Consider the following 144179-nt stretch of genomic DNA (forward strand, 5'->3'; position numbering starts at 1 on the left):
TTGATACACGAACGCTGTCGTAACCTTAGAGAATATATTCTCTAAGGTCGTAACCGACGCAGCACGCAGCAGACGAGCAGACAGTGTAGAGTGTGCAGAGACACCTGATGCGTGTACATGAACACTCACACATTTAAGACCCGTACGACGTTGCCAAATCTTCATTCATCGCTGGTTTCCCCTCACCGCGCAAATGTTTCCCCCCGCTAACACTACCGAACGTCCTTAATGTCTTAAGACTGTAAGCCACACCTATGGCGGGTGATTCATTCAAACTGATGTTAACTGAATACCGATATAATTTGTTTTAAACAAGGAAATAGACACTTTATTTATCATAAAACTATGTAACCTGATTACATTATAACGTTAGAACGTTTTTTAAGGCATCAATTGAAAAGTTTCTACAATTCATGTTAATACAATAATTTTGTCAACATAACCTCTCTTTTGAACGACTCAGCGTTAACAAAATTTTTTTTAGTTTTGGTGGCCAAATATCTTTCCAATATCATAATGCAATCACGTAACATAGTTTTGTTATGAACAGGATGCCTATTATCTTGTTTAAAACAAATTATATCAATATTCAGTTAACGTCAGTTTGAATTGAATCACCCGCTATAGGTTTGGCTTACAGTCTTAAGACATTAAGACGCCCATGTACAGGCACTCTAACTGTTGGGCCGCTTCTTCATACCGTACATGTATATAGTGTGTAAGAAGTTTGCCGTTACTGGCAATAACATCCGCAGTTTTCACAAGTAAGTTTTAACAAATACATATTATGTGCACCTACAAGTGTTTGTACAAATATTTACATTCAAGTGATTTTATCTAAATTACAGTGTTTCATTATTATCGTTAAAGGTTTCCTAGTGAAAGTACTCTAAGACAATCATGGATTTCTTCATTAAGTCTCTCAAAAGTGCCAAACAGTGCTACAGTCTGCAGTGATCACTTTGATAAAAAATTATTTCATCAAACAGATGGATACACAAGAGTAAGGCGATTATTGCCAAACGCTGTTCCATCATTATCAAAAGCACCAATCCTTTCAGAAGAAAATACGCTCCAAGACAAAGAAAATATTACAGGAGGATGTGGCGAAATCAATTCTCACAACTCAACAGTGCACTCTCTTGATCTTGGTATCAGTCCCACAAACAATTGTCCAATTAACAAGACAACATGCGAAAGAAATCAAAAGTTTACTAATGGACCCACGAAACATCCAACGCTGCTTAGTACGCATATGGAAGGTACATGTATGCGACCCATAATTCTGGATGATAATTCAAGTTGTTTTATCAGTAAAGATAACTCTACAAGGTATATACAATTATTTACAAATAAATATACACACTATTTTTTATATAATGTTTATAAAAAGGTTATAAAAAAATACAGCTAACAAATTTTATTTTAGAAAACGTTTGTCAGCTGAAACAAGCCTTGAGGTACTATGTAAGAAACCAAAAAACGAACAAGATTCAGGAAAAGGATTGAAAAAAATAGTTTTTATGAATGGTTACCTAAAGAAATACACAAGTAGAGAGGACTTTGTATCTGATGAAGCTTGGCAACGATTTTTAAGGTTTAAAATCTGCAGGGAATCGAAGAATGAGGCAGCTCGTCAATGGAAAATTAGGATTCAGAAAAAAATAAGCAATTTTCAGGAAATGGTTACAACTTTAAAAGAAAAAGAGACGCAGGCTGCAGCATAGTTCTTAGAGGTTTAATTTCAATTTTTTTTTTTCTCTACTTTGACAAGCCAATAAATCAGAAAAGAATTTTAAGCAAAATAAAAAACCTTCCAGTACTTCCGCAAATGTACTGACAGAGAACAAAGTTAAAAAGTCTCATTTTGCTCCACCAGTTGCAGTGGAAAGTTTCCTGCATGCAAACTTTAATTTGCTGGATCATGATTATGCACATTAAAACGCTTGGATGCAATCGGAGTACCTGTACGACGTAATTTAGCATACGGCTGGAGCGACAGCCTACTCGATAAAAAAAAAAAAATCCATTGTGCTACGTGTCTGGATATGCTACAGAATAAAACATCTGAAAAGTCAAAGTTAACAACACTAAAAAACAGGGGTGGTTTACATTTTGCTTCAGATGACGTCTTTACGATATGTCTCTGTACGGAAAAAATTTTGAGGCGGCACAAGGATGTACTTTTGAGTAAAAATATTAATTTTATTCTTGTTACAGAAACTCTCAAAATTTTGCCAAAAACAATTTTTCAAAATGATGATCACTATTTTGAGCAGGAACCATTACATGATCATCGTCAGCAGCTCATTTACATGGTAGTGCAAAACTATGTAGAGAAAAGAATAAAGCATGAAAGTGAAAAATTGTGTGATGTAAAAAATCGTATCCGAATGCGTCGCACAAAAATTACCAATTTTAAAGGCGAATAAATTTACTTTCAAACTTGCTTTTAATAATTTTTTGCGTTTACTTTGTACATAATGTAACATTGTGTCATTATACATTTCAATAAAACTAATTTTTAACACTACATGTTATCATCAATATTCATTTTGTTAGTCAAATTTTTGTACCTTTTTTAATGTTAAAATGATACATCATGCTTTGCTGTTATATTGACGATTCTTTGAAATCATTAACGCTTTGTATTTGTCTCTTGAGAAAAATTAGACGCCTACTGTACTGCAACACCGCCAACATCTCTCCAGAGTACTTATGGCTCTACTATGACTATTACTATATACACTGTAAAGCAGCAGCCAATCAATGCAGAGAGCAGAGAGAGATGCAAGACCAAAACTGTCGTCTTTCTCTGTCTATTGACCGTACGCTTCCACTTACAGAAGAATATACAGTTTGCTTCCTCTATTATATTATCTCTATGATGTTCCGTCGAGCAACAAGCAGACAGTACAGCAGTGAAGGGGCACTGCAAACGACGCACAAAAATTAAAAATTGTAATATTAATAAAACAAGTGCCTATCACTCAATGACACGGGGTAATAACTGGCACTCTATTAAATAATAAAATGTTAATTATTAACACAAGCGCCTATCACCCGATGTCCGGGGCGCTTACTGGCTACTCTGTTATATAATAAAATATTAATTAATAGCACAAGCGCCTATGACCCGATGACCCGGGGCGCTTAATGGTCGCTTTATTAAATATTGAGTATTAATTAATAGCACAAGCGCCTATCACCCGATGACCCGGGGTGCTTACTGGACTCTCTATTAAATAATAAAGTATTAATTATTATAACAGGCGCCCATCACCCCATGACTCAGAGTGCTTACTGGCCTCTCTATTAAATAATAAAATATTAATTATTAACACAAGCGCCTACCACCCAATGTCCTGGGGTACTTACTGGACTCTCTATTAAATGATAAAGTATTGATTATTAACACAGGCAACTATCGCCCGATGACCCAGGTCGCTTACTGGCCACTCTGTCAAATAATAAAATAATCATTAATAGCACAAGCACCTGTAAAACCGATGCCCCGGGGTGCTTACTAGCCTCTCTATTAAATAAAAAAATACTAATTATTAACACAAGCGCCTATAACCCGATGTCCCAGGGCGCTTAATGGTTGCTTTATTAAATAATAAAGTATGAATAAATAGCACAAGCGCCTATCACCCGATGACCCGGGGTGCTTACTGGCCACTCTGTTATATAATAAAATATTAATTAATAGCATAAGCGCCTATGACCCGATGACCCGGGGCGCTTAATGATCGCTTTAATAAATAATAAAGTATGAATAAATAGCACAAGCGCCTATCACCCGATGACCCGGGGTGCTTACTGGCTACTCTGTTATATAATAAAATATTAATTAATAGCACAAGCGCCTATGACCCGATGACCCAGGGCGCTTAATGATCACTTTATTAAATAATAAAGTATTTATTAATAGCACAAGCGCCTATCACCCGATGACCCGGGGCGCTTAATGGTCGCTTTATTAAATATTAAGTATAAATTAATAGCACAAGAGCCTATCACCCTATGACTTAGGGTGCTTACTGGACTCTCTATTAAATAATAAAGTATTAATTATTATAACAGGCGCCCATCACCCCATGACTCAGAGTGCTTACTGGCCTCTCTATTAAAGAATAAAATATCAATTATTAACACAAGCGCCTAACACCCAATGTCCCGGGGTGCTTACTGGCCACTCTGTCAAATAATAAAATAATCATTAATAGCACAAGCACCTGTAAACCGATGAGCCGGGGTGCTTACTGGCAACTCTATTAAATAATGAAATATTAATTATTAACACAAGCGCCTAACACCCGATGTCCTGGGGTACTTACTGGACTCTCTATTAAATGATGAAGTATTAATTATTAACACAGGCAACTATCGCACGACGACCCAGGGTGCTTACTGGCCACTCTGTCAAATAATAAAATAATCATTAATAGCACAAGCACCTGTAAACCGATGACCCGGGGTGCTGACTGGCATCTCTATTAAATAATGAAATATTAATTATTAACACAAGCGCCTATCACCCCATGTCCCGGGGCGCTTAATGATCGCTTTGATAAATAATAAAGTATTAATTAATAGCACAAGCGCCTATCAGCCGATGACCCGGGGTGCTTACTGGCCACTCTATTAAAGAATAAAATATTAATTATAAACACAAGCGCCTAACACTCGATGTCCTGGGGTACTTACTGGACTCTCTTTTAAATGATAAAGTATTAATTATTAACACAAGTGCCTAACACCCGATGTCCCGGGTTGCTTACTGGCCACTCTGTCAAATAATAAAATAATCAGTAATAGCATGGGCGCCTGTAAACCGATGACCCAGGGTGCTTTTACTGGCCACTCTATTAAATAATAATGTATTAATTAATAGCACAAGCGCCCATCACCCGATGACCCGAGGTAATAACTGGCAACTCTGTTACATAATGAAATATTAATTAATAGCACAAGCGCTTATCACCTGATGACTCAGGGTGCTTACTGGCCTCTCTTTTAATTAATAAAGTATTAAATAATAGCACATGCGCCTATCACCCGATGACCCAGAGTGCTCACTGGCCACTCTGTTAAATAATAAAATATTAATTATTAACACAAGCGCCTATCACCCGAGGACCTGGGGCACTTACTGTTTGCTTTATTAAACGATATATATTATTAATTAATAGCACAACGGTCATCAGGTGAAAGGTGCTTGTGCTGTTAAATAATATTTTATTATTTAATAGAGAGGCCAGTTAGCACCCTGGATCATTGGGTGATAGGCACTTGTGTTATTAACTAATACTTTATTATTTAATAGAGAGGCCAGTTCGCGCCCCGGATCATTGTGTGATAGGCACTTGTGTTATAATATTACAATTTTTAATTTTCGCGTGCCTTTGGCAATGCCCCTTCACTGCTGTGCTGTCTGCTTGACCGAACATTCTCCCTTGATCGTATAGCTACATATACGATCTAGGAAAAAAGTCTCGATATCGAATCCGCCTAACCCAACGCTGCAATGTTACGATGCGAGACAACTTTTTGGCACTGATCGGAGCGCCCTGCCGCGGCCAGCCATTGAACCGGCCATACATCTTACTACTCGGTCACTCAGATCGAAGTGTATTCGAACAACGTGCGCCTAAGAGAAGAGGAGTGGATTCGCGTGGAAATGATCTTACAGGCGCACATTTTGGAGAGACGTAGAAGGGGTATACCGTATGTGTGGCTAAGAGGAGAGGAGTGGAAATGTTGACTATAGCTATATATCTGAGCGCACAGTCAAAGCAAGCGACGCGACGGTACGTGTTTTTCTCTTTTGACTACAACCGTGTATATCGTTTGTATGTATTAAACTGATTTTTTTTCCGCTCTTTTTTGTCTTTTTCCCCTACTTTTAAAATTTTGTTTAAAATTCAGTATTATTTTGAAAAAAAAATGTCGGCTATTTTTTGAAGGATGGCAGTTCAGTTATTTATTTTTCCTTATAATCGTTATGAACTGTAGGACAAGCTCCGAAGGTGATTACTGAATATAAGTGGCTTTCAGATACCTTAGGACCGAAGTTTCGGTAGCTAAGTTGACTGATGCTTATGCTCAGGAAAACGAATCTTTCTTTCCCCAAATCAACAAAATATTTAGAAATAAAGATACTGAAGCTATAAATACAATATATACAGATGCAAACGACGTTGAATGCATAAATGATATTAAAATTTATGTGAATCAAACACCCATTACAAAAGAAAATAAGCTGGTGTTGACACAGGACATCGACATATTCAATGTTCTAGCCTGGAATCATCACAATGTAAGCAAAAGTAAAGTGGAAAACACTCATGACAGGGTAACGCAACTGATAAACAAATAATTTCAAAAACTTAGCAGTGATCTAAACATAAAAAGCGATAAAGGAGAGGGGATAACATGCTTAAGTGACGTAAACCCTGCAAGTAATTCGGTTAACAACGAACAAATAATTTTAATTAAAACATGATCTGATGTACTAATTAAGCTTAAACAACTAAATAACAAAACATCGTCGGGAATAGATAATATACCCAACATAGTACTAAAAAACCTATATAGATCTTAAATATATATCAAACTTTACAATCATATTTAACAATATTATTAACAACGATTACTATCCTAAAGCATGGAAAGTAGCATGAATAGTACCTATACTTAAAAAAGGAAAAGATCCCACGGATCCTGAGAGCCACAGGCCCATTCCATTATCACCTAGTATAAGTAAGGTAGGTAGCCTATTTGAATCGGTACTAAACGATCAAAATAATTACTATAATGTAATTTCAAATGACCAATTCGGGTTTAAATTTATGCACTCTACAGTGCACGCACTACATAAAGTGGTACTTATCTGATATCTCACTAACCTGAACAATCACAAAATGTTGGCGGCATGCCTGATAGACATAGAGAAAGCATTCGACTCTGATTGCATAAAAGGGCTTATTTTTAAGCTAGTTGAGAAAAAATTCCCAGTTCACTTAATAAACATCTTGCTTAACTCCTTCAAAAACCGGGAGCTCTATACAACAAATTTTAACAACAAAAAATCCAATAACCTCTAATTACAAGAGGGACTCCAGCAAGGTACCGTGAACGTGCCCATCCTCTTTAATATATACATCAGTGGGTTAGCAAGGCTATTTGATTTAAACCAAAACAAAAACATGCATGCTTCTTTCTTTGCAGATGAGTTAACTGCATATATGTAAGCGCTGAAACACCGGACGAAGCAAAAAAAACTGCAGCCTCTAGTATCCAACATAAGAAATTATTATAGCAGGTGGTTTCTAACAATTATTAGACTGGATATAGGAATAGACTGGAATTCTTTCCAAATAACTCTAAAAAAAGATAAAAATGAACTAGAACTAATTAGCCACCAAAACAACCACTGCAACAGTTAAATAAGGCTATTAACGCCTTCGCAGCCTTAGGCAGGCTCTTTTACGATAAACATCTAGGTACAAGGGCAAAAGTCATTTGCTACATTCTGCTAATTAGACCTATTATAACATATGCTACTGCTCCCATCTGGTTCAATCAGAGTGCCTCCACCATGGAGAGGTTGAGAGTATTTGAGAGAAAATACCTTAGGGCCTATCTAAACATATATCGTAACCCTGAATGGGAATACCAAAGATTTTTTTCGAACAAAATACTATACAAAAAAGCAAAAATACCTAGAATAGATATATTTATATTAAATATAATTAGAAACTATTATGCTGATTGTAAGAAAAATAGAAACAATGTATTAATTGAAGAAGATTTAATTAAAATAGATATACCATATTTGGAAAAGTGTGAAAGAAGTGGAATAACGCCACCTGAATTATTTATGTTATTAGATAAGCAAAATGTAAATAACGTACCAATATTGTATCATTGGTCTAGACATCAGAGGAACAAAAAAGTCCCACACGATAACAGAAGCGCACCAGTGATTAAATATAGCACTGCATTATCAAAACACGACCTAAAAGATAAATTGAGAGACAATCCGGAATACTGGTGGCTTCATTAATAAATTTAATTAATTAATTGTAGCGTAAGTACTCCGTTTGAAAAAAAAAAAAAAAATTCGGGCTGTATGGAGGGGCGGCGAATGAATGTATGTGTATATAGGTAGGTGTGTATACTGTGTATACAGTTTAAAAAAAAAAAATTCATATTAGCCATAATGGGATGCTGTAATATAGTAGCATAGGGTTAAGAACGCGGGATAGTGAATGTCCGTTTTTTTTTAATTGTTTTTTCTTTATTTTCGTTCTTTACTATTTTTTTAGTATAATATAAGTAAGGGCGTTGAACCATACATACAATGTTAAAGTGTTTTTCAGGAAGATAACATTTTCACTTTCATACTTCACTAAATGTCAGGTAAAATACCAGGACATATAGATCATAAGTAAACACACATCAACCACAGTAATTGTAATAATTTAAGTGCCCAAGCGAGGCCATCTATCATTTAAGCTTATATTGTAAAGTTCATATTTGTTCGTTTATGATGAGACTATAAACAAAATGTGTACACTAATATTTTTTGAATAAACGATCTCTAAAAAAAAAAAAAAAATTGATGCTCATGCCGACGTTCGAATCTCGAATTGTTTTGCTATCACGGGATCGATTCCGACTTTCTACAGATTTTTTTTTTTTCAATGCAGTTCATCGTTCTGGTTAAATTTCTTTTATTCATGTTTTATTTAAATTTATAAATAATGTTGCCAACTTTTTTTTTTTTTTGATACGTTGAAATAAATATATTTCTTATACTAAATCTATTCAATAATTTAGTTAGTTGATACTTCTCGTTGGCAAGGCCATTTTGCAATTTCATAATAATAAAATAAATTTCCTAAGATGTAAGTATAATTCATACATTTTTAAACTCACAAGAATTTTTAAACATAAATTGAAGAAATTAAACCAGAACGATGAACTGCATTAAAAAAAAAATCTCCAGAAAGTTGGAATCGATCCCGTGATAGCAAAACAATTTGAGCGGCGGCATAAGCATCAATCAGCTAAGCTACCGAAACTTCGGCCCTAAGGCATCTGAAAGCAACTTATGTTCAGTAATAACCTCCGGAGCTTGTCGTACAGTTCATAACAGTTATGAGGAAAAATAACAAAATAGGTATTATAACTGAACTACGATCCTTAAAGAAATAGCCGACATTTTTTTTCAAAATAATACTGAATTTTAAACAAAATTTTATAAGTAGGGGAATAAGACAAAAAAGAGCGGAAGAAAAATCAGTTTAATACATACATACTATATACACGGTTGCAGTCAAAAGAGAAAAACTCGTGCCGTCGTTTGCTCTGACTGTGCTCTCAGATATATGGTTAACATTTCCACTCCTCTCCTCGTAGACACATATTCGGTATACCCCTTCTACATCTCTCCAAAATCAGAGATTAGTAGGGAGATTGCTGACTGCCATGCTACGGAGTGTGCCCACTTTTTTCCAGTGGTTCGAGCGCCCCGCCGCGGCCAAGCGGCCGAACCAGGCGCACATTTTTTTTTTTATTTGAGAAGCACGGTAGGGGTATGAGAAGAGTGGATTCGCGTGGAAATGTCCATATAGGCGCACATTTTGGAGACGCGTGGAAGGGGTATACCGAATGTGCGCCTACGAGGAGAGGAGTGGAAATATCGGCTATATAGCTGTATATATCTGAACGCACAGCCAAAGCAAGCGACGACACGAGTTTTGCTTTTTTGAGAGTCTTTGGACTCTGCAACTGAGTACATGCTATGTATATATTTAACTGACTTGCTCTCGCTCTGGCTTCAATGTTATCCATAAATCTTATTTAATTAAATCGTGGAACTAAATGCTCATTAATTATATACACATAATTTTGATTTCAATACATTATGTTTTAACTCTCCCGTACTCTTAAAATTCCCAAATCCATTTATGTTTTCAAAAAATTAACCACTAATTTATTAATTTCACACATCCTAACTTCTGTAAACTGTAGGACAAGCTCCGGAGGATATCCATGAACATATGTGACTTCGAAAGAGTTACATCCCGTCCTTCGGATAGCTAAGATGGATAAGGCTTATGCCCCTACATAGATTGTTTTGCACTTAAGGGTTCAAATCCACTTTATGGTAGATATTTTTTTTTTTTTTTATTCAATGTATCATTTTGTCTTCATTTCTTTTATTTATGTTTCGTTAAAATATATATATGTAGTCACCATTTTTTTTCGGATACATCAAAACAAATTAAATTAATATTGATACTTTGATACAAGGCAATTCTATAATTTTATAATACTAAAATAACTTTTAAGGATTTTTATATAATTTGTGTATTTTAAAACTCCTAAGAAATTGTGAACATCCTATTTACGACAAAAAAAGCCGAAGGCAGAAGAAAACTCATTCTTTTACTACGATTATTTCAAATATGATCATTACCATCAGTAAAGTTCAACTTACATCCAATTATACGTGAATATTTAACTACGTACATATATTATATTTTTGAGCTTATATTTACATCCCTTATCAAAACCTTGTGGTTGTTGCATTGACAAAATTCGTACTACATATATATATGTACAAACATAAAAGTAGATTCTTTAGTCTTTATAAATAGTGCGTATTTTAGATTAAAGAGTCTTACAGAGACTGAACGAAGCTTTTTTTATTCAACACATACTAGTTTCAACCACTTGTAACTCAGAGTATGGTTTAAAAAAAAAAATTGTATTCTGTGTAAACAATTAATCTTTTTACCTATAACCAATTGTTATTGTAATTTTTCAGAAATAGTTACCAAAATTTTTGACAGTGCGTAAATCATATACAGTTAACAAAAATTTTTTTTCCTCTGTTTTGAAGGTGGCACTATATATATTGTTATAGATGAATAACTATACAAAATATTAAAATTTCACAATTGACATTGCTCTTTTAAGTAACTATCGCAATCGATCAATTAATTTTACATCGTATGCAACACACAATGATTCGCATAAATTTATTCGATTGTTTGTAGTTGATAAGATAAACCATCAAAAAACGCCTCTTGCCACACAACGCAAGGCAGCTAATATTTTTTTTTATAGTTATATTAGCACAGTCGTATTATTGGTATCTTCAACCACGTGACACAGGTTGCTTTTATTAAAAAGTTCGCGGAACTCTCACGACGAGTAGCTTAACTTTAAAATCTTTAAAATGCCTTTTTCATAGCTCTACATATTAATTATTAATAATCATAGCTGAATTAATTTATCATAAAGAAGTATGCACTTAACTACAATGAACAATAATAGTTTGAATACTTCACGATTTTAAGAATAAAATGGAAAACTAGAATAAATAATTGGTCGATTTTTTCAGAAAACTGCAGATTTTTGAAAGATTTTGCACTACAAATGTATATGTTGATACTATTTTGAGGAGGTTGTCGTGGTACAGTCAATTTCAAAATTGAATTTTCGTGTTAGAAATGTTTTTGTTGTGATTATTCTTAACAAAACAGGTAAATAATTTAAAAATTAGGTATGGAACAGAAAAATGCCCAGGAAAGTAAACACAAACGTTAAAACAACAAATTAACCTAACTTTCGCCTCGGACTGTACCACTATATAGGTATTCTAGTAACGTTGTAACTAAACTTTAAACTGATATATTTTAAAAACAGTGAAGCTAGGCTTCCTCAATTTTAGTATACTTATTTCAACTATAATAAACCCTAATATATTAATTTTTTAAAAGATTCTTAAGAAAATTTCAAAAGTTATGAGTAAAAACGTGCATTTTCCGACAAGTCCATCTAAAAGCATGTGTATAAGTGGCCAACTTCGCGATTTTATTTCTCTAAAACGGTGAAACTAGGCTCTTTGAAATTTTAACATGTTATTATGATACTGAAACATACCTATACAAATTTTTTCAGAAATTTCTTAAAACAATGAAATATCACAACATCCCCGTAACTTAATCGAAGTTTTTGCTAGCAGAAATAGACCCAGACTCAGTTTTTACTAATATAGAAATTCGTAGTTAAAAAATTTTGTTAGTTCTCACAATTCCTGATTCTAAATAATTTATCACGTTAGCATAATAAAGAGTCTTCTCAGAGTAATAGGCGTAAAAGAGCCTTTTCAAACTGAATATAAGAAAGAGCCTTTAATTTTTATTTCTCCGATTTTAAGTTGGTACTACATTTATGTGTGTATGTATATAATTGATCTATAAAAATGTATACATTACTACCTTAAAATAGAAGTAAACAAATTAGTTAAAAAGGCATTGATATCTTTTTGTTAAACTCCTCGTTTTGCTCTCAAGTATAGAATAAATGTGTGGATTCGTACAGGGGTACAAGACCAACCGAGAGCTGGGTGAGGAGCAAATAAGAACTCAAAAATGTCGAAGAATAATCTTGAGCGATGATTTGTTGGGCTTAATCATACCAATAGACGCCAACACCTCAGTGCGAGTGTACCTCTGTATAAAAAGGCTTTTTCTTTTAGTTTAAGATGACTTTATTCTGCCCGAAAATTTAAAAAGGCTCTTTCTTGACTTTTACTCTAAAAAGACTCTTTCTTGCACTCACCCGATTGTATCATTGTTAAAAGTATTACGATGCTTTTCCTGCATTCAATATAAATGATTAAAGTTCCTTTATAATCTACAGCCTAAAAATTTGTTTATTACAATCATCACCCTTAAAGGTAATTCACTTTTTTTTTTGTTTTTAACAAAATACTGCGGTATTATAAAAAATGTTTAGTCTCAAAATCTTGCCGAATAAATTTCATTACTTGTTCATCGAACTGTTTCATTCATTATTGTTCTTCTGGCTGTCTAAAAATAAATAAAAGTAGCACACCTTATTAAAGATTTGCAAACAATTTTAAAATATTTACAAAACTATTTTATATTGTGTTCATCAAATTCATTTACTGATTAAAATTTCAACATTAAGTAAATAGCAGTAAACGGGCGGCTTTTTTTGTCGTAAATAGGATGTTCACAATTTCTTAGGAGTTTTTAAATACACAAATTATATTAAAATCCTTAAAAGTTATTTTAGTATTATAAAATTATAGAATTGCCTTGTATCAAAGTATCAATATTAATTTAATTTGTTTTGATGTATCCGAAAAAAAATGGTGACTACATATATATATTTTAACGAAACATAAATAAAAGAAATGAAGACAAAATGATACATTGAATAAAAAAAAAAAAAATATCTACCATAAAGTGGATTTGAACCCTTAAGTGCAAAACAATCTATGTAGGGGCATAAGCCTTATCCATCTTAGCTATCCGAAGGACGGGATGTAACTCTTTCGAAGTCACATATGTTCATGGATATCCTCCGGAGCTTGTCCTACAGTTTACAGAAGTTAGGATGTGTGAAATTAATAAATTAGTGGTTAATTTTTTGAAAACATAAATGGATTTGGGAATTTTAAGAGTACGGGAGAGTTAAAACATAATGTATTGAAATCAAAATTATGTGTATATAATTAATGAGCATTTAGTTCCACGATTTAATTAAATAAGATTTATGGATAACATTGAAGCCAGAGCGAGAGCAAGTCAGTTAAATATATACATAGCATGTACTCAGTTGCAGAGTCCAAAGACTCTCAAAAAAGCAAAACTCGTGTCGTCGCTTGCTTTGGCTGTGCGTTCAGATATATACAGCTATATAGCCGATATTTCCACTCCTCTCCTCGTAGGCGCACATTCGGTATACCCCTTCCACGCGTCTCCAAAATGTGCGCCTATATGGACATTTCCACGCGAATCCACTCTTCTCATACCCCTACCGTGCTTCTCAAATAAAAAAAAAAATGTGCGCCTGGTTCGGCCGCTTGGCCGCGGCGGGGCGCTCGAACCACTGGAAAAAAGTGGGCACACTCCGTAGCATGGCAGTCAGCAATCTCCCTACTAATCTCTGCCAAAATGTGCACCTATATGATCATTTCCACACGAATCCACTCCTCTTCTCATAGGCGCACTATACTATGACTATGTTCGATCTGAGAAGTAAGATGTGCGCCCGGTTAGATGGTTGGCCGCGGCAGGGCGCTCCGATCAGTGCCAAAAAGTCATCTCGCATCGTAGCATTGGCGTAAGCAATCTCTCCACTCATCTCTGGCTGCAGTCACTGCAGTGCAGTGTGCATGTGCAGTCACATGGAGCGCAATAGAGCCAACAGGATGGGAATTTCTTCATAAGCAACTGTGTTAAGTCTATTGCGCTGCAGGATAGAACTATTGCGCCGCCGCGCCGCGCAATAGAATTAACCCATTAGCTTAAGACTTAAGGGGATAATTCTACTTGTTCGCTCTATTGCGCTCCATGTGAGCATGTGACTGCAGCCTAAGTAGGGCCTTAATGTGGGATTCCAAAGGTCACGTGACTCGCGGTATATATAGTCACTTGAGGGAAAATCAACACAGGCCTAACGGGTGTAATTCTATTTTAATTTTTTTTTACATGTTCAACGATAGTATTAAGATAAAAGCCTTTCAATAACATGTTTTCGAGGAGATGACATTACCTTAGCGATTTTTCCCAACGCAATTAGTCTTTTGCAGCTTAAATCTTTCCTTTAATAGTGCGAAAACGCACATGTAACCTTACCAAAATCCAGCTTGTTTTCCTATACACAGTCGAGAACGGGAGAACTTTGTACAGGTTAAATGTTCGTTTTCGCACTTTCAAAGGAAAGTTTCAAGCTGCAAAAGACTAATTGAGTTGGGAAAAAAATAGTTAAGGTATTGTCATCTCCTCCAAAATATGTTATTGAACGGCTTTTATCGTATTACAATCGTTGAACGTATAAAAAAAATAAAAATATAGTTGCACTTACAAGGCCTGTGTTATTTTTCCCCCACGTGACTATATATATCGCGAGAGTCACGTGACCTTCTAGAATCCCCATAGAGAGGCAAGCGACTTTCGTTTCTCTTCGGGATATGTTATTCTTGTGCACTGTGCCCTTGTATATGCTTGTTTTTCACTGCGTCGGCCTTAAGGGATATCTTGTACCTGACATATAGTGCTACAAACAATTCAATTTTGTACTGATTTGAGTTCCGGAAAAGATATATAACCTTACCAAAAAATGTTTTTTCCATCCTTCACTATTTTATTGTCTGGATTGTTCCTGGGCTACATTGCTCACTCTTTTTACACGATATCACACATGTTTTCTGTACCAACATGTACAAACAGAAAAAATTGCATTAAATCTCATCTAAATAAACGACCCAAAATACAATTAAACTTGTTTACTTCCACGATGATAAATCCGTTGAATTCAGAAGCCCAAAAAGTTTACACTGATATGGACTTTGATTACACAAGAGAAAAAGATTTGTAAGTAAATTTATGTATCAGTACATGCTACTATGAATGTATGTATTATTCAAAATAATTTGTACGGATCTAATCTGAATCGTGTTTATTCAAAATATCTTTTTTTTCAGTTTTTTATTATTAGACATTCCATACAAGACTAGACAAAATGGTACTTTATTTTTACATATACTATTATCACCCTCTTTAGTGAACCAAGGCAACACTTTCCATGAACTTAAAGGAGTAATACTTCATTATATTGTTACAATTGATATTCTGTAATGTGATCATTGTCATATAATTTTTGTTTTCAAGAATTCTTACACTGTATTTGCTGTTGTAAAATTGACCAAGTATGCCATACCAGAAGCAGAGACATTTAATTTAGTAGGTAAAGAAGAAAGTTCTAAAAGTTTAAAAAAGAGAAAGATAATTGCTAATCAGCCAATTTCACACTTGAAAAGTAAAATAACATTTACTATAATGACAGATGATATAGAGCTTCCATTGAATCACATACCATTAGAGTTATTAAGGATTTTAAAGTAAATTTATTTAAAATTTTCTCATTTTATGAAGTCCAGAGTTAACATACGTTTCTTTAAATTCGAGAAATATTTTTTTTGTAGAACTACTCCTGATAAAACATTTTTGCCCTTGCTTACTGGTAATTTTTTGCATACCAAAAATAAGGATTTAATCAAAATTTTACCCACATCGCATAATTTAAATATGACTATAACATATAATCCAATTTCTTATGGTAAATTACGGTTAATCTTGCATCTTGAAGCTGCAATGGTGGATCTCAAGAAAATTGGGTTTACTGACAAGGATACCGACGAGGTGAAAAGCATTTTTGCAGACACTAATTTGTATCTACTGGCTGGTACTATAGTTGTATCAGGAATGCATGTATGATTTGTTTTTATAGCTTCATAAAATGTATAATAGTTATTTCTGTCAGAATTTATATTATTTTACTTACAGTTATTGTTTGATTTTCTTGCATTTAAAAGTGACATACTTTTCTGGCGGAATAAAAATGATCTCACAGGTTTGAGTATGCAGACAGTGCTCTGGCGTGCTTTTAGCCAAGCTGTAATATTCCTCTATTTAGTTGAAGAAGGATCATCTCTACTTGTTCTAGTACCTGCTGGGATCGGAGCCATAATTGAGGTAAATTTAATGTATTTTTTGCTACCTTGAGCGTTTTCGAAGGTCGGGTGTGCCCTCAGTAAGAAAAACAGAGTTTGGTACACTAGCGCCATCATTCTTCATAGGACCCTCGGGCCGCAAAATAGTTCCGAAGATGATAGCACTTTTGCGACAAAAACTACCATTTATAAATACAAGAAGTTTAGAAATGTATTAATTAAAAATTTAAATTACTGCTCATAGTTTTGGAAAACGAAAAAATTTTTGAAAGCCGAAATTTTTTGGAATAAAAGAGTAATTCCAAGGATTAAGTTTAACTGCAGCAAACTTACGTTTGCAGAAAAAAGGACAAGAGAAATTGATGCTGAAAGTATGAAATACTTTAGTTACCTGCTCTATCCCTTAATCATTGTGGGTGCAGTGTATACTCTGCTCTACCTACCGCATAAAAGGTAAATTAAATGTAACTAATAAAAAATAAATTTTTGCATTAATGTATTCAACGTTTTAGCTGGTATTCATGGTTCATACAATCTACAGTATATGGAGTTTATGCTTTCGGTTTTCTGTTTATGTTACCACAACTATTCGTAAATTATAAATTGAAATCAGTTGCTCACCTTCCATGGAGGTCATTTATGTACAAGGCCTTTAATACTTTTATTGATGATGTATTTGCATTTATCATCACAATGCCCATTGCTCACAGAGTAGCTTGCTTTCGAGATGATGCTGTTTTCATGATGTATCTGTATCAACGCTGGTGAGTTTTTAAAATAATTTTTTTACTGTCGGTAATAAATTTGAATCGTTCAACTAATCGACATTAATAATAAAAGGTACTTGTAGGAGCGGTGTTGGCTCAGTGGTAAGAATAATGCTTGTTATTGATACAACACCGTTCTAGGGGTTCAGGGTTTGATTTCCAGTGGAAGTAGATTTTTTTCAAAAAATTGTGTTTTCAACGAGAAAGAGTTCGCTATCTGAACCTCGGCTATTTCAGGGTGGAATTTTTCATGGGATTTTCTTTCATTATGGTTCTAGGTTTTTTTCCTTGACCTCACAAGTCTTAGGGCAGAGAATATAGAAAATACTTTTTCATGGGGCAGAGATTTGATTGAACGCTTCGACACACGAAATTGCGTTCGATATTTACCGTCACAACACCAATATTAAGACTAAAAAGTAACGGAAATAGTATATTACTCACCTAGGGAGAAAAAATGAAGAATGTCTCAGATCGCAGACAATTGACGCCCGAGGCGAAGCCGAGAGCGATAAGCATGCGATCTGAGGGATTCTTTGTTTCCTCCCGTGGGTTGTATACGATTTTTCGTCAATCCTGCGCCGAGAGAAGGGATTTTCGTTCCGCGAAGTGGGACGAAAGTTCCTACTTTCGGCGCAGTATGATGAAAAATAACTTTTTGATGTTGAAAGGTATATTATGACAGTTAATCTATTCCGTATATAGATGAACTCAATTAGACCCCCGGCGAGTTGGCAAGCTCAGCTCAGTGAGCTTTAGAGAGAAGAGAAGAGCCTCTGGTTAACAATAAAAAGTATATTTTCATATCTCTTTGAAACATGTCACTGCATGCACAGATATACTTTTTTTTCTCCCAACTTCTTGAAAACATCGATATCAGGTGTCCATTTCAGCCAAATCCTATTCTTTTCTGCTCGTTCAATGCTCGCAAAGGTTTACTATTTGTTCTAAAATGCTCTAATCCCATTGGTTGGAGACTCTTATCCTAGCGCCCTCTGAGCTAAGCTTGCCAACTCGCCAGCTTCATGAAAAATACTCCTTGACATGTAGAAAGTCAGGTTCTACACTAATCTGGAAGCCAGTTTTAGAGTTAATCTCTAGTTAGATGAGTACTCTAGCAACTATTGGTAGTAATATCGTTGAATAATTATTTTATGCGTTAATCCGTTTATCAACTTTTTAGTACTTATTTTAGATAAAAATACAACAAAAATTATTGTATTCTTTCTCCAAAAGTGCCTTCAGCTGAATTAAAATTTCTCTAATTAAATAAATTCAACTAATGTATTTTTTAGTGTTCCAAGAAATCCAGGTTCGGTCACTCTTCGGGGAGGGGTGAGTGGGTATGCGCAGAGATTAGTAGGGAGATTGCTGACTGCCATGCTACGGAGTGTGCCCACTTTTTTCCAGTGGTTCGAGCGCCCCGCCGCGGCCAAGCGGCCGAACCAGGCGCACATTTTTTTTTTATTTGAAAAGCACGGTAGCAGCGATGGGACATAGTTCCGGCCAGATTTAGGAATTCTCTAGGACCCAACCTCTCTGACGTGAGAAATCACTAGATCAAAAAAAAATAGTACCGAAGGTGACGCGCGAGATTCAAATAAGGTCCAATAACACAAGCATCCATCACCCGGTGTGCTTACTGGCCACTCTGTTGAATAAATAATTCTTAATAACACAAGTGCCTATCACCTAATGACCCGGGGAGCTTACTGGCCACTCTTTTGAATAAATAATTATTAATAAATAACATAAGCGCCTATCACCTCATGACCCAGGGCGCTTACTGGCCACTCTGTGAAATAAATAATTATTAATAACACAAGCGCCTATCACCCAATGACCCAGAGCGCTTACTGGCCACTCTGTTAAATAAATAATTATTAATAACGCAGGTGCCTATCAGCTGATGACCCGGGGTGTTTACTGGCCCACTTTTTTGAATGAATAATTATTAATAAATAACACAAGCGCCTATCACCTACTGACCCGGGGCTCTTACTGGCCACTCTGTTAAATAAATAATTATTAATAACACAAGCGCCTATTACCCAATGACCCGGGGCGCTTACTGGCCACTCTGTTAAATAAATAATTATTAATAACACGAGCGCCTATAACCTGATGATCCGGGGCGCTTACTGGCCACTTTTTTAAATAAATAATTATTAATAAATAACACAAGCACCTATCACCGTATAACCTAGGACGCTAATTCCAAATCTAGTAAATAAATATTTATTCATAAATATGTCAAGCACCTTTATCCTGATGATCCAGGACACTTATTTGCAACACTATTAAATAATAAAAAGTTGATCGATAACATATTAACCATATCACAATTTTGATTGCCTAGCTAGTACGACAAAGATCTTTTTAATCAGCGCTCTTGTGATTACTTGATAATATATGATTCAATAGTAGCCAGTAAGTACCCTGGGTCATCAGGTGATAGGCACTTGTGTTATTTATTAATAATTATTTATTCAAAAGAGTGGCCAGTAAGTGCCCCGGGTCATCAGCTGATAGGCGCCTGCGTTATTAATAATTATTTATTTAACAGAGTGGCCAGTAAGCGCCCCGGGTCATTGGGTGATAGGCGCTTGTGTTATTAATAATTATTTATTTAACAGAGTGGCCAGTAAGCGCCCTGGGTCATTAGGTGATAGGCGCTTGTGTTATTAAGAATTGTTTATTCGACAGAGTGGCCAGTAAGCACACCGGGTCATCAGGTGATAGATGCTTGTGTTATTGGACCTTATTTGAATCTCGCGCGTCACCTTCGGTACTATTTTTTTTTGATCTAGTGATTTCTCACGTCAGAGAGGTTGGGTCCTAGAGAATTCCCAAATCTGGCCGGAACTATATCCCATCGCTGCATGGTAGGGGTATGAGAAGAGTGGATTCGCGTGGAAATGTCCATATAGGCGCACATTTTGGAGACGCGTGGAAGGGGTATACCGAGAGGAGTGGAAATGTCGGCTATATAGCTGTATATATCTGAACGCACAGCCAAAGCAAGCAACGATACGAGTTTCTCTTTTTTGAGAGTGTTTTGACTCTGCAACCGAGTACTATGTATATATTTAACTGACTTGCTCTCGCTCTGGCTTCTATGTTATCCATAAATCTTATTTAATTAAATCGTGGAACTTAATGCTCATTAATTATATACACAGAATTTTTATTTCAATACATTATTTTTTAACTTTCCCGTACTCTTAAAATTCCCAAATCCATTTATGTTTTCAAAAAATTAACCACCAATTTATTAATTTCACACATCCTAACTGCTGTAAACTTTAGGACAAGCTCCAGAGGATATCTATAAACATATGTGACTTTGAAAGGGTCACCTTTCGTCCTTCGGATAGGTAAGATGGTTAAGCTTATGCCCCTTGAGAGATTGTTTTGCACTTAAGGGTTCAAATCCACTTCATGGTAGATATTTTTTTTTTTTTTTTTTTTATTCAATGTATCATTTTGTCTTCATTTCTTTTATTTATGTTTCGTTGAAAATGTATATTTATATGTATGTAGTCAACATTTTTTTTCGGATACATCAAAACAAATTAAATTAATATCGTTACTTTGACACAAGACAATTCTATAATTTTATAATACTAAAATAACTTTTAAGGATTTTAACATAATTTGAGTATTCTAAAACTCTTAAGAAATTGTGAACATCCTATCTACGACAAAAAAAAGCCGAAGGCAGAAGAAAACTCATACTTTTACTACGATTATATCTAATATGATTATTATCAGTAAAGTTTAACTTACATCCAATTATACGTGAATATTTAACTACGTACATATTTTATATTTTTGTGCTTATATTTACATTCCTTATCAATACCTTGTGGTTATTGCGTTGACAAAATTCGTACTACATATATATGTACAAACATGAAAGTAGATTCTTTAGTCTTTATAAATAGTGCGTATTTTAGATTAAAGAGTCTTACAGAGACTGAACGAAGCTTTTTTTATTCAACACATACTAGTTTCAACCACTTGTAACTCAGAGTATGGTTTAAAAAAAAAAATTGTATTCTGTGTAAACAATTAATCTTTTTACCTATAACCAATTGTTATTGTAATTTTTCAGAAATAGTTACCAAAATTTTTGACAGTGCGTCAATCATATACTGTTAACAAAAATTTTTTTTCCTCTGTTTGGAAGGTGGCACTATATATATTTTTATAAATGAATAACTTTACAAAATATTAAAATTTCACAATTGAAATTGCTCTTTTAACTATCGCAATCCATCAATTAATTTTACATCGTATGCAACACACAATGATTCGCATAAATTTATTCGATTGTTTGTAGTTGATAAGATAAACCATCAAAAAACACCTCTTGCCACACAATGCAAGGCAGCTATTTTTTTTTTTTTTTTTTTTTTTGTAGTCATAGTAACAACCGCATTGTCGGTATCTTCAACCACGTGACATAGGTTGCTTTTATTAAAAAGTTTGCGAAACTTTTACGACGAGTAGCTTAACGTTAAAATCTTTAAAATGCCTTTTTCATAGCTCAACATATTAATTTTTGAGAATCATAGCTGAATTAATTTATCATAAAGAAGTATGCACTTAAATACAGTAAACAATAATAGTTTGAATACTTCACGATTTTAAGAATAAACTGGAAAACGAGAATAAATAATTGGTCGATTCTTCAGAAAACTGTAGATTTTTTAAAGATTTTGCACTACAAATGTATATGTTGATACTATTTTGAGGGGGTTGTCGTGGTACAGTCAATTTCAAAATTGAATTTTCGTGTTAGAAATGTCTTTGTTGTGATTATTCTTAACAAAACAGGTAAATAATTTAAAAATTAGGTGTATGGAACAGAAAAATGTCCAGGAAAGTAAACACAAACGTTAAAACAACAAATTAAGCTAACTTTCGCCTCGGACTGTACCGCTATATAGGTATTCTAGTAACGTTGTAACTGGACTTTAAACTGTTATATTTTAAAAACGGTGAAGCTAGGCTTCCCCAATTTTAGTATACTTATTTCAACTATAATAAACCCTAACAATTTAATTTTTTAAAAGATTCGTAAGAAAATTTTAAAAGTTACGAGTAAAAACGTGCATTTTCCGACAAGTCCATCTAAAAGCATGTGTATAAGTGGCCAACTTCGCGATTTTATTTCTCAAAAATGGTTTATCTAGGCACTTTGAAATTTTATTATGTTATTTATAATACTGAAACATACCTAAACAAATTTTTTCAGAAATTTCTTAAAACAATGAAATATCACAACTGTTGAGATTATAATTCACTGCGCGAGGCCTTCAGGATTCGGGAAATAAGCCAGGAAGGATAACAAGAAGGGAAAAGCACTAAACACTTTGTAGAGAAATCAGAATTATTATTATTTAGAATAAACTGTCGTAATACCGTCTTTACAAGCTGTTGTTACAATTAAGTCTTTACTGGCTAGAGACTAGCGATCAACTGGGCTGGCCTGATGCGCAGCATCGGGGCTCGCGTATGCACAGTACATATATAATAGCAGAGATGGCGCTTTATACAAACTCTTATTCTAACACTCCCTTCAGTTTAATGGAGCGCCTATCTCTGAACGGTTATAAGAAATAAGTAATATAAAAGTAATAAATAAAATGTATCAATGGGTCAGCCTTAATCTCGCTGTTTTTCGGGTCTTTGAAGTCTGCTCACTGATTGTTGTTACCTAAAACAGAATTCAAACCATAAGGATTAGATTCTTTTGATTAAACGAGATTCACTGTCATGTAGTTCTAACAGTCATTTAGTAATTTTGCAGTCATTTTCTCATGCAATTCAATCGGTAAAGCTTTAGTAAAAATGTCGGCAATCTGTTCTTTAGAGGCAATCCACTTGATTTCTATGAACCCATATTTAGCACATTCTTTCACATAATGTTCTCGCACTGATGACATGTGTCTGAGTTTAGTTCCTCCATAAGACTTGGCGCTGGCTTCGGCTGCTTTATTGTCACACCACACAGTCATAGGATAGAGTGAGATATTTAGCACTGCTGTTAAGGTGTTTCTTAGAGCCATGAGTTCTTGACATGCCTCACTCATAGCTATATATTCAGCTTGGCAGGTTGACAACGAGACGTAAGTTTGTTTATGCGTTCTCCAAGATACAGAGTCGCCAAATAGTTGTATGACGTATCCACTCGTCGTATGCGAATCTTTGCAGTCTGCGAAACTTGCGTCTGAATAAGCCGTCATGATTTCTGTGCTTCCTTTAAAAGTCAGTCCTTTCTTTCTAGTTCCATTGAGGTAACGGAAAACTCTCTTGACCATTTGTCTATCTTCTTCTGTAGGATTGATCTGATGTCTACTTAATACGTTCACTGCATAAGAAATATCAGGTCGAACAGTGTTTGCTAAGTACAGCAAACTGCCGACTGCTTCTCGATATGGGAAATCTTCTGGCCTATTCACACTTTGCTCTTCTTCGTTTCCAGATTCTTCTCTGTCTCTTCGTTGCTGATTTATGACTTGTCTCGTCACCATAGGTGTCCTGCACTGTCGTGCATTGTCGAAACCAAACCTCTGCAGTATTTTGTTCGTATATTTGTCCTGTGTTAAACGAATGATTTGATTTCTTCTGTCTCTGTCGATTTGTATTCCCAGGAAATTATTTGCTTCCCCTAGATCTGTCATTTCGAATTCGGCTTTAAGCTTATCACTCACTTCTGTAAGTTTATCGACATCGTTGCTTGCCATCAGCATATCATCCACATACAGAATCAAAAATAGAAATTTGCTTTCACATCTCCATATGAAAAGACAGGGCTCACTTGGGTGTTCCTGGAGTCCTATTTTTGTAGCAGTCTCTGAAAACCTCTCATACCAGCGTTTGGGACTAATTTTAAGACCGTACAGGGATCTTTCCAACTTGCACACTTTGGTTTTTCTCAACTCTTGGGCACACGGAACACCATCAGGTATTTCCATGTATATATCATCATTCAATGTACCATTCAAGAAAGCAGTCTTTACATCAAGCTGTCGTGTTTCCAAGTTATATTTGTTTATGACTGCCAGTAAGACTCGAATCACTGCTAGTCTTGAGACTGGAGCATAAGTTTCCATCAGATCATATTGGTTTCTGTCTTTAAATCCACGGATCACTAACCTGGCTCTATATTTTGTGTTTCCAGAGTTGTCTTCTTTCCTTTTCAGGACCCACCGGGAGTCAATTATATTTGGTTTTCTGCCTTTGCTATCACTCATTGGTTTATTTACAATTTTCCAAACAAAGTTGTCATTCATCGACTTCAGTTCCTCTTCTATTGCTTTCCGCCATTCTGTGCTGTTTTTGCTCTTCAGAGCATCTTGGTAGTTGGTTGGATCTTTGTAAATTTCTGCTAACAATGCATGATATACTTCATCCTGATTTTGATCCACAGAGCAGTCTTCTTCGTTAAAATTTTCCTGTCCAAATCTGATTTGATTATTTGAATCATGGGGCACCTGCAGTCCTGTGAAACTAGTGTCATATATTATCTTCTGTCGTTTCGCTGGTAAAAGCTCTTCCGTATTTCCTGAACCAGATGTTTTCGGCGGTCGTCCTCTCTTTCGTTTGACGATTTCTCCCTTCGTTTTTGTGCTTTCTTCCGTCTTTTCGTCGAACTTCAGGAGCCAGCAGTCGTTATCAACTGTCGTTGTAACTAATTCCCAATTCACTATATCGTTTTTCAGGTATCTGTCTTTGTATACCAGTCGTTCATTGAATCTCACATCTTTGCTTTCATAAAATTTTCCGTCTTCAGGTTTCATCAGGATAAATCCTGTGATTGTGTATCCCACTAGAACAATTCGTTGAGCTAACGGACTGAACTTCGGGCCGGAATTTCTTTGAATCTTCATGTATCCCAAGCACCCAAACCGTTTCAGTTGTTCGATATTGAGATTCTTATGCGGCGAAAATTTTACCAACGGAATTTCCATTCCATTCGACCTGTGAGGTGTTCGGTTGTAAGCATAAACTGCTGCACTCAGAGCCAAGTCCCACATGTTCTCTGGGAGACCGGAGTCGAACATGTAGACTCTTGTCTTCTTTGCGATTGTTTGGTTAAATCGTTCTGCCGTCCCGTTGTGCTCCGGTGTATCCGGACTGGCTAGCTGCAGTTCGGCCCCCAGTTCCTTTAAGACCTCTCGGGTATGGCCACCAGTGAATTCCGTACCTTGGTCAGACCTAAGATAGCAGAACTTGGCGTCATACCCCAAGATGTTTCTGGCGCTCCGGACAAAATTTTCCAGGCAAATCCCTGTATCACTTTTAGCTTTCATTGGATATGCCATGGCCATTCTTGAGTAATCATCCACAAACACTGACACAAACTTGTAGCGTTTGGGGTATGAAGTTGGACTTATGGGACCCATGGTATCCGAATGAATAATTTGGAGGGGAGCGGTGGATCTCACTCTAACTGTCTTAGCCGGAAGTTTGTTGAATTTTGCCTTGGAGCATACATCACAATTAGCTATACTGTCATCAAATATAACTTTCTTCAGATCTTTGCAATTTGGAAATTTCTTCTGAAATGCCTTTAGATAAGCGAGGGAAGCATGCCCTAATCTCACGTGCCATAGGATGGCCTCGTTGATGGGGCTTGTTTTTTCAAGAGTTCTATAGCTGTCATTAATGGGTGTATTGTACACGCTTATTTTATTAGGATTCAGAAGCTTACGGTCATTGACTGAGTTATCAAAGCAAGATCCTATGGGATGTAGTGCCAACGGATTTCCAATAGCTTCCTCTTGCTCGACATTTTTACTTAAGTCTCTGTCTTGTTCACTGTCTTTTGTTATAGCTTTGCTTCGTGTATTATACCGAGATTCACCCGAGCCATTCGTCACTAGATATGCATATTTCCTGTGAAATTTGTTTTTATCTTTATTGTGAACATTTAATTCAACAAGCCAGTATGGCTGTCGATAGACTCCTGTGATGAATGACTCGTTCGAAGTCGGGTCAAATATATCAATTTTGTTATTATCGAGGTATATGGCCAGGCCTGAATCCACAAATTTTCTCAAAGAAAGAAAGTTTTCCGACAAGGATTCAGAGCAGATCACATTATTTAGTGTCAGCTCATGGTTATTATTTTTACCGACGATGGTGCCTTCTCCCTCCGTTTTCAAGTCTGCCAGAGGATTACTATTCGCGCACTTAATTTTGCTTGTTTTATCACAATTTAAGCTCTTAAATACTAGCCGAGAGTTAACCAAGTGGTCGGTTGCTCCTGAGTCAGCGATGAATTTAACTAGATTGTAGTTGTCGGTCTTTAATTTATTTGCAGAACTTGAAAACAGCGAAGAGGCGATGTCGCTTTGCTTAAAAACAGTCTTACCTTTCTTGTCATTTGTGTTTCCACTCTGTCTTTTTGTTTTACTTTCATTTTTACTAGTTTTATCACTGTCCCTTTTCTGTCTTTTGTTTTGGTTGTTCTTTTCACTGTCATGCTCCCTTTTTCCCCTTTTATTTGTCGAATTTTTAGATCCTTGTCCGTCTTTGTTTTCCCGTCTTTTGAAATCCCAATTTAAATTTTTCTTCTCACCTGATTTGGCACCCCTGCAATTTTTCTTATGCTCCATGAGGTTCCGTTGAAGCCTTCCGCAGGAGTAGCACTTTCTCATTCCTGCGTCGACCGGGCAGTTATAGGAGTGGTGCCCGTAGTCATCGCACCGATAACACCGTTCGTTATCGTGGGTTGAGTTGGGCTGGTGCACCCGTAGCGCTGTTGCAGGCGCAGTTCCCCCAGCAGCTCCGGTCCTCTGTCGTCTCGACTCTGTCTTTAAAAAGAAAGATTTCAAACGGTCATAAGTCATCCTTTTTCCTTGCGCATCTTCAATCACAGCGTCGAGGGTTTCAATCTGCGCTACGTTATTCACGACGGCATTGTAGAATGCGTCACGTATTTCTTCTTCTGACAAGGGTTGTTTTCCCTGTAAATTTTCGTAGCTTCTGAGAAGCTCTTCAAATTTATCAACGAAGTCAGACCCTGTCATTTTATTTGGGAAATACCGAAAAGTATACAGTTTTCGTCTGATTTCATTTGACGATAAGTTTGACTCGTTTCTTTTGATTTCTTTCAATTTATTTAGTAGTTCTTTGGGATCGGAATAATGAGCAGTCTTTAGATGGTAAAAGTCATCAATGTGATTGATTATAACATGTCGTACCCTTTCTTTGTGATCATCTAATTCTTTGGCAGACAGAAATGTGGGAAACTCAACGGTATCATCCAAGACGTACAGTAGTTTTTTAATTTTTAATTCTGAAAATAATTTATCGAGAAACAATTCTATCTTTGTTTTAGGGGTTAATTTATAATCATAACGGGACGGTGAGTCCTTGTTTAACAGTTCGAGTTGGAACCTTTCACTCCGATCAAGATCAGTCGTTCTGTCATGCAGTACTCGATTTAGGGTTCTTTCCGAGAGTGAATCAATTTTGTGTTTACGATTTACATGCTCGGACCATAACTTATTGAGATTTTGATTTGGTGAAGGTATTGCAGTAGAGTTTAGCGCGTCTACTGCAAAATTTGATTGACCTACCTCTTGAGCTGTCATAAATTGTTCCAGTCGTTCGGACAACCTGGACATTGTCGCCACTGCCTCTTCTAAGGCCCTTATACGGGCAACGGCCTCAGTCGTGGTCTGTACAGCACTCTGGTGCTCCGCCCTCTGCCGTTCTTCAAGCCAGCCAATCCGACGTCTCAGGCTGTCCCTTTCTTCCGCGGCCGCACTCCTTCTAACTAAAAGTTCATTTTTATCAAGTGCCTGTCTTGAGTAGTTATTGATAACTTGTCTTTGAGTGACCAGTTTATCTTTTTCTCTGTCGTATTTAAAATTAACGTTTTCATTCTTTATTATTTTCGGCTTTCCCGAGATAGTTGAACTCGTTGATTTCTCTTTTGGAACTCTGTCACGATAATTTCCGAAATGCATTTCGTCAAAACTCTCATCGTCCGTCCTTTTATCAGTCAGAAGTTCAGTCTTTTGCAGTTCCGTCGTTTTAAACAGTGCTTTCTTTGAATACCCGGGCGAGAAATCAAGCGCGTCCAAAAATTTTGGGACTTGCGAATTTTCAGTCCTTTTTGCAGACAGGGATACAACGCCGCCAGAGTTTCTAATTGTTCGCGATATTTTGTCAAACTCTGAGGGCTTAAAGTTACCCTTTGAGATGGCTGCGATCGATTCTTTCTTATTTGCGAATAGAATTAATCCGTCTTCTAATCTCACAGATAAATCTCTTACGAGATCTTCTCCGCAAATATCCACACCGAGTTGGAAAAGTCGCATATACGCGTCGATCACATCTTCATCTAAAATAAAGTCGTCATTACGTAAGTTTACCTGTTTATTTCCAAGAAGGGATTCAACTGGAAATGTACAAGCGTGCGTAAACAACGAGACACAGTTGTTCATGCACACTGCACACGTTACCACTTTGCGCGCGAAGAGCAGGCAGGTTGGGCCGCCCCTTCCCCACGCACACGTAAACCGTAGAACACATACAGTCCGGCACGCCGGGATGTAATTAAAGGAAGAAAAGATGGCGCATGAGCTGCTCGTACATGCACACACATATGTGAACACAACACATGCGCGCGCACTACGGGACTACAGAGAGGAAAGAAACGAGCCGACCGCCATGATTGCGCCACGGTGACGGCGTTCTGGCACACAGGTGTGACCAGGCGTCCCCAGCCCCAACCCGGCGCCTCGGCCGCCCGCGACAGCAACCACGGACAGCGCCGCCAATCCGTCCGTGCGCTCGCTCACCTCCTCTTCCAGGGCTAGGCCCAGCCAATAGGCAACGAATTTTAAGCACGAAAAATAACTGCCCCCTTAACACAATTACAATACAGGACTCACTAATACCTTGGCATGCTGCGTCTTTCATGACCCTTCCTCTTCCCTCCTGTCCTTGTATCCTCGTCTCCGGTGACACAGCTCGTGCCTCCTCTACGCCTTCCGCCGCACCTTCTAACCCAGGTGGGGCCACCTCGCTGTCGTTGGCCGACGTCTCGCCGTCGTTCACTCGCACCTCTACCTCGACCCCGATCTCATTTACTGGCACTTCTGCTTCGAGCCCAATCTCATTTACTGGCACTTCTGCCTCGAACCCAATCTCATTTACTGGCACGTTGCTTTCTTCACTTTCACTCATTTTAGTAGTTGCTAGATGGAAAAGAGAAAAAAACGCGTCAATCCCAGCGCAAGTCCCTTATCACAAAGAAAAGCCCCGCGCAGTGGAAGCGTGCTGGGCCCATAACCTATTGAGATTATAATTCACTGCGCGAGGCCTTCAGGATTCGGGAAATAAGCCAGGAAGGATAACAAGAAGGGAAAAGCACTAAACACTTTGTAGAGAAATCAGAATTATTATTATTTAGAATAAACTGTCGTAATACCGTCTTTACAAGCTGTTGTTACAATTAAGTCTTTACTGGCTAGAGACTAGCGATCAACTGGGCTGGCCTGATGCGCAGCATCGGGGCTCGCGTACGCACAGTACATATATAATAGCAGAGATGGCGCTTTATACAAACTCTTATTCTAACAACAACATCCCCCGTAACTTAATCGAAGTTTTTGCTAGCAGAAATAGACCCAGACTCAGTTTTTACTAATATAGAAATTTGTAGTTGAAAAATTTTTTTAGTTCTCACAATTCCTGATTCTAAATAATTTATCACGTTAGCATAATAAAGAGTCTTCTCAGAGTAATAGGCGTAAAAGAGCCTTTTCAAACTGAATATAAGAAAGAGCCTTTAATTTTTATTTCTCCGATTTTAAGTTGGTACTACATTTATGTATGTGTATATATAATTGATATATAAAAATATAAACCTTACTACCTTAAAATAGAAGTAAACAAATTAGTTAAAAAGGCATTGATATCTTATTGCTGAACTCCTTGTTTTGCTCTCCAGTATAAAATAAATGTGTGGATTCGTACAGGGGTACGAGACCAACCGAGAGCTGGGTGAGGAGCAAATAAGAACTCAAAAATGTCGAAGAATAATCTTGAGCGACGTTTCGTTGGGCTTAATTATACCAATCAACGCCGACACCTAAGTGCGAGTGTACCTATGCATGAAAAGGCTTTTTCTTTTAGTTTAAGAGGACTTTATTCTGCCCAAAAATTTAAAAAGACTCTTTCTTGACTTTTACTCTAAAAAAACTCTTTCTTGCACTCACCCGATGGTATCATTGTTAAAAGTATCACCAATCTTTTCCTGCTTTCAATATAAATGATTAAACTTCCTTTATAATCTACAGCCTAAAAATATGTTTATTACAATCATCACCCTTAAAGGTAATTCACTTTTTTTTTTTTTGTTTTCAACAAAATACTGCGGTATTATAAAAAATGTTTAGTCTTAGAATCTTGCCGAATAAATTTTATTACTTATTCATCGAACTGTTTCATTCATTATTGTTCTTCTGGCTGTCTAAAAATAAATAAAAGTAGCACACCTTATTAAAGATTTGCAAACAATTTTAAAATATTTACAAAACTATTTTGTATTGTGTTCATCAAATTTATTTACTGATTAAAATTTCAACATTAAGTAAATAGCAGTAAACGGGCGGCTTTTTTTTGTCGTAAATAGGATGTTCACAATTTCTTAGGAGTTTTAGAATACACAAATTATGTTAAAATCCTTAAAAGTTATTTTAGTATTATAAAATTATAGAATTGTCTTGTGTCAAAGTAACGATATTAATTTAATTTGTTTTGATGTATCCGAAAAAAAATGTTGACTACATACATATAAATATACATTTTCAACGAAACATAAATAAAAGAAATGAAGACAAAATGATACATTAAATAAAAAAAAAAAAAAAAAAAATATCTACCATGAAGTGGATTTGAATCCTTAAGTGCAAAACAATTTCTCAAGGGGCATAAGCCTTAACCATCTTAGCTATCCGAAGGACGAAAGGTGACCCTTTCGAAGTCACATATGTTTATGGATATCCTCCGGAGCTTGTCCTAAAGTTTATAGCAGTTAGGATGTGTGAAATTAATAAATTAGTGGTTAATTTTTTGAAAACTTAAATGGATTTGGGAATTTTAAGAGTACGGGAAAGTTAAAAAATAATGTATTGAAATCAAAATTCTGTGTGTATAATTAATGAGCATTAAGTTCCACGATTTAATTAAATAAGATTTATGGATAACATTGAAGCCAGAGCGAGAGCAAGTCAGTTAAATATATACATAGTACTTGGTTGCAGAGTCAAAAATCTCTCAAAAAAGAAAAACTCGTATCGTTGCTTGCTTTGGCTGAGCGTTCAGAAATATACAGCTATATAGCCGACATTTCCTCTCCTCTCCTCGTAGGCGCACATTCGGTATACCCCTTCCACGCGTCTTCAAAATGTGCGCCTATATGGACATTTCCACGCGAATCCACTCTTCTCATACCCCTACCGTGCTTCTCAAAAAAAAAAAAAATGTGCGCCTGGTTCGGCCGCTTGGCCGCGGCGGGGCGCTCGAATCACTGGAAAAAAGTGGGCACACTCCGTAGCATGGCAGTCAGCAATCTCCCTACTAATCTCTGGTATGCGGGGGCTCCCATCCGATAACGTGTTAAAGCGAGTTGTACTAACCCTGCATAATAACATCCGCCCATTGCATCACGATTAATTTAGTTGTGTTCAACTCGTCAGTGCTTAAAGGTTAAACCATTATATGTTATGAAACAATTACGGTACATACTTTACAGCAGCTAGTTTTCGATAGTTTATAAAAAAACTGGAAAACATGTGGTGTGCATGATAAAAAATAACCTAAAAAAAGGAGGGGACTCAGTTTTCGTCAACGAAAGTGTGTTATAAATTTTTGAAAAACAAACTTTTTTTACACATCATTATAGTTTAAGGTCTTGAGAAGGGCTGTGCCAAGTTCCAGATCATGATTTCAAGTTAAACAAATTCTAGACCTAATTTTGTAATGACGTCTTGCTCCGTATAAAAAGACTAGCTGGCAGCAGACGATGCTCGGTTCTCTCCCTCACACTTAGCATAGCACCCACTCGTAATTTTGTTTACGTTTGCACAGATATTTCTTCCGTATGCCTGGTAAGGTGGATATTTTTTGATACGAGTGTCTTCCTTACGAGTTGAACTTTCAGTATAAACTTTTTTATTACGTCGAAAAGCATTTTTACATACTTACATACATGATCAAAACCTCCAGAATGGTTTTTTACATAAGAGGCTATGTCACTTATTTAAAAAATTCATGAAGGTTTCTGATGTGTTGCCAAACTTCTATAAGTGAAGGGCGGAACTGGTAGATTCGTTCTACGAACAAATAAGTTTAATTTTTGTTCGTCAGGAACCAGCCGTCGGCCCAAAGGCCTTATTTGCTTTTACTTACAGTATACTTTTCTTTGAAATCGTACGCTGTGCTATCGTTGACCTACTGTTAGAGTTTATGTCTTATGTCATACGGTAGTAGCGTATCTTATTCGTCTTTTTATCTCATGTCCTTGTAAAGGTCTTTGTCATACGTTGTCTATTTGATTTTTCCTAGATATTTAATTTATTCATCAAGGTTAAAATTATGTGTCAATCAATTAGAATGTTGAATCTTGAAATGTTTCATATAATTTAGATATTGGAATATTTATTGATTTAAGAAAGTAATTTAATCAACAACCAAGTTATGTCTTATCTGATGATTTAATAAATTTAGAAAAGCCGGAAATAGTTGATTTTACAAATAGTATAAGAAATAAAGTTTCAGATTCGCATTTACAATGTTTATACAATTTATAGTTTTTTTTAACTTTACTTACTTCTATTATTGTTAGTTAGCCTCTGCTTGCGCGCACGTAGTCGCAAGATCTTACAAGTTTGACCGCAACGATGATCCTAATGCTACACGAGAGTACTCGTAGCGATGACAATAATTATGCTTCTGCTGTTAACGTCGGAACCCAATTTGACGGTCCTTTCTTTCTTGTTCCTCCTTGATTAACTTTTTAGGAGAGTTTAAGGTAAAAGCACCAGTACGTGAACACTTCCTAAAATTGCACCAGTAGATTGAACAGCTTGAATAAACTATTTTCATTTAAGTGCAATACATAATAAAAATAGAAATCAGTAGAAGGCAGCTAACATAACCTCTCCCCTATTTAATTAACATGGGGTGTTCAAGTACTCGGTCAAAAATACGTATCGGTACCAATACCTGAACACGCTGTTCATCTACTGGGTCATTGGTAAAAAAACTTAAAAATAAATTTGTTAATTGTACACATGACTTAGAAAAACTTTTTTGTTTTTTTTTTTTAAAGGAAAAAATATTAACTTACTGGCGCAATGACTGTTTTGTTGTTATGCAAATCAGAAATTCAATAAAAATGAGAAAACAAAGACTTTATGGAAAAAGTGTTCACGTACTGGTGCTTTTACCTTACAGTGGCCTGATTTGCTCGAGCTTTTCTCACACAGCTAAGTCACCGAACTAAGTCTTACATTTGCTTGAAATGCACGATTTTAACAAGTAGCTTAATCACCGAACTAAATCTTACATCCGATTAAAAGATGCAACAGAACTCACTCTCCAACCTTTTTAATTACTTTGGAGCACTTGAAGAAAAAAAAGGCGAATATTGTGTGAGGGGTTTTTATACTCTTGCGTTTAAGGAGGACGCATTAAGTTGGGGATCCGAACGACCAATCACAGCTTAACCTAATTGACACAAGCACAGTCGTGGTGCAATAATTTCACAGTAATTGATGGTTAAAACTGCTGATCTCTCGAATTTCACATTAAGTACAAGTTGCTGTCAAAATTGTGTATAATATTTCTTGTGTACATCCGCAGTAAAGAGTGTTAAAATTGTTGATTAATCACATTATTTGGTGTACTTGTGCGAATTGATTTCGTAAGATGAGCGTTTTATCAGATTGTTTGAGGTTGCACGCGTAGTTCGAGTTTTGTGACGGTAAATTGTTTCAAAAGAAGTAACTTATATGTCACGCGATTGCAGAAGCAGGTGCCGCTCGATGGTTTGAGATCGCTGAGCTTTTGCTTTTTATAATTTAAAAAAACGAAACTCTGTGTTTCGAAGTAATAAATATTAAGTTCATAACACGGGATGTTACAGTGTTAACGAATCATATATATATATATATATATATATACACACTAGTGGGGCTAACGTCCCCCTGCGCGCTCCGCGCGCCAACCCCCCCACTAACAGATTGATTAGACAAAATAATGACATTACTCGTATATTTATCAATGCAGGCTGAAAATTAGTTCACAACAGCAGAATACGTGACTCACAAAGGAGTTAATAAAACATATGATGAACTTAACATAATTAAATTAACATAAATATTAATTTTCCAATAGTATTTTGAAATAATATTAGAGATGGCCTTTACCACATGAATTAAAATTAAAAATAAATGCTATAGAAGTGTTAATAAGAACTTAAAGTATATCAGACGGTCTCTGTAGAGGCACAAGATTAAAAATAACAAAATTATTTAAGTATAATATAGAAGCAGAATTATTATGGGAAAAAAAAGCAAAGTTTATATTCCTAGAATAACATTGAATACTGGCACCTTATTATCATTACCTTTTGTCTTCTATAGGCAATAGTTTCCCTTTGTATTAGCATGTTCTATATTTATTAACAAATCAGAAAAACAGAGTTTTGATTCTTTAGGAGTGTATATTAGAAAACCTTTATTCTCTTATGGATAATTATACGTTGCTTTATCAAGATGTAAGAATCCAAAAATAATTTTTACTCAAATTGCATCCGAGAATAAATCAGAAATTAAAAATATTGTTTAGCCAGAAATTTTTCAGTAATTCAAAAATATTTAACTTTGAAGATCGTCACATTTAAACAGACGTATGTTAATTCATAAAAACCATGAAAAACAAATATGTGAAAAATGTGGAAAGGGTTTTAAAAGAACAGATGGGTTAAAACGACACATGAAATGTCACAACGTTAAGCTAACAGATTATAAATTTTTGTTTCAAAAGCTTAGTTGTGTTCGTCTGTGTAATTATACCTCCTCCTGAATTATGTCTTTTTGTTAATAATGTCCTCAGGTAATTAAGAATTTTACATTTGGGTAAAGTAGACATGGACCAGAAAGAGATTTGAAATTTAAAAGTTCAATCAAGTTAAACATATAATGGTACTTCAGAGACATATAGTGAGTAAGGGGAAGCGAATAGACAGAAGAAGACCTATGATCAGTGACTTATAAAACCCGAAAAATGAGGTATGACTTGGGTACTAAATTGCGTATATTTTTTAACATTTATGATGGTAAAACATTTAATAAATAAGTATTTTATGGGGGGAGGTGGAGGGGGAGCGAGGGAGAGTGGGGGGGAGCTCACTCAAATACAATTTGATTAAAAATGACGTTAAAACAAGTAAATAACTACGTAAATCGTGGAGGAGCTGGGGGGAGCGGGGGGGAGCTGAGACTCACTTTCGTCAATACAACTATACAATATATATATATATATATATATATATATATATATATATATTTCGAGGATAAAAAAGCATTTTCAAACAATGCCCGAACCTCCTCAAAATGTAGTGAAATTAAGTTAGGGTTACGTCACGTTTCATCTCACTCTTGATATATCGAATACTCCGATTGAACCGCAGGGGTCTGATCGAAGCATTTGATTTCTCGCAAAAGAATGAAACATAAGAACAATAAAACGGCATTAGTACAATCTGCACGTTTAACGAATGAGTTTCGTGCTGGTCCACATATGCTTCCTGATGCCGCTGAGGAGCTGTTATGTTGATTAAATTACAATCAATGGTACCTAGCAACCCGATAATTTAAGTCGAAGTTGAAAACTATAAATGAGTGCCACTCAATTTCAAGATGTAATTACAAACTAAACTCTCTCACGCCAAATCAGTGAAATTCTACTGATTAGCAGTAGCAGTACATGTTTTTCTCATATTTAGTATAAGAGAGTGTACTTCTGGATAATATGTTATCTTGTAAGACTTACCCGTCTTGAATAACCTGTCTTTCAGCAGAATTACAGGGGAATATAATGAATTCGTTGGTGAGTGCGTTAATTGCTGTTACAACTTTGTATAAATATTTACTGAACGTAGACTGTGCCATTGATTGCATAAGCTCCTCTGCAACTGATAACTGGTACGATCCGTGAGCCATAAATCGTGGCACACTCAGTACTTGCATAAATATTGGAATACTCTTGTCTGATTCGCTTAAGAGAGGTGCCAGACGATTGATCAAAGTAATTGCTACCTGAGGAGACATGCAATACAGTTCATGAAAGAGATGATCGCCCATCGAAAATGAATTACTCAAATCACGCAGGGCTTGCTTTCAGACGGAGTTCATTGGAGGCTGATCTTCGACGACATCATCGTCGATGTCCTCATCTTCGTAACCTGCGACCAGTTGCTCCTCATTGTCGTGGACAGCTTCCTCAACGTCCTCATCAATGATGTACTTCACAGCAGCGCAACATAACCTATAACAGTTATAACAGAAAAATGATGAAGTCGACTCACGATATAATAATTTATAAACGCGAAGGACAAAAGCACTTTGTTGACATACTGTTTTTCAGCTTTTTATGCAGTTTATATATTTATAATGAAATTTCTGCCAACAGCACTATTTTAAAAGTATGTAAAAAACACGTACGAAGCACGAGCCAGAAAAATTTAACTCTGACTTGTATTGCTTCGAATGCTTAACTGCAACAGGCAAGATTGACAACAGTACGCAAGCGGCAAAATATTTGCAGCGCTCACCTCGAAATTTGAAATACTACAGCTCGACGCTAGATGGACTGTAGAGCGTTGGTAGTGGGGACGCCACAGCTCAAAGTCTCATACCTGAGAGGCGAAACTTCGGGCTAGTGAATAAATGCGAGATCTTATAAGATCTTCCTCTCTCTCACACTCTCGAGATTACACGAATGCCATACACCAAATGTTACTACAATGTCGGAAAGATCGTGTTGTGAACCAGCCAATGGAAATGAAATAATCAAATTTCCCGCCCAACAATTCAATTGCCGTCGTGAACATTTGGAAGCGCTTGTTATTTTCATTCGTGTGTTTGAATTCATCCGAAGGGGTTGAAAGTAAGTACAGAGCCTGTGAATGCCCTTCGAACTAAGTCCTACATGCCTTAGTGTACTAGAGCGATTAGCGAAATCGAACTCATATCGTCAATGGGGAATTAATACGTGTATCGTGCTTTTTTTTTAGTCAACAACTTACTGTGATATAGTTCTCAGCAGCATGGACAATAAGTACGTATACTTGCGTCTTGCATTCAGTGTTTGTTGCACTTATAATGGTTTTAGTGCCCAACCGTAATACAATATTTTTTTCAATATAATCGAAAGCACTGCAACACTTACCGTTATTTATTTTGCAGATCGCCACGAAATGATGCCCATTGGTCTTACGACTAAACCCTTGCGTTAATGGATAATTTCAAAAAGAAAACTCAGATTTTGCTGCCGGCCGCTTCACTTCTGTTGACGGCAAAAACAAGAAAATAGTAGACTGGGCCAAGTTGGCTGTGGAAGTCTCACTGTGTGGTGAAACAAAAACATCCAAACGAATATTTTTGGGTGCTCTGTTTTAATAAACAAGAAAGAGCATGTGTTTACTGTACTCAAGTGTTTTAATGCGTACAACACATGGTTTGATTCGAGCACGTACAATGATTTGAACTCGTTTTCTCTTTCGAGTACCCTGTTTACGTATCCTCTAAAGAAATTTGTGTAGAGATTATACTATACTTTCTGGGTCAATAGGAATTACATTCCAAAATGCGCATCCGTAAACGCTATCAATACAGTGATCGTCTGCAAAAGTACATGATGTTCCAGATTCGAGTCCTATTTTATTATTGTTTAAATCTATGGCGTTGTAACGCTCTTCTACAGTAAATGTAGCGTAATCCTGTGCAAATCCATTTTCATATTCACCGTATGCGTCTAAATATGAACCTACGTTTTTACAAGCGCCGCACAGTGTTGCCAAATAAAGAAAAAAGGGCAAAAAATCGTGCTTTACTGGAATTTGAGCATAAAAAATCGTTCAATAGCTTATTTTGTTCCTTTTGTTATGCTCTATGAGAAACCAAGTCCCTTGTTGGTGTGTCAAAGCGATATATATATATATATATTTGTGGGGCTCACGCCCCCCTGCGCGCACTGCGTGCCAACTCCCCAACTTTTGAATATTTTATAAGAAATACATTTTTACAATTTTTGTGTATTTATTCTTAACTTTTTTATTTTTCAAATTTAAAAAACTTATTTTAAATAAATTACATGGAGCTACATCGTTAGAAGACGTTAAAAAACATAATGGAATAACATATAAAAATTTCAGGGATACTGCAATTGCAATGGGTTTAATAGAACATGATTCTGAAATCGACAATATTTTTGAAGAAGCCATAACAATTATGTTTCCATACCCGTTAAGACAATTTTTTGCTTTGTTTTTGATTTCAGAAAACATTCAAGGAGATAATATATGGAAAAAATATAAAAAATATTTTACGGAAGACTTCGATAATGATAATAATAGAAATTCAAAGTGATCAGTGATCCGTTGGGGGCGAAATGTAAGAAAATAAATAAATACAAGTAAAGTGTATTTAAATTTTCCTGCGTTGATTTATTGATGCGCAACGTTTCGCTGACAATATGCGTCAGCCTCATCAGGCTACAAAATTAAAATTAAAAACACACAATGAGTGATCTGGAAGGCTCAAACACAAAAATACAATAAATTTTTTTGTTTTTTTTTTGTAAATTGTTACCACAGGTACGCGAGAATTCGTAAGTTTGGTTGACTTACTCGTCACCTGTCGTGCTATCGACTGACAATAAATTACAACCACAAGCCAGCGCTTATATAGGCGGAGCCGCAAAGGTAGACGGTAAAGGACGATGAACTCGATCGGGACATTTAAACTTTCGTAGTAAAGGAAGGTATGCTCTATTAAAGGAAAGCACATCCTCCTTTCTATTGATGTTGTGTTTGTCGAGTTTTATATAAAGAATTTCGGAAATTATTCTTTTCTTATAATTGGATTCTTTGTCAAGGATTTTAAAGTTATCCCAATCGAATTCATGGTCAAAATTGATTTGGTGTGCACAAACAACGGAATCGGAGTTTTTACTTTTCATATGTTCACTGATGCGGACCTCCGCCGCTCGCTTTGTTTCACCCACATATGACGCAGGACAATTTTTACAATAAAACTTATATACTACATTTGTCTGTTTATGTTTATTCGTTGTATCTTTTCCTAAGCGGACGATATGCTGCAGTTTATTGTTAATAAGAGGGTAAGTGTGAATATTGTAGGGTTTTAACATGGTTGAAATTTTTTCAAAATTATTGTCAATATATGGTATGCCAATTTTGCAGAGAGGGTAGGTGTTTGTAGTGCTTCTGTTATGATTACTATATTTGTGTCTTTTTAATCTGACCTTTATGTTTTTATTAATAAAGTTAAAAGGGTAATTGTTTTTTATCAACAGGTTTTTCACCCTAGCAATATTCACACCGTGAAAACGTGTACTGGCAAGTAAGATCGACCTATCAACCAAATTAAAAACAATATTTCTCTTATAGCTAACTGGATGACCAGAAAAATAATTTAAGATTCGTCCAGAAGAAGTAGGTTTTTCAAACCAGTCAAAATTAAAATAATTAGAATTTCTTATTATCGTCAAGTCTAAAAAGTTGAGTTTCTTGTCAATCTCCATTTCATATGTAAATTGTAGTTTGGGATGATATGAATTAAAAATATTTAAGATTTGGTCAATATGGTCAACATTAATAAAAAGTAATACATCATCCACGTAACGAAAATAAAAAGATGGAATAATATTATAGTTATTTTTTAAGATGGAGAGACAATCATTTTCCAGGTCGTCCATTACAAGGTCAGCAAACAAAGGTTAAATAGGAGAACCCATTGGCGTGCCGAAAATTTGTTGATAAAAAATGTTGTCAAAAGTAAAAAAAGTATTATTGAACAAAAATTCTGTACATTGTCGAATTTCATCAACCGGGATTCGACATTTATTCATTATGGTCACAATACGTCGATCGATGCTCCGTAGTACCAACTCTAGAGGAATATTAGTAAATAGGGAGCTGACATCTAAAGACATTAGTCTATAATTAGTAGTGGGTTTTATATTTATTAGTTTGTTTTTCAATTCAAAGCTATTATTAATGTGTGATATTGGAACGTTGACTGACTTCTTGAGTTCATCGTAAATTACTTTTGCTAGAAAATATGTAGGGCTATTGATAAGAGAGACGATAGGACGTAAAGGGGCATCGACCTTGTGAATTTTCGGCAAGCCATAACATTTAGCTAGAGTTGTATCTGTGAGCGACAAAGCGTTGGGATGGTATGTTCTAGAAAGGAAGCCGTTAGAGTTGAGATTCTTTAAAATGTTAGAGGTTCTCTTTTGTAGAGAGTTTAATGGGTTTTTTGAAATAATTTTATACGTCGATTTATCAGACAGTAAATTATGCATTCTTTCCGTATAGTCACTTTTTTTGAGACAAACCGTAACGTTGCCTTTGTCAGCAGAGGTGAAAAACATATCGGGATTTTTGTTTAGAAAATTTTTTGTTGATTTTAAATTTTTTGCATATTGGCGGTCCTTTCTAGAAATAGCTGGCTTTTGTTTACAAGCATTAACTAAATATTGAGATAATTTGTCACGGATTTCGGTCTTTACTTTCTACCTTTGCGGCTCCGCCTATATAAGCGCTGGCTTGTGGTTGTAATTTATTGTCAGTCGATAGCACGACAGGTGACGAGTAAGTCAACCAAACTTACGAATTCTCGCGTACCTGCGGTAACAATTTACAAAAAAAAAAAAACAAAAAAAATTTATTGTATTTTTGTGTTTGAGCCTTCCAGATCACTCATTGTGTGTTTTTAATTTTAATTTTGGAGCCTGATGAGGCTGACGCATATTGTCAGCGAAACGTTGCGCATCAATAAATCAACGCAGGAAAATTTAAATACACTTTACTTGTATTTATTTATTTTCTTACATTTCGCCCCCAACGGATCACTGATCACTTTGAATTTCCAAATTCACCGGAGGGCACTGATATATACTAACAAATCATTAACATGAGTCTTGTATCAGAGGAAAACTCGGACACCATCCCACACTTCTACCAAAACATCACGGGGAGATTTGGGGCTCATACCTCCAATGCTTCAAAACGCTGGAAGGATCTGCACATACAACTATCAACCAGTATGGCACAACGAAGATTTTTACTCAAATGCAGGTACGCGCGGGTACTTCCTAAGCACATAAAAGACCTCTACAATAAGTGTTCAAGTGTTCAAGTAAAGACCGAAATCCGTGACAAATTATCTCAATATTTAGTTAATGCTTGTAAACAAAAGCCAGCTATTTCTAGAAAGGACCGCCAATATGCAAAAAATTTAAAATCAACAAAAAATTTTCTAAACAAAAATCCCGATATGTTTTTCACCTCTGCTGACAAAGGCAACGTTACGGTTTGTCTCAAAAAAAGTGACTATACGGAAAGAATGCATAATTTACTGTCTGATAAATCGACGTATAAAATTATTTCAAAAAACCCATTAAACTCTCTACAAAAGAGAACCTCTAACATTTTAAAGAATCTCAACTCTAACGGCTTCCTTTCTAGAACATACCATCCCAACGCTTTGTCGCTCACAGATACAACTCTAGCTAAATGTTATGGCTTGCCGAAAATTCACAAGGTCGATGCCCCTTTACGTCCTATCGTCTCTCTTATCAATAGCCCTACATATTTTCTAGCAAAAGTAATTTACGATGAACTCAAGAAGTCAGTCAACGTTCCAATATCACACATTAATAATAGCTTTGAATTGAAAAACAAACTAATAAATATAAAACCCACTACTAATTATAGACTAATGTCTTTAGATGTCAGCTCCCTATTTACTAATATTCCTCTAGAGTTGGTACTACGGAGCATCGATCGACGTATTGTGACCATAATGAATAAATGTCGAATCCCGGTTGATGAAATTCGACAATGTACAGAATTTTTGTTCAATAATACTTTTTTTACTTTTGACAACATTTTTTATCAACAAATTTTCGGCACGCCAATGGGTTCTCCTATTTAACCTTTGTTTGCTGACCTTGTAATGGACGACCTGGAAAATGATTGTCTCTCCATCTTAAAAAATAACTATAATATTATTCCATCTTTTTATTTTCGTTACGTGGATGATGTATTACTTTTTATTAATGTTGACCATATTGACCAAATCTTAAATATTTTTAATTCATATCATCCCAAACTACAATTTACATATGAAATGGAGATTGACAAGAAACTCAACTTTTTAGACTTGACGATAATAAGAAATTCTAATTATTTTAATTTTGACTGGTTTGAAAAACCTACTTCTTCTGGACGAATCTTAAATTATTTTTCTGGTCATCCAGTTAGCTATAAGAGAAATATTGTTTTTAATTTGGTTGATAGGTCGATCTTACTTGCCAGTACACGTTTTCACGGTGTGAATATTGCTAGGGTGAAAAACCTGTTGATAAAAAACAATTACCCTTTTAACTTTATTAATAAAAACATAAAGGTCAGATTAAAAAGACACAAATATAGTAATCATAACAGAAGCACTACAAACACCTACCCTCTCTGCAAAATTGGCATACCATATATTGACAATAATTTTGAAAAAATTTCAACCATGTTAAAACCCTACAATATTCACACTTACCCTCTTATTAACAATAAACTGCAGCATATCGTCCGCTTAGGAAAAGATACAACGAATAAACATAAACAGACAAATGTAGTATATAAGTTTTATTGTAAAAATTGTCCTGCGTCATATGTGGGTGAAACAAAGCGAGCGGCGGAGGTCCGCATCAGTGAACATATGAAAAGTAAAAACTCCGATTCCGTTGTTTGTGCACACCAAATCAATTTTGACCATGAATTCGATTGGGATAACTTTAAAATCCTTGACAAAGAATCCAATTATAAGAAAAGAATAATTTCCGAAATTCTTTATATAAAACTCGACAAACACAACATCAATAGAAAGGAGGATGTGCTTTCCTTTAATAGAGCATACCTTCCTTTACTACGAAAGTTTAAATGTCCCGATCGAGTTCATCGTCCTTTACCGTCTACCTTTGCGGCTCCGCCTATATAAGCGCTGGCTTGTGGTTGTAATTTATTGTCAGTCGATAGCACGACAGGTGACGAGTAAGTCAACCAAACTTACGAATTCTCGCGTACCTGTGGTAACAATTTACAAAAAAAAAACAAAAAAATTTATTGTATTTTTGTGTTTGAGCCTTCCAGATCACTCATTGTGTGTTTTTAATTTTAATTTTGTAGCCTGATGAGGCTGACGCATATTGTCAGCGAAACGTTGCGCATCAATAAATCAACGCAGGAAAATTTAAATACACTTTACTTGTATTTATTTATTTTCTTACATTTCGCCCCCAACGGATCACTGATCACTTTGAATTTCTATTATTATCATTATCGAAGTCTTCCGTAAAATATTTTTTATATTTTTTCCATATATTATCTCCTTGAATGTTTTCTGAAATCAAAAACAAAGCAAAAAATTGTCTTAACGGGTATGGAAACATAATTGTTATGGCTTCTTCAAAAATATTGTCGATTTCAGAATCATGTTCTATTAAACCCATTGCAATTGCAGTATCCCTGAAATTTTTATATGTTATTCCATTATGTTTTTTAACGTCTTCTAACGATGTAGCTCCATGTAATTTATTTAAAATAAGTTTTTTAAATTTGAAAAATAAAAAAGTTAAGAATAAATACACAAAAATTGTAAAAATGTATTTCTTATAAAATATTCAAAAGTTGGGTTATTGGGTTATTGCATTACTTTTCGCCCCCAACGGATCACTGATCACTTTGAATTTCCAAATTTACCGGAGGGCACTGATATATACTAACAAATGATAATAATATTTGTGCTCTTCTACATATTAATCAAATTTTGGTATTGGAAGCTAAATCATGTGAGTCTTTTAGTTTACCGACACCAACCATTATCAACTATATAAATAATTGCAATATTGAGGAAATATCTTTCAGTAAAAAAATGTTCGATGTAATGTACACAAATTTAAATGAAGATCAAAGAAAAATTTTTAAAACTATTTGTGAACAAGATGAGAAAGTATATCTCATAGATGGTCCTGGTTGATTCGGAAAAACCTACTTATATAAGACACTCATTTATTATTTTATTTCTAGAGGTAAAAATATTTTGTCAATGGCTTGGACAGGAATTGCATCTGTATTACTACCAAAAGGTATGACCAGTTATAGAACTTTTCGTTTACCTCTAGACTTAGATAATATTGAAAGTGTATTTTTAGAATTTGAAACTGAAAAAAAAAATTAAGGGAAGTTGATTCAATAATATAAGACGAGGCTTCTATGATTCCGAAAAAAGCTCTAGAATCGTTGATAGAACGTTGAGAGACTTGTGTAATACAAAACTTTGCTTTGGTGATAAATTAATAGTATTAGGAGGAGATTTTCGACAAATCCTTCCAGTTATAAAAAACGGTAATAGAACTATAATAATAGAAGAAACTATTAAATCTTCATTTTTATGGAACTTCTTCAAAATTTTAAGATTACAAAATAATAACCGTTCTAGTAATAACGAATTTTCAAAATTATTGTCAAGAATTGGAGAACGGGACATAGAAACATTTAACATTCCTTTTTATTTATTTTTTTACGTATAGGTAAAATTTATTAATTAATAATACATATCATGAATGTATATCGTGTTCATCTATTTTACCAATTTCAGCATTAATTTAAAACAGAATAGAAATGGACGTAAGTCTTCGTGGTTTAATCAGGCTTTGTAAGATGACTCATAAAGTGATGTGAAACTTTCATCGTTTATATTAATGATACTCTAAATTTAACTTAAGTTTATGTACGTAAAAAATAGAAATGTGTATTAAAGGCCTTTATAAGTGATGATGATATAATAATTATGCCATGAAAAAATTCGTGGGGGTCGGTGGGAGGGCCGTAGGGGGTAGGTGGGGGGATGTGGGATGTTTTGAGAAAAAATACCATACAATACTTCCATGTGATTGAGTAGGAATGTGGTAATAGACTTTAACACATTGACAGGGCTGGCAAAATGCAACGTTACAAAATGCTAATAAAAAAAGTCAGCCCACCAAAAACTTTATGCTTACAAAGAAACCAAGGGATCCAATAAATTAAAATACAACTGATTGTATTTAAGTTTAGCTGATTATAGTTTTGTGCACTAAACTGTAACTATTTGATTAAATATTGAGACATACATTGTTATTATCCCATAAAGCCATACGTGGTTGAACCCCCTGGCTTGAATAAAGACTTATACTATACTTCTATACTATACATATATTTTGTGGGGGGTCGGTGGGGGGCCATGAAAAATGTGTTGGGGGTCGGTGGGGGGCTGTGGGTGGGTTTTGAGAAAAACTACGATATGTCAAAATAAGCAAGAAAATAACGGATTTTTACCTTATTTTGTGGGGGGGCGGTGGGAGGCAAATGGACGGTGGTGGGTGGTGGGGGGTTTGTGTGAAATGCCCCACTGAGTTAACTATATAATATAGGAAGATATGTAGAGAACGTCAACATACGAATTACTATTAAAATTTTAGTTTTTCCTAGACATCTTCGTAAATTTTCAATTAATTGAAATAATTTTTAATAAAGATTAAAAATAATAAAAAGTATCATTAATGTCAATTTTTTAATAATTTTAAGCGCCAAATTAAAATTTTAAACTGCTGACTATCTCGTTTTTTCGAAGAAAACACGTTTTTTTGAAATATCACAGCGAATTTCTATTGAATAGTAATAATTCTAGATTGAGGTTAAAGATAGTATCAAGTAAAATTTTTGTAATTAAATTCTAATTTTGAACTGCTGATTGTCTCATTTTTTCGAAGAAAAGATGTTTTATTTTTTCGAGGTAATAGATGAAAAAAATTCTGCACCTAAAAGGCATTACAAACGAAAAAATAAAAACTCAAGGGTACATCATTCTAACCTTTCTTGAATGCTTCTTCGAATTTCGCATCATAACAAATAATTTCCCTATAAAAACATACGGCCTAATAGGAAGCAAGATATCTTGTACTTATCAAGTACAAATTAATTACTATAAAAATTACCTTAAAATACAGAGTTACGTAATACCCATTTAAACTAGAATAAATAACACAAAGTATCCTCAAAAACAGCGCGAAAATTCCGTTGCATACACAAATATTTTATTCAATTTCTCACGCTTTAAAGAAACAGAGCACTCTCACTCAGAACTTCCAAAAACGGAAAAATCCGAACTCAGTGGTAATTAAAAAATAAAAAATTCCGAATTATCAAAAATCTCCGAAATTTGAAATCATGAAACCAAAAATGATGTTACAAACGTCTTAATCAGAAATCATTGAACAAAAAATTATTTTACAAACGCCGAAATCCAAAATCCGAAAAATTAGAACACAAACAACCACAACACAAAAAATCCACAACCTTAAACTCAACAATAATCAAGTATCCGTATTTAAAAATCAAAAAAATTTGAACCCTGAAAGAAAATATTGCAGAAAATGATACAAGCCTAAGAATGCGCTTACAATTGTATTGAAAACCTCAAATTATAAATATAAGAAAAATATACCACAAACATTTAAAAATAAAAAAAATCCTAAATACAGCAATACACGCGAACGTAACACCACGTGAACAAAAGTTTCGAAATTTATCACGTCTTAACACATTGAGGATGAAAAACTAACAATCATAAATAAAATAACAGTAGACTATGCAGATTTCACCTTGAAGGTAAACGTTTACCTGCTACGGATCTCATGGAGCTAAGTATCCCAACAATAACTCATATCCCCATAAAAATTAAGTCTTTTTGGCAAGTCCCGTCTTACAAAAAGAAATAAACAGACAAGTCAAAGAAATGTTTGACAACGAAGTTATTGAGCCTTCCATGAGTATTTACGTGGTGCTTATTTTCTGCGTGCCAAAAAAGCCGGGACCAGACGGATAAAAAAAGATACAGAGTCGTAATAGACATTAGAAAATTCAATGACGTTATATCCGACTATAACCACCCAGTACCCAACATAGCAGACATTCTAGACGAAATCGGCTCATCTAAATATTTTACAGTTTTTGACTTGAAAGCTGGTTATTACCAAATCCAAATGAGAAAAAAAAAAAAAAAAAAAGACAGACATAAAACCGCCTTTATGTAAGATCTAGGGCTTTTTCACTTTAAAAAAATGCCATTTTGGATTAAAAACAAGAGCTCCAACATTTTTATCACTCATAGCCGCCTTAATTTCAAACATTGAAGGAGCAGTTTCCTTATTTGACTATGTATGCATTAACTCCCGAGAATTCGATAAATATTGTGAAATAATCATTCAATTTTTCGGCTGCATTCACAGTGGAGGAAATTATGAGTATATTTTACTGTACAGTAGCCAAGTACGTTAGCTCTATCAGTATTATTGCGATGAACTGAGATGAATTTTACCACAGCTTGGTGAAAGAGTTGAGTTGTTATTATGTCGGTGCTAGCTTGAAATTAATGTGTACAGTACTGGACTGTGCTTTGGATGTTCTAGCATAAAAAATTGTAATTTCGAACGAAAGAAAATGTTTAAGCTAAATAAATACTTAACTTCTTCGATGTCTGGTATTATGTAGTTATATATGTATTACACCTGAGAATATACTAGTTGTAATATCTCGTTACGTCCTAGTAAAACCGAAAGAGCATGCTAAGTATCTTATACGGTTGTTAATAAATTTATGCGCTTCCTACCAGAGATTGTAATCGTGCTAATTTTTCTAGATCTGGACAAGCATCAGGACAAAAAAAATGTTCTTTTAAAGACGCTTTAAGATGTCGTAAGGTGCTCTTAAGACAACAATAAGTTTGTCCTAATTATTTTCCAGACTAAAGAAAAATTAGCGCGATACCACTCCCGGCCTCTAATAATGTCTTCGAGTGATTGTCTTGTCCACAAAAATGTAATTCTTCAGTAGACCAAATGTACTATTTTGAAAGTCTTGTGGCACATCGATGATATATTAGAATCTCTCTTAAATTATAATTACATCGTGAAAGGCGTATGTATTCATACTTATAGCGATAAACAGAAGTAAAGCCTGACTGCTATCAGACGCCATCTACATCAATACGAGTATAGCTCTAGCTCATCCCGCGTCGTCTTCGCATGGCCGAATATATGCTAGCTTTACTCTTGCTATTCATTATCTTGTTATCTTATCTTGGCTCGACTCGGATCATCTGGATTTATTCGGTAACACTGAGTTTCAACGCTTCGGTTATCTCGATGCTTACAAGATTCATCTGTTGTTCACTTGGTACCACCTCATTTAGCCTAGTGACTTTTCAAGTGGCTAAGATTAGACTTGTAACATCGAGCTCCATTGATTGATCGATAATTGTCTCGTACGATCTAGGGACATCTTGTGTTTCGAGTCTTAATGTTTCTGCTTTCTGAAAATTTCAACAGAACATCTCAGGACAACGAGAAAAAAGTAAATTACTTTTTAAGGCTATTCAGAAGCTTTCGTACTATGACTTTGTAGAATCTTTGATCATCAAGGTAATGAGCTTAAATATTTAATACGTATTCCATTCACGTCTTGTTCACTTTGTGTGTTATAGGGTGAGACCAATAGGAATAAATTTTTGCACCTCAAAAAATGCGCCGATTTATAGCGAACTAAAATTTTAGATTTCATGCGTTATTGTTTTAAGCATCAAGAGTAAGCGTACGTGTACCGTCTCTCTGAGTACAGGCACTGAGATTCTTGGTGCAAGTATATTGCCAAAGTACCGTTTAAACGTTGAAACTTCTTTTTTACACTTTTATAACTTAGAACTTTCCTTTGTAAGCCGACGTGTTGTTTGAACTTGCAAAATTTTTTTCACGTACACATAACGTTTTCTGATAAAGGTTTTAATGTTTTTCGATATTAGGACCCCAACTGTCAATCCAACGCGGTTAAAAATAGCAAAAAAAAGGTGGTCGTGTCAGTGGAAGATAAAAAAAAAGATTTAATCTCCCTAATCCAAACTCAGCCGGTGATTTGGGATACGCGAACTTATAGTTTTAAAAGCATTGCTGCACGTAGCACTGCGGGAATAGAAATTGCCAAAGTTCTGAAGAAATCCAGTGAGTAGCTTATTTCTAACACCACCATAACATTAATATAAATATTGTAAATCAGCGAAATATTAGATTGTACTTCAACTAGTACCAGCAACAAAAATCATAATTATTTGTATCCAAATTATACCACTTCAAGACTGGGAAAATATCATTGCCTCCGTGCCGGCATGCTCAAATAAAATTTAAAGTTTTTGTATTTCTGTGTTATTCCTACCAATAAGTGTTTTTAAGTACATTTTATTTTAGTGGGCAAGATTAAGATTTCCTGGGTGCTGAAATATTAAGCTTTGTCATAACTCAATAACATAACATCTTGGTGCCCAGAGAATCGTGATCTCCCCTTTTAGTGTATTAAATATTTTCGAAAGCCTTATATCACTTTGCTTTTCTCATTCTACTATTAATGTGAAATAAAAAAATAAGTTGAAAAGTGATGTATTTAAATAAGAGCCATGAAGTAAGCTTAATAAATAATGTAATAATTATACTAAAATTTTTATGGATGCGAAAATAATCCGAAAATGGAAATTCTGCCCGAAATAAACCCGGGTTATTTGTTAAGTTGGTTGATGTGAATAAGACAGGTGATGAAATAAAGTCGGTTCATAAAACGTCTAATACAAATGTTCTCAATGCTATCGGTAATGGCATAATGGCATATAAAGTAGACATAGTGCCAAATAAGTACAAATGGTTAAAGGCAGTAAATAAATGACCGTTGACTTTAGACAAAAATAAAATTTCTAAATTTTTAGAAAACAGTTCAACATGCCAACTAGACAGTCCGATGGCTGAATTTAACAGGATGTTAAAAACGCAGGAAGAAAAGAACAGGAAGGCTACAGAGAAAAGAAAGATGGCAGAAGAGAGAAGGCAGGAAGGAAAGTGGGCAAGGGTGTAATTTTATGAGGTCCCATAAAATTTCGACCAAAGGCTGGACAGGCGAAATGAGAGGCTCGTAAAACTCGAGGCACTGGCCAACTTCAGTCCACTCTCACATTCCACGCCAAGACCCAAAAGAAATCAGGTTGAGTCAGAAGGCCTGGCAGAAACTACTGGAGGCCGACTCATGAGGGCGGCGTTGACAGCGTTATGGCCCCAGGATCGCCTTCGGTGCTTCAAACTGCGACTAGGACCATATGGCTCATAGATGCCTGAAGGCTGGAACTGGGCTTATCAAGTGCTACACTTGTGTCACTTTTGTAAATGACATACTAGCCCACAAGAAGTGCAGTCCAAGATATGGTGAGCAAATTAAGTCAGATTCATGTGATTTTAAAAGGCAAAGGCGTGGAAGTCGAGGGCATCAAGGTGGCTGCAGACGTGGTTATAGCAATGGTCGCCCAAGTTTCCGGAACTTACGGCATGAAAGGAACTCTAGCAATGTCAGAGATGAAAAAGACATCAAAAGGCAGACAGTGTCTGACCAAGGCCGAAAAAAAACAAAAAAAAAAAACGCGTTGGGATCGAATAGAAGTGAGTCTCTGACGTTGATCGAGCCCCTTAAAACTCTGTATTCAAACTCTGCGAATTGGGTAAATAATTCAAATTTGGATGGAACTAATGCAATTAAATTTATCGCTGATTCAAGAGCGACCGATAATTTTACTAAGTCGGAAAAATTATTTAAAAATCTTGACAGAAGAAAAATTGGAAAATTAAATGTACAAATTCAGACTCATCTGCAGATTTGAAAACGGAGGGTGTGGAAAGTCTGCTACTTAGGACTAGTAGTAATGAGGTTGAGTTGAACGGAGTAGTTTGTGCTTGGAATTTGGTCGGAAAATTAATCTCATTACGTAAATTTGCTGACATGGGTCTGTCCATCTATTTAGATGATTAAGAAATTATCTTTTTCGATCCTGAAACAGAAAACGTCTGGATATAAGGAATATACCAAAAACCGTATTGGACAGTCAAATTCATAAGGTCGTATAACATTAGAAATTTTGGCCAAAGTCAGATCGGAAGTAATAAAAGAATTAAAATACTAACGGCAGAGTCAGAAGCACAGACTGGTCCTGAAAAGTCAGCTTCGGAATACAGTATAACTGATAAGTTAGTGAGCTCGATTAGAATAACTGAAAAAGGTGACAGTTCTTTTGATAATGTGTGCTTGATACAAGATAGGAAGTTTCACGGTGTCGGAATAGTAGAAACTGAGTTAATAAACGAAGTACAGCGAGCCCTTTTACCGAAAAATATAAAGCATTTAAAGATAACAACGGGGAAATGTTATGGCATGTCAGATTGGGATATGCGTCATTGGGATATTGCAGAGAGCTGCAGAAAGCATATCTGGAAATAAAAAGTCTGAAAGAGGCTGTTTTTAGTGACGCAGTAAGGATGGGTGATGTCTGTCTTAAAACAAAGTCTCAGAAACTGCCTTTCCCCTCCGTGCGAGAAAGATCAGACAGACCACTTCAGATTATTCATTCTGACACAATGGGAGTAATAAGTCCGGCATCCTTTCCAAAAAAAAAAGAAAAAAAATAAATAAATAAACGAATAAAATAAAATAAAAATAAAAATTCATACTGTGTTTATTGATGATTTCTCGAGATTTGCAATGGCGTACCCCATGAAGAACCAAATTGATACGGGTGAATGTCTGAAAAATTCGTCGTCTTTGCGTATAATTGCACTCCACACCGCTCAAACAATTTGAAAATCCCCTTGGTCAAACTTGCCCCAAACAAAAGAACATATATAAGTCAGTTAAAAGGATTTGGTTGCGTCTCCTACATGAGAGTTCAAAGAAGCACCAACACGAAATTTCAGGCTAAAGGAAAGCGAACGATCATGGTGTACTATACACCCACAGAGTACCGCCTGCTCTGCGTAGATAAAGGAAAGTTCTAGGAAAGCAGAGACATCAGATTTAATGAGCGTTTCGTGTTTGGAGATGTATACGGTAAAAATTCAATTGAAAATTGGGAGAAAGTATCTATAGACATAAAATTATATGAGTGGTTTTTGGCTTTCGAGGAAAGAAGAAAAAAGGTGCCAACAACAAAGGGAGAGCCTGCGGTTGTACTAAGAAAACCAAGAAGGCCGAAAAAGTCAACAGAAATGGAAGTACAAATAGCAGAAACAATTCCTGCTTACAAAACCTTGGTACGAGACGTCAGTTTTGCAGGTTTGGCTCTCGCTAAAGATTTAATGAAAGATCTAATTTTCGAAAAATATGACATGGGCATGTCAAAAAGATGCGATACGTCTGCAGGAGATCTCACCCATTACCTGCTGCTGGCTAAGATAAATATAGACACGTCATCTTACAAAGAAGCAATGAAGGCAGTGGATCGCAAGGACTGGATTCGGGTGATACAAGATAAGCTCGACTCAATGGCGAAAAGTAGTGCCTGGGTTCTTAAAGAAAGACCTTTGGGACTTATAAACGGCAGACGCCCTAATAATATTAACTCTCGCTGGGAGCTCAAGAAAAAGGTCGACTCCCAAAAGCAGAAAAAAATACAAGGCACGGCTGATAATTTGGGGATTCAAAGACAAAAATGAATACGATTTGACAGAAACCTACGCCCCGGTGTCGAGATTGACCTTGATCAGAACGGTTCTATCTCCGGTCAATAAATTAAACTCGGACACCTGTCAACTAGAAGAAAAAACAGTCTTCTTGAATGGTACTCTTGATGATGAAATATATATGAAGATACCAGAAGGTTTAAACTACACAGACCAAGAACGTCAGAATAAAGTTTGTAAGCTGCAAAAGGCCCTGTATGGGCTAAAGGTCAGTCCTAAAAAATGGCATGAAAGATTTTCGGAAGTAGCAATCAAAATAGGTCTGAAGTCACACATTTTAGAACCATGCCTGTTTACTTGGTATGAGGCAGATAAAATTCTTATTTTAGTTCTATATGTTGATGACATGATCATTGCAAGTAATGATCCAAATCGCTTAAAGTCTGTTAAAGAAAGTCTGCAGAGCGAATTTGAGATGACAGATCTCGGTAAAGTAGAATCTTTTCTGGGTATCGAAGTCAGAAGAGAAAGGGAGAGGCAGGTTTTAACCTTGACTCAGACTGATTATATAGATAAAATTCTGGCTAAATTTGGATTCGAAAATTCAAAACCCGTGAGAACTCCTATGGTCACCGAGCACGTGTTGAATCAACAAAGAAAAGAAAGAGAACAATCTGAAAGGCCGAATGTTTTAAAAGAGACAAAATCGACATAAAATGCTTCTTACCGAGAGGCCGTGGATTGTTTATTAAATATAGCTAACACTGTACGTCCAGACATCAGCTATGCTGTAAATGTACTCAGTCGACATCAGATAAATCCAACTGATGAGGATTGGAACATGCTCAAAAAAGTTTTCCGGTACTTGGCAGGCACTAAATCTTTTGGTCTAAAGTTCTTAAGAAGGCAGAACAACTTAGAAGCATTCTCAGATGCCAGCTTTGGTGATTGCAAGGGCTCTCTAACGACGAACGGACACGTCGTCAGGCTCTTTGGAGATTCTGTTGCCTGGCCAACTCACAAGCAGACCTATGTGGCATTGTCTTCTTGTCAGGCTGAATATGTGGCATTAAGTGAAGCTTGTAGCGAGTTGATGGCAGTGGACAATTCCCTTAAAATCATCCAAAATAAAACTTATTGTCCGGCTGACCTGTGGTGTGACAACAAGGCAGCCGAATTGAATTCAAAGATAAGTGGGAGTGAAAAATTAAGGCATGTGGCAGAAATACATGAGCATCATGTCAAGTAATGTGTAACTTATGGTCGGGTAAGGGTAAAATGGGTGAATACCAAAAAACAGACGGCAGACATTTTTACAAACCCTTGCCTATCGAGCTCCACAAAAAATTCAGAAATCATATTTTTGATGAAGTCTGTAACCAAAATATATGATTAATATGACACATTTTGTTTCAGACAAGAAGTAAGGTGCTCGCTAGACGACTGTGATCCCTGGCCTGTTTGAACCTTGTTTTCAGCGCCATGGAAAATTAAAAATTAAAATAATTTAAATATGTAAAATAAAATTATGTTTATTTTTGTACTTTTAAAGTTTATTAGCTATCTCAAGTCGGGAGGGAGTGTTAAAGTGCACGACTATATCGATAGGCTGTATGCATGCGCGAGTGTATGTGTGCCTGTGTTTGAGGAGAGGCATGAATAGCGCCAGTCAGGTGTGCGGCAGTTCTGATTTGACCCTAATCAAGTGTGCATGCTATACTTCGCTCTCCCCGACAATTTAAGTCTGTATACATAGAAAAGTCCGTTGTAGTCAGTCGTCAGTTAGTTTTGTGAAGTCGGTTCAATAATAATTATAAATTTAAATCTACTCAGTCGTCTCCTCATTTTCCTCAAGCCATAACCCTTTAGTAATTTTCGGTAATGTTATTGTTACACGGTTATGTTATAATGTTATGTTGAAACACAGGATATAAACAACCATAGATAGACCGATAACTGCAAAAAGGGCCAGATACCTTGTAAAATTAAGGGAGCAAATGCAGACAGAACTGAACAAATTACGAAACGAAGCTATAATCAAGCCATCAAGGTTGCCATATAGCTCCAACACATGGATCGTGCAGAAAAAAGCAGAAACAAATGGAGAAAAACGTTGGAGAGTGATCACTGACTTAAAGCTATTAAAGAAGGCGACGGTGGGCTCATGCTACCCGCTACCATTTCAAAACTTCATTCTAGAAAATTTGGCGGCTGCGCGATACATAACAGTAATTGACTTAAACAGCATATTTTTCCAGGTAGAAATATACGAGGATGACGCGCACAAGAGGCCACTACTAATATAAAAGAATGCTGATGGGATGCTGTGATTTACCAAATACCGATGTGCGGGTGATAACACTAGCACTTGCTGGACTGCAGGGCTATGAAATTGAAATACATATGAGGCATTTCACGTCAACTGTCCTAGCGCGATCCGCGAGCACCAAAACATGTACTTTTTAACTCGCGATTGCGGTATTTTAAATAGCTGAGAAAAAATAATGAAAACATAGGATCGACGTGTTCCTACTTTCCTCAGCTTTTTGGTGATGCAATCGGTTTTTTGAAAAAATGACGATTTAACCTAGAAAAAACACAAAATGTGTTATATCTTAAAAACGACATTTTTAATATTTTTTTAACCATCGCCAATCGAAAGAGCAGAATTTTTTACGTTGGTATGGCGATTTCCAGAGAGTACTTTTTTCATTTTAGCGAGATATTAAATGACAAAGTTGGGCGCAACGACACTGTGGCAGCAGCTGCTTGACTCGCGCGATGGTATGCTATATATATATATCGCCAAGTGAACATGGTTAGGTTGCGCTGTTTTGATTCGACGTTTTGATGGACGGTTGGATCGCATAATTTTCTTGTTAAGTGTATTTGTAAATAAAGTTGTTTTTATTGACACATAAGTTAAGAGGAATCGACAGATTGATAGTTTATCTTGAATGGAGCAGTATTTGAGCTGTGTATTATATTTATTGCTCGTTTTCGAGGTTCCATCAACAGGTTACCAAATACGTTATTTTGCAAGCAGAAGATGAAATGAGAGCTAATGATTTTACTTGCCGAGCGTTACTTCGCTGCAACACTTATGAAGGATATTTTTTAGATAGTTTATAATATTTTAATTCGATTCTTTTTACGTAGGTGAGGCCTAACTTAGGGTGAAATTAAAGTACGTCGTCGTGTCTACTGAATTGAAAAATCGTATGCTTCTTGTTTGCTTTGACAATGGCTTTATCGTCTAGGTGCTGTAATCGCTTGGGGTTGTCCAATCACAGCAGTATATTCAAGACTTTGTTAAACTTTCAAACTGATTTTTCAAAGACATATCCTGCTGTTTGTGATGGATCAAAGATTTGTACAAAGTGCAGATTTCAAATTTACAAATTAAAATCTCAAAATTCTGATTTCCGTCCCAAGAACAAAAAAGCAAAAATTGAAGCAACTTGCGATGAAAGCTATCATAAAGCTGGTGTCGCCGTCCTTGATCAAATCAAAGAAAAGTTTGCTCTTTTAGGTAGTAGAGATGAAAGAATTTTGTTACTTACTCTGTCTCCGAAATTCTGGAGCCGTAATGACATGATAAGGGAATTTAACTGTACAGAACGAGAAGCAAGGTAAGCTACAACTTTATTATCTGAAAACGGCATATTAACAGCTCCCAAAAAAAAAAAACGAGGCAAAGTACTTTCTCTCGAAACGGAAAATTTAGTTAAAAATTTTTATGTACGTGATGATGTAAGTCGACTTATGCCTGGCTTCAAGGATTTTATTTTGGTGAAACAAGAAGATGGTAAAAGGATTCACGTACAAAAAATTTTATTACTTGGCAATTTAAATGATTTATTTCTACAGTTTAAAAAAGAGCACTAAAAAATCGAGATCGGTTTTACTAAATTTACTTTGCTTCGACCCGTCCACTGCATTCTAGCTAGAAGCAATGGAACGCATACGGTTTGTGTTTGCGTACACCATGAAAATGTTAAATTGATGTTGGAAGGGGCTGACGTATCCGAATGAACAAAACTTATCAAATTACAATTAAACAACTACCATGATTGCATTGCAGCCCTAGTATGCGATAATCCGTCAGATGAATGCTACACGGGAGACTGTCTTGATTGCCCGAATACAGCTCAATTAAAAAATCATTTAATTTAAGTATTTAATGACAACGATATTTGTGAAGTAAAATTCCAGGACTGGTTTCAAACTGATCGGTGTAATATAGCATCACAAACGCTAAATGCTCACGAATTCACTGCTTTACTCTGTGAAAAGTTAATGAAGTTGAAAACCTATGATCATTTCTTGAAAAATCAATCACAGTATTTTCAAAACCTCAAAAGTAACTTGGAAGATGGCCAATTTATCGTGTGTTGTGATTTCGCGGAGAACTACGCGTTCGTTGTGCAAAACTCGACCCAATCGTTTCATTGGAACAACAATCAGGCAGCTGTATTTACGATAGTTATTTATCATAAAGAAGGATATGAAGTAAAACATAAAAGTATTGCCATTATTTCCGATAATTTAGCACATAATACCATAGCCGTGTATGAGTATCAAAAAATTATTGTCAATTATTTAAAAAAGAACTTTAATCCGAAAAAAATTTCTTACTTCACCGATGGAGCTGGCCACCATTTTAAAAACAAAAGTAATTTCCAAAATCTTTTATACCACAAAACAGATTTCGGTATAGCAGCTGAATGGCATTTCTTTGCCACTGCACATGATAAAGGTGCTTGTAATGGCATTGGAGCGAACTTAAAACGAGGCGCGAGAAGAGCTAGTTTGCAATTGACGTCGGAAAAGCACATTACCTCTGCTGAAGCTTTATACGATTGGGCAAAAAATCACTGCAAAGAAAATGAAATTTTTTTTAGTGCGAAATCAGATTATAAAGCAACTTCATTATTTTTAAAAAGAAGGCTTGAAAAATGCAAAGCTATCCCAGGGACATTAAATCATCACGCAATCATTCCCATTGATAAAAAATATTTTATGCTTAAAAATACATCTTTAGCCACAAAATACCAAAATTTTCCTAAAGTGAAGAAAGAAAATCTTAAAGTGACGAGTATTGAGAAGAAAAAATGTATATTACCAAAGAAAAAAAAAAGTGACTTTTGTAAACGTGTGAAATATATAATTACAGAGTTATCGAACGGTGTATATATTTTATTGCAATGTAATTATGAACGATGTAAATAGTTTATTTTATCTCTCTGTCAGTTTTAAATTTAAAAATACATTTTCAATACTTTTGTTTTGTTAAATTCGATTTTGGTTTATTCTTTTTTAATGATAACTCATTAAAATAACATAATTATTTATTTCATTATTTATTTTGCTGTGTATTAAAAGTCGAATCAAAACAGTGCAACTTAACCATGTTCGCTTGGCGATATATATAGCACTAGCAGCCCCACGTCTCGGCTTCGCCCGAGACTTACTAAATGAAACACCGTAGTGTGTTGACATGTAATGTGAAACGTTTTCAGTTAGAAATTTTACACATATTCCTGACACATCTCAGAACAAAAATCTTCTTATTAATATCATATTTTTTTGGAATCCATATAGTTTATTTGGTCAAATAATAAGGCGTTAAAATTCAAAAAAATAATTATGCTGAAAAGTACCGTGCGTTCTTTATGCCATAAAATAATCAGTGGCCATAAGAAGCCGTTGATTTACAGTTTCTCCCGTGTAATTGACGAAAAGGGCTATTTTTTAAAGCTGTTAAGATTTTCAACCCCCAAAAAATTTGTATTAAAAAAAAAATTTTTTTTCTCATATCTCACAACTTTATTACCAGAGCAACAAAGTCCTGGACCTTAAACCCTACAATTTTATTGTCACAAAAACACAAATACATTTTCTACTTATTTAAAAATCTGAAGTTGGATCTTTAAAGATTTCAGAGATTGCTGTGAGGGTACATTGAAAAGCTGATCTCTCACGTAATGGATTCTTTATTAGTCGATTTTGACGCTGCTGTTCCAATCTCGATTAATTTTCTGCGTCAGTTTCTTGACGCCTAAGTAAAATTGTATTTATTAGATACATTTGAAGTTTTTCTTCCAATCCACCCTCTTGCGACTTTTGGTATGCTTGAAATTTTTGTGACCCCTAAAGGCTGTTTTCTGTCAACTTTGTTAAGTTCTAATATATTTGTTGGCAAGGTTGTTCGACGTCCGATGGCCCTCAAAAAGACTGGTGAGCTTTTTAAGTTAACTCTTTTTTAACTGCAGTTAACAGCAATTGTGACTGCCTAGATACCTCAGGGTGATCTTCTCTAGCCTGCTGTTGAAAACCCAGACTGATCGGGAGAAAAATTACAAAGTCCGAAGCTTTGGGGCTAGTTGTAGTGCTCTTTCCCAACGTCTCCCGGTATAACGTCGAAGACGTTGGTGTCTAAAACACATTTTTATTTGCATATTCAGTTGTTTTGGTGATCTTAGATGGGGAGATTGGTTAGTGATACTTGTCCAGTGGAGGCTTTCCCGTTGGCTCAAGTTTTTTTTCCTTTATAGCTGTTCTAGGTTTGCCCAGCGCAGACCTTGGAGAGGATCAGTGATTCCTAGTTGAATACTTAGAGTCGAGAGGACAATATAGGGTCGTCGGTCACCGGGTTTTCCAGCCTTGCGAAGAACAACTCCGCAGGTGACGTCTGCTAGTGAATGGCTAACTTGGTTTAATAGTGCCCGTCTTTAGTTAATATAGTCTTTTAGTCGACGAATCGCTTCCAGAAATGGTAATAAAAATGTATTTGTTGGCAAGGTAGTTTACACTTAATTGGATCCTAAAAAGAACCGATGAAATTGATGGTTAAAAAGGGAACGTCAATACTCATAATGGCCCTTAAAAGCGCCATTGGTGAAACTTCCAGGCTATTCTTTATTATTATTCCTGATGATGAAGAGCTGGCTACGGGTAGCTTGATTCTTACCCTGGGAGTCTCGATGTACGGAAACTGTGATAGAGGGAGGTACGCCGCTGACCAAGGAATATCTTGTCGTCGGGTCGTTCCCCTGAGAACCAACCGCTCATCGTTAGACGGTAACATGTAGGTCAGCGCGTTGGGGATACGACGACCAAGAAGGTAGCCGTGGTGGCTGCCCGTGCCCCTCAGAGCTGTTTTCCCTGGCTTACATTTGTAGCCTAAAATTCTCTAAATGCACGAGATGGGACGGTGGGGATTGCCACACAACTCTGAGGAGTTGGTGCAGATTGTGCTCTGGCTAGATATGTCTCCTGGTATTGTGGCACAGACGGCATCGGTTGGAATTAATTTTTTTTTTTGATCGCACTTGCAAGACTATCATCAGCATTCTCTATACAGCTTGTTGAACTGCCAAAGCTCGACTACATCACTATCGAGATGCTCCGGCCTATTATAACCACACTTATTTATTTATGTTGCAGGTAGCTTCGATTTCATGTCGACGCCACCTAGCGAATTTTACTGAACTAGAGTGAAAAGCTGGCGTATTTTTTAAAACTTTAAGCTCATTTATTGCTATAGTTGTTAAATTTTTAGAACGAAGTTCTTTATGTCGCGTTACTCAGGGGGCTGGAATTTGAAAACCGACAGATTTTTTTTTTATATGTATATCTGCCAACCGTGTGCCGTGTTACTCTTTTGCACACCATTACCCCTCACTCTCTCAAGCAATTAATTTTTAAACAAATTTTAACTTTATTTTCCCACAATAATTTTTATTTGACTTTTATTTTTTTTCTTTTACAATTCTAAAAAAAAAAAAAAAAAAAAAAAAAAAAAAAAAAAAAAACATTTTCCAGTAAAGAGATTTGAACCCTCGACCTCCTGCATATGAGTCCAGTACCTTACCCACTCTGCTACGAGCGCTGCCGACTATAGAAACTCGGTTTCTTGTACTTATGGTGTGGTTCGTAACTATAACATTCCATTTTTAAATGTATTCACTGATAATACATTCAATTATGTATTTGTTTTATAAATTATGTATTTTTTTTTTAAATAATACATCTTAAAAAAAAACATGTAGAATAGAGTTGAAGAACGTATCAATTGAAGAACGTATCAATGGTTTTTAAGGGCGCTTATTTCGAATTCGACAAGCAAATTATGTTACATTATCACATAATTACATAAATGAAGTAATTCATTAAATCAATCATAAATGAATTATGTGAGATCATTCAATGAATATATTTCGAGTTTCATTTTAATGGTTTTTAAGGGCACTTATTTTGAATTTGATAAACAAATAATGGCACAATGTCATTGAGTAATTATATAAAAGTAAAACAAAAATTGTAATAATGGGCTATAAAATCGCAAAAAAATAAGTGAAAAAAAATTTTTTTTAAATTGATGAAATGAAATATAAATATAACATAAAATAAAATTACAAAAGACATGAACAAATACAATGAAATAAAAAGAAAATGAAATACAAAAGGGAAGGAAAAAAAAAGATTAATTATGAAAATAAAAAAAGAAATTAAATAAAGGAAATATAAAAAAATGAAAAAAAAGTTATAAAATAAAATATGAAAAAAATTAAAAACAAGAAATGAAAAAAAGAGAATACAACAAGAAATTAAGAAAAAAATAAAACAAAAAATTAAAAGAAAAAAAAAAAAAATAAAAAAATTATAAAAGAAATTAAAACAACAAACCAGGGGGTATTAATGGGTCATGGGATCCACGGCAAGAACGAAGTTCCTTAAACATGAGATGGGTATAGACACAATTTCTTAGGTAACAAGGAGGTCGCCAGACCCACAGGAAGAACGAAAATCATCGTGAGTACTAAACTACTTATTGTTTTTTTTTTTTCATTTGTTTTTCAAGTTTTTGTTTTAGTAAAAATATGAATGCAATACTAACATTTACAGAGCTTCGTTCTTCCTGTGGGTCTGGCGACCCCCTTGTTACCCGACAAATTGTGTCAATACCTATCTCATGTTTAAAGAACTTCGTTCTTACCGTGTGTCCCATGACCCATTAATACCCCCTGGTTTGTTGTTTTAATTTCCGTTATAATTTTTTCATTTTTTTTTTTCTTTTTAATTTTTAAGATAAAAACTATACTAAAACCATCTAGGAAGTACCATGAATCAGTGTGCAAAATTTTAGCAAAATCGGTTCAGTAGTTTTCGCGGCTAGTGATTACAACGGTTTTAGCGAATTTGCTTTATATATTAGTAAGATACCATCGTGCGAGTTGAGCAGCCGCTGTCTCTGTGTCGTTGCGCCCAACTTTGTCATTTAATATCTCGCTAAAATGAAAAAGTACTCTCTGGAAATCGCCATACTGACGTAAAAAATTCTGCTCTTTCGATTGGCGATGGTTAAAAAAATATTAAAAATGCCGTTTTTGAGATATAACACATTTTGTGTTTTTTTGTAGGTTAAATCGTCATTTTTTCAAAAAACTGATTGCATCACCGAAAAGCTAAGGAAAGAACACGTCGATCCTATGTTTTCATTATTTTTTCTCAGTTATTTCTAATACCGCAATCATGAGTTGAAAAGTACATGTTTTGGTACTTGCGGATCGCGCTAGGACAGTTGACGTGAAATGCCTCATATATATGGATGATATCATGATGTTTAGAAAAAACCTGGAAGAACATGGTATACGGCTTAAGGAGGCTCCCCCGTGCAGAAATGCCAACCCTCGTCGTAGGTCTCGAATTTTCTCGCAAACTCAGGTATAGTTGGCATTACTGGCGCAAGGGAGCACAGACTAACCTGTGGAAATACATTGACTTGATCAATTTTTCATAGTATATCTCGAAATTTTCCAGGTTAACACTTACTTTGCTACGCGTCATTTGAAAGAGGAGGTTTTTTTCTGCAAAACCTTCAGTTTTTGTCATTTGTGTTTTTCCTTTAGAATAAGACTATCGAGGCACTCTTTTACAATAAACACTGTGAAGTAAAACCAATTCTCATAGATTTTTAGCAGTATCTACCTTTTGTCTCCGATCAAATCGACTCGTGGTTTAAAATCAAAGTTTCTTGTGCGGAAATCTTCGATAAAGGTGAGGCAACTAGTTCGTGTAAAGTTTTAACAAAGCTACAGCTGATTTCTCTGATAGGTTTATCTCAAAGACTAACGTCGGAGATTCCTGTGCAGCAACATTTCATAACTCAACATTCTTTTTCTTCTTTGCAGAAAAAATTGTCAGATAAAATCTGTTACATTAACAGAGCTCGAGGTTCATTATCGCAGTTTTTTACTCGAGGATCTTCGACGACGTGTTACTTTGCCATAATCTTTTGCAAATAAAAAAAATTGAATTTATTGTTTTTATGATTAATATGTAGGCTATATTTTTATTCATTTGTTTTTTTTATCATTAATTTGTCTAATAATTAGTAATGTTCACATTTGTTTTTGAAAACAAAGTGCAATTATACATATTTTGTACATTATTGAAATTTTCTTTTTCGACGTGTAGGAATGGCGATCCATTTATTAATTGTAAAATATTATTACCATCGATAAAATCAATCGATCATAGGGTGCCTGCTTCTTCTCGTTCTACGTTGAGCAGACTGAGAGCCAAACAATAAACTTCAATCGAGGCCTCTCACCTCGTATTAATAAAATCAATCGATTCTGGGCAGCTTTTGTTTTCTCGATCTATGATCCATAGAAACATTTGATAAATGACAACAAAGAGGCGGAGGTGCTATTTCGCAGAGAAATAGAGAGTGAGTTGCTTTTTCCGACTCATAGCATTACCGAATTAAGTCGTTGGCGTCGTCAAATCATGGTGCAGGGAGAAAATGTTAGGCAGCCACCGACGTGCTAGTGTAACAGTAGCTGCGGGTGTATATTGACCACCAGAGTTGCCACGACAGTTTAGATCATAAAATTGAAATTAAAATTAAAATCATTATAAAAATTAAACGTATTCATTATTTTTTATCTTAATAACAGAAGTCTTAGGTTATTAAAAATAAATCCAGACAGTTTTTTGGTATAAATCTTTTATATTAAACAAAATCTTTTTTCGTATTAAACAATAATTATTTTTAGACGAATATAAATGAAAAAATAAATTTAAACAGAGTTCTGTTAAACCTTTCAAGTATTTTAGTCCCCAGATTTTAACTAAAAACAAATTAATAAACATTTTGTTAGAAAAGACGTAGACAAAAAAGCTGGAGGACAATCGCAACATGGAGCGCCAGCTGGCGTGCGCGCGCTTTAGCAGCGTCAGGAATAAGAGCTGCGAGTGCCAGGATAAGTGCCCGTTGGACTCGCTGCTTGAGCTGCCTCTGTACCAGCACTACCACTTCTACAAACTGGAGCAAAAGAGCCGGAAGCTGTGCCAGAAGTTTCTGAGGCTCGAGTATCAGCTCTCGGAGCGAAAGGCCGAGCTTGACTGGCTCAAGTCCCAGGCACACGCAAAGCGCTTCGAGCACCGGAGGTGCGGTATCTGTAGTATCCTCACCAACGCCGAGCTCGAGCGCTACTAGGCCGCTCAGCTTCAGACTGAGAAGCTTCTCAGGTTGTCAGGCTCAAAGAATAGCTACGACATATTTGCCAGGTGTACCAAGTTCTCATTTCTGAGTTTAAAATTCTAAATGGTCGCTCATCTATTTGAAAAATACTCAAAGTGAGTTTACTTGAGGTGATCTGTTATCAGCATCGCAAATAGTATGTAATAAAGATTGTCATGGATAATGCACATTATTCTGAAGTCTGGCAAGTACCACAGAACTCTTGTAACGTGTACACATGTTCCCAAAGTACGTGCTCTAGTTTTACAAGAGCAATAAGAGCTAGTTATAGGCTCGTTATCTACATGACCATTCGGTACATACATTATCCAAAGTTGATATCTAGTCCTATTCTGAAATCTAGAGAAAACCCGGACTCGCAAAAGTCTGATTCAAGTAATTCGTCTGAAAACCGATAAAATCATAATATTACTCATGTGATTAATTAGCAGATTTAATAAAAATAACTTGTTTTGGATTGTAATTTAATACATGTAACGTGATTTGCTACGTAATTATTTGCAACCGGATGTATACTGTTGTCACGTAACATTTCAACTTCAAAAACATCATTTTTTTCTCTTTGTGATTTATCTTGAATATAAGATGGCGATAGTTCTATTTGAAAATATCCAGTTAAATACTTTTTTAAAAATTCTATTGAAAAAACTGGAAAGTCAGGCAACTGTACTTCGTCAAGTAAAATCCATTTATATAAGGTATAAATATATGCACTTCTATATTGACGCATTAGACGCGAGTGAGACAAAAAATCTCAGATGTTTCTCATTTATTTTCAAAACAAAAAAGTTCAAGGTTTCTTCTCTCAAAACTTTTTGTCACGTTCCCAACCGCAGATAAGCTCCTAGCCTTAATGTTTTTCAGTGTAGGTGTGTAAATAGAAAAGTATTATTTGTTATAAGTTTCTCGACAAGAAATCTCGATTCACTGTACGCAAATTTTCGTACATATTTAATACACGCTTTGAGCATTCTTTGAGCCAAAGCTGCATCAGCATTCTCCATGTAGATTAAAAGATGAAATTTTTATCAAAAATATGAGATTTCAATGACTAGAATGTCCCACTACAAGCAATGGAGGCATCCTACAAGTTACTACAAAATCACCCATCATTGGGATATCATCTCTATATCCTCTATCTACTATGACGATGTCCCCTTCTTAAAACCAATTTAATAGTACTACATCGTTATCAAACTCATAATTGATCATGCTTTTATGGCTTTTATGGCAATAGCTGTAAGTTCCATCAATCTACACAATGGCAACAGCATTATTAGGTTGCGGGTCATACTACGGATTTGTAAACTCGGTGATATGATCTCGGATGTATTGATCTCTGGTTATTGAATAAAATCCAATGTGATTTGGAGTAAAACATATCATTAGTGAGTCTCTTACAGTAGACACAGCAATACTTGTAGCTTGCCTGCTTGTATATTGAAGCATTACTGACAGAAGTTTGTCAGACAGTCCTTGACGAAGTTTGCATAAAAACATGAGTAAATCAATTTTTTTCACGTATCTAAATCCTCCTACACGTGGGATTGAGCCACAATACCTATAGAGAATATCAAAGTCCGCTTTCGTCAAAGACGTTAATGTCCAAATTTCTTCATCGGAAAAATCATCTATATCACAGAATCTACGGGTTTCCTGAAAAACAACATGAGTGTTTTGAAGAATCGCTTGCACGTATGGACCTTGAATAACATACTGCTGAGCAACACAGCGCAATCCACTTAGAAAAGGACTCTTAATATAACCGTTTTCATCTAAATATTCTTTACACGATCTTACAGTTTTTGAGAAAAAGATGTAATATAGTAGAAAAATAATTTTTTTTCTTTTCTTCTTTAAGCATTTTTTAGACAGTCTAATTAAGTCGCCCACATTGTTGCAAATAAAACAAGAATTGTTTCGAGTCTGAGTGAGAACATTCAATCTGACGCTGAATGAATTTTCGTGTGTAAATCGAATCTCTCCCAAGATACCATGATAACAGTTCATGTATACTCGAGTTTGAGGACCAACATTCAAAAGAAGTCTATCAAATCCATCTCGTCGAGCAATTGCTATTAGCTGAATTTCACTTCGTTCATCGTTTTCATCTTCACGTTCATCAAGGTGATTCATTTGCCGTGCATAACCTCCTCGATCGCAAACATAATACGTAGCATGATTCGCCATACTCTTAGAAACTGTTTCTATGTAAAACAATATTTTCTTTTGTTTAAAAATAATCAATTCAAACAATTAAAAATTAAATTATCATATAAGTAAGTGATAATCGTGCTAAATAACATATATACACTGGTGGGGCTTCGTCCCCCTACGCACTCCGCGTACCAACCCCCCAATTTTTTAATTATCAGCAAAATACTTCATTTTTTAAGAAACTATGTCGTAGAGATAAGAAATAACGAAAAGTGGCTGAGGAAGGATAGAAAAAATATTTAATGGAATAAAAATAAGAAGAAAATTGGAGCAATTTTTAAAGAAACTTTTAACGTTAACTAATCTGAAGTAGATAGAAAAATGACGATTTTTTACATTTGCGTAAGTATTAAATTGTACGTAATATTATTGCACAGTTCATTTAAATAACAAATAAATGTATAAAATCAATAAAATTATTATTTAAAATTTTTTTTTTTCATTACGTAATAAGAACAATTGTTATAGTTATTTTATGCTGTTTACTTTTAATAAAATAAAATAATTATACTGTATTAATGAACGTAAAGTATCATTTGTACGTATACTGTTCGGTTTTATTAAATATCTTTCATTTTTAAAATAATATCGACTAGAAACTGCTAAAAAACTTATTTAACAGGGGCTCTTGTGAAAAGTGTGCTATCAATGATTTTTGACCACGAGTCAAACATACAGGAGTGAGAGCTAGGCAATGCTGAAAACGAGCAAGAACTGGTTTCATTAGACGGTAATTCTTGCAAAAAAAAATATCAAAGATTTTCGCGCAGATGACGAGTCAAGCTTATCGGAGATATTAGCAAGGAACAACTAAAAATCTGTATCAACAAGTTTTATTAGTCAGTAATTATGGCAAAGTAACACGTTGCCGAAGATCCCCACGTGAGAAACTTCGACAATGGGCCTCGAGCTCTGCTTATGGAACAGAATTTATTAACAATTTTTTCTGCAAAAAAGATAAAGTATAAAAAATGTTATAAAACGTTGCTGCATAGGAATCTTCAACTTTGTTCTTTAAAACAAATTAATCAGAGATATCAACTGTAGCTTTGCTAAAACTTGGCACAAACTAGTTGCCTCACCCGTATCGAAGTTTTCTGCACGGAAAACTTTGATTTCGAACCACAAGTCGATTTCATCGAAGATATTAGGTAGGTACTGCTTAAAATCTATGAGAACTGGTTTTACTTGACAGTGTTTATTGTAAAAGAGTGCCTCGATAGTCTAATTCTGAAGAACTTTAACAATGAGCCTCGAGTGAAGCTTGTCAAAGATATCAGTCGGGCACTGCTGACAATCTTATCAGGCAGCGTTTCTCACAAAAAAACACGCTATGAAAGATGTCCGCTCGGAAAACTTTGACTTTAAACGTTGAGTCGATCTTGTTAGAGTATTTATCACAAAGCTACAAGTTTTCGAAGATCTCTTCTCGGGAAACTTCGACGATGGGTCTTGAGTGCAGCTCATGAAACATAATATGTCAGCTAGGCACTGCTAAAAATCTTATTCGACAGTGTGTCTCTTAAAGAAACACGTTATCAAAGATCCCCGTGCGAGAAACTTTGACGACAGGCTTAAGTGAAGTTACACGTGAAAAACTTGGGGATATCTTTGGTCGATCTTTGGTTACTTATACTGTAATGAAATTCCTACATTAAGATAAGTGACATGTGCATACACTTAGGATCTACAATCTAGTCAAAAAGTAGTTTTCTGCCAATCACCTTTGGAAAACAAGACTGATGGCGTCAATGGCACCATGACTAGCAGGTAAAATAAAGCTGATATAATCATAATGCTTTACGCAATCGACATGCTTACATAAGTATGACAGTTAAAAAATAGAATTAATTTATGAGCTACGAAAATAAATTAAAATTAGTTAATGTTTTTCAGGATTTGGTATAAAGTATCATCGCATTATTCTTTATTAAATCATAATAGTTGTGATACAAATAAATCTTAACAACGACCTCATAATAAAAAAAAAGTTTTCATTACTCTTTAAAAGAAAAGTTTTACGGACACAAGTCCTATTATGTATCTCAAGAAATGGTTATTTGTCTTAGCAAAACTTGATCTCGTGTACGGGAGTCAGTATTCATTGCCACAAGAAAAGATTCGGGATAACGCAAGATCTACAAGTAGTAGGTTTTTGAAACTAGACGAGGAAGAGAAGGTGGAGTCAAGATCTAAGCTCATAGTACCTATAAGCAATAGTGCAAATAAAATAACTAGGACAAAAAATGAGAAATCTATTCAATATCGGTAAATGTTTAGTTATAATTGAGTACAAAATACATTTTGGTTATAATATTGTTGTTAACAGTCGTTAAAGAATAGATATGGAAAAAATAGGGTCAGCATATCTATTTGTATAAGAATAATTGTGGCAGCTTATATTAATGAACCGAAGTGAGTATTTTTCGGCTATTCATAGTTAAAAAATTACAAAACTACTTATTTATCGGTTAGCTACGATAAGCGCTTTCTTATACTAAAGTATATCGATTATTTGTGCAAGACAACAATGTAAATGATCTACGCTACTATTGATTGAACGAAAATAATTCCTGACATAACCCGTTCCGATCATATGTCTGTAGATTGGTCGAGCTATATATTTATTGGCTGTACTGTTCTGCGTCGCCTGTTAAACTAACCTTTGCAGAATCGGTGACTTAACTAATTATTTACTTGAAAACTGTCCATTTTCGAGACTTGCGCTTGTGGAAACTTTTAATCGTAAGATTATTATCTACAACATATATTAAATTCAGCCCATTTAACCGGGGTAACAGGTGAAAAAACTCCAATCGTAGAGCCAACGAGACGTCACTGAACGTCAAATCAAAACTAATATTGCAACAATTTAGCTACCAAAAAGTGCCTCGCGATTGAACAGATGCCAACAACTCATTGGCAATTAATGACAAGAATAACAATATATAATATCACATGAGTATAAGCTTATTCCTATTGGTGTAAGCCTATAGGAAAACACAGGCTTCAGTCAATCACCGTGTGAGGCAAAGATTTTTATACATGGCTTAGATGTTCCGTATCCTCCTGTCGATTGATAGTATTCTTAGTGAAAAAAATTTAGTATTCATAATGAAAAACATTTAAGATACAAGGCGTTTTTTCCATTGTTTTCAACGTCTAAAATTTTAACCCTATTGAAATCAAAATTATGATTGAGTTCGGAAGCATGCACTGAAACCACAGAATTCAGATCATACCCTTTCTTGTAATACACGTCTTTAACTGTCTTTTGGTTTCACTAATGTACGTGGCTTTGCAATTTTGATACTTGAAACTATGTACAACACCACACTTATCCATCTTTTTTACTTTATTTTTTCCTAAAGTCACTATGCGAGAAAAACTATTAATTACTAATGAAACCAGTTTTATATTGAATTTAAAAAAAAAAGATTTTGTTTTTTAGAATAATTTCTCAAAATAAGGTATGGATAAAAAATTCGTTTTTTTACTACGTGTATTAGTATTAATTGGATTGCTATGTAAAGCTTGAAGATTATTTTGTTGTTTCATAGAAAAAAGGCGTTTGTTTATGTATTTATTGATATAAGGTAGTGGATAGTCGTTCTCGCACAGTATACTTTTCACAACTTTAATATTTTTTCTGTGGAAAATTGAGTTTGATAATAATACCGCTCTATCTATCAAATTGGAACAATGGATTGCAATTATATTTATTTTTGACTTAAAGAAAACAGGCTGTGATTAAATCATGCATGACTATTTAAGAAAAAAATGGTGATAGTGGTGATCCCATTGGTGAGCCTGATATCTGTTTATAATATTCATCGTCAAATGAGAAGTAAATTTTGTCATAAATAAAATTAGTGATGTGTGTAATTTCATGGAAAGGAAAAGAGCATTGGTAAGATATTATTGACGAGAGTCTCTATAAGCTTTTAATAACAGTTTCTCGAGAGATATTGGTAAAGAGAGAGATAACATCAAACGAGACTAAAACATGTTCAGCCGGGATGAATATATTTTAAATTGTGTCTATGAATTAATAGGAATTTTCTAAAATGTGTATTGATTTAGGAATAATTTATTTTTAAAACGGTTAAAAGAGTGTGGGCTAAATAGTATGTATGTGATTTAATAGTGGATATGATCGGACGTAAAAAGATGACAATTTTATGCATTTTCGAAAGCCCGTAAGCTTTAGCTATGTATGTATTTGTGAAAGATATAGATGATTGTATTTACGGGTGCAAAGACTAAAATAAACATTGTATACCTTTTCATTAGAAATTATTCTACAAAACATAATTTTTTTTTTTTTAAATTCAATATAAAACTGGTTTCATTAGTAATTAATAGTTTTTCTCGCATAGTGACTTTAGGAAAAAATAAAGTAAAAAAGATGGATAAGTGTGGTGTTGTACATAGTTTCAAGTATCAAAATTGCAAAGCCACGTACATTAGTGAAACCAAAAGACAGTTAAAGACGTGTATTACAAGAAAGGGTATGATCTGAATTCTGTGGTTTCAGTGCATGCTTCCGAACTCAATCATAATTTTGATTTCAATAGGGTTAAAATTTTAGACGTTGAAAACAATGGAAAAAACGCCTTGTATCTGAAATGTTTTTCATTATGAATACTAAATTTTTTTCACTAAGAATACTATCAATCGACAGGAGGATACGGAACATCTAAACCATGTATACAAACTTACATTTCAAAATAAATTGAACGATTTGTATGTCATTCTAACCGTTTTGCACATGTAACTGTCTTATCAGCACTTATTGTACTTTTGACTGGCGATGAAGACAGTACTACTTCTTGCCTAATATTACTTTTTAAACTTTCTCGTCATTAGGTAGTTTGATACATCATTCTTTTGCATTGTTTTAGTTAAAGTTGTTTGTAATTAAGTTATACTGTAGAACTCACTATGTGCACTGCGAAAAATCTTATTTTAACTTATTGTGTATTTAAAGCCTGATGAGGGCAACACACTAGTTGCTGAAACGTCGCACGACATATTGTGTGTATTACTTCTTGCCCCAAAAGATCCAATTTCTATAAGCTTATTAAAATTGTATTATTGAAAATGTATAGAAACGTGACATTATATTTTTATACTTAATCAATAACAACGAATAAACTTACAGAATATTTAAACCGTGGACCTCGCTCCTAATCCTATTTAACACGAAAATATAAAAATTATATTTATTGGAATATGTCGAATAATGCTCATCGTCATGAAACAATATTAAAATAATAATTTCATTCATTTAATATATTTATTTATTATTTAAATGAACTGTGAAAGAATATAACGTACGATTCCATACTTTTGCTAAGGCAAAGAAATTAGATTTTTTTTTATGTTAAAATTGGTTAACATCAAAAATTTCTTTCCAAACAATATTTTCTACTTCTCAATTACTATCACGTTCTATTTGAATATAAATTCCATTTTCATTTTTGCATCTTGCTAACGTGACGTATAATTGACAATGCGAAAACGGTGATTTTTTCAAATATAATCCAACATTATTAAATCTTCGACCTTGACATATATTGATAGTCATTGAAAACGCTAAGACTAAAGAAAATTGTTTTCTGTATAAAATCAAATAAAATGATGATGAATTTCCTGTATTAAGAGTTATTTTTTATATGAAAACTCTATTTCCAATTTTTTCTCCAGTTGTTATTTTTGTCTTCAATATTGTATTTAAGTAATTTTGTACTTTGTAATCTTTTTACCGTTACATAAGCCATAAGCTATACTTAAAGTTCGTATCAACATAATTATTGCTCCAATTTTCAAATTGAGCTTATGCGGTGGTAAGCCTTCACAAATATTGTTTAGAAATTCAATTAGAAAATTTATATGAATATCATTATCAGATTTATCAACACCCTACTTAGTAAGTAGCATAATCTCTGCTGTAATATTCAAAATTTTATTATTCAAAAAGTAAGTATATCTGTTATGAGAAGTATAACGCTATTTATTGAAAAGTTAATGTATTTACTAAAAATATCGGAATTAAACATCAGTTGTTTTCTATTCGTTTGGTACTTGAAATTATTTAATATTTCCTTCTCCTATATCGAATAATAATTTTGAAAATATTTGTCGATTAGACGAATGTGGATATTAAGTTTAAGAATACGAATCAATGACCACAGATATAATAGTTTAATACTTTCTTGTGTAACCATGCTTCGATTACTATTTTTTAAAACCGGAAGAATCGATCTGAAATTGCTTCCTAAAACAATTAATTTATTACCAAAATGTACACTTGTATCACATGAATCACGTAATGTTCTTTCAACTATTTTTAAGGCTTTTTTTGAGATCATAGAAGCCTCGTCCCATATAATTAAATCTACTTCTTTCAATTTTTTTTTCAGACTCAAATTCCAAGAGCGAACTTTCTACATTGTTTGAGTCTAATAGTCAACGAAATGTTCTATGACTGGTCATTCTTTTTGGAAGTAATGTTGATGCTATTCTAGTCCATGCCATAGATAAAATTTTTTTTCACGAAAAATGAAATAATAAATTAATGTTTTATATAGAAATGTTTTTTCTGAACCTTCTGGGACATCAATAAAAAAAATTTTATCTGTTTGTTCCCATATAATTTTGAAAATTGTGATTTACGATCAGAGAGATTCATTACGGCCAGAGAGTATAACCACCATTTTTTCAGTTTTATTACTTCTTTGAATACTCTTATCTGTACTTAATATTACGCCTGATTAGAATCCCATATTGGGATGTTAAAGTAAAGTAAAAAGAATCGATTGGACCTTTTTTTCTGGAAACACTATATAATCAATAAAATGATTAAAAATGTTTTTTAAATTTTATCTCCTTGGATATTTTCTGCGATTAGAAACGAGGCAAAAAAATTGTCTTATAGTTTATAAAAAAGTATTGATTAAATTAACACTATATCTGTTTTGACTTTTAAACTACTTTACAAAGACTTTTTTATATTTTCAACTTCAAAAAGCAAACTGAAATAATGAAGTATTTAACTGATTCAAAAATCGGAAGGTTGGTGCGCATAGCGCGCAGGGGGGCGGAGCCCCACTAGTATGTATACATATCAAACATGCTGAGTCGAAAAGAAGCCACGAGCTCGCTATTCAGTCCCACCTGATAAATCTCACCTGAAGCCCATTACAGCCCACTAAAGTAAGAGAGAGATCCTATCATGTGACCAAAAGAGGTTATATGCAGTCGCGTGATCGGACCTCTCTCTTTCTCTCCAGTGAGCTGTAATGGAAACGAGTCTGCTGGTCTCTAGTATGCAAGTATCCCATGTACAGGAACCCTCAGGCTGGTAAAGCGTCCCTCGCTGCTTCTCTGCGCTCGCGCTGTTATAAGTGTTAATATTAGAAAGACTATCTATTTTAATTGAGCTAATGGCTTTAATTACTGTTAAATCTGTGTGAAAAAAATCAGTGTACCATCATAAAAGTTGATCCAAATTTGTATAAAACAAAAAGAAGAGCTTTTATTTTATTCAACAGAGTGTGTTCCAGGTGATCGCTGTGTTCGATTGCGCCTACATCTTTCTGCCTTCTCTTGGTTGTAAGAATACTAGCTAGTAGTAGTCTCCAATCCGTGGTGATGCCCCAGGTGATTGCTGTGTTCGATTGCGCCTTCAACTTTCCGCCTTCCTCCCTACGATCCCGGCGAGCTTCTTCGCGAGCTCATCATTCTCATTTGAATGATATAATTCTAAACAAAACAAAAAAAATATGTAACAAAAAATACGCATATAATAGTATTAAGCCGCACTAACAGCAAAAAAAAAAAGTAAATTAAGTTGGACTCAGTAAGACCTTGAACAGCGCATCCTCGACAACAAGTATGAAACACTTATTAGTCATAACTGCTAATATTATTATCACCACAGTAAAACGAATATGCAGAAAAAAGTAAAATAATGGATTTGTTGTAACTTAGCACCAAGTGTATTCTCACCACCAAAATACTCTCAAAGCGCCATGTACTATAAAAATATGTGTAGTTTATAGTAAGCAAAATAAGAAACAAAAAAATGGAAAATTTTGTAAATAATAAGGAGAATAACTGTAGCAATGATAAAATATATAAGATTTAGCAATAAGACATAATACTAACAACATCACTAGAAATAAGTTAAGCAATAAGTCCGTGACCCTAGACATCCCTGGCAAATTATATTAGTATGTAGCGATTACTTATTACTGAATTTGAAAAAACTTGTTCTCATGAGCCATTGTATAACACCTGTATGTATATATATATGTATAAGAAAACCAACAAGGAAAATGTATTATAAATAGTTATGTTTCATAAATAACCAAGTAAATTTTGAAACAAATTTTTTTGAATGAGGAAAGTGTGCAAACATAATCAAACGTGTATACACGAAAGATACAGCTAAAATAAATCAGTAGGAGAAACAGGGACATGGCACTTAAAACCATCCTTTTTCCTCTATCTGGAAATACGATATAACAACGATAATATAACAACGATATAATATTAACACCACCCAATCGCAAACATATAAATCAAGAACGAAGTCGCTGCCAAGGACGTTGGCGTCGTGGCCTTGGACGTGTTACGTACGATACCATACAGCTATGCGTGCATCCGCCCCCACTGGCTTGGGCCTGAAAGTTAGGGGAATAGAGAAGAGAAGGGATAGGAAAAGAAAAACGAAGCAAGAGGGTAAAGGGGGGACTAGCTAGAGACGTGAGAGGGAAAGGATCAAGCCCGTGAGACTGGAAGACACGCGCAGCTTCCCTCGAATACAAGTAGTGCTGATAAAATATAAGTTATCTACAAGTCGCGCTTTTATTTATTTTCGCACCAAAAAACTCACGTAACAATACTTTAAAGTGTTATTACAAACTTAATTGTTAAATTACAAGAATAATTTTGCAGTTGTGTTGGCACAGTCACATTTCATGTTTTTATTTTTTTCTTATCTCGTAGGACATGTGCTAAAACCAATCAAAATTTAATCCTGCACTCAAACCTAATATATACTCGAATCACTGATTCATTTGGTCGATTCACTCTTAACAATATGTTGTTAAAGTTATGCTTTTATAATCACTAACAGTTCCCAAAGATATTTGAACCCCTGGCCTTGTGCTTACTAGCCGAGGCCCTTATCCACTCTGCTATGAGCGGTCCAGACATGTGGGTTCGATTCTTGCATCTTATCGTGTAGTTCGTAACTAATTTTTAGTGTAAATTTGTATTTACTGTATATTTATTTATTAAGTTTGGTTATAAATTAAATTAATAAATAAACTAATTTATATAATATGTATAATAAAGTAACTTTTTTAGTTAAATGTTTTTTTCGAAAACTTACAAGTTAGTATATTTTAGCAGCGTAGCTTTTCTATGTATTAATAAATATTCATCCCTATATAGTTAATTTGTTACTTTTACAATAAATAAATAATTTTTTATACAATTTTTTATATTTTTTCAAAATTTTTAAAAAGTAAAAAAAAAATTTTTTTATAATATTCAAATACAACAGTTAATTGATTGATTTTTGTTGTGTTTTATCCTTTCATAATTTTTTCATTCGTGATTAAAGTGATTTTTTGAGTTAAGGACGTTCTTCATATAGTTGGTGGAGGGAAAGTTTAGAGAAGTAAGAGGAACGCTAATGTGTGCAATAAAGCTAGCAATTTTTTTCTTTATGTGGATGTACTTATACACATACTTTTACGCATACTTGCTCCTCTCATTCAAAATTTATTTAAAAACCAAATTTTGGATCTTTTGACAATTTGATAGGTTTATCTAAAAGTAATTTTTTGTACCCCGAAAATTAAGAGATTTCTACTGATTATAAAAATGCCATTTTAACTGATTTTTTCATAAGGTTGCATGTTGAATTGCAATTTTTTAAAATTAAACACATAAATATCAAACAATATTTGAAAAATATCTGTCAAAAAAACCTATGTGTGATGAAAGTTCTGAAGGGACATGCACTGTGGCATGTAACAATATATTACGACACAATACAATAAAAATAATACTGTCCAGAACAAGACTGCGCTTTTATTGAAGAAAGTAATACTACAGAATAGTCTTTCTTAATTATCTAAATACAATTAGATTTTGGGTATTAAATAGCCAGTCTATATATTATTTTTATTGTATTGTGCCATAATAGGGGAGAGTAGGGCACAGACTGGCAGGCAGGTCTCTCTGGCACCCTGGATGTAACACCTACATAATGATAACTATTAAAAACTTTATTTTTATAAAATTGATAAAATTATTATAGTTTTTGTGTTATCAGTCTATATGTAAAAAAAAGTTTTTCATAGACCAAAAAAGAGAAAGTTGAAATTTGAAGCAGAAAAAATTGTTTTTTCTCTTATTTCGTGTCAATGTTAAAAAATAAGTACGCATCAGATCATACTCAAGTCAAGCTCATTTAATAGCTTATTGCTCAAACTTTCAAGAGTCACAGAATTTTATGTGTTCTAATGCTTTTAAAATTTAAATTATTGATTTTAAAAATCATATAAAATAGGGTAGCAACCGTTACATGCAACGGATGCAACGATGTTAATTTTTCCTCGCGTGAAAACAAACATAGAGTTTGTTCAAGGTGCACCTCCTGGAGCGTGGGTAGAGTTTAAGCGAGGACCGAAGTGGTTATATGCAGATGGAATTAATTTATGAATGGGAAGTAAAGTTTGTGCAGTTTTCTAAAATAACACCAGAAAATCCAGTGTTGTTGCTGCTTGATGGACACGTGACACACGTTAAGAATCTCAAATTCATTGATTTTATTAAGGAAAATGGTGTGGTGGTTCTTTGTCTCGTTTTTTGTAGAGAAAATTTTGCAGCTTCAACGAGAGATGAAGCTTCAACAAGTGATATCGTTGCTTCTAAAAGTAGTTTTAACAACTCAGGTACTTAAATGTAAGTTTTTACATTTCAAAAAATAACACTGATAAATAATACTGAATGTAGCTAAAAATAATACTGATATTGAATAATGTATAACGTATAATTATAGAATCTACAGTTAAAATTATTGCTTTAAATCAAGTCATCAAAGAAGTAAGGAGTTCATATACTTAAGAATTCAATACATGAAGCTAATAAATGTGCCAACAATGCTAAACAACTAATTCAGATTATTCAGAATAATTAGGAAGTACCAAGCATCACTAAAGAGACGAGCGAACAAAACGAAGATCAAATTCGTATTGCTCATTTAGTACAGCTTTTTCAGCCACTTTATGATTTTATTGTAAAAAAGTACTGTTGCATCTTATTTTTATCAACTTGCACATCTAAATATTTATTTGTATACTTTTATTTTGATTATAGAGTCCTTACATGGCTTTCACGCAAAGCACACCATCAGAAAGTCAACAAAATCCTGAGTTGAATAGTTCTCCGACAAAAATTAATCCAGAAAAGCAAAATACAAAGAGAAGAGCCAAAGGTAAAGCTGCTATTATCACTGATAATGAATATACAGATACTTTAATAATAGCAGAAAAAATAAAAGCGATGGAAAAAAAAAAATTATAAAAAAAGAAAAATTCTGCTAATCGATCAGTCAGAACTGCTTCAACTAAGCTTCCAGCTAGTCAGCAAAAAAAGCGGAAGATCGTGTCAGTCGTTTCAGATTCAAATAAAGTAAGAAAAGTGCTTGCACCTCTACAGAATTAATCGTATCTTACAAATGTTGTAACTATACTCCAGGTAGTACAAATCATTGGTTAGATCAGGACTAACGTTTTTATTGAAAAACAACGATTTTTGTTACCAAATTATGATTTGTTTTTGAATAATAATAAAATGCATTAGAATTACATTCACCATAGTGAAAATAATAATACTAAAATCATAGCTTTAATGACGAATTTGTTTAAAAAAAATTTAAAAATTTTTTAAATAGTAAAATTGATTTATCGAACAATTTTCCTTGATAATATAACATTGAGTAATACAAATGACTTAAAATCATAAATTATTATTGTCACTTACTATGTTTGACAAGGCTGTAATTTCAATAAAGTAAAAACGTAATTAGTAATTGACTTTTTTAAATTCGTATCCTCTTCCCTACGCTAAGAAATTTTAAAAGCAGTACTTTGTAAAAATAAATTCCGTCTTGAATAAAAAGTTTAAATGGATTTAAAAGAAAAACGTTTAAATCAAGTGATTTTTTAGTTCAAGTGATATCAGCTATGTTGGTTGCGCACATTAACCGTGCCGATCGCTGTACACTCTTGTGCTGGAGCGTGTCTTACGGTGGTGCAAGTTCGGTATTTTTAAGTGTTTTACTCCTCAATTTTTTAAAATATATATCTAAACACGTTGTAAGTTTTTCATGTAATAATTAATTTTTTAGAAAGCACAATCTATTCATCTCAATTTTTTTCTTTCCTGCAACCTACTCCATTTAGCTACGATTGTAACTTTAAGTTAGGGTGCCGGTACCACCCCACTCTCCCCTATATTGTTTTTAAACGTTAACTAATTAAATATTAATTAAAAACATACCCAATCAACGAAAGTGTACTAATTCCCACGCTAATTGCACCACCTTCCAACACAATATTGTTTTACATAAGGTATTTTTATAATCACAATTATATTGTTTGCCATATAATTTTATAGAAGTATAACTTCATACTTGGGTACCCAAGCACCCTCTATCCACTGGTTTTTTAAAAATGTTCCTGTAAGTTATCGTTATTTATTTGTTACATGATAAATATATTTTATTATAAATTTTTTAACTTTATATTTTAATAAAAAAGCGAATGGAACTTCGTTTCGACGGGGAGTTCGTAGACCCCCCATGGCTGTTTTTTAAAAATTATTATTACTGACTGAAAATTAACATGTGAAATTTTCCTTATTAAGGGTTTGAAAACGACTTATCAATTTTCAGAAATCTATTTCCTGTTTTGTTGTTCTTCTTGATAGTGTTACGTCGGCGTGACGTACTATTCGAGTTTAAGCTTTCGCTTAATAACTCGAGACACATGCTGGGCACGCAAATCGGACGCGGGGCTGAAAGGGTAGTTCTAATTATCGACACGGTATTTAGAAAGGGGCTACGACTGTTTCACCCGACTAGAACCTACTGCTGTGCAATATTCCGATGCACTTGCTCGCGGCTCGTCAAGGTTAGTCGACTTCACTCAGAGCGGTGTACCGAAGGGTATCCCGTCCGCGATCTAGATCATACCGGCACCGTTACGGGAAAAAGTATCGTTTCTAGAGGTTACGTGGGGGTAAATGGTAATTTGACTCGCGACCCGACTCGGATGTACTAATATCGTCGCGAGTACTGATTTTCGCTTTAACCCGATTAGTTGTTGCTCCGATGGTACCACTACCGTGGCGGATAATGGTGTGCGCGTGAAACAAACGTAGTAATTCCCGGTGATCCATGGGTACCAATACCGTGGCGGATAATGGTGTGCACGTAAAACAAACTTAGTAATTCCCGATGATCCACGGGTACCAATACCGTGGCGGATAATGGTGTGCGCGTAAAACAAACTTAGTTATGGACCCGGCCGAAAAAGAGTAAAAACGGGAAAAGAGGGAGTACGAAAAATTTGTCATATGAGCTTTAACACTTACTTTTATTTAAACATAAAACAGAAGTACACGGCGAACCAGAGCGGGCTAAGGCGAGTGAAGTATTTGAAATGTTACGCGCTCGTGGAGGACTAAGTGATAGTAGAGGCGGACTCTTACTATTCAGTCGACCGTTCGAGGGTAAAAAACAAAATTGACTGCCTTTTCCGGGGCCTCTAGGTCTTTTTATAAGGAGTAGTGGACCTCGATCACGCGCTGGTTCGATAACAACATAGTAGAGCTTGCTGGAGAAAAATCTTGCAAAAATGACAATAGCCGAAAATCCAATTGGCTAGAACTTCTCTTGTTTAGCCACTCAGAAATTGGCACTTCCCACATCTGGTTCACTCTCCTCTTTGTGTTAAGAGAAGGGAAGGAGATTCACTTACTCATACCCTTCCTTTCCCTTTTACATAAAAATTTGACAGGATTTCAATATGACTTAACATTAAGACAGAATATTATTAATATTTACTAATGCCGAACACCGGTCGTTTGTTCAACCGAACTCGTTGCAAAAAGAGCGGTGAATATCGCTTAACAATTAAATTAATGCTCAGGTGAATAAGCGATTGGTGTGTTACGATTTATTAATTAAAACTACTACTTAAATGCCAAAACGGTGGCTTAGGCGTAATAACTTATAATTATAATATTAGTAGTGGTAGTTATAATAGTAGTAATAATGATAACAATAATAATAATTATAATAATAGTAATAATGATGATAATAATAATAATAATAATAATAATATTAACAATGATACTAATAATAATAATAATAATAATAATAATAATAATAATAATAATAATAGTAGTAATGATAATAAGAATAGCAGTTGTTAGAATAATGATGAGAATAATAGTGCTTTGCCTGTCGCAAGTTAACATAATTAGGTTGACCGGTAGTTTTGAATGTTTGTAATGTTGCAAAGATAATTCCGAATTTTGGTAGAATTTTAGTCAATATGTTTTTTGCTGCTAGTCGTTGCAGAGGAAGTCGTCTCGTGGTACCTTAGGGAATCAGAAACTCCGTTACCTCTATTGGAGGCAGGCGTACAGACTCTCTCTCTCTCTCCCTCTCTCTCTCTCTCTCTCTCTCGACATCTCCAAGTCAAGAAAAGGGGAAGGGTTAACTTTCCGTTTTCCTTCACATTTGGGAAAAAGTATTAGCAATTAACTAGATTACAAATTAGACTATTGCAGTATGTTTATGAAATTATTGATACGATGCAAAAAGGGTTACTCGGTAAATCATAAGCTTACGAACTTGAATGGTAAAAATTGGGTAATCCCTTGAAAGTTAATAGTGTTGTTTACCAGGCTTGTCATAGTTCATATGTAATGTGGTTGTTTGCTAGTGGTGTAGTGAGTACTGGTTGTTTGTGACGATTCTGGCTTTTACTAATATTTTCGCTTATTTATGTATTAATTCTAAGCTATCCTAATATTTAATTTTATGTTATTTGATCCTAATCTAAAATTATATTTGCCTTTAATATTTCAGTTAAACTGTTCTCAATTAAACTTTTGCATCTACGGTTGTCGAAAAATATTTCGTTTTTCATTTCCGGTTAGCATAGACCAGCATGCATGTATATAAAACATCATTGTACTGCAGATACGAGTAACTTGCAGGTGATTCACCTCTTTTCAGATGCACGTTCGTCTTTGCTCAAGTGCTTTCAAAACATCATTCCTAGGGAATGAGCAGGGAAAAAAGGATTTGTTTGTAATTTTAGTCTACCGACATTACAATAGTGATGAAATTTCATACATTCATTCAAGAGATCACCGATTATTTGACTTTAATTTGATATTTTTTTGAAGAAAGATGTGGGTCCATGAAACTGTTAAAAAAGAAAGTATAATTTTCATTTTAAACTAGAGAAGTAGTATCCGTCCAATTTTCGAAAAATATTTTCCCTGGATAACGTTTTCCGACCGGATATGTTTTCCATTTGGCAAATTCTTTTTAAAAAAAATTATTATTAAAAATCAAAATTGTACACTAAACTCATTGAACAAGTATGGCTAAAATATTATATTTTTGACAATAAAATGCGGAAGAATATATCTCAAAGAAGCTAGGTGGAAATTCATTGGCAGTGATTTTTGTTATTTTTAAAATACTATACGATCTTAAATGTTTTACACAAATTATATTATCTGTAATAGTTTTACAGCGTTGATCGGAATTTATATGAATCTTTTTTTATTTTTATTACATTTTTACGTAATATGAATATAGGCAACTAATTTACCAATACTTACTGATGTCTCTTACTAAAATTTTATTAAAGTACGTAACATAACAACTCATTTTGAACATTTTTTAATAACTAAGATTTACAGTAAAAGAGAACATGAGGGATAATATGTGGGAAGAAATGAGGTAGTAAATAGAAAGTAAGAAGGAAATAAGAAGTTTTTCGTAGGAGAGATACGAAGAGCAATAAATATTGTGGTGGTTCTGTAGAAGAAAGTGGAAGAACGTGTAAGACTACAGGTGGTAAAAAATAATGCTAATGTTGAATCAATATTCTCTTACTTCTTCGGGGAAGATGTTAAACAGTACAGATGGGTGGAGGGGGGGGGTGCAAAAGAGAAAGCTGCCAGACCCGCATAATACAATCACAAAATAGGAAGATACATATGGAGTAGAACATTGCAAATTTACGTTTGTATTAATAATAGTAGTAAAAAATTTTCTTTTGATTTGAGCAGATTCATCAGTTTTGGTGTGTTACTAGTCTAAATCGACAGAGATTATGGTGCACTAATTATAAGTCACCGGGAAATAGATATTTAAAAAATTATTAGTTTTCCTGAGGTACCCCTGCCACGATAAAACTGACAACATCGTACTTTCTTGCTCTCTTCTGCTATTATGTACTTATAATTGTGTTGGACTTAAATCTTTATGCTTGTATGTTTATGTATGTACAGCGCATGCGCACTTAAATAAACTTGAAAAAAACAATTCTTACGTTCGACTTTTTCCCCACTGCTTTCTCAAAATTGAACGTGTTGACCCTACATTTTTTTTAAAGTAATAGATTCTTTATGATTACAAGAATATGTACCAATTCAACTTCTGGGGTAGCAGCTTTTTATTGCAGTACAATAGTCAATTGAATTTTAAGTTCGATAAGGTTACGTGTAAAAATGATGAATTTTCACAAGCAATTTTCTTGAAAATGAATGTGTTGACTTACCTATTTCTTTTTCATAAAAAATCTGGTGTACTTTATTTACATAATGTCTATATTTTAGAGCTAGTCATCATTTAATTCAAAATCGCCTAAGCCTCCTTAATTTGCTTAAATTTAACATGCGAAATGTTTTTTTGGTTACATGACTTGCAATTAATTTCTGATGTTCGCGACTTACTTGTGTTTTCTTAGTCGATCTTACAGTTGTTGCATTATAACTTATATTCGGTTCTATTCAATATAGTATAAAAACAGATCTTCAGATTTTCTAGTATGCATTTGATTTTTGTTCTTCAGGCCTACTTTTTAGCTTCATTACTGTTAATTATTTAATGCTTGATTTGTTTGCCTGCTATATTGTATATTGTATTAAGATTCCAACGTATACCGTTGCAGGATTTTTATGTATCCTATGTCCTTAATCTCTACCTTCCTTATTCTGTTTCCGTAATTACCATCCTATTTCCCCAAGTATGTGAAAGTTTCCTTCAGACGACTCGGTCATCCATCCTACTGGGTACTATTTACAGGGTCAGCGATTGTCTCAAGTATACCCCTATTGGAAAGATATTTTTCCAGTGAACCATCTAACTCACTGGACCGACCTTTTTATAACCAACAGTGCCTTTACACGATGAACTGGCCAGGTGTTTGCTTTCCTTCAGAAAGGAAGCCCCTACAGGTCAAGACATAACCAGAAAACCAACTACTTGTTTTAAAAATCAGATAAGTGGTGTTTCGGCATGTTGAGTACTCATCCCATCCGAAAAGACCAAGAAAAAAATCTTGATCATTTTTTATGGACGATAATTTTGGATGGACCACACGAACCCATGACCCCTCAAGTATCTCTGGCTAGGAGGCTAGCACACTAACCAGTAAGCCATTAAAGCTCATTTGCGTGCTATATTTGTCATGCTATTTTTAAAGAGGGCTACCATACTTGGTTGTCAATGAAGGATGCATCAACAAATCAAAATTAACTGAATTCAAACAACTACTTGTAGAGAATCTTTGGATTGTTAAACTTAATGTTGATACTACATTTTAATGTTGTTCAATTTTTTTGTAGCTACGAAAAAATGTATTCTAAAAATTTAATTGTACACATTAACTGAATAAGTTTTTTACTAATCTTCGTATTTTTTTTTAATACCCGTAAAAGAGTCTCAGTTTGATAAACTACTCAGATTGTTTAAAAAATTGGAAAGTTCTATGAGCTTATAAAATATAATAATGTTTAACTACTCAAGTAATTTTTTGATGTGAAATATCTATAGGCGCGCGTAAGTATGGTAAGTAAACGTGAGTGATGCGTGGTGACGGTAACAAAAAAGCGTTACGAAAAATATACATATATACATTGCACACATAGTATGCTGTACAGGAGAGAGTGTGCGAATGAGAAAGTGAAAGGAGTTGAAGAACGTAGCCGTAAACTCGGGTCGGCTCGGCTCTCTGTCTCTTTCTTCACACGCTTACTGCCGCTCTTCTCTCGTTTGTAAAGTGTACTACTCGTATTATTATAGCTATATAGAAAAGTATATAATAATAAAATATCGTATATGTATTGTATTATACAGCTTATACATACACGTACGCATATATAGTCGGGGACCTTGTCGATTGTGCTATACAGCACGCTAATCCAATCTTTGTTCTTATTATTTATGAACACAAACCGAGAAACTTCTAAATTAAAAAATTGATCTATAATTGGGCGTTTTTTATATTATGTATTATTGAGTCCACCGTTTCCAAAAGAGATTGGAATGATTATTTTTGAATGGTCTATTAATATCAAAATTGTGTAAAATTATGTTTTAAAGTTCGTTTTGCTAACATCTTTTAAAAGTTTGATATACAGAAAAAATAAAAATATCAGCGTGTAGGGCAAAAATTTTTCTTATCAATAAGCACTTTTAATTTTGTTTCGACAACCGCAAAATAATAAGAAAAAAAGGCATTTTAGCAGTACCTGTAAAAGTAAGTGAAATAGAGAGAGCCATTGATCGTCTGCTCTTGCGCTCGCTCTGTCTCTCTCTCTTTCCTCTTTCCTCTCTGCGAGGACTGGTAAGTGTTCGCACGCATGTAGTTTCTACTCCGCACTTATCACGTTATATGATAAAACTTACATCGGTTTTTTTGAGTTATTACTGTTCCAGTAAATTATGATTCCTGCTGGCTCAAGTTTGTGAGCATTAAACAGCGTGGCTCTTGATATTAGAGCCGGGAGTCGTAACAAAGTTTTGGAATTCTTTGCAAGAATCGCCGACGCCAATTCAGCCATCATCATTGTGGTCGCAGTCGCAGTCGCAGCCAAAACAAAGCCAAATCATAATCCAAAACATCATCGCTCGTGCGCACCGGTAAGCTGTAATGAAAGACATCACCTTTTGCTGCTGTGCAAGTGTTTGTGTAATTCAAAGTGATGGGAGACGATAGTGGGGGAAGTGAGAGTGAGTTTCATGCGGCGATCGACTCTTTGCCTCTACTTTCACGCGATGATGTTTTGAAAATGATAAGTCAGGCGAACACTCACCGCGATTTTATGATCGATGCTCTTAAAAACGAAAAAAGTACAACAATCAAGGGCCAACTACGCGAGACGATTTCTTGTTTTAGTAACCCAGCCAGCACTACGTTAACTGTAAGGATTCTAAAAGTTATATGGCAACCCAGCCAGCACCGTTTAACTTTCAGATATCTGCAGTTTGCCATTACCACGTTATCTTAACGTTATTCTGAAAAGAAACCGCAATGGTAACTGTAAGATAAGTAAAAATGATATCCGTTAAGTGATAACGTACATATATCATATTAAAATATAACTGAAGATATCAACATTATGTGAACTTGAAGAAAAACTTTTCATACATCGCTTTATCTTACAGTTATCTGCAAAGTCACGTTACGATATCCACTGAAGATATCCTGATGGTGGACTTAAGACTCCTTTACCATATCTTACAGATGTCTTTACGCAACTTCTAAGTTATCTTCTCTTTTCTTTTATCTTTTAATAATGTATGATAAAGGAATAAGATATGGTAGAGGAATCTTAAGTCCACCATCAGGATATCCTCAGTGGATATCGTAACGTGACTTTGCAGATAACTGTAAGATAAAGCGATGTATAAAAAGTTTTTCTTTAAGTTCACATAATGCCCAGAACTGGAAGTAAAAACTAATGCTGCTAAAAATCCGCGACGTATAATACATAATATTCCGGTAGAGTTAAGAGATGCCGATATTATTGACTGTGTTGTTAGTCAAAACTTGCCGGCATACGAAAAATAGTCAATTAAGATTGTTTATATGTATCCGCAGCACGAAAATAAAAAAGTTCGATCTTGTATTATCGAGGTTACATCGGAAATTTGCAAAATCTTGCGTGCTAAATCTCGCGTATACATCGGCTGGAGATCGTGTCGCGTCGTTGACCATGTTTCCATCTTACAGTGTTTTAAATGCTGCAGGTTTGGTCACACAGCTAAGGAATGCAAACACGATGCATGCTGCAGCCACTGTGCCGGCGCCCACGTATCTTCCAGTTGTAAAAATGCTAAAAACTTGCGTTGCTATAGCTGTCTGAATGCGAAATTAACTACCAGTTCTGGTCACTCTGCGTATGATAGAGATAGCTGCCCCGTGATGCGAAAACAAATAGAGCGTGCCATGTGCTTTATTAACTATGGCGAATAAAATTTGTATTGGTCACTTAAATGCGCAATCGCAATTTCGCCGACGTGAAAGAATTTGTATCTACCTTGGGCGTGCATGTTCTGGGAATCAGCGAATCTTTTCTAAAGCAGCACCATGACTCGGCATGGTATAGCATTCCTCACTATGCTCTACTGAGGCATGATCGCATAGGTCGCGGTGGTGGTGGTGTTGCTATGTACGTTCACGACTCGATACAATCTAATGTTGTTGCCATTTCACCGCAATCTACCACGAAAGACACTAGGCCTGAGTATCTTTTTGTTGAATTATTTTTTGGATCGTTCAAATTTTTTTGCGCGCTTGTTTACAATCCTCCAAAGACAGGTTTTTGGTGTGAAACAGTGGAAGAAACACTACTTAATTGTCGTGGTAATTATGACAATATTTTTCTCGTGGGTGACTTAAATATAGATTGGAGTTCGTCCCTTTCGTCTCGCAAAACACTAATAATATTTATTAAATAATATTTATTAATTTGAATAATCTTGTCAAACAAAATTTCGATTTGGATGCATTAGGAATAAGTACAATTCCGCGAGAAAATTTAGGCGTTAAAAGAGCCATAGAAATATTGGAAAAAACAAGTAAAAATTACAACAATCAATGGGAAGTCGGTTTACTTTGGAAAGACCAAATATACGAGATTCCAAATAGTCGCATAAACGCCTTAAACCGATTACACCACTTAGAAAGAAAATTAGATCGGGATCCAGAATATGCAGCTTTGTATTACAAAGAAATGGAGCGCCTTTTTGAGTTAGGATACGCAGAAAAATCTCGTTCAGAACCCAATGAAAAACTCTGGTACTTACCACATTTTGGAGTTCAAAATGTGAATAAGCCAGGTAAAGTACGTTTGGTTTTTGATGCAGTGGCAAAGTCTTGTAAAGTTAGCTTCAACGATTTTTTGTTAACCGGTCCCGACTTATTACAAAATCTAATTTGAGTAGTCATGCGATTTCGCCAATACTCTATTGCCTTCAAAGGGGACATTAGAGACATGTTTTTAAAAATGAAAATTCGCGAAAAAGATCGTGATGCTCAGCGATTTCTGTGGTGGGGGAAAGACTGATCTTCCTAAAGAATTTGTGATGTCCTCTCTTCTTTTCGGTGCCAAATCCTCTCCATCTACAGCCTTATTTATTAAGAATAAGAATGCTGAGCTATACAAACATTTATATCCAGAATCTTCAACAAGCGTGATTCAAAATTTTTACATGGATGACTATCTTGATTCTTGTGAATCCGCGGAGGAAGCTGAAGAAAGAATTTCTGAAGTGATGAAAATAAACAAAGGCGCAAATTGGGAAATGCATAGTTGGGCTTCTAATGAACAGAAAGTTCTAAAAAATATAAACAAAAAAGAAAGAAATTCAGTTCTATTAGGAAATTTTTACGGAAAATCAGAACGCATTTTGGGTTTACAATGGTCAACTATTTCTGATACCTTGTTTTTTATATTAAGCGGAAAAAAGATCTCTGCAGAATTTTTATCCGGCGCAAGGAAACCCACTAAAAGAAAATTTCTCAGCATAATTATGTCTATTTACGATCCATTAGGTTTTTTAGCTCCCTTTTCGATTCAATCGCGTATCTTAATGCGGAAAATTTGGCAAAGCGAGGGTCATATCAACTTCGGGATCATTCCGTTAAATCAATATCTTAACATACTTTTTGCGATGCAAGCCAAGAAGCTTATGCCGCGGTATCATACTTTAGATTTTTGTTATCAAATGATGAAGTTCACGTTTCTTTTTCAGTTTCAAAAAGCCGAGTGACTCCTTTAAAACCGTCCACAATTCCACGTCTAGAACTTCAGGCTGCAGTTTTGGGAGTAAGAATCGCGGATTTAGTTGTAAAGGAACATACTTTTAAAATTGATCAGCGCGTATTTTGGTCTGATTCAGAGACAGTCTTAAAATGGATTTTTTCTGAGCCTCTCTCTTTCAAATCCTTTGTCATGAATCGTTTGGGGAAATTTCGGAAAAAAGCAAACCATCGGAATAGAAGTGGGTTTCCTCGCGTAATAGTCCCGCAAATGACGCGACCAGGCACGCTCCTGAAGCTATTTACAAAAATAGTAGATGGTTTCTAGGTCCTGCGTTTCTTCGCGAAAACAAAAATTCATGGCCATTAAAAACCTTCGGAGAAAAGGTAAAGTCAACCATCACACAAGTGTTTTCAACAACAGAAGCTAATGTTTTGGCTCCCTATCTTCCCGATAACGAAAGACTTTCGTCGTGGAATAGATTGATTCGTGCAACCTCATGCGTCTTAAAAGCTTCAGATATTTTTTAAAACACTATTTTAGAACAAAATACGAATTTATTAAAGATTGAACGTCAAAATTACGCAGAAAAACTTTGGATCCAAGAAATTCAAATTTTGTCGTTCAGAAAAGAAATTTCAGCCCTTAAAAATTCGAAAGCGCTAGCGCGGGAGAGCCGAATTGTAATTTTAAATCCTGTATTGGACAATCAAGGGCTTTTACGTGTAAGCGGTCGAGTCAAATCTATTCTTAAGAATTCCGTAAAGTTTCAACAATTTATTTTAGACGGAAGACATCCAGTCACGCGGTTTTTGATAAAACATTTTCACGAACAATTTTTTCATTGGGGAACGGAAACAGTTTTAAATGAATTAAAACAGTTGTACTGGATATTGGGTGCACGCGGTGTATTAAAAAATATAGTACGCAATTGTGGAATTTGTAAAATTTTACGAGCTCGGCCTCCCAATCCTATAATGGCAGATCTTCCGTCTTCACGTTTGGGTTATGGTTACCGTCCTTTTACTTTCTGTGGAATCGATTACTTCCCTATGTTAATTAAGATAAGTCGAAGACGAGAAAAACGCTGGGGTGTAATTTTTACATGTCTCTCTACAAGAGTGATTCGACTCGATCTAGCTCACAGTTTGACTATGGACTCAGCAATTATGGCAGTTAAAAGATTAGCAGCTGCACACGGTTTTCCTCAGGTCATTCATTCCGATAACGGCACAAATTTTAAAGGGGCTAGTACTGAATTAAGAGAGGCCATCATGAATTTCAACTAAAAATCTCAAGCAGATTTTGCCTTAAAAAACAATTTTACCTGGAAATTAATTCCTCCTACAGCATCTCACATGGGGGGAGCGAGGGAAAGAATGATTAGAATTGTCAGGGAAACTTTAGAAGTTATTTTAAAAGAAAGAGTCACAACTAAAGAAATTCTTAAAACCTTACTTGCCGAAGTTCAACATTCAATTAACTCAAGGCCTTTAATTCATGTTTCTGTCGATCCTTGTGATAAAGAAGCCCTTACGCCCAACCACTTTCTTTTTGGTGCATCTTCCGGTACATTACGTTTTCAGAAATTTGAATATCAAAATACTTGTCCTAGAAAACAATGGTGGTAGCCTCGATTCTTAGCGGATTGTTTTTGGCGTCGTTGGTTGCACGAATATTTGCCATCATTAATACCAAAAAAAAGTGGTTAAGGACAGATTTTCACTTAAAAACTGGCGATCTAGTTCTAATTTTAGATAATCAAACACCACGAAATACTTGGAAAAAAGGCGTAATTGTAAAAACTTTCCTAGGAAAAGATAAGGAGGTTCGTGTGGCAGAAGTCAAAACTGCTAACGGACTTCTTACTCGACCAACGCGTAAACTGATTAAATTCGGTGAATCATTATAATGCGATTTTTGTTTGAGAGGGGAGAATGTTACCAACGTATATTTGTAAATGTTACCTTCTTTCTTTGTTAACTCTGCACTGTTCGTTTTTCAATACTAACACGTATTTATTTTGCCTTTTAATTGCTAGTGTTCTATTTTCAACGGTCAAAAGGCATACAGGACCTCGAGACCTAGGCTACGTGCACGAATACGGATGCCGTAAAACAATTTCAATTTCAATTGTCGCAAAACACTAGCTGATTCTTTGCTTACATGTAATCTTAAATGGTTACCTCTTGATGCAACTCACTATGGCGCGAACCCTTTCTCTTCAATTGATTATTTTTATTTACTTGATGATTCGCATCTCTGTTTCTACTCACAGCATTATCTGCCAAGTATTTCGGAACATGAAGTTATTTTAGCTTATTTCATCTACAATCGCATCAAAGCTGCACCCAAAACAGTGGTGCGTCGCTGCTTTAAAAACCTTGATTATACGCGTTTCAGGCAGAACCTAAGTGCGATAAATTTGCAGCCTATCACTGCTGCCGCAGATGTAGACGAGAAGGTTCATCTCTTCTTTAGTGCAATATTAGAATTATACGATAAGCATGCGCCTTTTCACACATTCACCATCCGTGCTAGTCGTCCGTCGCCATGGATAACTTCTGAGCTGCGTAAGATCTTAAAGCTTGGAATGCTGCATGTCGTAAATACAATCGAACTCGTACGGAGGCCGACAAAGCCATCAGGAATCAATTACGTACTCGTGCTAAAGTGGCAACACGTGATGCTATTAGACGCTACCACAGGCAAAAATTCGACAAATGCAAAACGCTTCGTGATTTTTGAAATTGCTTTAACGAGATTGGTTTGTCGAACGCACCAAGAGCAACTGACAGACTTCCGGTTGATCTTAATGAGCTCAACAGGCACTTTGTCAGCAATAGCACTGTTGGCAATAGCGCAACCGCGTGCATTCCACTTACGAAAGCCAATGATGAGAATCGATTTTTCTTCAATCATGTCAGTGGTTTTGATGTCTTCGACGCTATTCGCTCGGTGCGATCTAACGATTGTAGACCTGATGGCATACCACTGCGCTTCCTGCGCGATTGTATATTTTACATTATACCTGTTTTACTAAATATATTCGATACGTCGCTACAGTCCGGAGTCTTCCCATCCGGCTGGAAACAAGCCTTAGTGCGACCTATCCCTAAGCACGCCTACGGCTTTGCGTGACTTTAGATCAATCAGCATCTTGTGTGCTACCTCAAAAATACTTGAAGCGATAGTCCATAAACAGGTGTATAAATTTATTATGCAACGAAATTTGTTGAATCCTCTTCAATCAGGATTCCGTAAATTACACAGCACTCACTCAGCGGTTGTCAAAATGGTCGATGATGTTCGAGTTGCTATTGATCGTCAGCAGATCACTTTATTAATAACTATTGACTTCTCGCGAGCGTTTGATGTAGTTGACATCCAACTACTCTGTAACAAGTTGCATAATACGGGATTCTCTGCGTCTGATTGTAAGTGAATCCACTCATATATGTCTGACCGCATCCCGGTAGTTGCCTCATTCTTAAACGAGTACTCTCATCCATTAGGTAGAAGCGCTGGTGTACCAAAGGGCTCAATTTTAGGTCCGCTACTCTTTTCGCTATTTATAAACGACATCAGCTCCGTTCTTCGCCATTGCTCGTATCACTTATACGCTGACGACTTTTGTATTTGCGTTAGTGGATCACTGAAAGACATACCCGACATGGTTTGTCCGGTCAATGAGGACCTTAACAGCATTGCCAACTGGGCACGATTAAATCGTCTCCTCATAAATACTGATAAGACCGGTGCTATGTGATTCGGTTCCAGGCATTTTATGTCCAAGCTCTCTTCAACTTCAATCCCTGACATTTTACCAAACAATAGCATCATTCAGGTTACTGATACGTTAAAGATTTTGGAAATTACGCTTGACTCGACGCTTAGCTTCAGAACTGAATGCGGTATCATTACACGAAAGTGCTCAGCTGCTATGTACCGTCTCCGACGATGTGACGACTCGTTGACGCTTCCCTGCAAACTCACTTTTGTCAAGGCGTTAATCTTGCCATATTTTGATTACTGCTCTGGACTGTTTAGTGAACTCTCTAAAGAGCTTGCGTTAAAACTGAATAGAAGTATGAACGCCGCTATCCGGTTTGTAACAGGCGTTTGGAAAAGCGATCATATTTCTCCTTCGTACATCAAACTTAACTTACTGCCGTACGCGTACAGAATAGAGTACTTAAATCTTTCATTTCTTGCATCTATTCTCTGCAACGATGAGCCAGTATATCTCGCGGTTAGGTTTAACTTTAGGCCACCTGATCGGCCTGGATCGAAGCGTGCGTCGCACTTCGATCTAGTACAACACAGCCCTCACCTTGATTATCTACGTGATTCATTTTTCGTCTCAACAATAGATAAATGGAACAAGTTTCCGGTTAGTGTAAGAAAATTGTACAACGGGCCTTGTTTCAAACAACACTTATACGTACATTCGTTTATTAGATTTAAGTGCGTGAAAGCGTAAAATTGTGGTACGCGTACCAAAGATTTGTTCTATTTTATTTCATTTTATTTTACTTTATTTCATTGTATTTTATTTTATTTTATTCCTTACTTTTATTTTTTTTTTTAATTACTTACTTTGTACCTGCACTGCTTCTGCTGTAAATACTACATTACTTATGTATTATCTTTTGTAATATTTTGTCTTAAGCTATGGCTAGACAGGAACTTTAGTCTATGACTTCTGGATCCTTAGCCGTCAATAAACTTTAACTCTAACTCTAACTCTAACTCTAACTCTCTTTCGCTCTCTACTGTACTCATACAAGTAGGCCTTTTTATTGCTTTTTTTAATATTTTGTGCTTGTGAACAATGATTAGTTAATATCAGAATCAGTATCAATTTTTCATAATTTTTAAAAAATTTCTCCTCTGTGAACAGGATTATTTTAAAATATAAATATTTGACCCTAATGCAAAATTTTCCCGAGTTCTTTCAAATGTGTTTATTCGAACTCCATCTTATATCTTCTTTAGTAAAGAGCCAACTCAACTGAATTCGGGCATGTGCGCAACTACGCACAGTAAACAGGTATCCGAATCCGAAAAGAGACAGAGAGACAGAGAAAGTAATACACACGAACGTTTGTTAAACTAATGTATGAACCTTTGTGTAGGTGGGTAGTATAGATACTCTTCGCCGTTTATTATTGTTCTTTCTTGTGCTCGTTGTTTATATGTTAATTGACAAAAAAAAATATAAACATAATTTGCTTTTTCCTAATCTTTAATATTCACTGATCAAAATACATATCTATAAATAAACTGTCTTTTTAATATAAAAATATGAAATGAAGATTATTTAGAGTAAAAAAATAAATACCTTTCCTACCTCGCGCGTTTTTGAGAGGCTTGTGTGCGCTCGGTAGAAAAAATAGGATTCGCCACATAAGCGCCATTGCTCCATGGCTGCCTTACGTCCCTCGGGCCGTTTTGCGTCCCTCGAGCCGTAAAATAGCCCTAGAGACGATGATACTTATCTGACGAAAACTACTATTTTCATCATAGACTATCAAATACTATCGACTTCAATAACATATTCTTTAATGTTTCATATCTGTCGTGGGTCCCGCGACCCACACATAGTTTTTTTCCGTTGGTTTTATTTATTTATTTATTTTTTAAATTTTAATAATAAAAATAGTGCAAAGCAATGAATGCGCATTACGGGGTTATCGAGATGGCAAGCTCAGTTCGGACGGTACTAGAGAGAAGATTAAAGCAGTTCAGAACTCAAAATATATTTGTATGCGCAGTGCCATGTTTGAAATAGATATGTGCTGATATATTTTTTATTGTAAACCGAAGGCTTTTCTCTGTAACGCTCTCTGAGCTGAGCTGGCCAATTCACTATCTTCATAGCGATACAAAATTTTTGAGTGAAAATAATATGAAACCATTTAATAAAATATGTAATTTTTATAGGTTGTATCCAGTAGATAACAGCCGTATAGATTCCTTAACAATGGAAGAAGATCCAGTTAAAATCGACACTACAGTTTCTCTTAAAAAGGAAAAGTAACTTCAGGCTTACGTTACCTTCAATTTGCATTAGGAAATTTAAAATTCACTTTACAGTTCAACTCTTAGTGATAAATAAAATTATATTGATCACGAAATATGTCTGAAAAAATTAATTGATGTTTATACTCTAGGTCTATAAAAATAAAGTTAAGTCTGTGAAAAATATTTATTTTCTTACCTTTATTAACATTATGAAATTGGTAATAACTCTAAACCTTATGCTGTGATAAGTTTACTCGAAGAAAAGTACTTTTTCCGCCCTCGGGTGGTTTTGGAAGGCTGGTACTTCCTCGGGCAAAAAAGCAGTTTTCCGATACTCGTTCGAAAAGTCTCCTTTACGAACCTCGTTACGGACCTCGCCTTCGGCTCGGTTCGCAAACCTCTCGGTTCGCAAACAGAGACTTTTCAAACTCGTAGGAAAACTACTATTTACACATCAAATTCATGAAAAAAAAAGTTGGGCCAAAAATTCGCATTTCAGGTCAAGAAGACTCCAAAGTTTTAGTTAAAGTAATTTTAAGGTGTCAAAAGAATTGATCCCTACCCGTGTAAATAGTTTTCTTCTACACTAAATATTTTAAGATTAAGTGTGAAAATATAAATAATAAATAATGTCTCTGAAACTTGAACCCTAAATTTTCAAATAATAATAATTAAACATTTGCTGATTTTTTCATTCATACTAGCTTCTTGAGTCAGTACTGTCAGTAGGTATTATTATAGAGATTTTGACATGTGAAACATTGTATTTATTAAATAGGTAAGTGACCTTGAGCTTGCTATTTGTTATAGCACCAAAATGAAACCGACTAGTTTCCACGGTCAAGAAAAAAGAAATTCAAGGAGGCGAAGTTAACTTTTTAATTATTTATTAATACAGAGGGGGCCGTGTAAGTAAGGATAACATTTGTTTTGGATTCTAGTTTGAATTGTGATGTACGATGTAATATCAAAATTATGTGTGTGAGAAACTATTTATAACAAAGATAAGTGTTAAATTATTTGATGACTAGTTTTCATCATATTACGGAGCATAAGTTATTAATGCGTGATATTTAATTGATCAAGTCCGAATAATATCGTTTTTCATTTATTTTAATTTACAGTCATTATTGTTTGGTTTTCTCGATCTTCTGTAACTTTCCCTAAATATCATTAGAAGGACATTAGGTCAATAGTTGAAACTCTTCTAGTGCTAACAGTGCTAGTGCTCGCATTCGATCCATCTTAGAAAAATTTGAGGATGACCCATCCCCCAAAGAACTTACTTTAATATCTTGGCGCATGAGCTCTACTTTTATGGTGTCGACTTTCTTTGTGGATATCCTCCTTTTTTACGATACCAGATTTCTGCTGGGTTATTAGTGATGAGTCGTCCATCGTCGTTGCAGTACTTCTTATTATTAGTTTTTGATAGTTTTTGAACATAAGTGAAAGAAAAATCGAGTGGAGAGATATTTTTCGATGTTCTAGATCTAAATTCAACTTTACTACATCTGCATTCATATATACCTCATGCCAAAAGATAATAAGAGCACTCCAATTCTGTATTTTAAATAATTTAGGGTTTATTTAATCTTAAGAGACGAGCTTCAATTTGTATAATAATTTGTATATTGGATTTGGTTTACATATAAAAATAAAACAAATTTTGATTGTAGCATTTAAATTGTTTTTGTCGGAGTTACAGTAAAAAGAGGGTAGAATACGAGCTCAACTCCTCATTATCAACCATTTTGTGGGACTGCCGTGCTCTACCAACGCTCGCTTACTCGGTCACTTCTCTCTTTTGAGCCACATAGTCCGTTATAATGACGTGATATCAAATAATGCGTATGAGTTATTTTCTATGTGTGTATAATAATTATAAATGTATAGATTTTATGAAATGTTTTATTATACGGGAAATCCCGTCACAGTATGTATTATCCGTACCAAATTATCCTGCAACCTTACCTACATACTTATTTTCAGAATTTCCTGCAGACATTCTGCAGACTTTCCTGTATGTTTATTGTGCCTAAATCCTGCAACTGGGCTGTCTTGAAATTTCAAAAACAGTTGTGCCCAGATCCATTTATCAAAGGTAAATCAGTCAAGTTTCGTGTTATCATCCGGAAAAACTGTAAATTAAATAAAAAAATTCTTTTGAAAAAAATTGTTTAAAAATACTTAAACTTCCCAGTTACAATATTATTATCCATATAATACCATTTATGTCTGATATTCGCTCCGAGAATGAAGTAAGAAGGGATAAGAGAATCTATGCCAGCGCTCATGGTGGCGAATGTGCACGATCTAAAGGTACTCTACTGAACCAAAGTCAATATCATGTGTTGTTTTCATTAAATATTTTGAAAAATAGAAAGTATAGAGGAAAACATGTTGTCATTATCATTATGGGAGTCAAGATTTATCCATACAAATTCTTCATACCATGAAAATTTGTCAGCACTTATTAATTAATAAACATTGGAAGTACTAAAGCAGTGATCTCGTCTGCTCTACGCACATCGTACTTGTATGGCAGACGAAAGCGTGTGGTTATCGGTCAGTCAGAGTTCTGAAATATTTCTGTTCAAACCTTTAAACCGGAATTTAAAAGAATGGTTTTATAAGTTATTAAACTCATACTCACAGATTGAAACAGTGTAATGATGTTCAGAATCACTGAACTATTTTGTTATCAGATTATTATTATCAATAGTATAATGATTTCTTCGTAAACTTATATTTTTGTTCACTAACACACAAAAGAGTATATTTCCGTACCTTCAGAGTGCCAGTTTTGATCAAGACCGGAGAGCACTGCGGTCATTCTCGGAGCGAATACCTTCTTGAAAATTTGAAACAGCCCAGTCTACAGAGGAGTCTGCCAGAATTGCTACAGGGGCCTTAATTTAAACAAAAATGATCCCGTTTCGTGACCGTCAAAGTGCTGGGATAGGGTAGAACTCGAATATATTGACCGTAGAAATGTTACAAAATTTTGTTTTTGTGCGCACCTCGACCTTTCTACGCTGAAGTATATCCGCATACATCGAGGGTGGAGTTTGTAATGAAGCTTCTCTTAAATGATTTTTTTTTTTTTTATGTAGCCTGCAATTACAAATCACTGGTGAGTAAATTGAGGGAGGAAATTCAAAATGGTTAATGAAATAAAAAATAATAATAGTAATAATAATAATACGCACGAAATAATTAAAACAACCCATTAGATTAATTGCACGTATGAATGACCATAGTACAAAAGTTCTGTACATTTTTAAAAATATTTATTTAAGTTTCAATCTTGTAACAATCTCTATATTGTTAATAACTGTTACTTGCAAAAATACAGTTGTACATAACTTAAAAGTAAAATCCTACAGAATACGTTATAATTATTGAAGATAAACGAAAAGTAAAAAGCTTTTAAGCACTGCGTAAAAGTGAAACTGGTGACCCATAAGCAGTGCTACAATCAATCTTTTACATACATATTTTATACATATGTATGAGATGACAACGTTCAACATTAGAAGACTTAATTTACAGTTACTCGAAACTTGGTAGGTACGTAGAAAAAATTAGTTTGTGATATATTAAACCGTAAACACACAGTGAAATAAGATGATAGTACTTTAAATGTACTGTTACATATAATGTTTGTGATGATAACTTTTATCTATTTACCTACCTACTATAACTTACAGTGACCAAGAGCCTGTTGGTTGATGTACGATAGACATGGGGCGTTGTAGATGTGTTTTATGCATTTTCAGTCCATCTTCATCATTAAAAACATAAGTGCAAAATTCATACTTAAGTTAAGTAAATGCTTCTTCCTGATGAATAAAAACATACAACTTTTACAATATGTTGTCAAATGAAGATTTTTGTAGGCCATACACTTTAAGTAGAAATGTATGGTGTAAAGCTCTATTAATCGAGGAGAGTAGAGAATTACATGTGGATGTCGACCAACGTTATCGTTTTATGTACAGGTATACAGTATTTATGCATAGTGCTCCCAAATACATACTCATATTAGGACTGGCGGATCCTGGCACCTTCTGGCCCGAGCTTTACATTATAGTGAACTATACATTCCTAATTGGTAAATCATTCAATTTATAAAATAGAAAAGTAAACAGTCAATAGAAATGATTTCCTGATTTTGTTTCAAATTTACAATTATAAAACTCAAAAATGCTAACGTTAAAGATGTCAAGTAATATCTTTGAAAATTACCCTTTGAGCAGCTCATTGAGGACTTTGAGCACCTCCGGTGACACCGCTAACACTATCCTTGGATAACTAGATAAAATCGAAAAACTGAAAAAAATTGATTTTCAAAGAAACAAGCTACCCACTTCTGATTTGCTAGTGCTTCTGCCATTAGAATCCTTAAAAATAGCTAAAGGGAGTAGTGTCAATGTTGTCAGATTTACATAAGTGAAGTGTACGTACGTATACAGGTGGGTAATCAGTGGGGGGGGGGGGCAATAAAAATCAGTCGGGGGATATGTGGAATGACCCACACAAACAACCATTACATATGATTCGCCTCTTCTGTGCCCTCAGCGCGCCAACCCCTTGTAAATAGATAGTAACTTTGAGATTAGGACTTTTTCACTAAGTTTTTTTCTTCAGTTTTTGATTAATTGACTATCTATTATTATATTACTTTAATTATAATTATTAAAAATTACACATTACAAAAATTTTATTAGAACAGTATTTTTCGTTATTTTCTTAGCAGTTATAGCAACACAGTAGCCCGTCACTACAAACCACTACTACCTGGTGAGAGTTTCTGAACAGAGCCACTGTGCCGCCGTATACTTACTAACTTACCATAGGAGAGGGTATCCCTCCCTTCTACACCTGAACTGGAGAGACTTTTCGGGCAGGCCACCGTACATACCCCCCCCCTCACATTAAGATTATCTGAACCCCATGTACATACATGTATGTGTTTTATTCTTAAATAATTAAATTACCGTACGAAGATAGATTAAGAGAAAGAGACAGTATAATAGAGTCCTCGTCATAGTATTGGTTTTGCTTACGGCTCTAATTTGAACGTTTTATACTTTTCGGAAGTTCTGAGTATTACAAAAAAATTTTATGCTAAAAAAAATTATCAAATACTAAGCTTTATTTATGACAAAGATTGGTAGCTGCGATATGAATTAAATATATATCAACAAAACATAAAAACAAGTTTTTAATATTTATTTAACTTGGATTGGCAGTTTTGGCACAACCAACCATTAAGACTTGTATAGAATCCCCACACATATTCACCTTTTTTGTTCTTCCTGTAATAAATTTTATAACACTATACACACTTGTCACCACGTCTAACTTTAATTTTTTCCGAACATCCATATATAACTGAAATTAATTTTTGTTCACATATTTCACAGTCATAGTTAGCATTGGTGAATCCTTTAAAATTATTTTAACTGTCACTGTCACTACTTTAATCTTCACTTTTGTAAGGTATTTCTCTATTGCGATCACATCGTAGAAATCGAAAAACTGTTAATCAGCTTGTTGAGTCTTTTACGCAGAAATTAATACCATTATCGACTTTCTTTGTTAACACGATTTCTCGTGACGTACGATCTTCCCATCAAACTCATCACAGAACAGTATTCTATTGTGAGGTATAAAATGAAAAAATTGCAAAAATTATATTTTTCTTTCAATAATGTTCATGTCTTTCTTCTTTCACCGAAACAGTCTGTCCAAGGTTCCAAGCATCGAAAGTTACATACGTGCGGGCGCGCGCGTGCACACGACTGTAAAATGCACACTTAGTGGGATCGAATTAATTTTTCGGCAATGGAAATTCAGACTAGCTCGAAAAAATATGTTGAAGAGAATCAAACAATGCCAATCTATTGTAATAAAATCGAACAAAAAATATTTTCCGCTAAGGCTTCAAAAAAAATGGAAAAAATGGTAAAACACGGTTTTTATCGTTGGAAATAAACAATAAGCCTTAAAATTAAATATATATATATGTATATAGAAGTATGTGTCGCAAAAAGACGAACAAAATAAGTTCCAGTCAATCCCAATTGGTCTAGTAGTTTTCCCGTAAAATGCAAAAAACCTCGTTTTTTGAGCCAATATTCAAAAATTAATAACTCTCTTTCGCATAAACATTAAGTTTGGTAGAGTTGTATCTTTAGTAGTCTGCAATAACCACACCAAATTTTAGCAAGATCGGATGGATAGTTTTTGCAAACCGTAGCTAAATGCTTAAGTACTTTTGCACAACGGCTTAAAAAAAGTTGTTTACAACGTTCGATGCAATTTTTTTGCGGGATCATATTCTTTAATACTTACTCTACAATTTACAAAAGTATCAAATTTTTTTCTACGTAGAAGTTGCTTAAAAAATGGTAAACCTAATGGATATTTTTTGCACACGGTGGTACGGCGCGTGAGGGGCAATGGGCCGCCGCGTCGTAGTCGCCGATGCATGAACCACGTCCACTCTCTGAAGCTCGACTCCGGTGTTATCGACCGAGTACGGCAAGCTGCAAATGCTCTTTCTTAAAAAGAACGATATTTTGGGAACGAATAATCAACTTGCACACTATAAAAAAATTTGATATTTTGGTAAGTTGTAGAGTAAGTATTAAAGAATATGTACCTTTTTTACACTTAGTTGCGGTTTGCAAAAACTGTCCATCCGATCTTGCTGAAATTTGGTGTGGTTGTTGAAGACTACTAAAGCTACAACTCAGCCAAACTTCCGCTCTTAATGTTTATGCGAAAGCGAGTTATTCGTTTTTGAATATGGGCTCAAAAAACGAGATTTTTTGCATTTTACGGGAAAACGACTAGACCAATTGGGATCGACCAGAGCTTATTTTGTTCGTCTTTTTACCACGCATACTTCTATATCTTTTTTAAGTTATGCTTCTATAGGCGCGTTCTGCCCTACGGAGTAAATCAACGATTCCAGATTGGTGACCTTGAGAAAAAGTGTAACGAAAGTTGATTTTGCTTTGATTCTCCCCCTTCGCCCCGCCCCTCTTGACGTACTTCCGGTCCCCAAGCACTAAACAACGCCAGCACACCACACAACATTATCTTTTCACACTACACATTTTGAATTTACTTCTTTTTTCTTTTAACCAATTCTAAAAATAAGAAAAAAAAAAAAAAATAGTTTCAACAGTTTCCAAAGAGATTTGAACCGCTGTCATCTTGCACACTGGCCGAGACCCTTACCCACTCTGCTATGAACAGGCCCGGTATTACATATGTGAGTACTACATGTCATCGTACAGTTCGTAACTTATTTTCAATTTAAATTTTCATTTATTGTACATTCATTTATTTAGTTTTATTTTACATTAAATAAATAAGTTATTTTAAAATATACTTTTTGCTACATGTTTTTTTTCAAAAATTTGGAAACAAGTATAAATATTAGCATACCAGCTTTCATATGTATTATTAAGCATTCATTAATTTATCATCAATTTGTTACTTTTAAAATAAATAAATTGTTTATATCTTATAAATGCAATTTTAAGTGATTTTTCCATAAGGTTACACGTTAAACTACAAATTTTTAAAACTATACGTATGAAAGAGGGTACAGTTGAGCGATCTACAATTTATTTTGGGGATTTCTAAAGGTATTTTTAGAATACATTTAATACTTCAATAATATCTGTCAAAAAAACCTATGTGTGATGAACGTGCTGAAGGGACATTCACTAGCATGTACTACTATGCTATCGAAGAAAACGGTAATACAAGATAGTTTGTCTTAATTTTTGAGATTCAATTATATTTTGGATATTAAAGATGGACTAGAAATAAATGTGCGAATCTATGTGGTAAATGTGAGCGCGACATTGTAGATGTAATCAGCGTAGACAGTAGGTATTTGTATTGAAACCATTGGAAGATTCGATGAAAGTGCACAGTCTTGTACTGGCCAGCCTTCATATTGTTTGTATTGTATTGTGCAATTATATATACATTGTTTATAATTGTTCAGTTATTAAATATTAAAATATTTTTATTGAAACCACACCAAGCTAACGTAGGTATACTTTTCCCAACGATAATTGCACCACCTTTGTACACAGTATCGTTTCATGATAGATACATTTATATTTATAATTATTATCTAGATATATTATTTTCCATATAATTTTATGAAAGTATAACTTCTTACTTAGGTACCTAAGCACCCACTGTTCACTATTTTTTTTTTTAGTTTTAAGGCTTATTGTTTATTTCCGACGCTAAAAACTGTTTCACCATTTTTGCCATTTTTTTATGCCTTAGCGAAAAAAATTTTTTTTTCAATTTTATTACAATCGATTGGTACTGTTTAATTCTCTACAACATATTTTATTCGAGCTAGTCTGAATTTCATGGAAAATTACCGACATTTCAGCTAATTCGATTCCACTAACTGTGCAAGTACACATAGATAAAAGTAATAAAAGACCCTTTTGGTCAAGAGATGGACAATTCCATCGAGTAAGACATTCGATTGTTCGATAATAATACAACAAGCGGCTAAGTTGATGCAAAAATGCAGTTTTTGCGTTTAAGGCACGACTGATACAAGGAAATATATTACTGTTATTACCACACTGTGGAAATGTCTTTTTAATGAAGAAATTCGTGACAACGAGGACCTTCGACATTTTATTCAAGAAAATGAAGGTTATTAGAGACAAAAGCCTCTCAACCCACGTGATGCGTTTTTCGAAAGACGTACTTAAAATACAGTTAAAAAGTACTGATGCCAGGGGATAGCTCAGTTAAAAATTTATAGCTATAACTACCTATAAAACAGCTACAATAATGTATAAAGTTCAGCTATAAATATAGCTATAAATTACAGCTCTAATCTTTTCACAAATTTTGAATAAAAATTAGTTTAAAATCAGATTTCTTCAACATATATCGATCAGTGTAGACGGTATCATCCGTGTGATAACAGTAAAACTGAGGGCCTAAAGTATTTTTAAACAATTTTTAAAAAACTTGAAATTGCATATGATTTCTTTTTTTTTTTTCTACTTATTCAAAAATACTTCAGGCCCCCAGTTTTACTGTTATCATACGGATGATACCATCTGTACTGATCTATATATGTTGAAAAAATCTGATTTTAAACTAATTTTTATTCATTACTTGTGAAAAATTTACAGCTGTAGTTTATAGCTATATTTATAGCTGAATTTTATACATTATTATAGTTGTTTTATAGGTAGTTATAGCTATAATTATAGCTATAAATTATAGGCATATTAATAGCTATAAATTTTTGACTGAGAGAAAAAATTAAGTATGTCGACGTTTGTTCATTTGACTCGTATATATATGTAAACGTGGTAACTTTCCCGTTAGTCACCCATCGACACATGTAGGGCAAATAGAGTGTCGAAGCATTATTGGAGACAACAATGACTTATCCCTTGTAAATGGTTTAATCATGTGTGATGTGCTACCACCACGAAATTTATACCATCCTGCGTTACCAGTAAAAATGCATAACAAGTTAATTTTTCCACTGTGTCGTACATGTTGCGAAAATATGATTAAAGAAGATTGTCTGCACGAAGATGCGAATGACCGTATTTTTAAAGTTACATGGATATCTGACGAAGTCAAGATGACTGTTCAAAGTAGGTTATGTAGTAAAAAATGTTTATGAAATATGACAGTATAGAATGATACAATTTAATCAAGAAACTAAAGGAGATTTATTCGCAAATTACGTCGACGAGTTTTTTAAGAAAAAAATATATGGGCCTCTCGTCCCCCCCCCTCCAAGTGTCTCACAAATAAATGCAAGGATATGTATATTTGTGAAATACGAGAGGCAGAAGGATGAAGCCTCGATAAAAGTGAAATAGATTTTTATGCTATATTAAGATCTAATGCTAAATTGTGTCTGAATCCTTTGTGGGGTAAATTTTGCCAACGCAAGAATTAAAAAAAAAACAGACGTCGTAACGACCGCTGAAAGATTTATGGAATTTCTTACCAGTACAGAAATAGATGTTAACGGTATTTTGGCTGTAAACAATGATACGTTTTACTTGAACTGGAGCTGCGAATTGGAGACTTAAACCAATTACGTCAACTAACGTAGTTATAGCTAGTTTTTGAAGTGAAAACTTCTTAAGGTGGGTTGGACGATTTTGAATGGGGAAAAACTCTTGGTTTCGCATCAGATCTCTCTCAATTAAAAGCAAGGCGATCCCTGCAGAGTCGTGTGTGAGCGCGAGAGAATGAAGTGTAGATGAGGGTGGTGGGAGGAGAGGGGGAGCCCGCTCTGCATTGGCCGGTGGTAAAGAAGGAGAGAGTAGCTTGGCGGCGCGGTGAAGTGCAGTGGGGTATGGTAGTATGGGCATACATACGGCCTAAGTACTCTCTCTTTGTCTAACAGCAGTGTTCAGTGCGCATTTGAATTTCGAATCACACCGTATGTGTATGGGTTAATGGTGTACTGTACATACGTAACTATCGAGTCAGGTACTCAGGTACCGAGCTACCAAGGTAACTTTTAACTATGTGTAATTACGTACTATATTGGTAAATAGCTTTTTGCCATGTTTCAATGTGTATACTGTAAACTGTATACAGTTCATGTTTCTACAGTATTACTGTATAAGTGTATATTTAACAGTATTAATTGCCTATGCAAGTTCAACTGCGTTTAGTTGCACACGTGCGCGGTGATTTGTAGTATATATACGTGACTATTGAGTCATTATAAGCTGTATTACCGTACACATACGCACACACATATATATTTGCAATTAACTGTTGTCACGTCGTCACTCTTCGTTATTAATTAAATTATGCTTTATAATAACTTACATTACACTACAATTATTTTAATTTATAAAGGTATAATTTAATATTTAATTGAGAGTTTAATTACCTTACTCTCTTCCTTAAAAAAATTTATTAGTAGTGATTAACAATTATTCTACAAATTATTTAATAACCTTCTCAGAAAACTCAATTGTTTATAAAAAAAAGAAAATTGAAGTAACATTTTCTTTTACGTAAGTATTTGGGTTTCCTACTACAAAATCAATTTGATTATTTACAAATTGCATGTCGACGACTCCAAATAAATTTATTACAAAATGATAATAAGCCTACATCGGACTTAAGGACGATCTCCGGTTATAGTAGTTTTCGTAAGAATTTGCTGAAATTGAAATATGTGTGAAATGAAAGTGTTATTTATACGTGTGCAAAATTTCAACAGGTGTTTCCTCACTAAATTGCGAGCTATTCAGTTTTAAAGATTGTCGATTTAACAGTGCAGTATATCTATAGCTATAATCTTGGCGAAAAAACGCACACTTTTGAGCATAACTTAACGAATTTTCGCAGTATTTTCCCCAAAAAATTGTATGTAATAAACAAATTCCTAAGGAAAAAAATGAGTACAAGTCTTATAGGCCTTTCCATATTAATTATTGAGTAACAACAATTTTAATAACACCTCATCTAGCCTCCACCGAGAGAGAAGCAGACACCTCAAGCAACTTGACAACACTGCAACATCCTGTTACTTACTGAGTACAGAACAGTCAGACGACGGTCACGAAAAAAATAATTATATCAAGTAAGAGGGAATAGTTTTTCAACAACATTATGGTTATTTAACATAACTGCGCCATTCACCAATGAGAATAACTAATAACAATATAATTTGGATTTCTAATTTAACAGATATTATTGTGAACTAACGTTATTGAATACTTTGGAATTAAAAAATTGTGTAATCAATGCTAATAAGGTTTATGGTTATTGGTATTACTCAATATTAATACTTAAGTGTACGGATTACGTCCAAATCAATGTAATTATTAAAAAATTTATAGATAATACGATTACAACAAGTTAGATGATAAACACATTTTTTCCCAGATGCTATTATTTGTCCTGCCACTTATTAAAAATAAAAACTTTAGTAGTAAAATACTCACCGAAACCATCAAGTCGATCTAATATTTTTTGTTGCAAATTTGCGTTTAAAGCCTCATATTTTTCAGCATTCTCCTTTGCTTTTCTATAAACTTCTCTATACCAATCCTATTTTTTGTCTTTCTCTTTTGATTTTGCTCTACATTTTGCTAATTCCTTTTTTAATTGGACGACATCTGAGTGCTTATCAAAATTTTTATCAGTCACATTTTTTTCTTTCAGTACAGTTTTCTTTTTTTGTGCTATGGGTATTTCGTCTTTCAACTCGTTTGAGTCTTTCGACTGACATTGATTTTTACCAACCGTGTCTTCATCATCTTTGCGAGTTCTGTCAATCACAGAATCTACAAGAGGGATACTATCCAGCAGATAAGAGTCATTCTATGAAGAAATACAAAACGTTGAGTTAGATAAATCGTTCAATATATTTCTTTGTAGTAGTAGTAAATTTACTTAAAGTTGGAACGATAATCGTTTTCTGTACGAGAGCTACCCGATACTCAAACTCGAACTAATTTTCTCTACATAAATTATACTCATATTTACTGCTGAAGAACTATGCACATCAAACATACTATTTGTCTTGCTTTTTGTTAGGCTGCTCTTATTTTTTACATGTTGAGATTCTTTTTCCATTTCGGTATCTACTATATCAAAACTTTCATTAATTGTTTTCAATTTTTTACACTCGCTAACATCTGAATAGTTCTTATTTTTCCTTTTAAGTGATTTCTGTAATTAGATAAGTAGGACAATTGATTTTCTGTATAGTGTAAATTTCATCTTACTTATAGAAAACGATGTTATTATTTAACAACAAACAAGATACAAGAACATTTTGTGCATTATACCTTTTTTTTTTTTTTTCGTTTTCCTTTTCATTGTTTGGCACGCTTTTTGTCTTCTTGTTTTTATCGGTTTTGGTCATGTTTTTATCCTTAGCTTCAGCTTTTGACGAAATTATTTTCAATGCTTTTCTACTTTCCTGGAATAAAAAACACAATACAATGAACTTGTTCTCATACTATAAGCAAACAATAATGACCGATTAACGTGCTTTCAAGACACTTCTTACAACACAAGCGACAGTATATTATTGTCTTACACTAATATTTACAAGATATTTCATTTAATTTTCAATCGTGCAAGCAAGAACGCTTGCTATAAATATAAGCATTGATTTTAAATTTTATCGATTTATTCTTATAAACATTCAGAATGAAGAATAATGAACGATTTTTTAAGCTTAATTTTCAGATGATGAATAAAAGTTCCATGAAAAACTACTGAAATTGATGGTTACTAACATTAAACTATTCTCAAATGAACGACATTATAAAACCAGATGATCAAATAATAAAACTAACACTGCAAATAGTATGGTTTTAATCTAGTAATAATTAACGTTCAATGAAAGATATACAGTCATAAATAAATCATTGTTTTATATTGTATCTGTCGAACGCATTTATTATTACTTAATATATTTTTAATTTTTGTAGCGTACGAGCTACGTCAGTTTGAAACACCGTTTATAACACAGATCGTGTGTCAACTAAACGTACGTTTGTGTATCGAAGGTATTTTGCAAAAAAAACCTTTAACTATAGATATGCCCAAATACACATTATAAATAACATCATGAAAATACCAAGAAATGTATTTGGATATTAAATTTTAAGAAATCGTACAACGATGCCTCCATTTCAATGCCAAAATGGTGACCCAAACTCCAGGACATTACTCGATGAGTGTAAGGGTAATCCAGATATAATTAAAGTTGCCTAACTTTTCCACGGCGTTATTTTAACTTAAATATATTCACGATATTATTAATTCAAAATAATTATCTATCAAGAATGAGAGTTGACCTCCACTGCTTGAGTTCAAAAAATTGTAATGCCCAAAATTAAGTTGAAAAATTAATTGAAAAGTCGTGGAGGAAAATGTTAATTGCGATTGTGCGCCATTCGTCTTTATTAGTAACTCACATTTTTTAATCCAAGTTTTCAATTTATCACACGCAATTTGTGTTTCATTCATTTCATAAGATACAAAAAATGTGCGTTAAGTCTTGTTTTTCGAGAACTATAATTGAGGAGAATAATCGAAATTATAATAATTACACTTTCAGATCGTCTAATACTCGTTTAACAGTAATGTAATAAAGTATCGTAATGCAAGCATATGAGAAATTTTCTTACTTTTCGATAACGTCATTTTGACTTCATTAGAACATTTAGTATGAAAAAAATAAGAATTTTCTTACAAAAATGAGATTTGACGCACATTGCTTGCGTCTTAAGAAATGCATTAAGCCAAAATTTTGGTAGATATTATGTGTTATATCAATGTACAAAATATAAACACAAATATTTTTGTAAATCCGGTGAAAAATTTTGCACTTCATTACTGTTTTAAGAAAAAATATTTATACTGTGATTTACCATTTAATGGGATTCGATGTAATTCGGCAGAAACGATATATATTGATCATCTAATACTTGGAGGGATGTAACTTTGCGATTGATCTCATTAGTCTTGTACACTTAAAGGTTAGATGTTTTTCTCTAAATTCTTAGTATGTGACTTACTATTGACTGATTGTCCTCACTCAGATTGTTATTACCAACTATCAATTCATATCCACAAATATATGATGACATTTCTGCTAAGACAAATCCAAATATTTGCAGAATTTTACCGTTGTACAGTTGGACGATAGAATTGTTGGTTTTTGTAACTTGTTTGTATGTGACCGAATGATATAATGTTTCTTTATACATACATCGATCATATACGGTGACATCAATGTCTTGGTTATTTTGAATAGTTCGTATAATATTCTGTATGTCTACATTAATTTTTCCCCTACCAATTAGAGTTATATCTCCAACTGTGGTTGCATACTGCAAAAGGGCTCTTCTTTGTAATATCATTTTACAATAGTCAACAGACGATTTACAATTGAAAACATTATTTTGAACAGTTTTTTCAAATCTACTTCGTCGCAACCATTTTTCAGCAATTTGTTTGCAACACCCATTTGGTGCATTTATTTGCTTTAGGAAGAAACCTATTGCGTTTTCGAAGGGAAACGTTGACGTTGCCCATAAAGGACCTGTTTTTTTAACACTTATCGTATAGTGGATTAGACTATGTACACTCCACGTACAAAATGATTTTCCATAAAACAACTGACATTCTCCTACAAATTTGAGTAGATTGTACTCACAACGATCAAGTTCAAGTTGCGATATATTGTCTTTCAAAAGAATATAAATACTGTCAACGAATAGAAGAAACGACTGATACTTTTTATCTTCCAAAATCCCTTTTAAACAAACTGGACTAACAAACAATAACCATAATTTCCACTCCAGTGCTTTGTATTTGTTACTGTAATTCAAAGTGCGAATCGACCGACGTAAGTCTCTTATCAATTTAAGATTTTTTATTCGGTCATTAAGGAGTTTCATGTCTTTCGTTTTGAAAGTTACTTTCCATGTAACAAACAATTGTTTTGTGACTCCTAGTAGCGCACCATGCATGTAGTCGGGCGGTAGGTTCCACACCATGTCAAAATTATCCAATTCCATCAGGAGGGAAGTTTTTTCAATTGACATGTACAAAATTATTTGCGAAAAATTATAAACATTCAAACGCTTGCATTTTTTCATCGTACAGTTTATACACATGTCGTCATTCTGAGACCCAAAGCTGATAATTCTGGAGAGGATTAATGTTACTTCACACCATACCATGCTGAAAGTAGAAAGAAACTCCCACATTTCGGCGCGTGGCGCAGTATAGGAAAAAAATCATGAATAACCTGATAAGTAAGCATTCACAACTAACCGATGAGGAAAAGTAGCGTTCGCCACTTATGTGCATCCAACCACGGCAAGCACAAAGAGTCCCTTGAGCCTCGCGCTTACCCTGGAGAGATGCACATTCGTAATGAAAACTACCAGTTCCGACCCCTCACATCAAAATAGCACCTTCACCGCTTAATTTTGAGTTATTGGACGACAAAATTCAATTATTTACTTGTTTGAAAAGGTTTCTTAACGATCCTCGTTTTTACATTAAATCCTTTGCGAACTCGATCGAAATCTACTACTTTTCTACCCCTGGTATTTTTCAATGCCAGCTGCACCCTTGGTGGAAAACCCAGCTTTCGCAACTAATGTGCATCTAACCTTGGGTCCAGGGAACCCCTCCAGAGAGATGAAAATTTGTAACGAAAACTGATACTCTGCCCGTAGGCGCAAAGCAATTGCAAGGGCGCAAAGTAGGGCCTGAGGGAGCGAAGGCTCTACCGAACTTTGCACCCATTGTACAAAGCATAACTGAAGGGGCTCTTGTATGGCACCGTACCAATCGTGAGAATGTTTGGGTGCTTAAAGTGGCTCCAATGCAACATACGTGAAAGTGACGTAAACGGATGTATTTCTAGGTTATGAGAGCCGAACTTATGCGTTAATGTACCTACATGTATATTAGGGTGGCGCAAAAAAACCGACTATTTTTTTTTTTAGTCTCACGTGAAAAAATATCGGTTTTCGATGTTTTATAAGCTGTCTCCAAAGGACAGCTCAAAAAAAATTTTTTAAATGGTCGCTCAGAATTTTTTAAAATTTCAAAAATCATCAAAAATCGAATTTTTTTTTTTCGTTACGGTGTATTTTTATAAACCAAAAAAAAATAAGTTTCTAAAAGTTTCAATAAAAAATTCAAATTTTAAAAGGTTGCTCAGAATTTTTTAAATTTGCAAGTGCGTTACTCGAAAAAATCCAATTCAGCGCTACTTCATAATGGAAAAAAGCATACGGAAGTAACTGAACTTAATCTTTTCCCGTGCCTCTTGCCCCGAATACCTCAGCAATACTTAGCCAAATAGGCCAAAAAATTGTACAGGTGTTTCTCGGGCCGTCTCATTTCTTACAATTTTTTCATACGTTGTTTTGTTGTGTATATTTACGAAATAATGCAAGTGTTTGATTTTCAAACAATATTCTTTAATTTAATGTTATACCAACCCTTCACTCCATATGCAGATTTTAAATTATTTTCTTCAACATCAGCAACATGTTGTACATGCTGTTCATGACTCCTCAATTGAGGATCTTGTTCTATAAGGGAGTATCTCATTAATCCTGACAGATAAATGCCCAAATGGTAACAATAGCTGCATCCATAGTAACCGTTGAATCTTATCCTATTTTGGGTAACTGATCTTGCAGGTGTATCTGTACAGCAACAAAATGGAACCAACTTTTTTTTCGATTATTTCACCACTGTAGTAATCTTTAATTTTTAGATTTTCTGATATCAAGTCATTACATTGTTTTTTTAATGCAAGCATATAAAGATTCATAAACTCTGGGGTTGGTTCATTCTCAGTTTGCCACAAAGCTACTAGTACTGGATGTTTAAAACGTATAGGTCCTTCCAGACAATTCAAGTGTAGTTGTAAGGGCCACAGCGATTTCTTAGCACTATTAAAAAGTTGGGCACCATCACTGCTGAAGTTAAATGATATCGAGTCTCCATCTACGGCCTTTTGGAAAAGCTCTGAAGCATAAATATCTGTAATGTTGTCAGAGACGTTTCCATTTCGATGCTTCAAGTAGTAAGAAACGGATTTTGGAATGTCACGTCGTTCTAATAAATTTTTTATTTGAAATTTTAGATCTAACGTAATGAAATAGTTAGTATTGTTAAAATTTGTCGTATATTTTTCATAACACTTTTCACATAAAATTGATTTTTTTGTGTTATCTGATAGTAATACTTCATTGAAGGCAATGTTACACTTAGGACAATAAAAATTTTTTTTTATTGTTTTCGGAGGATGTGCAACGTTTTTTGCCAACGAATACGGACTATAATTCCAAGTATCGAATATTGGTCCAGCTAATATTCTTGTGAAATTAAGTAAAGCGTTTTGCATTTCGTGGGTACAATTATACTGAATTGTGATAGCTGTTATCATTAGTGCTACGTCAGAAACAGAAGTATTACTTTCTGGAAACATCATTCGATTATCTTTGGAAAAAGAGCCATTAACATAATCATCACTGCTATCTACTGATATTTCCTCATCGTCAGTGTGAATAGAGAAAAATTCTTCATTCCAGTCGGAATCAGACTGCTCACTATCAGATGATATATCTGTTTCATTATTATCGTCATAACTTTTGTTACGATCGTCAAAAGCATATCTGTTATTATCTGATGCAGAGCTTTTGGTAATAAAATTATTGTCAATATTATCTTGCGACAGCGCACCATATTCAGATATGTTCTGCCCAAGTATAACATCGCTGTCATTAAACATATTGTGCTCCCTAGCGTCATTAGGATTCTTCAACGCTGTACCTACAACGTTACATTAACATTCTAAAACTATGAGATTAAAAAAAAATCAGATTTTTTCAACTGAACATAACATAACATTAAAGACTTCGGTACTAGATAACTCTCTTTTACGTAAATTGATTGGTAGTGAATGCAGCGTATAAGGAATTAAGTTCGACATGATTTTGTTTTATGTGAATAAACATAAATGTATTTTATTCAATTTATAAGAGTACAGACTTGCATTATAAAATTTTCAAGCATTGTATTTCTCAAAATGTTATATAATTTGTTTTTTAAGATCAAAAGTGGTTTATGCCTTACTCCAGAGAAAAGTAATTTTATTATGGAAATCAGAGCACACGCGAAAGCAGAAAAAAAAATGTACATATACACATAAATAAAACCAGAAAAAAATGTCACTGTAATTTAAAATGTGTGCGTACAGTCAGAGTTATAAAAAAAAAATTCAAAATTAATTTTACTACATTTTTTGTGAGAAATATTTCTTTCTTAGAACAAAAACTTTTCATTCTGTACGGCAGATAATACAGTATGTAACCGAAATCTTTGCAGCAACATTAACGGATTTTGTCTCTGAAGTAGAAACAAATGTAAGCAAATAGTGTGTGGTATTTAAAAGTAGTTATTTTCTTAACAAATGTGCATCTCTCCGTGGCAAGCCCCGGAACTCTTCGTGCTTGCGCTGGTTGGATGTACATTGATCGCGAACATTATTTATCGTATCGAGGGCACACCAAATGTTAAAAAAGGCACAAGGTAAGAATAGTATCGTAAATTATTTTATGTACTAAAAAAAATGTATTGTTTACTTGGTTACAAGTTGTAAAGTAGCTTAAAGAATTTTTTTTGGAGAACGAATAAGCATATTTGAATGTTTGAAGAAATACAATTAAAGTTTTTAAAATTGTGCCTATGCTTACACAGAGAATACAGTGATAACTGTTATGTACTCTTATAAATATGTGTGTTACGCGGGTGAACGTACTGAAAACCCTTGCCGTTACATTTTGGTCATCAGTGCCAACGGATATAACGAAACTCATGCGATCATAGAAAACGTACTTTTATTGTTGTGTTCCATTTTAATCCTCTTATTAAGTCCAACGTGAAACTTCGCGTTTATTACAACCAAGAAAATGACATTTTTTGTACACAACTTTGTTGCGTTTTTCCATGATTAATAGTACGACTATATAAAATGTATACAGTTTCTATAAATGTATCTGAAACAGCTTTTTAGTCTTCCTGGAAAATGTACGAAAAAATTTTTTTTTTTCATGACCATTAAGGTAAATGTCCCTATTATGACTACAAATTTCATCACACTTACATCTTTAATTTTTTTTTCTTAACTGTGAGCTTTAACAGTAGAAATTTTGGTATTAGCTGGTGCACTATAAATTTACCATTATTATTCTAATTTTTAAATATGGTTCTTAGTTGTTAAAATACTTTATTTTATAAAAAGATTATAAGACCAAAATGTACATAATTATGAAACGTTGTACCTATTGTTTCATATTATGTCCCTATTTATGAAACATTTTAAAAAACGTAAATTGATTATAATATTTCAAGACATTTAAAGCTTTTTCACTTGCATAACACTATTTTGTTGAACCAAAATAATTATATCGTTTATTTGTTTACTAGAAATATAAAAATTCCTGGTTGAAGTTTGTGCCATAATACGTACAGTTCAAAAGATAGGTTATGTACGACTTTGTCCCTATTTATGGAACTATCTTTAAAATTAGTCATTTATTGTATGTAAAATGAAATTTTTCTTGTGAATTCATAAAGATGCATAAAATATGCAACTACCACAATTTTTTTATCAGGTTAGTTGTATAACAAATACATGAATTTTTATGTTCCATGAATAGGGACACGTTCCACGAATAGGGACATTTACCTTATCTACCGTGTCCCACAATAGTACTATACACATACAAGACTATTTAGTTGTATGGTTTCAAATGTTGAAAAATTTTGAATTCCATTTCTACATGTTTTATAGTATGGGGTCCGAGTGGGTTCTCATAGCTGATGAGTCACCAGAGCTGTGAATTAAAGAGAATCATGAATCAAAAAATTGCCCGCCAGATGGCAGGCTTGTGATCAGCTTGCCTGCCATGGCTGTAGAATATACCTATATACGTCGGATATATGTATAGTTAGTTATATCCTATACATTTGACTGATGTATATAGTTATATTTGACAGCCATGGCAGGCAAACTGATAACAAGCCTGCCATCTGGCGGCCAATTTTTTGATTCTCTTTAATTCACAGGTATATATACGCGTTCATGGATATTAGGTACAATAATAACCCTACGTTGATCAACAATACCGGGGTTGCCAAGCTGTAAACTATCACTCTTCATCTAAAATAACACATTACAAATTGAAGCCATGGTTACTAAAAAAAAAAGAAAAGGAAGCTAATGTTAAACATGCGATGGAAAAATTTAGAAAAACATGTTTTTCAAAAGGTTGGTAATTTATTACTCGGAAAGAATGTATCTTATAGAACATTTCATAAAATTTTTGTTTGTATGACATCGATAAAAAAATACGATAAATTTTTTTTATTTTATAATTACAATTATTTTCAAATTGGCCAAAAACAGGGTTATTAAATTTTTTCTTATAGGTTTCGAGTTTTAACTCTAGAACTTGGTAATCAAGGTATCAAAGTACACAATAAAAATCTTTGTGGAGCTCCGGAGATCCATCGGCTTCGAGAATCAACTGTGCCTCCTTTCTATAACTTCATAATATTCGAGTTTTTAATTTAAAATGTAATAGATCGTGGAGCATTATACGACTTACGGAGCATATAGCGGGTGGCGCTATATCAGATTAGAGGCATAATCACTACAAATTGAGCCGTTACGTTTAATACAACGTTACAGTCTACAAAAAAAAGTTATTCATTTTTTAAAACTTAGGTCTTATGTTTAGGACAAAAGGAAGAATAAAAAAAGACCATAGTCTGCTGCCTAAGGGGACCTTTGAATAAATTCGTTCTGCGAGAGATTTAAATACTTAGTATATATTAGCTAGTTTAATAACCTACTCTCTGTCATTGATACATTCCATGTTTTCTGCGGAACAAATTGATTCGCAGCTAATATGGCAGTACATAGATCTGAGTTGGTTATAATTGGAAAAGTATATTAATGACATCGAAGGACAGTGCGAATATCATTTAACTTCCCTACGTTACTGGTTACGTTGATTTGATTCTTATGACTTTAACATCGTCAGTTTTGTACGTAGATTGTATTTCACAAGAAAAGAGTTGACTTTTATTGTCTACCTATAGTGGTTGTACGTATCATTTTCTGTACGTATGAACATACATATCTCTTCTTAAGAACGTTTCACCATATCTTTAAAATGAACAGTGGTCGTGAAGAAATTGTTGTACAATCTCCACTGAAGTTGTTTTACAAGTCAGACTTTGTTGTTCACGCACGCTACAGTACCTTGGTACTTCATTACTGGGCAATGTGCAAGACAATCTGCCGTCCCAAGCATACAATGTCGTATCTTACTGTCAACTGAAACCGAGATATCGAAGGTCTAAGTTTTTTCGCGATTACTGTTAGTAAGAATAGAAAATTTTGATTTTTTATTGCGCAAAATGTTAAAAGATTCTTCCGTGAATCTCACCCTAAAATTTGTATATCAAAAAGTCATTTTTTTTACGTCATGTTGATAAATTAATTAAATATACGATAAAATTGCATTTTTTAAACGAGCTAATACTTATCATAAACGTCGTATCTAATGGAAAACGGCTACATACGACGTTTATAGTAAAGAAACAAAAATAAATATATTTTAAAGCGTGCCGTATCTAAACTTAGTTCATTTCCCACAAGTTTTTAATTCAAAGATAAATTATGAAAAATGGCTTGAATGTATTAGATCGAAATGCAATGTATCGTGACATTTTTCAAATAAAGAAAGCAATTACAGTGATTCAAACATGAAAATTCACGTGTAGAAATATTCTTGAAAACGCCACTACCATATTTTTAAATTACTTTATATTGATTTAGAATTAATTGTATGATGAAATCGTATGCTAAATGTTCAAATAAATAAATTCCAAATTTTCCTATTTAATATAATTCTTATTGGAATGTGATTGCACCATCGTGTTCAGCGTGGTCGACTTTGTAAGGATCTATCGTTATCTTAATTTCGACAAAAGCGTGACATATACGACATTTTATGCTTGGGACGGCAGAATAAGAATATGTAAAAGTGATGACAAATTATAATATATTCGTAATTTATGTAAACCATCTACAAGAACAATTAAAGGTTTTTGTGTAAAATCTATAAGTATTACCATAACAGTTGACATGTTATAACCTTCATTTTACGTATCTATTAACACGATTGACCTATGTATTGGGAACCAACTATCTTTACTGTAAAGAATCACTGTGATTACGGCTGACTTCTGTAGAGAGGTGCATTTAAATTTTTAAGTGATTGATTTTTCCCTACGTAAAAAACCTTAAACTTTATAATATTCATTCTAACGGCAAATTTAAGCTATTATTTGGCGATGCCAAACATTTTATGTTGTTTTTCTTAAATCTGTTGGTCGACAATCATTGTGACTGGTCACATGAATTTTAAAAGTGGGTAAATGTACAAATATGTAAAGAATAAAATAAATAGTAAGTGGAATACTTTGATTAATGAAAATTTGTTTTAAAAAAGTGAATTTTTTTTTTTTGCAAGAATCATAATACTTAAATATTTTTATTAAAAATTTGAGGGCTGGAGTACGATGCGCGCAGGGGTCAAGCCCACTGCTAACGTCCAGGTCCGATAAGTTTTTAAAAAATAGCATTAGGGGGGGGGGGCGGGTTTCTCAACGTGACAAATAGGAAAAACAAACGTGGGAATCCGATTTAATTGCTTTAAAAAAAACGGTTTATGACAGCTTTTTGAAAACAAATCGAAAAGTTACCAAAAACGCTTCTAAAAAAAAAAAATTGTCACTTGTAGCACTTGAAAATATAAACAAACTGCACTCCAAACAATTACAATCGGTAAACAACTCTTTCTGTAAATAAATGAAAACAGCGAAAACTTGCGAATTTTCGATAGTTAATTTTTAAATTTTCCGACTCCTAAGAAATTCATTTTAGGGCATACATTGTTGGGTTTGAGTCCCCTACATATTTTTATTTTCTTTTACAAATACTTGAAACTTTTCCAGAAAATTTGGAATGCAGTAGCAGGATCTTCAGAAAAATAGCTGCCAAAGAATGAAAAATCGTCGAACAGTAAATGTTTGAACATCTATTTATTCACAGAAATGTCTACTCTACAAAGTTACGGAAAAAGAATATTTAAAAATATCTGATGAACCTACTACGAAAGGAGCTCAAATTTCGTGTATTATGCATCCGCAGCCGCCCGGCGAGCAAGCAGTGGGGAAGGGCGAGTGGTGGGGGTATATCAGACTACTGCTGTCAGCTAACAACCGCACGAAACAGTAAAAAATTAGTAAAAAAAAAAAAAAAGACAAGTCCAACATGTGTATATGTCATGCAGTATTTGATAAAAAAATGAATCGTAAAAAAACTAATACGATTATTGTTCTTATAAATTGAAAAACTTACCAACTCATCTAATTTTTTCTTTAATAACTCCTCTGTTTTGCCTAAATCACATTGGGAAATTCTTTTTTTTGCTTCGATATCTGACAAATCTGAGGCTGATCACAGCAATGTATTAGAGGGTGCGATTACTCGGTGCTTTGAAATTGTTTCCTCTAGTTTTTCTAAAGTGTCCGTGAAAATGAATAAATTCGGTGATTTAGCATCTCAATTGTTTTATACATGAAATGTAAATGAAAACTTTCTTTTTGTCATGCTAATATATGTAATACCTTCAGAAAAAATAATGCAGGCATCAAACGGAATAGGATCATTTTGAAGAACGACTTTGTACTTCTTAAATTTTTTTACAGGAAGTTCTAAGTGTGGAATCTCTGCTTTTGTTACTTTATGGAACGAACCATCATCTATTTTTTTAACGTACAGAAACATCTTATATTCTGCAAAATGGAAGTAGTAAATATAATTTAATAACTACATGTATCAGATTATTAAAAAAATCAATTAGCTAACTGTTATTAAGCAACAAACAAGTTCGAAGGCTCAGTTGAAAGAAAGTGTTTCACATTTCCTTTTTCAACGGTATTTTTAAAAAGTATTGCTGATCAAACTGGAAATTTTAAACGAGTCTATAGTATTGTGTATAATGTAGAGAACTTAAGCAGAAAACGTTCATTAAAATATTAGACATACTTAATCCCGATAAAAAAGTTTACATAATCCTAATGAGATTTTTGTCAGGAACATGTGTTTCTGCTACCGCAATTCCTTATAAAAAATCGTAAAATCATTGATTATCATCAATTCATGTAAGTTTATTCCTATCCGTGTGTACACTAAAAAATACAGATCATGAGTCTACGTCTGGATAGGAATAAACTGATATAAATTGATAAAATCAATAAGTTTATAAGTTTTTATGAGGAATTGCGGAAGCAAGATACATGTTATGCCTGTTAAATTTTTTTGTATCTGGATTTATGATGTTTCAGCTATTGGGAATTGTATTTTTATTCCAACTAGTCCCGCATTCGCTCAGTGCGACCTGGGGTAGACTCTACGGAGCACTCCGTGATAAAGAAAAAACCACTCTTATCAGAAAAAAAAGAACCAGCAGCCAGGCCTGGGAACTAATTTGAGCTTGAAACTTTGAAAAAATATTTGAGTGGAATAGGATGGGATTGTAACCCACGTTGTACTATAAGGGGTCTTCTTACCAATATAAAGTAATAATATTTTCATACTATACTAATTAATTTACTATACTAATTATATAACAAAAGTAGTACTATGTAGTTGTGGATGGATTTCTTAAAAGCCGTACCGCAGCTGTCCGAGCAACGATCGCTCTCAATTACAAATCATGTTTTATCAGGTAAAATGTATAAAAACTTATAAAAAATATTTAAATGTATGTATATGAGGTTATCCAGATAAAATGAAATTTATTTTTATTATTTTATTTTCTTGAAAAAAAAGTGCCAACAAGTAGTGAAGAAAAATGCAACTGTTTTTTCCGTCTGTTTAGTATTCTAAGTAGTTAATTTATACATAAATCGACGTTTTTTAGCATACATAAGTACAAAAGCCGATCGATTGACGGATCACCCAAAAAAGACGTGCGAGTATTGATTTAATAATCGCGGAAAAAAGGGATAGTGCTGTCTCTTGTAGCAGCTCGTAGTCTGTATTCTTACAATACCGGAGATTTGTGGATATTTCAAATTATTTTAAATGGTTTTATATCATCGGTTCTCTACGTAAGTTTTATACACCACACATTCTGAAGTCATTAGTTTTCCAAATAGTAAGTATTAAACACATGCATTAATAAGGTTATATATGGTTATTACTATACTATAAAAACCTGTGATTCTATATGGTTATTACGATAAAAAACGATGATAAATTACAAAACCACGTGTTGGTGTAAATATACGATAGAAAACATTTAAACAACAAATGTTGACTTTTTATAAGTAAAACACATAGAAACAGCACTTGCTTATTATACTGTAACAATGGGGATTGTACGAGTAGATAGTGTAAATAGTGTATTTACTATTGCTCATGGACCCCGTGCATGTGTATCGTCGTCGTGGAAGAAAACGCTGTTGCTACTTCTATTAGAAACAGGTGACATAAAAACCAATGTCGTCTATTATAACTGTGATCTTTACAAATAAACACCGAAGTAAGATGCTTTCGTAATCACTGTACTTAGTAACTGTATGCGTTACTGTGTCTCCGGCGTGTTGACGACATTCACTCAAAACTCACGTATAACGTTTTCACTGACATTCGCAGATTTGAATCGTTAAGACACTTAAAGTACTGAATTTACTTGTGTCCTTATGTGTAAGTATTGAATGTCAAACACGTAAAGATACAAAAACTACAAAGTCCGTAATGCGGCTAGATTTGCTGGTAGCAGTGTACTGCATGCAAATCCGCAGGTATACTGATTTTTCTGATGCGTATATAGACCGATAGAAAATCCCCTGAAATAAAAAGTTGATGCTCGAAGGGTCGTTTTTGATATTATACGTGATTCAATGCGTAGATTACGATAAAAACACTTAGAACATTGAAAACTCTCTTGGGAGCCGTAAAAACAGCGTTTAAAACTTATTTTGCTAATATCTCGTAAACGGTAGAAGATCGAATGAAAATAAAAATACCAGCGTATAGAGCGGAAAATTTCCTACCGATTTGGTATTTTACTTTTGTACGGTCTCGCTGAAAATTTCGAGGTAAAAATTATTGAAGGTATTTTTTCCTCAATGCTATAGGAGAAAGTGAGACAGGAGATACACTGTATGTCGAAGCCGATCAGCCGGAGAGTCGTGGAGAAGGGGGAGAGGATCAGAGCTATATAGCTATAGCTATATATGTATGCTTGAGGCGTTTTTAGATCGACTGACGGCCGAAATTTGATTTTTGGCTTTTCAGTCAGAAAATTTATAAGTCCTACGATTGCATTGATAACGTAAAAAAAATTGTTCCCCCCAAATTTTTTTTTTTACGTTTTCAACAATTCTGTATCAAAGGAACATAATCAATTTTTTTTTTTTAGAACGAAGTTCTTTATGTCGCGTTACTCGGGGGGCTAGAATTGTAAAACCGACAGATTTTTTTTTTTTGAATCAGAAATCTCTTCCTCTCAAGTTTTTCCCCTCACCCCGTCCCCCCTCACAAAGTGTTCTCTACACACTTCCCCTCTCCTCACTATATATGTATATCTGTCAACCATGCCGTGTTACTCTTCTGCACCACACCTTTACCCACCATTCCCCTTCACACTCCCAAGCAATTAATTTTTTAACAAATTTTAATTTTATTTCCCCACAGTAATTTTTCTTTAACTTTGAATTATTTTTTTCTTTCACAATTCTAAAAAAAAAAAAAAAAAAAAAAAAAAAACATTTTCCAATAAAGAGATTTGAACCCTCGACCTTCTGCATGTAAGTCCTGTACCTTACCCACTCTGCTACGAGCGCTGCCGATTATAGAAGTCGGTTTCTTGTACTTATCGTGTGATTCGTAACTATAACATTCCATTTTTAAATGTATTCACTGATAATACATTCAATGATGAATTTTTTTTATAAATTGTGTATTTGTTTTTTAAATAATGCATCTAAAAAAAAAAAAAAAAAAAAAAAAATTTAATTAGCATAAACATGGTTATGTAGATTAAATATATTAAGGCGCGTTATTACGCATCAAATATTTGTATTTTCATTAAACCTGAGGTTTTTTTGGCATTACAGTAATGCTAATAATTACTGTTATAAATGAAAAAAAGTAATGAAATTAAATATGAAAAAAAAAGAAACGAAATATGAAAAAATGAAATATGAAAAAAAATAATAATGAAATTAAATGAAATTTGAACAAATAAAATAATATATTAAAAAATAATGAAATGAAATATGAAAAAAGAAATGAAATATAAAAAAAGAAATGAAATAAAGGAAATACAAAAGAATGAATATAAATAGAAAAATATAAAAAAAAGAAATAAAGGAAATACAAAAGAATGAAAAAAAAGTAATAAAATTAAATATGAAAAAAAAAGAATGATATATGAAAAAAAAGGGAATGAAAAAAAAAAGATTAAATATGAAAATAAGAAAGAAATTAAATAAAGGAAATACAAAAAAATGAAAAAAATGTAATAAAATGAAATATGAAAAAAAATAAAACAAGAAATGAAAAAAAAAATAAATAAAACAAGAAATAAAGAAAAAAAAAAAAATAAAAAAAAAAAACAACAACAAACCAGGGGGGATAAATGGGTCATGGGACCCACGGTAAGAACGAAGTTCTTTGAACATGATGAGTATAAAAACACAATTTCTCAGGTAAGAAGGGGGTCGCCAGACCCATTGAAAGAACGAAGCTCTATAAACGTTAATACTGCATTCATGTAGTTCACTAAACAAAAACTTGAAAAACGAATAAAAAAAATAAATAAAAAAAATGGTTCAGTACTCACGATGGTTGAACTTCGTGAGTACTGTATTTATGCACGACGTTCTCACGAAGTTCAACCATCGTGAGTACTGAACCATTTTTTTTATTTTTTTTTTTTATTCGTTTTTCAAGTTTTTGTTTAGTGAACTACATGAATGCAGTATTAACGTTTATAGAGCTTCGTTCTTTCAATGGGTCTGGCGACCCCCTTCTTACCTGAGAAATTGTGTTTTTATACTCATCATGTTCAAAGAACTTCGTTCTTACCGTGGGTCCCATGACCCATTTATCCCCCCTGGTTTGTTGTTGTTTTTTTTTTTTATTTATTTTTTATTTTTTTTTTTTTAAATTATATTTGCTTATAGCTATGAATTAATTATTTAAAAAATTACCCTGAAAATGTTGCATGCACGTATACTATAGCTTATAAAACTGTAATAAAAGAAATAGTATGTAAAACTGTTTTATTTATTATCAAATTAATTTGTATACAAAATATATGTAACATAAATACACTATATTAATTGGACTTTATTTTATTCAAACGTTACCGTCTAACGAGATTAAAAGTATATATAACGACTCCGACTATATTCATCAGCGTATATATCTATATACATGCGAGGAGCAGCCGACGATCGTTGGATGGAGCACACAACTATTCACTTATTCCCGCGCTCTCTGTCTCACTTTCTCCAATAGCATTGAGGAAAAAATACCTTCAATAATTTTTACCTCGAAATTTTCAGCGAGACCGAACGAAAGTAAAATACCAAATCGGTAGGAAATTTTCCGCTCTACACGCTGGTATTGATATTTTGAGACAGAGAGCGCGGGAATAAGTGTATAGTTGTGTGCTCCAACGATCGTCGGCTGCTCCTCGCATGTATATAGATATATAAGCTGATGAATATAGTCGGAGTCGTTATATATACTTTTAATCTCGTTAGACGGTAACGTTTGAATAAAATAAAGTCCAATTAATATAGTGTATCAATGTTACATATATTTTTGATACAAATTAATTTGTTAATAAATAAAACAGTTTTACATACTATTTCTTTTATTACAGTTTTGTAAGCTATAGTACACGTGCACGCAACAATTCCAGGGTAATTTTTTAAATAATTAATTCATAGCGATAAGCAAATATAATTTAAAAAATAAAAAAAAATAAAAAAATTGATTATGTTCCTTTGATACAGAATTGTTGAAAACGTAAAAAAAAAAAATTTGGGGGGAACAATTTTTTTTCCGTTATCAATGCAATCGTAGGACTTATAAATTTTCTGACTGAAAAGCCAAAAATCAAATTTCGGCCGTCAGTCGATCTAAAAACGCCTCAAGCATACATATACAGCTAGTCGCTCCGTGCATGACACGCAGCGCCGCCCTCGGTGTCAGAATCGTGCAATACCGTACCCCCGTATGATTAAATCGTAACACTGTCGCTTATAGAAGAAAGTATTATTTATTGCATAAGACGTACACCCAAGTTACTTTATATTTGTCAGAACGATGAAAAATTACCTGTTAAGTGACAGTATGTCTTTGTTATATTATAGGTTATAGGACAACATTAACCGTATGTAGACCAATCGTTCCGACAGATATAAAGTGCCTTGAGTGTACATACTGCTATCGTGTAAACATCAGCACCCTAAAAAATGGATATGATTATCCAAACAGGCTTTAAAAGTATAAGTTGCAACATAGTTTTTAATAATGAAACGCTGAAAAGAGCTAAAAAATTAGTAGAAAGTGGGCACGTTGCCTACGTACAGGGATATGTAAATAAAAAAGTCGGTCATCTGATCAATTGCTATGTTGTGAGACAAACATCTGTCAGCTTAAATCCATACAAAGTAGAATTATCCGTAAGTACATTATTGCCTATGCTTGACAAATGTAGTTTATGGTAACATGTACATAAATGTGTAATTTATTTATCAGATTAACGAAGACCGCTGTAGGTTAGGTACGAACTTTTGTCTCCTAACTGCCCTAATCCACAGCACCTTCTGTTTTGTTTCATGGGGTCTACTTGGGGATTTATACAGCACCACCCCCTGCTTTTCTTTCTTGTTGCAATTAACAACACAGCATTGTCTCGTACGCATTTCGTTACTTTGTAAACGTAAACACTGATTCAGATTATACAGCTAGCGGCAGCCTATGTCGACTGCTTGGAGTTCTTGCTCTCACGTATACAACATTACCGATAAGTATGTGTGTTGTGTAATATATCACAGATGATATTTAATAACTCATTATTTAAAATTTCGGGCGATTTGAAGTGCCTAGCAAAATTATTTATCCGTATTATAGACCCGGTTTGGCTAAATAACATTTTTTTTCCGCCTTCGATTTCTCAACTAATTACTTTAAATGAAATAATATCTTTTCTCATATAAGACAACCCTTACTGTACAATTCATGGTGGTACGGGTTTGCCAACTTTGCTTACCTACAGCGCTGCAGTCGTTTTTTATCCCCTCCAACCTGATGCACGGAGCGAATAGCTATATAGCTCTGATCCTCTCCCCCTTCTCCACGACTCTCCGGCTGATCGGCTTCGACATACAGTGTATCTCCTGTCTCACTTTCTCCTATAGCATTGAGGAAAAAATACCTTTAATAATTTTTACCTCGAAATTTTCAGCGAGACCGTACAAAAGTAAAATACCAAATCGGTAGGAAATTTTCCGCTCTACACGCTGGTATTTTTATTTTCGTTCGATCTTCTACCGTTTACGAGATATTAACAAAATAAGTTTGAAACGCTGTTTTCACGGCTCCCAAGAGAGTTTTCAATGTTCTAAGTGTTTTTATCGTAATCTACGCATTGCATTACGTATAATATCAAAAACGACCCTTCGAGCATCAACTTTTTATTTCAGGGGATTTTCTATCGGTCTATATATACTGTACAGCTCTTAGAGCATGTACTACTGGAGTGAGCATGCAGGTGGCTGAGATGGTACGACGTTGTCACGTGACACGGTAACCAAGCGTAAGTATTATCTTTCTCTCTCTAGCCGAGCTATCATTGGTCGGGCCTGGAAGGCGAGAACTCGACTTTCTCTCTCTAGCCAAGCTATGATTGGTCGGTCGAGTGCTATTGCTCATTCCAGTAGTATATGCTCTAAGGTACAGCTTAACCGTATGTATAGCTATATATACGATTAGAGGAGGCCCGAGTGAGTATATCTGAGTATAGTGAGTCAGTACGTTGCCTAGATAGAAAAAGACGCAAGACCGATGTTCCCTGACTAGTGATTACATATATATTATATCTTACCGGTGACTGGCGGTAGTTCGAGATGGAGCCAATCAGCGTAAGCATAAGATATATATATATATAGTCTAGGAAAATAAGTTTAAGTTTAACATCTCTTTTTATCGAAGCAACGGGCTCACTTTTACCTCCTCTATCAATAATATCTGTATGAGCTATACACAAATAAGATGATATCTATACAGATAACTCATGGAGATAAACGCCGGTAATTACAAATAATCCAGTTGACAGTGTGAAAACTGATAAAAAAAATTTTCTGTAGGTTTCTAAGCGGTTTTTGCACCCGGAAAACTCTATTTGACACGATAAATTTTAAAAATAAATTTCTCATATAGTTTTGTTAACCAGAATAAGATTCAACGTATTTAAATCAACAATATATAGTCCCATTGTCAAGATGGTAACACCAAAACCGAGAAGTTCAAGTAATTTAACTGTTAAATCATGAAAGCTCAATAAAAATTTAATTAATTATTTTTGTCAAAATTCCATGTTAAAAACTTGAACCCCACAGTTTTTATATTGCCATCCAGATGATAAGACAATTAGCTACTTATTTACTTATGTTAGATCTTATGCTGGTTACAGAAGAAAGATATAGAAAATCATTTTTTAAGTTTACTGTGTTTTATATGGTTTTCCGGGTGCGAAAACCGCTTAAAAACCGATACAAAAATTTTATCGTAAAATACATAGATTTTGTATCAGTTCTTATCAGTCTTTATCGGACACTTTCAATGAGCAGACAAGGAAAAGTGAGCCACTGAACGATATATATTGACTAGATCGTAATCACGTGACACGCTTAACGTAGATACGTTGTAAATTCGATATACTAGTCGTCTAAAATGTAAAAAGATATGTTCGCGAATCAAATGACTATATTATATATTATATATTAGTAGATTACGCACCAAGGGCGGAAAGTACAAACTTGCACGCCCGAGCGGCGTGGTTGTTGTGCGTTGATGCCCGAGGTGCGTATGCTGTTTTTCGTACCGATAGCGGAAAGTGAAGCTTTCCGCCCGCTAATTATTTTCTGCCTTAAGGCAGAAAGTACTATCGGTCCGGAGGGCCAAAAAGAATTTCTCTACCCGAGGGTAGAAAGTTATTAGCGGGCGGAGAGTGGTTCCCAAGGGCGAAAAGGCTCTGCCGCACTTTCCGCCCGAGGTCGAATATGTATATATATAGACATTGTCAGTCGACAGCACGACAGGTGACGAGTAAGTCAACCAAACTTACGAATTCTCGCGTATCTGCGCCTGATGAGGATGACGCATATTGTCAGCGAAACGTTGCGCATCAATAAATCAACGCAGAAAATTTAAATACACTTTATTTGTATTTATTTATTTTCTTACATTTCGCCCCCAACGGATCACTGATCACTTTGAATTTCCAAATTCACCGGAGGGCACTGATATATACTAGCAAATCTATTTTACCGTTAAACACTTTTGTGGTCTTAAATTGAAGGCTAGCAAGTATACTTTATTTTGCCGTGTGCGCTTTCTGGAAAATCTAAAATGGCGGATCAGTACGGTGTCAAGAATTCGTGTAAGCCACCATGACTAATCGATTTCATAATTATTTAAGTGCTCAAATCATGTTAACATTTAGAAAAAGACATTTTTTCTAAATCTGCTCTATTTCTAGGTACAAATATATGCTACTTTTTCTGTTTTTGAGCAGAAGTACGTCCATATCCTCAAAAAACTGTAGAAAAATCAATTTTTTTGGTTTATAGTAGCTAAAAATGTTTGAAAATCATAATGTACGGCTTATTACTGATAATTATTTATTGTTTCTTGCAAATACGTCCTGCTCTGTATGCATATACACACCAGCATACCCCTAACCTCAAATAAATCCAAAAAAATCAGTTTTATGTAGTTTGTAGTCACTAAGAGATCTTTAGAAGTATAGAATGAATTTATTTGAACGTTATACAGATCTAAGGATACAAGTGTCACCTAACTCTGCCCAAGAACACAGTTTTGTATCTTTACCCTCAAAAAAATTCTTTGTAAAAAAGTTTTACATAACATACGGTCACTTGGGGCAACAAAAAATTATGGTATAAGATTATTGCGCCGTGTCATTCAATGCTTTGTATCCTTAGGTCTGTATAACGTTCAAATAAATTCATTCTATATTTCTAAAGATCTCTTAGTGACTACAAACTACATAAAACTGATTTTTTTGGATTTATTTGAGGTTAGTTGTATGCTGGTGTGTACATGCATACAGAGCAGGACGTATTTGCATGAAAGAACAAATAATTACAGCGGCACACAAAAAAAAGTGGGCTGTACTTTTAACCAGACCCGCTCATCTTTATGTATTTTGACATGATAAATTGGAATTCGAGGTCCGTTTGACCCGTACACCCTCAAAATTTGGAGTAAATTGCGAAAAACAGCGAAAAATAGCCGAAAATCGTAAAAAATCACATTTTCAGCTCTTCAAACATTAAATAAAATTTCGTACACATGGGACGAGGTCGATTCATACGTAACTTAATGCGTTGAATCCGAATCTGAGGTTCGTTTGATCCGTACACCCTATAAATTTCGAGGAAATCGCAAAAAACTGCAGAAAATAGCCGAAAATTGTAAGAAATCATATTATTAGCTCTTAAAACATTCGAAAACATTTTTATATACATGTGTCTAGACTCATTTTTATATATTTTGACGTGCTAAATCCGAATTTGACGTCCGCTTGACCCGTACACCCTCAAAGTTTCAATAAATTTCAATCACAACAAATCGTAAAAAATCGAATTTCTATGCTCTGGCTAAGTATAAAAAAAAATTTCTTGCAGATTTTGTCCAATTCTCATGTTTCATTTTTCACTGAGTTGAGGTTAGAGATTCGTTTAGCTCCAAAACTTTTAAAATTCCGAGGAAATCGTAGAAACAGAAAGAAATTGAGTTTGTGAGCGTTAAAAAACTAAAAAAAAATTTTTTTTAATCTTTTCGAAGTATGTTTTTCTTGTACGTCGAAAAATAATGTGAAAAATGGCCAATATAAGGAGTAACAAGTGTCGAGTATGAATATCATGGATATAAAATAAAGCAAAATAGGCCGCCGTCGTCGTCATCATGCAACCGCAACTCTACATTGGTGGGTGACTTGGCCTTTGTAGGGTGTAATGCAGCGAGAAATGTTTCACACGTGTGTGACAAAAGTTTTAATGTGTTTTGCTACGTATGTGGCGAGTTTCAAGTTTCCAAATACCGGAGGCCTCTTTCTGATAAATTAAAGTTGCTCTTCAAAGAGTTCTACAATTTGGAAATTTCTAATCAGAATGAGAACTGGATGCCATATACAGTTTGCGGTTTGTGTTATACGATTTTGACACGATGGGGTAAGACTAAAAAAAAGAGATTTTGAGATTTACGAAGCCAATGTTATGGTCTTCCCCATCGCGCCGTGAAAACTGTTATTCCTGTATGACAAATACTACAGGTTTTACCACAGCTACGAAGACTAAAGTTTTGTACGCTAATATTTCTTCAGTTGTGAGATATAAAAAAATAGTAGCCTCAAATAATACAACAGCTCAAGAAACCATGGATGTTGACCAATTTTGCGAAGAGAATGCAATGCAAACTGATGAGTTTTTCGAAGAAGAACGTGAGGAAGATGACGAGGAAAACGATTACTCACCATTCTCTAAGAGGAGTGCTCCTTAAACATTCACCCAAGAAGAATTGAATGATTTGATACGAGATCTTGGTTCATCTAAAGATGGAGCTAAATACCTGGCAGCAGCACTGAAAAAGAAGAATTTTCTATTAAAAGGAACTAGTGCTTACGTTTATCGTGATAGAGATAAGGAGTTTCGAAAATTCTTTACCAAAGATGAGGAAAACTCACTGGTATTCTGCTCTAACGTGAAAGGATCAGTTGATGAGTTGAAACCAAATATTGACAAGGACGAAGAGTGGAGACTTTTTATTGATTCATCAAAACGAAGTCTCAAAGCAGTTCTGCTTCACAACAGAAATTCGTACGCTCCTATTTTAATAGCTCATTCCACGAAACTAAAAGAGACCTATGAGAATTAACAGACAGTATTGGGGAAAATAGACTACGCGAAACATCAATGGAAAGTTTACGGTGATCTCAAAGTTTCAACTCTAATACTAGGTCAACAATCCGAATTCGCAAAAAATCCCTGCTTCTTGTGTTCATGGGATAGCAGAGACAGGAAAAATCATTACATTCAAAAAGACTGGCCATAGAGAACTAAATTTTATCCGGGATCGAGGAACATCGTACGTGAACCATTGATGGAATCTTCCAAATTTTTGTTACTACCTCTTCATATCCAGCTGGGTCTCATGAAACAATTCGTCAAAGCTCTGAACAAAGATGGTGATTGCTTTCAATATTTAGGTGAGAAGTTTCCCGCGATAAGTGATGCAGAATTGAAGGAGGGTATTTTCGATGGTCCTCAAATTTGTGCTCTATTTGATGATGACAATTTTATAACAAAGATAAATAATATAGAAAAAGCAGCATGGCAAAGTTTTAAGAGCATATCTCAGAACTTTTTAGGGAATGAGAGGAGTGAGAATTACCAGAATATAGTTGAAGAGTTGTTAGACAATTTCAAACAATTGGGTTGTTTGATGAGTCTCAAATTGCATTTTTTACATTCTCACCTTGACTATTTCCCAGAAAACCTTGGAGATTACAGCGAAGAGCAAGGAGAAAGATTCCATCAAGATATAAGTGAAATGGAGAATTGATATTAAGGAAGATGGGATATCAACATGATGGCTGAATTCAGTTAGACATTGAAGAGAGAAACAACTCAAGAGAGGAATAAGAGAAAGAGAAACCCGCTACATAGGTCGTTCAAAGAGAAAAAAGTTCGCCACAAGAGAAAGAAAGTGTGAGAGTAATGTAAACAAAAACATGATTCACATGTGTAGACCTATTTTGCTTTATTTTATATCCATGATATTCATACTCGACACTTGTTACTCCTTATATTGGCCATTTTTCACATTATTTTTCGACGTACAAGAAAAACATACTTCGAAAAGATTAAAAAAAATTTTTTTTTAGTTTTTTAACGCTCACAAACTCAATTTCTTTCTGTTTCTACGATTTCCTCGGAATTTTAAAAGTTTTGGAGCTAAACGAATCTCTAACCTCAACTCAGTGAAAAATGAAACATGAGAATTGGACAAAATCTGCAAGAAATTTTTTTTTATACTTAGCCAGAGCATAGAAATTCGATTTTTTACGATTTGTTGTGATTGAAATTTATTGAAACTTTGAGGGTGTACGGGTCAAGCGGACGTCAAATTCGGATTTAGCACGTCAAAATATATAAAAATGAGTCTAGACACATGTATATAAAAATGTTTTCGAATGTTTTAAGAGCTAATAATATGATTTCTTACAATTTTCGGCTATTTTCTGCAGTTTTTTGCGATTTCCTCGAAATTTATAGGGTGTACGGATCAAACGAACCTCAGATTCGGATTCAACGCATTAAGTTACGTATGAATCGACCTCGTCCCATGTGTACGAAATTTTATTTAATGTTTGAAGAGCTGAAAATGTGATTTTTTACGATTTTCGGCTATTTTTCGCTGTTTTTCGCAATTTACTCCAAATTTTGAGGGTGTACGGGTCAAACGGACCTCGAATTCCAATTTATCATGTCAAAATACATAAAGATGAGCGGGTCTGGTTAAAAGTACAGCCCACTTTTTTTTGTGTGCCGCTGTAATTATTTGTTCTTTCATGCAAATACGTCCTGCTCTGTATGCATGTACACACCAGCATACAACTAACCTCAAATAAATCCAAAAAAATCAGTTTTATGTAGTTTGTAGTCACTAAGAGATCTTTAGAAATATAGAATGAATTTATTTGAACGTTATACAGACCTAAGGATACAAAGCATTGAATGACACGGCGCAATAATCTTATACCATAATTTTTTGTTGCCCCAAGTGACCGTATGTTATGTAAAACTTTTTTACAAAGAATTTTTTTGAGGGTAAAGATACAAAACTGTGTTCTTGGGCAGAGTTAGGTGACACTTGTATCCTTAGATCTGTATAACGTTCAAATAAATTCATTCTATACTTCTAAAGATCTCTTAGTGACTACAAACTACATAAAACTGATTTTTTTGGATTTATTTGAGGTTAGGGGTATGCTGGTGTGTATATGCATACAGAGCAGGACGTATTTGCAAGAAACAATAAATAATTATCAGTAATAAGCCGTACATTATGATTTTCAAACATTTTTAGCTACTATAAACCAAAAAAATTGATTTTTCTACAGTTTTTTGAGGATATGGACGTACTTCTGCTCAAAAACAGAAAAAGTAGCATATATTTGTACCTAGAAATAGAGCAGATTTAGAAAAAATGTCTTTTTCTAAATGTTAACATGATTTGAGCACTTAAATAATTATGAAATCGATTAGTCATGGTGGCTTACACGAATTCTTGACACCGTACTGATCCGCCATTTTAGATTTTCCAGAAAGCGCACACGGCAAAATAAAGTATACTTGCTAGCCTTCAATTTAAGACCACAAAAGTGTTTAACGGTAAAATAGAGTTTTGAGGGCACCAGTGATCCGGTTGACGCGTTTTGTCCCATATATATGTATATATACATTTTTCTAATTATACATATATGTTTTAGGCATTGAGTTTCTTAAAACTGTAGTTCTAAATTTAGACGATTTCGTTAAATATTATTACATAACGCACCGAGGGTGGGAAGTACCAACTTACCCGCTCGAAGGGCGTGGTTGCTGTACGTTGGTGCCCGAGGTGCGTATACTGTTTTTCGTACCGAGGGCGGAAAATGCAGTTTTCCGCCCGTGGATTCACAGGGCAGAAAGTGAGTAGTGGGCGGAAAGGCTCTGTCGCACTTTCCGCCCACGGTAAGAAATATTAGTTTACCTACGAGATTGAAAAGTCTTCATTTGTGAACCGAGAGGTTTGCAGCCCGAGCCAAAGGCGAGCTCCGTAACGAGGCTCGTAAAGGAGACTTTCTAATCGAGTATCAGAAAACTGCTTTTCAGCCCGAGGAAGTACCAGCCTCCTAAAACCCTCTGAGAGTGAAAAAATTTGGATTTCTACAATTCTTTAATATTTTTGTTCAAACAATCTTACATAACTATTTAGTAAATCATGAATTCAATAGTTTCAAAAGTTTCCTTCGTTGATTCTAAATGTAATCTTTTAAGGAACGAAACGAGTATGAAAAATTGAAATCGAATAAATAAATAAAATTTTTTTTAGATTTATTCAGTTTAGGTTTTTAACATGTTTTGGTTTTACTAAAAATTTTTATAAGAGTAAAATTTATTGTATTTATTTCATAAAAAGCGATAAAATTCATTATCATTTTTTATGTGCTGGAATACGTGTATTTGCACCAGGAATTACCTATAAATACTTATAAAATCGATACTTAATTACAGAAATTCAAAAATTTTGGTTATGAATTTATAAGTATAGAGAACAAAACAACTGTTATACGTATTATTGTATACAATCGTATAAATTAAAATTAAGCATAAATTCTTATAAACGTAACAATCTGATAACTCATATAGTATCTTATAAAAGGACACTTAGCAATATTTTCATACTGCACTATATAAATTTTATGGGGAAAAAAAATGTAAAGTAGAAGTTTGGGCTAATCCTATGAGTTATTATAAAATTTCTATAATAAAGTCATTATTAACAGTTGCAATATTATTCTTTATAGTATTTTAATTATAGTTTCTGATAAATATTGGCTGTTTGATGAAAACTGATAAAAAATTCTATCAGAACACCGATAACAACATCCGAAATCTTATAGTAACTTATCGGCATCGCTCAATTGGGACGTTAACCTGTTCAATTTTACTTGAAGATCTTTCATTTTTAATCGCTTTTGCTGTAATTTCGTTAATAATTCATTTTTTTGTTTTTGTAAGAAATAAATACTAACTCGAATATTAGCACAAGATTTCCTTTTACGGGTAAAATTTTTTTGACATTCCTTTTCGTTATCATTTGTGCCGTTCTGTACAGGTTAATTGTCATTAGCAACATCTCCATTTCCGAAATTATCAAGCGATTCACTACAGCTGCCAAGACCTCCAAAATTTTTAAGCGCTTCACTACAGCTACCAACACCTCCAAAATTGACATCAACATTACATTGTAAAAGGGTTACATCCAAATCATTGATTCTTATTGTATTTTGTTGAAGTTCAAGTGCATCAACATCGGTAACCATTTTTTCAACAATAGCATCGATGCTAATCGGTACAGAATTATTTTGTAAAACCTTTTTACCAACTCTATGGATACAAAAATCAGCCGGATTAAAGTGGTCAGAGCAGAGGCGTTTGTTTTCCAAAGTCATCTCATTCATCTCGCTGAAGCTTTTATTTCCAAATAGTCGAACCCATTCTTTCATGCTAGTTAATTTTTAAAAATAGGAGATATTTATAAATTAAAACTTTTTCAGCGCAAACAACGGAAAAGAGAAAAAAATTAGTTATCTGTTTCGCTAGTCAATACAAAAAATCACTGCAAATCAAGTAAAAACGATCTTAAATACCAAATACAAAATCATTTAAATCTGCTCCACATTACAATTAAAAAGGTCCATGCATTTCGTAAATACAAGGTGTAGAAGTTTTACTGTACACACACACACGCGCACACATACATACATACAATTCATTTTTTTTTATCAAATTGAAAGTTTTTCGAGTTGTAAAGAAATACATACGTTCATGTTTTCTTATCAAAATAGTTTTCCAACTATGACAGTGTATCCGTACGCACCCATATTATAGACAAAACCATCCAGCACATGGATCACCTTCGAAAAAAACCATGCAATTCAAATTTTCAATTTTCTGGTTAAATATTTGAAACGTAACTCAAATTAAAAAAAAAATAGTATGATAAATTAGATAAGTTGAACTAAAAAGTCTATTGCCTTATATATTTTGGCTACAAAATGTTTATGCTGATAATCCTCGCATTAAAGAATAATACAAAAAACCTTTTTTTCTGTAATTAACAGATTTTGTAGATTGCACATTACATTTTAATGGGGCACCCTATATTTCAATAGACTTTCCTTATAAATAAGAAGTCACTCTACGATAGTTTGAATTATTTTCTTTGGTTTACACAAATAAATAAAAACACCCCAGTACAATGTTTACATGAAAAGTTTGCGAATCAAATGTATAAGGATCATTTAAGAAACCATTTTGCATTGATTTAGTTTTTTTTAATAAAACAAAATTTTGGTTTAATAATTTTCCTTCTATATATTTTCTAACAAAAATGAGGGGAGCTTCTGCATACTCAAGAGTTTCAAATCTTTAATTTCATACGAATAAAATTATATAAACAATTATGCCGTACTTAAATTCACTACAAGAGAATTTTTAGTATTTACCTTCTAAAAAGTAGGCGAGGCTTATTTTGAATTGTATGTGTTAATGAAGGTGTTAATCACCTAGAGGCGCTCCTATTAGCATTATCCGTCCTCACATCAGTTATCAGCCTTCTAAATTATTATTCTTTTCAAAAAAAGTCGAACAAAAGTGATGAAGACCCCCCGATTATTGTTATTTAATCGTTCACGAGCGAAGAACCATCCGCCTTCAGAGATAATATGGGGAGTGGTTTAGAAAGAATTCTGACTGTTTTCATTCGGCTGTATGCGTTTTACTCCCAACCAAAAGGATAGCGCTAGTGGGAAAGAAAGATAGAAACTACAATACAGGGCGTTCTGATTTTGAGCCCGGAAAACTATATCACAAGATAAAGCTCATCAAAAGCTCTCGAAAAGCTCTGTACGAAATTTGGATTCGATGGATAATTAACGAGATATTGTTGATTTAATAATCGATCAATTCCTCCAATCACAGAGCAGTTAGCCTCAGGAGGCGGGGCCTAAGCATTGTGGAGGGGCGACTACGCATAAACTCCTTAACAGGGAAGGTAGTAATAGGTATGCCAGGAGACAAGGTTACCGACTGCAGAGATTTGATCAGTTACCGTACCAGCGCAAAATTCCAATAGCAAGGCCAAAGTATGTTAACCGGAAATCTGATTTTTAAAGAATGATTACGCACGTCCTAGCTTATACAGTGCATATTTTTTTCTCAGTAAATTTTACAGAATAAATATTCAATTGAAATTTTTTTGAACATGCATCGCCTGATAAAAAAAACCATAATGTGAGAGAGTCTCATGCGTGAGGCTCGAATACTCAGTAAAACTCTTAATCTTTTAACGTTAAACTACTTGGAAATAAAATTTTAATTTTTCAAATACTGTAAAAGAAGCTCATTTCACGCATTTACTTGGACTAATTTTTTTATTTCATCAAAAATTTTAGTCTGATTAACAAAAATAAAAAATAAAAAATAATAAATAAAATTACGATTAAACGCGTCAAGTGCGTTTATGTGGCAAACCTCTCTAACGTGTAAGATTTCACTGAAAAAGGATCAGCATTTGATCCATACAAAGCTCTATCAATTTAAAAATAAAAAATACTTTAAAAAAGCAAGACAATCTCACGCGTTGAGCGCGATGGCTCAGCGCGGATGATTATGCTTGTTTTTCAATCAGCGTTTCGATAGGTCTTGAACCTCTTGGTCACTGTAGTACCACATGACGAATGAATGGAAAAAAAATTAAAAATACCGTGCATCGAGCTTGTTTATTCATCGCAAAGCTCTAACGTTGATCGCATTATTATCTAAGATGACAACGTAATTATTTTAAATCCCTCCAACGTCCACAACACTAAAAGTTAAAGTACGCGGTAAGGTTTAGCATGGTAAGCGTGTTAAATAGGCAGAAGCCCCAATTTTTGTTTTTATTTACCTTTTTTTTTTTAATCCTTAAAGCAACATCTACTAAATTTTAATACTGCTTTAAGATAAAAATAAAATTTTTAGAAAAGAGAAGCGCATCTCATGCATTTACTTGGTCTAATTTATTTATCTCCTCAATCGTTATAGTTTTATTAACTTCAATTAATAAAAATTAACCAATAAAAACAAGATTAATCGCGTCAAGTGCGTTTATGCGGCACCCCTCTTTAACGTGTAACATTTTACTGAAAAAAGATCAGCATTTGATCCATACAAAGCTCTATCAATCCAAAAATTAAAAGTATTTTGAAAAAGCAAGAAAATCTCACGCGTTAAGCGCGATGGATCATCGCGGATGATTATGCTTGTTTTTCAATCAGCGTTTCGATAGGTCTTGAACCTCTTGGTCACTGTAGTACCACATGACGAATGAATGGAAAAAAAATTAAAAATACCGTGCATTGAGCTTGTTTATTCATCGCAAAGCTCTTACGTTGATCGCATTATTATCTAAGATGACAACTTAATTATTCTAAATCCCTCCAACGTCCACAACAGTAAAAGTTAAAGTACGCGGTAAGGTTTAGCATGGTAAGCGTGTTAGATAGGCAGAAGCCCCAATTTTTATTTTTATTTACCTCTTTTTTTTTAATCTTTAAAGCAACATCTACTAAATTTTAATACTGCTTTAAGATAAAAATAAAATTTTTAGAAAAGAGAAGCGCATCTCATGCATTTACTTGGTCTAATTTATTTATCTCCTCAATCGTTATAGTTTTATTAACTTTAATCAATAAAAATTAACCAATAAAAACAAGATTAATCGCGTCAAGTGCGCTTATGCAGCACCCCTCTTTAACGTGTAACATTTTTCTGAAAAAGGATCAGCATTTTATCCAAACAAAGCTCTATCAATCCAAAAATGAAAAGTATTTTAAAAAAGCAATAAAATCTCATGCGTTGAGCGCGATGGCTCAGTGCGGATGATTATGCTTGTTTTTCAATCAGCGTTTCGATAGGTCTTGAACCTCTTGGTCACTGTAGTACCACATGACGAATGAATGGACAAAAAATTAAAAATACCGTGCATCGAGCTTGTTTATTCATCGCAAAGCTCTTACGTTGATCGCATTATTATTTGAGATGACAACGTAATTATTCTAAATTCCTACAACGTCCTCAGCATTAAAAAATAAAGTAGGCGGTAAGGTTCAGTATGGTCAGCGTGTTAGATAAGCAAAAACCTTCATTTTTTTTTTTTACTTTGAAAAAAAAAAGATCTTTCATTATCTAAGGAAGAGGAGGTTTTAAATTAATTATTACATCAAATTTGTTATTAAGAAGTTAGTTATGGTTGTATTTTGTGGAATCAAATGAAGACCATGGTTTAGCTACATTGGTAAGACGAAAACTCTGGATTTCTATATCTCATGTTCGAATCCGTCGGATGTCAATTTTTTTTACTCGGTACACAAAGTGCCTGCATTCGAATTATCCTTTAAGCGGGCGTTCATGTTCGTGCAGGTCAGACTGACTTGCTTACAAAAAATAACTTTCTTAAGAATCCGCTAGGCTTAGTAGGACATTGTTTTTCGTAAAAAAACGATCGTCCTCTTATTTATGATTCCGCGCGAAAAGGTTGCCTTGGTCTGTTGTGTTCGTTTGTGAGTGTCGTGATGAATTGTGCTGTGCAAAACTACGCAATCGAGGACTACACGCAGATGGTTCATTTTTTTTATCTTGACGGAGAAAATCTTGAAGAAGCTGCTCGCCAATACCGTGCTCGTTGGCCTCTTCGTCGTCATCCGAATCCAGAAACGATTGGTGCTTGTCACCGTCGTTTTATGGAAACGGGCAACGTTTTACCATTTTGCGGGGATGCTGGTCACCCACGTGAGGTTTTAGTGCCAGAAATGGAAGAGTTGATCGAGGACATGTTCGAAAATGACCCTCGAACATCAGTTCGTGCTGTCGGACGCCAGCTGAATGTTACCCCTAGCAGAGTCCACGCTGTTATAGCGGATACCGGGAAGCACCCGTACCACTATCGGCGCGTGCAAGAGTTGCTGCTTCGTGATCACCAGAGCCGTGTTAATTTTTGTGGCGGTTTTTTGGCCCAAGCACGTGCTGATGCTCATTTTATTAATACGATCTTGTGGACTGATGAGTGTACATTCACTAGGAATGGCATGCTCAATCAACATAATTATCATTTCTGGGCTCATGAAAATCCTCACCTCACGCGGGCGACGAGTTTCCAGTATTGATGGAGCATAAACGTTTGGGGTGGAATCATAGGAAATATCGTCGTAAGTACTTATTACCATATTACTTCTTAATTTTTTTTAAAATTAAAAAATATGATTAGAATTAATTTACATTTTAAAATCAACTCTTCGATTTACTTGATTTGTAGATTGGTCCAGTGTTTTTGCCTCCTCGGCTGAACGGTGCAGCGTATCTCGATTTTTTACAAAATCAGTTGCCTGAGCTTTTTGAGGACGTCCCACTTGCAACACGACTGCGGCTCATCTACCTGCATGATGGAGCCCCTGCCCATTTTACACGCAATGTCACGAGGTACCTGGACGACACCTTCCCGGAGAGGTGGATAGGTCGAGGAGGTCCAATAGCGTGGCCAGGCCGTTCCCCCGACCTGAACCCGCTGGACTATTTTCTGTGAGGCTGCATCAAGGAATCAGTGTACAAAACTGAACCTGTGGATGCTGAGGATTGCAGACAGAGAATAGTCCAGGCATTCGATGAGGTGCGAGAGAGAGGAATGGCCCAAAGATCTGTCAACAATATTGTTCGAAGAGCTAATTTGGTTGTCGAGAACAACGGAGGACACATCGAACAGTTGTAGCAAAGGTATAAGAAAATGAAAAATGTTATTGTAACTATTTTGCAGACCATTAAAATGATTTTTTACGACCTGTTGCAGCTTTAAGGGTAGATAAAAAATAAGTCAGTCGAAGAGTCTTGTAGGAACAGCAATATGATTAATTTTTTTTTAAACACGCCAGAAATATTTAACAATATACTGCCAGTCCAAAACCTGGAGAAAGTGTGACGGAAAAAAAAACTTATAAAAATAACAGGTACCTAGAGGTTTAAGACCTATCGAAACGCTGATTGAAAAACAAGCATAATCATCCGCGCTAAGCCATCGCGCTCAACGCGTGAGATTTTCTTGCTTTTTTAAAATACTTTTAATTTTTGGATTGATAGAGCTTTGTATGGATGAAATGCTGATCCTTTTTTAGTAAAATGTTACACGATAAAGAGGTGTGCCGCATAAACGCACTTGACGCGATTAATTTTGTTTTTATTGGTTAATTTTTATTGATTGAAGTTAATAAAACTATAACGTTTGAGGAGATAAATAAATTAGACCAAGTAAATGCATGAGATGCGCTTCTCTTTTCTAAAAATTTTATTTTTATCTTAAAGCAGTATTAAAATTTAGTAGATGTTGCTTCAAAGATTAAAAAAAAAAAGGTAAATAAAAACAAAAATTGGGGCTTCTGCCTATTTAACACGCTTACCATGCTAAACCTTACCGCCTACTTTAACTTTTACTGTTGTGGACATTGGAGGGATTTAGAATAATTACGTTGTCATCTTAGATAATAATGCGATCAACGTAAGAGCTTTGCGATGAATAAACAAGCTCGATGCACGGTATTTTTAATTTTTTTTCCATTCATTCGTCATGTGGTACTACAGTGACCAAGAGGTTCAAGACCTATCGAAACGCTGATTGAAAAACAATCATAAACATCCGCGGTGAGCCATCGCGCTCAACGCGTGAGATTTTCTTGCTTTTTCAAAATACTTTTAGTTTTTGGATTGATAGAGCTTTGTATGGATCAAATGCTGATCCTTTTTCAGTAAAATCTTACACGTTAGAGAGGTTTGCCGCATAAACACACTTGACGCGTTTAATCGTAATTTTATTTATTATTTTTTATTTTTTTATCTTCGTAAATCAGACTAAAAAGTTTGATGAAATAAAAAAATTTGACCAAGTAAATGCGTGAAATGAGCTTCTTTTACAGTATTTAAAAGATTAAAATTTCATTTCCAAATAGTTTAACGTTAAAAGATTAAGAGTTTTACTGAGTATTCGAGCCTCACGCATGAGACTCTATCAAATTATGGTTTTTTTTTATCAGGCGATGCATGTTCAAAAAAATTTCAATTGAATATTTATTCTGTAAAATTTACTGAGAAAAAAATATGCACTGTATAAGCTAGGACGTGCGTAATCATTCTTTAAAAATCAGATCTCCGGTTAAGATCCTTTGGCCTTGCTATTGGAATTTTGCGCTGGTACGGTAACTGATCAAATCTCTGCAGTCGGTAACCTTGTCTCCTGGCATACCTATTACCACCTTCCCTGTTAAAGAGTTTATGCGTAGTCGCCCCTCCACAATGCTTAGGCCCCGCCTCCTGAGGCTAACTGCTCTGTGATTGGAGGAATTGATCGAGTATTAAATCAACAATATCTCGTTAATCATCCATCGAATCCAAATTTTGTAAAGAGCTTTTCGAGAGCTTTTGATGAGCTTTATCTCGTGAAATAGTTTTTCGGGCTTAAAATCAGAACACCCCGTATATACGTATAGAGAAAAAAATCCTTCGAAAAAACATAGCAACTCTTTGTTCGAAAACTTAAAATTATAACACTTCTTATAAATCTTTACAAAAATATTAGTGAGATTTTTTATCGAACATGAAAGGGCACGTGAGGTTTTTTTTCTGTCTGTTGTTTATGTATGTTTTTATATGTTTATTGTATTTTAACTCGTATAAATATGAAAGGTAAGTACATTATACAAATGTAAGGACTAACTAAAATTTTTATTGAGAGCGCCGTCATCTTAGTAATAATAAGATTCTACTCGAGACAATAACACTACTATTTTTCTTAAATAAAATAAGAACGTCGTTGAAATTATTATTTCAGTGCAGATCCAGCAGGGCCCCAGAAAATTTGACTTATTTTGGTGACGGCTAAATAGACAATATTTTCACAATTTAATAGAGGTCCGTTCATTCCGGCTCTTGAAATTTTTCCTTTTTCGTAGAATAACTTATGTATACTGTATAATATAGCTGTCAAACGTATATGGGCTAAGTGAGTAAATAATGTTGTCAATTTAAACATCTAAGGTATGTAACCATGCACAGTGATAAAAACAAAAATTGCTGTTGTCATGTCATTCTATATGAACCTCGCAAATAGCATGAGTTTGCATGACAATAAGCTAACACCGCGGTGACATATAGCGTCAAAAACTATACTAGTATATGCTAAAAAACGAGAAAAAAGCTATTTGTAATGCACACAACTATTTTTTACTTACAGAATCTCATTTTTTATTGGAAAGCGATGAAATGTCCGGTCTGCATGGCGTTTTCATCGCGCTGTTGCAACACCTCTTGTACGAACAACTCACTAGGCATTTTGACGATGTTTTTTTTTTTTCATCCGATCAGTACTTGATGATTTTTAACATCAAATATTAAATTTTTAATAATAAAAAATAACTATTAGCGATTTTTTTTTTACACTCCAAGTAATCAAGAAGATGATTGTGATGCATCTGATACTCCGAGATCAAAGTCCTTAATCTCGTTAATCCTGATTATCATCCAGGTTATGACTTTAAAAACAAATGCAATTATGCATATATATCATATAATAAGCGGTCTGCTATCTACAAACGTATGCAGGCTATATTTAAAATAGTTTGATATAAAAATGTTGTGTAATCTTAATGAAAGATTACAAAAAAAGAAAACCATATTTCTCAGTCAAAAATTTATAGCTATAAATATATCCATAATTTATAGCTATATTTATAGCTATAACTACCTATAAAACAGCTATGATAATGTATAAAATTCAGCTATAAATATAGCTGTAAATTACAGCTGTGAATTTTTCACAAATAATAAATAAAAATTAGTCTAAAATCAG

At 34.3% G+C, this 144179-nt stretch overlaps 2 protein-coding genes across 3 annotated transcripts; both read left to right on the forward strand.

Annotated features, from left to right (window-relative positions):
* Positions 1–225: 225 nt before the first annotated feature.
* On the forward strand, positions 226–2443 carry LOC149373288 (uncharacterized). 2 transcript variants are annotated; one of them, XM_089597560.1, is made up of 4 exons: positions 226–764; positions 871–1332; positions 1430–1736; positions 1821–2443. In XM_089597560.1, exons 1-3 carry the CDS (start codon positions 706–708, stop codon positions 1725–1727), a joined length of 819 nt encoding a protein of 272 aa, XP_089453686.1. In that variant the 5' UTR covers positions 226–705; the 3' UTR covers positions 1728–1736; positions 1821–2443. The 2 variants fall into 2 exon arrangements, with proteins under 2 accessions (XP_089453686.1, XP_089453685.1); XM_089597559.1 differs by having other exon boundaries at positions 1430–2443.
* A 12473-nt stretch (positions 2444–14916) lies between these two features.
* On the forward strand, positions 14917–95586 carry LOC106641868 (lipid scramblase CLPTM1L). The gene is made up of 8 exons (XM_014356441.2): positions 14917–15431; positions 15542–15656; positions 15729–15958; positions 16043–16328; positions 16404–16592; positions 16815–17023; positions 17083–17334; positions 95363–95586. Exons 1-8 carry the CDS (start codon positions 15178–15180, stop codon positions 95457–95459), a joined length of 1632 nt encoding a protein of 543 aa, XP_014211927.2. The 5' UTR covers positions 14917–15177; the 3' UTR covers positions 95460–95586.
* Positions 95587–144179: the final 48593 nt, after the last annotated feature.

The sequence above is a fragment of the Copidosoma floridanum genome, unplaced genomic scaffold (assembly GCF_036245765.1).
Source record: "Copidosoma floridanum isolate Cflo_tuat_1 unplaced genomic scaffold, Cflo_Japanese_pri ptg000033l, whole genome shotgun sequence".
NCBI lineage: Eukaryota > Metazoa > Arthropoda > Insecta > Hymenoptera > Encyrtidae > Copidosoma > Copidosoma floridanum.

Bases quoted from the DNA above. Each gene is read 5' to 3' on its own strand.
- LOC149373288 (XM_089597559.1), top strand. From the start codon at position 706: ATGTATATAGTGTGTAAGAAGTTTGCCGTTACTGGCAATAACATCCGC. The intron at 765-870 runs GTAAGTTTTAAC...TTATCGTTAAAG, and splicing joins AACATCCGCAGTTTTCACAA to GTTTCCTAGTGAAAGTACTC. The intron at 1,333-1,429 runs GTATATACAATT...ATTTTATTTTAG, and splicing joins AGTAAAGATAACTCTACAAG to AAAACGTTTGTCAGCTGAAA.
- LOC106641868 (XM_014356441.2), top strand. From the start codon at position 15,178: ATGTTTTTTCCATCCTTCACTATTTTATTGTCTGGATTGTTCCTGGGC. The intron at 16,593-16,814 runs GTAAATTTAATG...TACTGCTCATAG, and splicing joins GGATCGGAGCCATAATTGAG to TTTTGGAAAACGAAAAAATT. The intron at 17,024-17,082 runs GTAAATTAAATG...TCAACGTTTTAG, and splicing joins CTCTACCTACCGCATAAAAG to CTGGTATTCATGGTTCATAC.